Source organism: Vigna unguiculata, chromosome 3 (assembly GCF_004118075.2).
Source record: "Vigna unguiculata cultivar IT97K-499-35 chromosome 3, ASM411807v1, whole genome shotgun sequence".
NCBI classification, from domain to species: Eukaryota; Viridiplantae; Streptophyta; class Magnoliopsida; order Fabales; family Fabaceae; genus Vigna; species Vigna unguiculata.
This window is the reverse complement of record NC_040281.1, coordinates 10,438,701-10,582,879: the sequence shown is the minus strand read 5'-3', so window position 1 is coordinate 10,582,879 and position 144,179 is coordinate 10,438,701. Positions and strand designations below refer to the sequence as shown.

The 144,179-nt window shown below is 31.2% G+C and overlaps 14 protein-coding genes, 1 long non-coding RNA gene and 1 pseudogene across 22 annotated transcripts; 6 read left to right on the top strand and 10 right to left on the bottom strand.

Moving 5' to 3' along the window:
* Nucleotides 1–21,948: 21,948 nt before the first annotated feature.
* LOC114179599 (berberine bridge enzyme-like 17) lies at nucleotides 21,949–23,679 on the bottom strand. The gene has a single exon (XM_028066005.1). The coding sequence runs from the start codon at nucleotides 23,636–23,638 to the stop codon at nucleotides 22,049–22,051; it is 1,590 nt and encodes a 529-aa protein (XP_027921806.1). The 5' UTR covers nucleotides 23,639–23,679; the 3' UTR covers nucleotides 21,949–22,048.
* A 13,024-nt stretch (nucleotides 23,680–36,703) lies between these two features.
* LOC114178974 (berberine bridge enzyme-like 4) lies at nucleotides 36,704–38,293 on the bottom strand. The gene has a single exon (XM_028065142.1). It carries the CDS (start codon nucleotides 38,291–38,293, stop codon nucleotides 36,704–36,706), a length of 1,590 nt encoding a protein of 529 aa, XP_027920943.1.
* Nucleotides 38,294–41,497: 3,204 nt separating this feature from the next.
* Nucleotides 41,498–42,920, bottom strand: LOC114175445 (F-box protein At1g61340). Its single transcript, XM_028060203.1, has 4 exons — nucleotides 42,715–42,920; nucleotides 42,353–42,565; nucleotides 42,159–42,233; nucleotides 41,498–42,064 (listed from the first exon to the last, which is right to left on the bottom strand). Exons 2-4 carry the CDS (start codon nucleotides 42,518–42,520, stop codon nucleotides 41,867–41,869), a joined length of 441 nt encoding a protein of 146 aa, XP_027916004.1. The 5' UTR covers nucleotides 42,521–42,565; nucleotides 42,715–42,920; the 3' UTR covers nucleotides 41,498–41,866.
* Nucleotides 42,921–45,521: 2,601 nt separating this feature from the next.
* On the bottom strand, nucleotides 45,522–49,813 carry LOC114176325 (telomerase Cajal body protein 1). The gene is made up of 14 exons (XM_028061336.1): nucleotides 49,552–49,813; nucleotides 49,409–49,471; nucleotides 49,274–49,317; nucleotides 49,096–49,176; nucleotides 48,936–49,009; nucleotides 48,485–48,567; nucleotides 47,735–47,841; nucleotides 47,449–47,591; nucleotides 47,324–47,371; nucleotides 47,151–47,203; nucleotides 46,468–46,552; nucleotides 46,310–46,376; nucleotides 46,094–46,204; nucleotides 45,522–45,839 (listed from the first exon to the last, which is right to left on the bottom strand). Exons 1-14 carry the CDS (start codon nucleotides 49,728–49,730, stop codon nucleotides 45,730–45,732), a joined length of 1,248 nt encoding a protein of 415 aa, XP_027917137.1. The 5' UTR covers nucleotides 49,731–49,813; the 3' UTR covers nucleotides 45,522–45,729.
* A 2,473-nt stretch (nucleotides 49,814–52,286) lies between these two features.
* On the bottom strand, nucleotides 52,287–59,491 carry LOC114179080 (bifunctional riboflavin kinase/FMN phosphatase). Of its 2 annotated transcripts, none has more exons than XR_003603426.1 (10): nucleotides 59,197–59,491; nucleotides 58,872–59,058; nucleotides 58,391–58,521; nucleotides 58,220–58,289; nucleotides 58,046–58,111; nucleotides 53,359–53,513; nucleotides 53,180–53,275; nucleotides 52,979–53,065; nucleotides 52,752–52,835; nucleotides 52,287–52,646 (listed from the first exon to the last, which is right to left on the bottom strand). XR_003603426.1 is itself a non-coding variant. In XM_028065290.1 (10 exons), the coding sequence occupies exons 1-10, from the start codon at nucleotides 59,261–59,263 to the stop codon at nucleotides 52,521–52,523; spliced, it is 1,134 nt and encodes a 377-aa protein (XP_027921091.1). In that variant the 5' UTR covers nucleotides 59,264–59,491; the 3' UTR covers nucleotides 52,287–52,520. The 2 variants fall into 2 exon arrangements, 1 of the variants encoding a protein (XP_027921091.1); XM_028065290.1 differs by having other exon boundaries at nucleotides 52,914–53,065.
* A 10,723-nt stretch (nucleotides 59,492–70,214) lies between these two features.
* LOC114174885 (anaphase-promoting complex subunit 4) lies at nucleotides 70,215–83,884 on the top strand. The gene is made up of 19 exons (XM_028059618.1): nucleotides 70,215–70,724; nucleotides 70,823–70,934; nucleotides 71,179–71,270; nucleotides 71,810–71,893; nucleotides 72,525–72,764; nucleotides 73,521–73,601; nucleotides 74,804–74,955; nucleotides 75,096–75,256; nucleotides 75,336–75,436; nucleotides 75,513–75,587; nucleotides 76,217–76,396; nucleotides 78,284–78,366; nucleotides 78,433–78,531; nucleotides 79,750–79,854; nucleotides 80,377–80,518; nucleotides 80,689–80,916; nucleotides 81,022–81,174; nucleotides 83,038–83,119; nucleotides 83,622–83,884. The coding sequence occupies exons 1-19, from the start codon at nucleotides 70,656–70,658 to the stop codon at nucleotides 83,714–83,716; spliced, it is 2,334 nt and encodes a 777-aa protein (XP_027915419.1). The 5' UTR covers nucleotides 70,215–70,655; the 3' UTR covers nucleotides 83,717–83,884.
* Nucleotides 83,885–85,796: 1,912 nt separating this feature from the next.
* Nucleotides 85,797–92,552, bottom strand: LOC114176343 (calmodulin-binding protein 60 D-like). The gene is made up of 8 exons (XM_028061361.1): nucleotides 92,219–92,552; nucleotides 91,593–91,668; nucleotides 90,925–90,983; nucleotides 90,105–90,598; nucleotides 89,872–90,032; nucleotides 89,524–89,727; nucleotides 88,769–89,003; nucleotides 85,797–87,443 (listed from the first exon to the last, which is right to left on the bottom strand). Exons 1-8 carry the CDS (start codon nucleotides 92,329–92,331, stop codon nucleotides 86,887–86,889), a joined length of 1,899 nt encoding a protein of 632 aa, XP_027917162.1. The 5' UTR covers nucleotides 92,332–92,552; the 3' UTR covers nucleotides 85,797–86,886.
* A 3,596-nt stretch (nucleotides 92,553–96,148) lies between these two features.
* Nucleotides 96,149–97,926, bottom strand: LOC114176344 (ribosomal RNA-processing protein 17). The gene is made up of 3 exons (XM_028061362.1): nucleotides 97,668–97,926; nucleotides 97,459–97,558; nucleotides 96,149–96,811 (listed from the first exon to the last, which is right to left on the bottom strand). Exons 1-3 carry the CDS (start codon nucleotides 97,866–97,868, stop codon nucleotides 96,561–96,563), a joined length of 552 nt encoding a protein of 183 aa, XP_027917163.1. The 5' UTR covers nucleotides 97,869–97,926; the 3' UTR covers nucleotides 96,149–96,560.
* A 1,124-nt stretch (nucleotides 97,927–99,050) lies between these two features.
* Nucleotides 99,051–100,521, top strand: LOC114178963. The gene is made up of 4 exons (XM_028065119.1): nucleotides 99,051–99,215; nucleotides 99,390–99,743; nucleotides 99,835–100,200; nucleotides 100,279–100,521. The coding sequence occupies exons 1-4, from the start codon at nucleotides 99,144–99,146 to the stop codon at nucleotides 100,519–100,521; spliced, it is 1,035 nt and encodes a 344-aa protein (XP_027920920.1). The 5' UTR covers nucleotides 99,051–99,143.
* A 1,233-nt stretch (nucleotides 100,522–101,754) lies between these two features.
* Nucleotides 101,755–106,932, bottom strand: LOC114178958 (annotated as a pseudogene).
* Nucleotides 106,933–116,151: 9,219 nt separating this feature from the next.
* LOC114178912 (sphingosine kinase 1-like) lies at nucleotides 116,152–120,407 on the top strand. Of its 2 annotated transcripts, XM_028065059.1 has the most exons (10): nucleotides 116,152–116,545; nucleotides 116,621–116,743; nucleotides 117,527–117,627; nucleotides 117,797–117,869; nucleotides 117,971–118,057; nucleotides 118,145–118,222; nucleotides 118,335–118,405; nucleotides 118,777–119,073; nucleotides 119,519–119,641; nucleotides 119,734–120,407. In XM_028065059.1, exons 1-10 carry the CDS (start codon nucleotides 116,230–116,232, stop codon nucleotides 119,923–119,925), a joined length of 1,461 nt encoding a protein of 486 aa, XP_027920860.1. In that variant the 5' UTR covers nucleotides 116,152–116,229; the 3' UTR covers nucleotides 119,926–120,407. The 2 variants fall into 2 exon arrangements, with proteins under 2 accessions (XP_027920860.1, XP_027920861.1); XM_028065060.1 differs by lacking the exon at nucleotides 117,527–117,627 and having other exon boundaries at nucleotides 116,171–116,545.
* Nucleotides 120,408–122,155: 1,748 nt separating this feature from the next.
* LOC114177596 (syntaxin-125-like) lies at nucleotides 122,156–124,415 on the top strand. The gene has a single exon (XM_028063006.1). The coding sequence runs from the start codon at nucleotides 122,734–122,736 to the stop codon at nucleotides 123,646–123,648; it is 915 nt and encodes a 304-aa protein (XP_027918807.1). The 5' UTR covers nucleotides 122,156–122,733; the 3' UTR covers nucleotides 123,649–124,415.
* A 1,552-nt stretch (nucleotides 124,416–125,967) lies between these two features.
* LOC114177599 (vacuolar protein sorting-associated protein 28 homolog 2) lies at nucleotides 125,968–127,614 on the bottom strand. The gene is made up of 2 exons (XM_028063014.1): nucleotides 127,497–127,614; nucleotides 125,968–126,920 (listed from the first exon to the last, which is right to left on the bottom strand). The coding sequence occupies exon 2, from the start codon at nucleotides 126,816–126,818 to the stop codon at nucleotides 126,180–126,182; it is 639 nt and encodes a 212-aa protein (XP_027918815.1). The 5' UTR covers nucleotides 126,819–126,920; nucleotides 127,497–127,614; the 3' UTR covers nucleotides 125,968–126,179.
* A 3,246-nt stretch (nucleotides 127,615–130,860) lies between these two features.
* On the top strand, nucleotides 130,861–134,879 carry LOC114177598 (endonuclease 4-like). Of its 6 annotated transcripts, none has more exons than XM_028063012.1 (9): nucleotides 130,861–130,924; nucleotides 131,599–131,734; nucleotides 132,053–132,163; nucleotides 132,258–132,313; nucleotides 132,630–132,713; nucleotides 133,265–133,357; nucleotides 133,531–133,598; nucleotides 133,967–134,040; nucleotides 134,449–134,879. In XM_028063012.1, exons 2-9 carry the CDS (start codon nucleotides 131,689–131,691, stop codon nucleotides 134,565–134,567), a joined length of 651 nt encoding a protein of 216 aa, XP_027918813.1. In that variant the 5' UTR covers nucleotides 130,861–130,924; nucleotides 131,599–131,688; the 3' UTR covers nucleotides 134,568–134,879. The 6 variants fall into 6 exon arrangements, with proteins under 6 accessions (XP_027918813.1, XP_027918811.1, XP_027918809.1 ...); XM_028063010.1 differs by having other exon boundaries at nucleotides 131,550–131,734; XM_028063008.1 differs by having other exon boundaries at nucleotides 130,861–131,271.
* A 3,436-nt stretch (nucleotides 134,880–138,315) lies between these two features.
* On the bottom strand, nucleotides 138,316–141,337 carry LOC114177600. The gene is made up of 3 exons (XR_003603155.1): nucleotides 140,799–141,337; nucleotides 138,716–138,937; nucleotides 138,316–138,630 (listed from the first exon to the last, which is right to left on the bottom strand). It is a non-coding gene; the product is annotated as an uncharacterized LOC114177600 (long non-coding RNA).
* Nucleotides 141,338–141,707: 370 nt separating this feature from the next.
* Nucleotides 141,708–143,762, top strand: LOC114177595 (GDSL esterase/lipase At5g14450). Its single transcript, XM_028063005.1, has 5 exons — nucleotides 141,708–142,062; nucleotides 142,232–142,441; nucleotides 142,539–142,711; nucleotides 142,880–143,153; nucleotides 143,225–143,762. Exons 1-5 carry the CDS (start codon nucleotides 141,837–141,839, stop codon nucleotides 143,479–143,481), a joined length of 1,140 nt encoding a protein of 379 aa, XP_027918806.1. The 5' UTR covers nucleotides 141,708–141,836; the 3' UTR covers nucleotides 143,482–143,762.
* Nucleotides 143,763–144,179: the final 417 nt, after the last annotated feature.

The window sequence follows — 144,179 nt, the reverse complement described above, 5'->3', positions numbered from 1 at the left end:
TACAATTTGGAACGGATCTTGGTGAAGTTGGAGAGTGGGATTCGATCCCTTGCATGCATATCTGATCCCTTACAATATACTATGAAAACATTAAATTATTTTATTACTTTTTATAATTTATTTCTTTCAATTTTAATAGTAAAATAAAAAAAATAATAATTATAACTCATATAAATACTAATTTATACTACTTATTACATAAAGAGTGATATAGTAATCTATCTTTTACATCTATTAAAACATTTTTTTAGTCTATCACATCAATCAAATCACTTACAAATTCTCACAAACTTTATTTCCAAATTCACTCACAATCACCTCTAAATTCCCTAAAAATTAATAATACACAATTCACTCTCATATCCACTCATACTCATCCACTCCCTCTCCTCAAACCCATCCACTCAAGTGAACAACCCTAACTACTTCTTTCAATTTAAAAATTCATAACATTCTAATGTATTAAATCTTAATTCTTAATCAATGTATTGAATTTTGATAGGAGAATTGACACAATTAATAAATTTGTAGTAATTTTTTAGTATCTATATTTTAATCAATATTTTATATATTTTATAAAGTTTGGTTCGTTTTATTTTTGGGTATATTTCGTTGTGATTGATTTTGTGTGACTTAAAGCTCAATCCGAAATTTATGGAATTTTATGAAAAATAAGAAATTTTGATTAAAATTTACATATTAATCAACTAAAACATCGAATGTTTCTAAATGGGATAGATCCACACTTTTGATTGAAAAATTACCTACATTTAGACAACACTTATAAAATCTATAAAATTTTCAGGTCATTTTGATTCTAAATTACGCTTTAAGTTATCTAAACCTTTCCTTTATTATTCGTTTTCTATCTTCCCATCTCATTCTTTTTATTGAATGATGTTTAATGTGTACTTGAGGTCCTCATCACCCTCCCCCTCTTGAGAGAATTGAACTAATAATCATCCTTCAGGATAAAAGTCATAATCAATTTTAATAAAGGTTCTTGGAATGTCACGTTGATGTATAAAATATGTGTTTGAATTTGAATCCCAAGCATATAGATTTAAAAAGTGAGTTTTCCCTTTACAATTTTTGTTTTCGAAGCATGCATGAGATGATGGTGTATACCTGTATCACTATGATGTCCATTTTAAATATTTTAGAAAGTCCATTTCAAGTAACAAATGTTTCTTCTCTTAGGCTTGGATAATGTATTTTCTTGAAGCTGTTCATTCCTTATAATAATGGCCCATGGAGAGCCAAAAGTACTTTGATTTCCTCTTTTGATAATTTAATCTCCGTTCCAACGTTGCTTGTATTTTTATATCTAAGGAAAAGAAAACGGACAAATCTAAATTATTAGGAATTAGTATTTATACAGAGAGATTGTCTTATTGTTAAAGTCTTTTTCTACGTTTAATAATATAAGGGTGGGCAAAAAATCTAATCCATTTAATATCCATTCTATTAAAAATTTAATCCATTTAAAATTTATTTTATTGGATCTGGATATCAATCTAATCTACATTTTATATATTTTATGGATTGGATATCCATTCTCGAAATCTAGATTTTCAAAATGGATAATCCAAAATATCCAATCCAAATTTTCACTTTATATTTTTTGTTAGGTTAGGCTAAAGGTTGAGACGGACTAGCCCAAATTTAGTCGTATTTGATTGAGTTGGCGTGACCCTATACAAAATTTGGCCGAATTAGGCCAAATTTTGTCAAGTCAGTCCCGATCGAGATTTGACCCAGTTGGTGCTGGACAAAATTTGGAAGTATTCGGTCAAATCTGTTAAATTCTTTGGTGTCAGCCCTATGGACACAAATTGGATCCACATCCATTATTTGGATCCAAAATGGATGTGGATTATATTTTCGATAGAGCTGACACCATAGAATTTGGTAGATTTTTTGGCGATGCCAACGAGGCCAAATTTCAGCATGAAATGAACTTGGATAACTTTCGAACGAATTTCGGTCGGGGACGACGTGACCAAATTTGGGCTAAGGTCGACTCGACAAAATTTCAGTCGAGATCGACTTGACTGGATTTGACTGAATTTTGGCCAGGGCCGATTTTGCCTAATACGACCAAATTTTGGCCAGAGCCGACTTGGCCAAATATGGCCACATTTGGGTTAGGTCCTGATCAGTCAAATTTCGGTAAGGTTGACTCCACTAAATTCGTCGGTCGGGACCGACTTGACTGAATATGGCCAATTTTCGATCACAGCCGACTAAGTTAAATATAGTCAAATTTCGTTCGGGACTTAGTCGACCGAATACGACTAAATTTGGGCAAGTGCCGACTTGACCAAATTTTGGTCATGACCAACTCGACTGAATTTGGCCAAATTTAGGTTAGGACCGACTCGCCTAAATATGACCAAATTTCGGTCGCAATCGACTCTCCCGAATACGACCAAATTTTGACAAGAGCCGACTCGACTGAATTTGGCCAAATTTCGGTCGTGACCGACTCAGTTGAATACGACCAAATTTCGATCCTGACTGACTCATTTCAATACGGCCAAATTTCACCCTAGGCTGTCTCAGCCAAATACGACCAAATTTGGGTCAGGGCCGACTCGGCCAACTCAATTGAATTCAACCAAATTTTGACTGGACCCAACTAGGCTGAATACAACCAAATTTTGGTCGTGGTTGTCTCGGCCGAATACGGTCAAATTTTGTCTAGGTCGACTCAGGCCAATGTAGTCAAATTTGGGTCGGGGTGAACTCAACTGAATACTTCCAAATTTTGCCCAGGACCAGCTTGGCCAAATTTTGTTCAGAACCAGCTGGGCCAAATTTTGATCGAGACCGTCTTGACAGAATTCGGCCAAATTTTGTATAGGGTCACGCCAACTCAATCAAACAACTAAATTTGGACTAGTCGGTGTCAACTTTTAGCCTAACCTAACCTAAAATATATATCAAATTGATATTCATATCCAATAAAATAGATTTTAAATGGATTGAATTTTTAATAAAATAGATATTAAATGGATTAGATCATAGAAAAAATAGATTGGATTATAAAAAAATGAATTTTTTGCCCACCCTTGATTAGAATTTTGTTACACATCTCTTCGCATATTGAATGTCAGAACAGAAAACCAATAAAAAAATTTTGTCTCCCAACATCTAAACACTTTTCAAAAACTTTAAAGCTTACAATTTAATTGAAAATTTTAGAAGTTTAATAAAAGAATTATTAATGTATCCATAAATTTATACTAACAAATTTAAATTATACTTTTGTAAAAAAATGTATTAATAGAAAGAGATTAAATACATATAAAATTGAAGGAATATAAATATGAGGGTAAAAGTAATAATTAATGTTTATTTAACACATAAAAATAAAAATTATGAGGATAACAACAATAATTTATATTTATTGAACTCTTAAATGAGCGAAAGGAAGTAGAGGATGATCTGAAAAGTTAAACTAAGGATGAGCAAAAAATCTAATTTTCATGATCCAATCCATTTTTGCTATGATCCAATCCATTTAATATTCATTTTATTAAAAATTCAATCCATTTTATTGGATTTGGATATCAATTTGATCTACATTTTATATATTTTATGGATTGTATATCCATACTCTAAATCTAGTTTTTCAAAATGGATAATCCAAAATATCCAATCTAAATTTTCAGTTTATAATTTTTGTTAGGTTAGGCTAAAGGTTGAGACGGACTAGCTCAAATTTAGTCGTATTTGATCGAGTTGGCGTGACCCTATACAAAATTTGGCTGAATTAGGCCAAATTCTATCAAGTCGGTCTCGATCGAAATTTGGCCCAGCTGGTCCTGGACAAAATTTGGAAGTATTCAGTTGAGTTCACCCCGATCCAATTTGACTGCATTGGCCTGAGTCGACCTAGACAAAATTTGACTGTATTCGGCCGAGACAACCACAACCAAAATTTGGCTGTATTTAGCCTAGTTGGCTCTAGTCAAAATTCGGTCGAATTCAATCGAATTGGCCCCGATTGAGATTTGGCCGAGTCGATCCTAGTCCAAATTTGGTCGTATTCAGATGAGACGACCTAGGATGAAATTTGACCGTATTCAAATGAGTCGGTCACGATCAAATTTGGTCGTATTCAACTGAGTCGGCCATGACCGAAATTCGGCCAAATTCAGTTGAGTCGGCTCCGGTCAAAATTCGGTCGTGTTGGCCTCGACCAAAATTTGATCGAGTTGGTCTTGACCTGAATTTGGTCGTATTCGGCAGAGTCGATCGTGACCAAAATTTGGTCATATTTAGGCGAGTCGGTCCTGACCTAAATTTGGCCAAATTCAGTCGAGTTGGTCATGACCAAAATTTGGTCAAGTCGGTACTAGCCCAAATTTAGCCGTATTCGGTCGAGTAAGTCCTGAACGAAATTTGACTATATTCAACTTAGTCGGCTGTGATCGAAAATTGGCCATGTTCAGTCAAGTCGGTCCCGGCCGACGAATTTAGTGGAGTCAACCCTTACCGAAATTTGACTGATCAGGCCCTGGCCCAAATGTGACCATATTTGACCAAGTCGGCTCTGGCCAAAATTTGGTTGTAGTAGGCAAAATCAGCCCTGGTAGAAATTCAGTCAAATCCAGTCAAGTCGATCTCGACTAAAATTTTGTCAAGTCGACCTTGGCCCAAATTTGGTCACGTCGTCCCCGACCGAAATTCATTTGAAAGTCATCCAAATTCATCCCATGTTGAAATTTGGCCTCGTTGGCCCCAACAAAAAAATCTGTCAAATTCAATTGTGTCAGCCCAATGGACACAAGTTTTAAAAAAATTAATTTGAATTTATTTTATGAAAAATGGATTTTGGATTTTGAACTTGATCCAAATATTTAGATCTGGATTTAAACATGAAAAAAAAAAGAAATATTTAACAACATATTTTAATCATAAATTCAAATAAAATATAATACATAACATTCATAAATTTTAAACAAAGTCCAAATAACCCATTTAAATAGTGTTGAATGACAGTTTACAAAGAAATGAATTTATTTAAACTAAATGATAAAAAAATAACTCATTCAAAATCAACATGTTAATATTTTAATCATGTTTTTTTTAATTTAAATTAGAATATAGTGGGTACGGGTTTCCACGGCACGGATACTATGATACTCGTATCCGTCCCGTTAACATGCGGTTATTAATAATACCCGTACACGTTATCCGCGGGTATCCATTTACAATATTCATTTTTTACCCGTTACGGGTTTTATCCGTGGATACCCACGGGTATGGATTTTTTTTATATCCCTAGTCACATGCATGTCACCTTTTTCACTCAATCATACAACATGTAAGGTTTATCCACCATCCTTTTACTAGTTAAATTTATGCATTTTCCTCCATTAATAATGACTAGGCAAGTTTTATTCATGACCACATGAAAAACGAGTATAATATAGAAAAAGTGAGTTGAAATTTGTTCGATCAAAATTTCAAACAGAGTAAGTACTTACTCTATAAATTTTTTTATCTCTTACTTTTTGTGAGATCTTGTCATCAATCTTAGAAGAGTTAGTTGAGAAAAATGATTCTCTAAACTTGTTTTACTACATACTAAATTTATGTTATATTTGGATATATTACCCTAGATTCCTAAGTTATGAGTAACTTTTTGTTGAGATTTTGGGGACTTATTTGGAATATAAACATTTGCAAGTAACGAAAATTATTTATATTTTTAATAGAACTTTAAGATAGATGATGATTTAAATGTGAAATTGATTTAGTCACTAGATTTTGGTTTCTATGTACGATCGTGATTAATTGAGAAATCATCTTAATGCCTGAACTAAAATATTGTTGAATTTTGTTTGAGAAATGCTTGTTTAACGTACTTTTTATTTTGTTAGTCTTGTTGATATATTGATTTATTGGCTAGATCATGCATATTAAGCATAAAGATTACTTGAATTGAGTTTTTGTATATGCTTTAAATAAGTAGAGTAAATTTATATATCATTATTTATAAATTTGATATGAGTGTGAACTTGTATACTTAAATTAAGGAACCAATATTCATTTGAAATGAAAAAATAATGATGTTTGAACAAATCATGTTTTGAATTAATGAATTTAGTTGTTTAGAAATAACATTATTCAAGTATTGTTGAAAATTTTTGGGATTGGTTTGATATTGTTGCAGGAGTTCTTGGGTTTCTGATATTTACAAGCGAGAAATAAAGTTGAAAATAGCCCTATTTTTTGTTTTATTTTTTCTCAAGGGAAGGATTTTGCTACTCAACCTAGCTAAAAAAATTATTTCTTTTTTGTGAATTGTGATATCTTTAACTCATTTAATATGTATGTTTTTATTTATATATGCAAAATGAATATGTTTGATTGATTTTGTGATTTTATTTAAAAGTTATATTGTATTACACTATTTATTGAGATGGATGAAGCTTGTATGAAGTTGAGGTCAAACATTGTTTTAGTTGTGGATAAGGTATCATTACTCGTGTTGTAATAGAGATCTCCTGGTTTCACTAATGATCCAAATCACAAACTAAGATATTAAGTGATGAGAAGCTAAGGGAGAAGTTCACACACATCGTGACATGTGTAGCGTAGGTGTGCGAACATGGATTATGATGAATTTACCCTGATTTCATTATTTGTGGGTTCACTTGTAAATCCACATCTTGGATTGGACTAGATGTTAGTTTCTCATAGGACATACTTCATGAGTCTTCTGGAAGGCAAGTGTCCATATTCAGCTTGTTGAATTTTGATGAATAAGATCCATCTGTGGTCTTTATGATTTTTGAATATTGGTGTCGTGATAGAATTAAATTGTTGTTTTTATTATTTAATTACAACATTTCCTTTATTAAAGTAAAAGAAAAAAGTATTTCAATAATTTATCCTTGAATGTATTGTTGTGGTGTGACTTGTAATACACACAAACAAATATAGGTACAAATTGAGGAAAAATATTTGAAAGAGACAAAATTTTTATTTTGATTTATCTTTTTTCTAATTTTTATATTTGTATATTTTGTTAGATTATGAATCCAAAATAAATCATAAGAAGCATCAAATTATCGATATAATATATTATTGCAATATTAAGAGCAGTTCCTAATAACAAGAGTAGTATGCGAAAGCGTACCTGATGATCAGTAATTAAGAACAATATAGACAAAAGTGATACCTGATCTTCCAAATATAATCAATGAATGATTAGAAATTATTTACGTGTGAGACTATACTGCTCTCTTACTGGTTGGTTTTTCTAGAGCGCATCTTACAAATATATTCTGACGTCGTCTCATAAAAAACTGATTAATGGGTATCAGTTTTATAACCTTACCAGCAGAGACCAGGGACCTCTCAACAAGTTCCTGAATACTTAAGTCCATCATAGATCGTTCATTGAACAATCCAACCCATCACGGATCGTTCATCAGAAACCCAATATATATTATCCATAAATTAATAACAATTGTGCAATATAATTGATATTTATAAATAATATTATTTATTTATTAATGTTAATCCACAATAATAATAAAATAGAGAATAATAATTTTATATAATAAAATTATATAAAATATAACAATCTCCCACTTGGATAACATTAATAAATAAATTAATTATATCAATTACAACATAAACACAAATACCAATTAAGAAATATAAGCATGAATCACAAAGATAATATCCGATAGGGATACATATCATATGCTTAGATTTCAAAAATAATGGATAATAAATAAAATAAAATAAAAACAAACATAATAAATATGTGATCCCAAAATGGTTCATGCATTTTATATGCCGAAAGAGATGCGATGAACATAACATCATTAATAAATTTACATCTCATGAAAACCATAATAATATAGAGTGTACATCTCAGACTCCCACTAACCCAATACATCAAAAGACTTAATCACAGCTATATGAGTTACATGTTTTTGAAAAAACTCCAATAGCTAAGCCTTTAGTTAGTGGATATGCGAACATATCTTATGTAGCAATATGTTCAATCCGAGTCTGAAAATCTAAAACTTTCTCTCTAACAAACATAAATTTTATATCAAGATGCTTTGAGCATTAGAATGTATGTCGTTTTGAGAGAAATCCAAGGCAGTAGTATTTCCACAATATATTACAAGTAGCCTAGAAATACTTTCAACCATTTGAAAGTCAAAAAACAAATTTAGGCCACATATTTTGACAAGTGCTTCATAACAAGCAACATATTGCATTTAGGAGCAGCTATAAGAGTTTGGTTAACCCTCTTCCAAGAAATAGCTTCTCCTTCCATCATAAAACCAAAGCCGAAAATAGATTTTCGGTCGTCAGGGCAACCATCAAAACCAGAACAGAAAAAACAGAATCAGAATAACTATTGACCTGAAGTTGATCAGACTTCTTATAGGTCAACATGTGATCCTTGGTTCCCTGCAAATATTTAAAGACTTTTTAACGACTTTCCAATGACCCAAACCTGGGTCGCTCAAGTATCTCCCTACAGCATTAACAGCAAAAGCAATATCGGGACGAATACAAACTTGAGCACACATTAAACTATCAACAGCGGAAGCAATTATGGAACTTTTTCCAAGTCAACTCTATCATTATCTATTTGAGGACATTGACATAAGGAGTAAGAATGCATGTTAAACTTTGAGTACTTTATCAATGTATCCTCTCTGAAACAATCTAAGAATGCCACGTGACCTATAACAAAAATATGAATGCCTAGAACAACAAAGGCATAGGTCCATTGTATCAAAGTGGCTATTTAACATAAATTTTGTCTCAGTCAAAAGTTTAACCCTACTATTAGCAAGAAGAATATCATCAACATATAAGGCAATAATGATGAATTGACTCCCACTAGCCTTCAAGTAAATGCAATGATTTGTGGTATTTTCCTTGAAGTCAAAAAGAAGTGACCATCCGGCCAAATATCATATATCATTGTCTATAAGTTTGTCTAAGTCATAAATAGACTTCTTCAACCTGCAAACTAAATGCTCTTTACCTTATTTAACAAAAGCCATCAGGTTGAACCATATAGACTTCCTTATAGTGTTTTTCAACAACATTAAACACACTTTATTTGAGTGTTCCCATTTCTTACGAGAAGCTATCTTGATTGTAATGAACTTAATAGTAATTAAGAGTAAAAGTGGGAGGCTCTTCTTCTCTCAAACACAAGTTCAATGATTCTGTCTGGTCCTCAAAATTTGTCTTGTTCAAAGTTTTGACCGAAGTCAATTGCATGGGCAAAAAAGGCGATATCAAAATGACAAAGAAACATCTAATATGCACAACTATTGTGCAATAAAATTTAATGTTTCTGAACACATAGTCAAACATGCCTAGAATACCAAATTTCTCATCCACTATGATCCCGCCTAAGGGTCCCGAATCATAATAAATAAGAAATATAATTAAGAAATTAAAGACAATGCACAACTCATGTCATAAAGAAATCTAATACCGATAGGGTACAAGACAAATAATTGACATAAGATAAAATTCAAAGTACATCATATCATCAAGAAATAAAATAACATACAAGCATGATTGACATTAATGTAATATAAAATTAATTAGTGAGATAATTAAAATATCTCATTCACACAATTTCATATAACTGTACTCACGATAGGTGAGTTCACAATCATATAAAATTATATCGTCCATGCTCAATAACATATAATAAAATTATATTATGCATGAACAACCCCTTAAATAATAACATTTTCAAATAAGGGTCAAAAAATTAATTTCAAGTATAATATCACGTCACCAAAATAGTAGAGAACTTGTACAAAAATTTCATACCAAAAAGTCGAGAATATAATATATAAACTCAAGTTTTATTCATGAAATAATTAAAATTAAATTATTTCATTCACACAAAATCTTATACAACTGTGCCCACGATAGGTGAGATCACAATCATATAAAATTATATTACTCATGCTTAACCAAATATAATAAAATTATATAATGCATGAAGTAATTATATTTAAAAGAAATATTTCGGCAATTTATACAACATAATGACACGATTTTCCGACCACATGATCACCATCATGTGACGGTCAAAATCCAAAATAATTGAAATTGAAATGCATGAATATACATAAACACAACTGCTTAACATTTTTTCAAAAACCATCTACTTAAAAGATGTCACTTGGAATATAAGGTCATAAAATGCTAAACATTTAATTTGCTCATAAAATACTAAACTTGAAGTTGAATATTTATTTATTTATTTACAAAAACCAATATATATATATATATATATATATATATAAAATAAGAATAATAAAATAAATTGGTTGAGCAATTTATGTTTTGGTAAAAGTGGATTTTTGATTTTTTATCAAACCACTCAAATCCAAATTCGGCTTTCACGGAACACAAAAAATAAAAATTTTCCAAACCATCCCGGTTAATTTAAATCAAACCATACAATTATATTTGCTTAAACTTTCGTAACAGTGAAAAGTACATAGACCATAGTTTGCGATCCAATAATCACAATTATCCAGATAGGAAGCAAACATGCAGCAACGAAACATCTTCCTATTAGCAAATTAGCTATAGAATACAATGTGAATCAAAGAATTGAAATCTCTTACAACGAAGAAAGAAAATAAAAATTGTGATACAAACTCTATCCTTTTAAAGTTAACGGGAAAAGCATTACAACAGATGTATCATCGATCATGCCCCAAAAGAAGAAAAAACTAATATAATTTTATTAATAACCTTCGCTTTAGGGATCATGTTAGTTTGGTTGATTAAACAATTACATTGGAAATTAACTCATTTTCCAGACCAATGTTCTCAACACTTCTAAGTTAATCCAATTAGTAATTTTCTCGCAATTTTTTTCAACCACTCAAAAGATAGAATGATCTCATACATCTTATGGTATCTGCAAAGATACCAAAGAATAAAATTCTTATGATTCAGATCATCACTCACTTCATGCTTAAGTAGAGAAAAAAGTTTAACTAATACAATCTACTTGCACAATACCATTAATGACCATAAAGACATCATGCGAGAACGAGAACACCTCCGTCGCGAGCAACCCCACTGATGCGGTCTTTGCAAATGCAATCAGAGGCCATCACCGCGAGTCCCATGATCGCGAAATACCACTGCCGTGATCGCGAACCAGATGCAAAACCACCACAGCCGCCACACCGTGATGGAGGGACACCGCGACATTGAAAGAACGAGGACTGTCGCGACAGAGGCACCATGAGTCGCTGTCACAAACGCGACCACCATCGCCTGATCTTCGAAAAACACAGGCCACCATCACACGAGAGCAGAAGGACCTTCCCGACAAAGAGAGCACAACGCCACCAGATCGCGTTTGTGCCACTGCCGTAACAGCAAATCCGCCTGGGAAGAAGACAAAGTCGTGCCTCCACCATTGCGACAAAAAATAGATCCACAACACTGCAAATTACGAACGTGACAACATCGTCGCGATGATTTGGGGATGGCAGAAAACAGATTTATCTCTCTCACAAACGCAACCACAATAGCGCCTCCATGGCAACCGCGTATGAGGATGCAGATCGCGGTAGTGGAAGAAATTCAAGAGCAGGTTCAAATTGGGGGTTACCTTAGGTTCCATCTTTCAATTTGTCTCATAAAACACCACGAGGCTATCATCGTGGAGAAAAGGATGAACAATACGAGAGGAAAGAATTGGAGTTTCGTAAAAAATACAAAACGCGACAAATGTTGATACAAAACTCATTATAGATGAAATCAGATTGGGATTAACCAATTGGATTTAGGGTTCAAAAAACTTACGAGAGAAATCAACACCAAACTGGAGATTTTCCAAATGAAAAGTTCTCAATTTGCCCATGGCTTCTAATTGGGGTTTTCAAGAACAATGCACAGAATTGTCCTGTGCGATACGAAACTGCATACAAAATTTTCTCAGAAAGAGATAAAAGAAAACCCCTAGACCACAAGAAAAAACAGAAGAGGACGATTGATGCAATTCGAGACGCTAGGTGATCATAATTCTAACATGCTCTGATACCAATTGTTAGATTATGAATCCAAAATAAATCATAAGAAGCATCAAATTATCGATATAATATATTATTGCAATATTAAGAGCAGTTCCTAATAACAAGAGTAGTATGCGAAAGCGTACCTGATGATCAGTAATTAAGAACAATATAGACAAAAGTGATACCTGATCTTCCAAATATAATCAATGAATGATTAGAAATTATTTACGTGTGAGACTATACTGCTCTCTTACTGGTTGGTTTTTCTAGAGCGCATCTTACAAATATATTCTGACGTCGTCTCATAAAAAACTGATTAATGGGTATCAGTTTTATAACCTTACCAGCAGAGACCAGGGACCTCTCAACAAGTTCCTGAATACTTAAGTCCATCATAGACCGTTCATTAAACAATCCAACCCATCACGGATCGTTCATCAGAAATCCAATATATATTATCCATAAATTAATAACAATTGTGCAATATAATTGATATTTATAAATAATATTATTTATTTATTAATGTTAATCTACAATAATAATAAAATAGAGAATAATAATTTTATATAATAAAATTATATAAAATATAACATATTTGAGTAAGTTTAGATTGTATTTTTGTATTGATACAAGTTTTGTAGAAACTTTTTTGATAGATTTATAGTATAGTTGATAATTTAATTTTAAAATATTACATTCATTATAGATAGATAAATAAAATGTTTCATTTTAAATTAAAAATTCGAAGATAAAAATTTAAAAGTTCTAAAATTTCCTGAGAGAATTTCTCTTATAAAGAAAAAAAATAAGTTTTAATCCTATACACGAAAGGTCAACATAATTCTGTTCATAGCATAAACCAAAGCTCGTCCACTAATAATCAGTTTCATCCAATAAATCTTTTAAAAATTACTAATAGAAACTAAAATTTCAATGATTTCTACCAAACAGGTACAAGATTCAACATACAAACTTACAAAAATTGCACTACCTTGACATAGTTATTTAGTCACAAAACATGGTTACAAGATTAAATGTGTTATTAGTCCCTTAACTTTTGGTAAATTTTAGAATTAATCCATTTTAAAATGTTTGACCAATTTACTTTTTCACCTCTCGAAATATATGGATTTAGTCTTTTTAATCAAATTTTTATTAAGTTTATTTGACATTTCAAGCGTGTTTCATAATAATATTTGACTTAACATTAAAGCAAAAATGTGTCAAACAGTATAAACAACTCAAATACAATCTGAAATGCCTACAAAACATCAAATAAACCTAACAAAATTGGATTAAAAGAATTGAATCTACATATCTCAAAAGATGAAGAACTAAATTGGTCCAAAATTTCAAAATGGACTAATTTCAAAATTCAATGAAAATTAAGAGATCAAAAACATATTTACTAGAGATGTTAGACTTAAATATTAATTTTGGTCAATTATTATGTACTTATATTCTTCCGGAAAACAAACACACGTTAGTAGGAAGAGAAGGCAAATTCTTCTTACATCTCCATATTTTCATTCTGCTTTTCAATAATATAAACTTTCTTTGGTCTTTCTTGATTGTATAATCTACTACAAGTCATCTGAAATTAGAAATGATTTCAGGATTATATAATCAAGAAAGTTTTCAGATTAAATAATTTTAAAAAAATTATTTTAAAATTATACAATTTTGAAGTATTTTTTTCTTAAAAAATACTTTAGATTTTAGAATTTAAAAATAAAAAGTAACTTTTGTACATTTGGAGATAATTAAAAAGAAAATTGGAATGCAAAAGTTATTTTTAATTTTATAATTGCACAATTCTTAAAAATTAATTTCAAATTATAAAATCTTAAAAAGGCAAAATTAAGAGTGTTAAAATGGGCTAGTTTGATCCGTTTTGGCCCGTTCCACCCTTAAACCACCATAAACGGGTCGGGTCAAATTGATTCACCACAACGAAACGGGTTAGTTCTCCATTTTTTATTTTTTATTTAATTTAATTTTTTTTATTTTTTAAACATAAAAAAAAATGGATTAACATGTTAGACAAATTGAATGACAACAGATTAATAGGTTAAAAATTCTAACATGACCTACTGTTTTTTACGGACCGGCGAGACCGGTCTATTTTGACATACCAAAGCAAAACACAAATTTTAATGTTGATGGAGGTGCAGGACCAAAATATGAAGGTGTAGGAAAAACTTGCCGGAAGAGAAAGAGGATGGATGGGACTTTTGACCAAACAAGGTCCAAAATGCTTGAGGAAGATACCAAGGCAGCTTCTTTCTGCACCTCCATAATTTCAACGCGCACTTTCATAAAAATTACATCTGAATATAAGATAAAAAATACATTTTAAATTTTATAGTTTAAAATATATTTATATTTTAAATTATACAATTTTGGATGGTATATTTAAAAATATAAAAAAATTATATTTCAAATTATTCATTATAAAATATAAATGAAAAATATATTTTAAATTGTATAATTTAAAATGTAAAATTTATATTTTAGACTCTCTGAATGTAAAAATTGTCCTTCGTTGGATTAAAATGTGTAAAAATTAGTAAAATAAGTCTTTGTTTCGGATTTTCTTTTAATAAATTTTGATTCATTTTTTTATTTTTTTATTCATTTTTAATCTATCATGTTAATCATCTTTAATTATTTATTTTAATTTTTTAAAATAATATGATGTAATAATTTAAAAATAATTAAAATCATAAATCGAAAGTAAATAAAAAACAAATGGTGAAAATATTATTATTCATTATTTTTAATATATAAGTAATTATCTATTCTTTAGGATTGAGACTCTTAGTCACTCATCAAAATAGATATTTAGTTGTATTTCAAAACGACTTTTCACTTATCTTTTTTGAAACTTATATTTTTAGAAAGTAATTAGTAGTAGATTGAACGTGTGTACGCACGGTTATATAAAGTAGTGAAAATATTGTATAATGAAATATTATGAAGATTATATTAAATTGTTGTAAATGTTATTATTAAGGTAAAAAAATAGTAAATTTAAATTATATAATAATAATTTTAGTTTTAAATATAATAAATAAAAGGGATAATACAATAATGTGTAGTTAACTAATTTTACGAAATAATGGTAATAGTTTCTAAACCGTGCGTGTAAGCATTTTTTTTATTTTAAATCTTTTTAGAATAATAATACAATTATTATTATTATATTTATTTAAACTTTAAAAATATTAATAATCATATTAATATAAATTATAAATTTTTAAAAAATTAAAAATCTATTTAGAAAAAGTATTTAGTATAATAATATTTTTTACAAAGAAAAAACACTTCTAATAATATCATCACTGTGAATAGTAATAATAATAATAAAAATAATAATGATACCAATAATAACACACTAATAATATTTATGTCATAAATATTAATGTCAATGCTAATACTAAGACTAATGTTAACGATAATAATCTATAATTATATTTAAAGATATACATCAATAACAAAAAAAAAGACAAGTAATTGAAATATGATCTCATAGTACATAAAATTAAGAGGTGTCTCTAACTATCATAATAATAATAATAATAATAATAATTGAGATATGATCTCATAGTAAATAAAAGTAAAATGTGTGTCTAACTATAATAATAATAATATATCACTATAATAATATCGTGTAATGATAAATAATAATAATACAACTACATATACATATATAAAGAGATAAACATCTTTGATGTCTTTTTTTGTTTTTTCAATTTTATCCTCTTAATTATTAGATTTTAAATTTAAGCAATTATTTACAATAAAAAAATTATTTTTAGTTTTATTATTTTACTAAATTTAGTAACTATTTTTTTGAATTAAAATAATTGTTCAGATGTAAAGATAAACGAATAACAAAAACAAATAAGAAAGGCATAATTGAGACATGCAAGTAAAAGTAAAATGTAACCATAATAATAAAAACAATAAAAACAATAATAATAATAACTATTATGATAATTATATTTATTAATAATAATAATAATAGTAAAAATAATGAATAATAAAAATAGAAATAATTATAGTTAATAATAATGATAATAATGCTTATGTTATAGTCGGTAGTAATAATGATCATAATAATAATAGTCGATAACAGTAATGATAATGATAATTATAGTTAATAATAATAATAATTATTATTATTATTATATTATAATTATAGGTAGAGTTAGGGATGACAACGAATCGATACAGGTACAGATAGTACCTACTCACAACCCGACCTGCAAAAAAAAAAAATCACTCGTTACCCATCCGTTTACCCATTGGATACTCACTTAAAAAATATACATGGATTTTTTTAAAACCCGTAGGTACCCGTGAATACCCGCACACCCATGAGTATTTAAAAAATATAATTTTTTTATAAATTTTTTTAAATAGAATTATAAAAAATTGAAATAAAATATAAATTAAATTAAATTTTTATTTTAGTTAAATTTAAGCTAATAAAATATAAATTCGATTTTAATTATAATTATAATTAAATTTAATTTGATAAAATATAAATTTAACTTTAATTTTAATTTTTTGCGAGTAACGGATACTTGCATGTACAGGTAATATGATACCCACACATGACCCGTTTATAAGAGAGTATTAAAATACTCGTTACCTTCTGCCTGCAGGTACTAACTGGGCGTAGTGAATTTTATTCGCGAATACCTGCTTGCATGAGAATTTTTGTCATCCCTAGTTAGAGTTGATAATAATAATAATAATAATAATCATTATAGTTATAATTGATAATAATAATAATAACAATAATAATATAAAAATAAATTAATAAATATCATGAAAGTTAGGTTATATTACTGTAGATGTTATTATTAAAGGAATGAAATAGTAAATCTAAGTGATTAGAATCTTAATAACAGTTTCAAATATAATAAATAAAATTTTTATCACAATATGATGCAATTAATTCATTTTACGTAATAATTACAATAGCACGTGACTCGTGCACGCACATTTTTTTTTTATTTCTAATATTTTTAGAATAATAGTATAGTTGTTATTATATTATTTAACCATTTAAAATACTAATACTAATAATATTAATATAAATAAATTATAAAATTTATAAAAGATTAAAAATATATTTAGCAAAAGTATTTAGTATGATAATGTTTTTTATAATTTAAACAAAAAACACCTCTAATAATAACATCACTATGAATAGTAATAATAATAATAATACCAATAATAACAAATTAATGATAATAATAATAATAATGTTTATGCTATAAATATTAATGTCAAACTTTCCACTACCAAAATAATTGATCTTCAAATTGGTTTCTAATTAGGGAATTGGTCTCTAACATGTTTATGGTTACTAAAATTGATCATTATTTAAGAAATTTTTGTAGTGATACTTTTATGATATGATGACAATAATTTATATTTTTTATGTTGACAACTTTAGTACATATACTTTTATTTTGGATTCAGACAGTAACAATCACATATTTGTTATATTTTTAAGGATTATTGTAAAACGTATCGAATACCTATCGTATCCGGTACTCGTATCGTATCTGTGCATCATAACCTATTGTCGATAATAATAATGATAATAATAATGATAATTGATAACAATAATGATAATAATGATTATAGTTAATAATAACAAAAATAATAATTATTATTATAATTATGATAATAATAATGATAATTGATAACAATAATGATAATAATAATTATAGTTAATAATAACAACAATAATAATAATTATTATAATTATGATTATAATTATAATTATAGGTAGAGTTAGGGATGACAACGGGTCACGTCGACTACTGATAATATCTACTCACAATCCGACCCGAAAAAAAAAAATTCACTCGTTACCCTCCCGTTTACCCGTTGGGTACTCGCTCAATAAATATACGCGAATTTTTTTTAAAACCTGTAGGTACCCGTGAATACACCTACATACCTACGAATATTTAAAAAAAAATATATTTTCTAATTTTTTAAATAAATAATAAAAAAGTAAATAAAATATAAATTAAATTAAATTTTAATTTTAATTTTAAATAAATTTAAGCTAATAAAATATAATTTTAATCTTAATTAAATAAAATAAAATAAAATATAATTTTAATTTTAATTTTTTGGGGGTAACGGATACCTGGAAGTACATGTAATATGATACCCGCACTTGACCCGTTTATAAGCGAATATTAAAATACTTACTACCTTCTACCCGCGGGTACTAACTATCCACAATGAATTTTATCCGCAGATACTTGCGTGCATGATAATTTTTGTCATCCCTAGTTAGAGTTGATAATAATAATAATAATAATAATAATAATAATTATAGTTATAATTGATAATAATAATTATAATATAAAAATAAAATAATAAATATCATAAAAATTAGGTTATATTATCGTAGATAATATTATTAAAGTAATGAAATAGTAAATCTAAGTGGTACGATCTTAATAACAATTTTTTTTTATTTCAAATATTTTAAAAATAATATTATAATTGTTATTATATTATTTAACCATTAAAAATACTAATAATAATATTAATATAAATAAATTATAAAAATTTAAAAGATTAAAAATATATTTAGCAAAAATATTTAGTAAGATAATATTTTTTATTACTTATTATTACAAATAATACTAATAAAATATTACAAATAATAATATTATTTATTATTATTGTAATAATACTAATATGGCTTATAATAAGTCTTCGTTTAGGATATTTTCTTTTAATAACATTTTGATTTATTTATTTATTTTATTCTTTTTTAATCTATCATTTTTATCATCTTTAATTATTTATTTTGATTTTTTAAAGTAATATAATGTAATAATTTCAAAATAATTAAAATAATAAATTAAAAGTAAATAAAAAACAAATGGTCAAAATATTATTATTCATTATTTTTAATATATACGTAATTGTTTATTCTTTAGGATTGAGACTCTTAGTCACTCATCAAAATAGATATTTAATTTACTTTCATAAAAGACTTTTCACTTATCTTTTTGAAACTTGTACTTTTAGAAAGCAATTTATTTTTTCATTATTGAAATTACTTTTGATTTTGAATTTAATATTTGAGTTTTCGATTTGAGGAATTTTTCTTAGCTTACTTATTTTCTAGATTTAAAGCGTTAATCTTTAATTTCTCGTCTTAATCCCTTTTTTACCTTTTTTTTTTCCTTTCTCGACTCTAATAAATAATTGTTGGATTTAGAGATTCAATATATAAAATTTTCGTAAGAGAGAATAGAGATATATTGATTACAAGATTAAGAAGAAACATTTTAATTAAGTAATAAGTGTACTTTAATTTATATTTGTATAAAGAAGATTTCCCTTGAATTCAATAATTATTTTCCAATATTACTTTTTAAATAAGTTTTTTTAAAATAAAATAATTATATTTTCAATTTTTCTTTAAGTGATTGTTTTTTAAATTTAACTTTATTTGATTATTTTTTAAAATTTAATATTTTTTAATAAATCTATAACAATATATTAACAATATATAAAGAGGATTTCCTCTTTTGTCTCCACATTTCTAAATACCAATTTTACTCTTTAAAATATAACTATTTATTAAATTTTTGAAAATTAACTGTTACTTTTACAAACTTTTTTATAAAATCATCTTCTCTTTTTCTCTATTTATCAACTGTTATTCTTTTATCTTTTTTGATATATTTCACTATATTTTTAATAAATATAATTTTATTTTATATATTAACTTAATAATATTATATTATCATCACTTACTAATATAATATCATGTATATTTTAAAAATACATACACACAGACGCAACACGCATGTGTGCATGCTAGTTTATATAAAGATGATTTCTCGTACTAATGATAATTATTTTCTAATTTTACTCTTTAAATAAAATAATTATTTTTTCAATTTTTGTGAGTAATTATTTCTTTAAATTTTATATATTTTCAATTTGACCGTTTTTTAAAACTTAAACATTTTTAATTAAAAAATTGCTTACAATATAAATAAGAATTAATTACTATAAAATAATATAAATAAAAATTAATTACAATAAAATCATAAAAATTGTAACGCTTAACGCATGTGCTTGTTCTATTTAATTAAAACGGTAATTTAGATGTGATCCAAAATTAAATAAGTTAGTGACATTTATTTTGTAATATTTTTTCCTTCTCGTTGATAAATATAATTAAAGATGACAAATAAATTTGTTTACGTGGGTATTGTTCTGATTCGTCCTCATCTTGATGGGAATCTACGTATTGACTGAATATGGATATAAATAATTTATAACTTTTTCCATTTGGTATAAGAATGAGATGGGGTATGAGAATGTACATAACTGCTCTCTATTCCCAAACCTGCACAGTACCCATTCCGGCAATATCTCATTCCCGTTTAAATTATTAAAATATTCATAGTCGATTGAGTAACTTTATATATATATATATATATATATATATATATATATATGAATATTTTTATTTTTTTTAACATTTTTATTTATGGTATATTTTCCTTTACATGAGAATGTTTAATTGTCTAAATTTAAATATTTAATAGCATAAACTTTTTATTTACTCGGTAATATAACAACTTTATTTTTTTTACTCTATTATTATTAATTTTTGTTTCATTTGAATAACTCTTTTGTTTCGTTAAAACAATTTTCGTTATTTTTCAACCATCGACTATGTTGATATTTGAAAAGTTGAAAAGTGTTGTTAGATCTTAAGATCTCTAAGGTATTTTTCATCTTATCATACCCTTAATAATTATATATTTGTTTACTTTGTGCGATTTCATTTGATAGTCTCTCAAATTGTTTGTAAGACACACATCTAATAATTTTTTAATATTTTTGTTTGTTGTTTATTTTTATAATATAGAATATTATTTTGATATATTTTATATAATTATTTTTTATTGTCTAACTCATTATCGTAATGTAATTTTGTCATTATAATTGTATAAATAAATTTTATTTACTATAATATAAAAAAGGCTTAAATACCTTTTTCGTTCTCATGTTCGTAGTGTTTGTTGCGGATGGTCCTCATTTTGATAGAATGTTTAAAATGGTCCTCATTTTCGCAATTCGTGTTTTATTTAGTCATTTTCTGTGGCGTTGTTTAAATCGGAGCACTGTACACGTAACAGATACACATAACACACTCCAATGCAACGTAATACAAACAATGTCACTTGTATAGTGCTCCGTTACTGATTAAAACGGCATCACATAAAAGGACCAAATAAAATATGAATTGTGAAAATGAAGACCATTTTAAATATTCTGTCAAAATGGGGACCATTTTAAACATTATGTCAAAATGAGGACCATCTGCAACAAACACTACGAAAATGAGGACGAAAAATGTATTTAAGTCTATAAAAAATTTAACGTAATTGTCATGATTTTTTTATTGTCATCCAACATATATTAAAATACAAAAGATAGCATATGTATGTTAAGATTTTATTATTATTAGTATTATATATAGATGAAACAAAAATTTGATACCGGTTGACTTTGAATATGAGAAAGGTGATAGATTTTTTTTTTATGAAAATGGATATGGGATAAAACAATTCGTCCCCGTTCTACCCCATTTATCACCATATATAATGTTTGCTAATAACAAGATTGAAAGATGAGATTTTGTTGCATAAACAAACAAACATATACTATAATCTTCTGTGTATATTATGTGTTGTATATTATTCTGAATTAACATTACTAGTTCGTATAATTAATATCTCTTGCATAAATTTCTAACTCACGCGTAACCTGTTTGGAATATTGTTTAAAAATTTTCTCATGAAACTTTTAAAATTTTGAAGAGAACTAACCACACCGTAAGTATAGAAAAACACATAGCCAAACAATTTGATCTTATTGATTGATGAAATTAGCAGCTAAAGCTAGGCAGATTTAGGTGGTATACTCTGTTCATAGGTGAAGAAATTTGAAGGATCAACGTTGGTTTTGACGCGCACTAATTTATCAAAGTTTTCCTTGAAGAACTTGGTTCCATATATTTCAGCATCTTGCAAGCTTGCTGAAGAACTTGGATGTTTGGCACCAACATCAAGATCCCTGTAATTCAGAAACACTTCCCTCGGAGACCTAGAAACAAAAGGGGTCATAAAATCATAAAACGACTTCGAATAGTTCATGTAACGATCATAGGCCTCAGCACCATCTTCAGTCCAGAACACAAAATACTGAATCAGGAACAAGTTCCCTTTCCTGTGAGGAAAAGGCGTTGCTGATTCTGAAATCTCCTCCATCATCCCTCCATAAGGGTTCCACTGCATCCAAATGTTGTTATATTTAGTCATCAAATCCCACATCTGTTTGAAGGCTGTTTTTGGGATCGGGTTTTTCACATAATCTGATCTACTCTTAAAGTATATCGCAGGTGGTTCACCAGAAGTTGGTAGCAGAGCTTCAATAGGGGTACCAACTGGGAGATCCTCCCAGAATAGAGTGGAATTTACCCAAGGCATTTCTATGCAATCACTCTTTTTCAAACCCAATTCAGGGAATGCTTGATTCACCAAAGGAACAAGCCTTTCGGTTGAACCTAAAAACTGGCCAATGAAAGAGACTATCACTGTTCCATTCACCACATCAGGTTCCACCCTTATGAAAAGATCTCTGTCTAGTTTTGGTGCAACCAGTTGCCACTTGTAAGCAACATCAGTTCCATCTTCTTTCACAGATTTCTTCACATTGAACACAGTCACTTGTGCGGGCACAGCGACCAATTTGATCCTCCATGAAAGAATAACCCCAAAACTGGCTCCACCACCTCCTCTTATAGCCCAAAACAGATCCTCCCCCATTGATTTCCTATCTCGAACAACACCATTCGCATCCACCAATTTGGCATCGATGATGTTATCAACAGAAAGACCATATTTTCTCATCAAATTGCCATACCCACCACCAGAAAAGTGGCCACCGGTACCCATAGTGGAACACACCCCTGATGGGAAAGCATGCACATTGCTTTGCTTTGCTATTTCGTAGTAAAGTTGACCAATGGTGGCTCCAGACTGAACCCACGCAGTGCCACTTTTTATGTCCAAATCAATAGAATGAAGAGGAAACATGTCGAGAATCACATACGGCACGTCTGAGACATATGAAACACCCTCATAGTCGTGGCCACCGCTTCGGATTCTGATCTGAATTCCGTTTGATTTGGCGCATGTAACTGCTGCCTGGACATGACTCTCGCTTTTGGCGGTTATGATGGCAAGAGGTTTTGGAGTGGTTTGTTTCTTGTATCGTTTGTTCTGAACGTGCAAGTTCAAGATAGAAGTGTATGAGGTGTTTTGTTGGGTGTATATGACTTGGGGTGTTTTAGCGTTTGAATGAACTGAGAAACAAGCGAGGAATTGTTTGATATCTGGGTTTTGTTGATGCTGTGAATTTCCCAGAGAAACAGACAGCATTATCGTTAGAGATGCTATGAAAAAACAGAGCAATCCCATTGTTTTCATGGTTACCTATGTATCTTTTTCGATCTATTTGTGTCTTTTTCGATTAGCATTGGACTCAATATATAATAATGATGTGACCTCTGTTACCAGTGTCATGTGATGATCTCAAAACTTTAACTTTAGGAAAAAATATAGAAAACTAAGAAAATGAATAAGTTTCCCTCTCAATGCAGTGCAGAGAAATATTAAATTACATTGAATGAAAAAGAGAGAAATAATAAATATACCTTATACGTTAATTTTTTCTATCTTAAATTTTTTAATTTATTAAATATGTTTTAAGTAAGTCAAAATTATAATTAATTTTTATGTGAGATTTTGATATATTTTTTGTTCCTAAACTTCATAAAATTAATTATGACATAAATAAATCATGTCAAACTCATCTCATATCAGTATTTGAATTGTTTACATTGTTTGACATTTTCTACTTATTTTTAATTAGAAGTGTATCAAAGTTTCGAAAAAAACAAATTTCAATTTCATGTAAAAATTAAAAGACTAAAAACATATATAATCCTTTATACTTTTCTTTTAATCATTTATATTGTGTCTGAATTGGAGAGTGATTTTGAGAGTGAATAGATGAATTTGAGAGAATAAAAGAGTACTGTGTTGTTATTTTGATTAAGGTATAATATATTTGAAATGAAAGTTTATTATATGATTTGGTGATGATTACGATGAATTAAAAAAAATTATTAGGTAAAAATAAGTAATTACCATTTTATCCTTGTAATTACTATTTTATCTTGATTACAAATGTGATCTAAATTTAAATTAAATACTGAGAATTATACGAAATTAAAATGAAAATTCATATTTTGAATAAAAAATAGTTAAAATTGGAAAGATAAAATTAAAATTAGTTGGAAATTATAGAAAAGAAATTAAATACATTTTTTTAAATAGTAATTTGTATATTAATAATAGAACTATTGTTAACATTATACTCATAATAAATTTTAATTAGTTGAGTTATTATAAAATGATGCATGCAGAAATATGTTGTCCTGGAAACAACTTTAATTTAAAAATAAAGTGGGCTACTTTCGTCTTTGTGCTATGCATGAATAGTACATGCTCAAATCTATGCTTTCTATGCGCAGATAAGCGTAACATGCAGAAACAAACACAACTTTAGTGTGGGAATACTTCAATAACCTAATCTTTTCAAAATAATAAATGCCCCAGAACAACTTTTTGTAAGAATTTAAATTATGAACATTATTTAAAAAGATAATATTTAAATTACAGAATTTCAGATCTCAAATTAAAAAAAAAAGTAAAATTTTAAAAATTTTCATATTTATTTTTTTAATACATGTTTCTTCTAGAATTTGGATTATATGATGAACTTTGTTGTGTTCTCGTGTTATGTTTTGAAAATGCAAGTGAGAACACTAATTTTGATAGTTTAAAATATATTAACAACTTTTTTTAATATACTTAGTGTGTTATGAACATTCAATATGTGGTTAATACCAAAAATCCAACAACAAAAAGTCTAGACCATATTCTTTTATAGATCTATTTCTAATTTAAATACTGCAACGTGACATTTAAATATCTTAGCTCAATTTCGATCAAGACCACATCAATTAATCTAAGTTTGAAACATTATTAGCGTAACATCATTCTTATGAGTAATGTCAACAAATGTCCTTTTCAAGTTAAATTTGATTGTGTTATTCTTTTGATGATATAAGTTACTATTACGTTATTAGTTAAGTATCTTTAGTTTTTTTTTTTTTTAAATAATGATTTTCATTTAATCATAAATAACATCATTTTTATGAGTAATGTCAACAAATGTCTTTTTCAAGTCAAAGTTGATTGTGTTATTCTTTTGATGATATAAGTTACTATTACGGTAGTAGTTATTTATATATAAGGTTAAAAAAGGAATTTAAAGAAGTTCTACGTACAATGCGGATCTTCACCAAAATTTTTGGGAGAACGAAAATAATATACTTAAAATTTATATATTTAATATTATTATGACTAATTCAATAAAAATGAATACATAATCTAGTATATCTATAATTATCAAAGAAATTACACATATTAAAAGGAATGTTTATCGTTTTTTTATATTTTTGAGCTCATGTAACTGAATCATAATTAAAATTTTCATTTTTTGATGTAAATAACCATATTATCTGCAAAATATTTATCTTCCATTCTATTATTGTGCATTTGATTCAAAAAGTATTCACAAGCTTTCATCTCATTGCTATGCGATGAGCAACCATATTATCATGTTTTCATCTTCATTGACAATTTATTTATCAATTTTAAAAAATAAATTTATTCTTTTGTTTTTCATTAATATACCTATTTAAAAAAGAATTTTAAGATTAAAAAATAATTTATCATAATCTAATCAAAAGTTAAGAAACATAATTACTATAAAAACTATGATAATCAAGTTATAATTAAAACCCGATTATGAAAAATCACATAGTACATTGCTTCTTCTTCTATATTAATAAAAAATAAATATACAAAAAGATCATGAGATAAAAAATAGTGCTAAATGTTAAACAAATATTTCACTATCAAATGAAACAAGAGAAAGTTATATTTTTTTATTTATTTAAGAATGGAAGGGAACATATGAAAAAATTAGGACAAAAATGATGAGTTTCTGTTTAACTTTTTTTAATAACAAAAAAAAAGCATGAGAAATAAATACAACATATGAGAAACTCAAAAGACAATCGAAGAGAAAATAAAAAATATCTTAATAATTTGATTTTTTATATATTTGATTTTATGTTTTATTATTTATTATTATACTTCATAAAATAAATAAAAATATACATAATTTAATTTTCATTAATTTTTAATATAATATTATTTAATTTAAAAAGATATATACCATTTAAAAAAATTAAAAATTTATATAATTTAAAAAAAAATTAAAATATAAATAATGTAAAAAAAATCAAAATATTTGGGGAGGGGACCCGTACCCCCGCCTGTCCCTTCATCCACCCCTGTATACGTGTAACAAACATATACATAAATTAATTTTAATTCATGAAAAGAGAATTGTCGTTAGTTTCTTACTCTTTTTTTCTTTTTTCTTCTTTTTTGTCTTAAAGTACATATGAGTTTGCCTAGACATATGTAACCATTCATATAATAACCAAAATTATTATTTAAAAAATTCATAACCGTAATAATAATAGTTTAATATATAGTTTAATTATATATATAAATTACTTTTATAGAAAATAAATATTTTTATTTATACATACCTAATATGATTTTTTTCAAAAGAAAACTAATATGCTAAGCATGATGAATAATAGGTATATTATTTAGTATATGTAGTCACATCAAAGTTATAGAGATACGTACTAACAAGAAATTAAAGGTGTTAAGGGTGATATATATTTTATTATTTAATGGAGTTAGAGCCTTATTTTTCCTGACTTAAAGGCATTTATTTAGTGTTATATTTATCGTTTATTCTTTCTAAAATAATTAATATATCATCAGTCAAATTTACAGACCAATAAAATTAAATAAAATATTTATTAATATAATGTGTGACTAAATTATAAATGATCAAATTAAAATATAATAAATCCTATAAACTTAAAATCTATTTTATGTAATATTTTTTATGTTACAATTTTATTTTAATATATTTAATTACATAAGTCAAAGAGGGACTACAATAATTCATTCTAATTTGAAAAGTCCGTGATTCAACATTTAATATTCCATTAAGTCTACTTTAATTGGACCTGAGCAAATCAATGTTTATTTTAATTGTATAATGATAAATACTTACATGAAAATTCAAATAAGATTTAATTATACATTTAATGCTTGTATTTGAGTCCATTTTATTTATTTAAATATACAATTATTTAAATCATATAATTTAATATTTTAAAATTTAAAAGTGATATTTTTATTAAGTATAATTTATTTAATAAATTTTCATCAAATGTAGAAAATTAGTTAATAAGTTAAATGGAGCTTATAATAATTAATGCTGATATGAAAATTCAAATTCATTCCAAATTAACGAGTTAAATATAAATTACATATATTCAAAACTTTTAAACATACATTAAAATTGCACTTAAATCCCAAATGTATATATAGTAGAATTATTTAAAATATCATTAATTGTAATTTATCTGTTCAAACCATTAACATTTGTAACCATTTTTAAAGAATTTAATATCAAATATTTAAATTAAGGAAAGCTGAAATCAATTTAATATGAACGTTTCCTTGTAGACAAAACTGAAATATGTAATTTGGAGTGTTATGAGTTTATAGTCGTACATGTCTTCATATAATTGATATAATTGGTTGATTTTGCTATTATTTATAGGGATGACAAATAAATTTGTTTATGTGGATATTACTCGAACTCGTTTCTATTTTAACGAAAATTCTCATATTGATTGGGTATGGATATGAGTATGGGTATATGGATATGGGGAATTTTGACTTTTTCAATTGGGTATGGAGATGGGTATGAAGATGTATATATCTGCCCCATCCCCATACCGGTCATAATATTCGTCCCTGCCATATTCCCGCCCCTGTTTAAATTATTAAAATATTCATGGTTAATGTAGTAACCTTATATATATATATATATATATATATATATATATATATATTACTAAACACTTTCTATTATTTATTTCTTTTAATTGTTTATTTTGTCATGAAATTCATTCGTATTTCTAATATATTTTTTATCTTATCATAACATTTATGCAATTATGTTCAAATAATGTATGCCATTAAATATTTTTGATGTCTCACATTTGAATATTTCTATTCTTTTTTAATACTTTTATTTATAGTATATTTTCCTTTCACATAAAATTGTTTAACACTATCAACTTAAGTGTCTAATAGCATAAATATTTCATTTGCCAGATAATATAAAAAACTTATCTTATTTACTTTATTATTATTAGTTTTTGTTTCATTTGAAGAACTTTTTTGTTTCACTAAAACAATTTTCGTTATTTTTCAACCATTGACTATGTTGATATTTGAAAAGTTTGCTTAGATCTCTGAGGTATTTTTTCATCTTATCGTATCCTTAATTTTCATTTGTTTTCCTTTGTGCGATTTCATTCAATAGTCTCTCAAATTGTTTCTAAGACACACATTTGATATTTTTTTTAATATTTTTATTTGTTGTTTATTTTTATCATGTAGAATACTATTTTGATATATTTTATGTAATTATTTTTTATTTCCTACTCATTATCAATCATAGTATAATTTTGTCACTATAATTGTATAAATAAATTTTATTTACTATAATATACAAATTTAATGTAATTTCCATGAATTTTTTTATCACTATCCAACCCATATTGAAGTTCAAAAAATACAAAATTTATGTTATAATTTTATTAATATTAGTTTAATATTTGTTCTTTGTGTGATTTTCATCAGGTGATGTATTATAACTTCTATTAGTGTATAAGAAAGAGATTCATTATAATTTAAAAAAGTGGAATAAACAAACATTTTAAATATACTTTAATGTGAATATTCATTTTCCTTTTATATATTTTTTAAATATTTTTTAATTTTATCAACTAGCTTCCATTAATGTTTGCAAATTTAATAAATGTTTTGGTTCTCATGAAATTTTAGTTGGTATTCTAATTTGAAATGTATACCGTTATAATTTTTTTCTAAATATTTTAATATTTGATATTAATCATGGAAATGCATGAATATCTCCATTGTGATTCTTTCTCATTTTACATATTGTTGTCATTTGTGCTTCATGTATGTAGAACAAAGTCATTGTAATTGATTTTTTTTTTTGTATTTCAAGTTTTACTTTTAAGCCAAAACCAATTATTTAAAAAAATAATTATGTAAGGTGTTATAAGATTGAGCGTAAATTTATTTTGGATATTATAAAACTTGACATAAAATGTCTCTTTTGTGATAGTGATCACATGCTGAAGTTAGAGGGAGTGAATCAAAACACTAAGGACATACTATAAACTCACCCTAATCAATATAGTCAAGGTTGTATACATGAGATGCTAAAATGGGTCAAGTGTTAATCTCTTATAAAGATTGCCTAATATGAGTGTTCTGGAAGACATGTTGGAGATTTCACATTAGGAATGACAATGGGGCGGGGCGGATACAGATATTATAATCCTATCTCTATCTCCATAACAAAAATTTATCCCCATCCTCATCCTCAAACTCAACGTGTATACAATTTTTGACCCATTCTCATTCCCACCGGATAACGAGTATATTCTTATACTCATACCCATTTTTGTACTGTTCCAAATATCAATTAAATATTTTTTATAAAAATTTTTAAAAATCACACCAAAGAAATCATGATACTATTAAAATATTCAATATTAAAATAACATACTTTTTTTTCTTTTCATGATGTCAAATATTAAGAAAAATATTATAGTAGTATAAATATCAAATTAAAGTATCAAATAACAACTAGAAAAAATTCAAATAATTATATAAAAACTAAACAATTACACATTACTAAAGTTTTATAATAACCAAAATATTTATTAATTTTACAAATGATCAGTGATTTCATTTGCATTCGATCCACCTACACATAGAAAAAAAAAATGAAAAATTAGATCTGATATAATAATTAAAATTGAAAATTTTAATTACTAGAATATAATTAGGGATGTCAAAAAAATCTGTACCCGCAGGTATCCACGGATAAAACCCGCAACGGGTAGGAAACGGATATTAAAAATGGATACTCGCTACCCGTGGGTACGGGTATTTTTGATACCCGCATGTTAACGGGTCTTCATTCAGTAATGGTGATCGAATTCTTACCCCATATTGGAGTAGATTACTTCCAGATATTGTGGAGGCATTGATGTGTCTCCAAGACTGGTTATGGACCAACATAGAAGGTAATGAAATTAACACCACTTTTACTTAGATATTTTAATCAAGTGATTGTTAGAAATTTTTAATGAACTTCTTATGTTTTTAGGCTAGATTAAAATTGGACAACATGAAACTTTATACAATGTTGCAAGATGTGGACATTGATGAAGTTAGTAATTTCCTTAATATTTCATTCAAAAATAAACTACAATATAAATTGTTTGTGATTTTTTATTTGTTTGTTTTTCAAGAATCAATCAGAGAAGATGGACTTGTTGATCCAAGCACTAAATATGGTTAAATATTTATTTTTTAAAATATTTTTGTAAATACCCGTGGATACCCGTGGACACCCACAAATATGAAAAAAATAGGCGGATACTCGTACAATGGATACCCGACGGATATGGATACGGGTACGGGGCAAATATTTATCCAACGGGTAGGGTACGAGGGAGCTACTACCTGTACCCTACCCGCCTCGTTGACATCCCTAAATATAATGTACTTTCTTCATCATATTCATTTTCACTCATGAGGACATATTTTTCTTTTAATTTTTTAACACCTACCAACACCAAATATAGAATATTAAATGAGAATTCGTAAAAAAATACTAACAATAAATATTAATAAATTTGAGTAACTTATCTAGATGGTTTGAGTTCCATATCCAACTTGTTGTACACATCAAAGCCTCTATGGTAATATGATGAAGTCGACTATGGTGAGAAGTTAATATCTGACAACTAGTACTAACAGCATATTAAGAAGCTACAGTTGATATTGGAATAGCTAAAATATCCCTTGCAATTGCTTGAAGGGTTGGAAACTTTAACCCGTTTGTTTTCCACCATGATAGGATATCAAATTATTGTGTAATTGACAAATTATCTTCTTCCAAGTAATAATCCAAATTTTGTTTACATAACTGTAGTTCTAGATTTTTTTCTTTTATGCCATAAACTCTAAAAATTCATTGGCATCATCATTAACAAAAGAAGGGCTACAAATTAAGAGTCAAACATTCTCATGAATATATATATATATATATATATATATATATATATATATATATATATATATATATTATAAGGATTAAAGATAATCAAAAGTGCGACCTAAAAATTATTTGATAAAATAAAATTTAGGAACACCTATTTGAACATAACCACGTACAAAAGAAAATATTGTGCAATAAAGAGAAAAAATTTCCTTAAAGATTAAATATTGAAAAACGATTCGGGCAATTGAGAGAGTAAAAAAAAGTGTATAATCAAAGATTGAGAGAATAAGAAATAAGTTATGTTTATATATATATATATATATATATATATATATAAGATTACTTAATAAATTACAAATATTTTAGTAATTTAAACGGAGATGAGTATTTGGGCGGGGATATGTACATCCCCATACCTAATTAAAAAAGTCGAAAATCTTTCATTTTCAGTTAATGCTGTGATTTCCAGTCAAAACGAGGACGAGTTCAAATAATATTCATGGGGTGAGTTTATTTGTCATCTTTATCTCACATCAATTAGAGATAAAAAAAATTTACAATATATATAAGTGAGTGCAAAACTCTCCTTACAAGTTGATTTTATAAGGTTGAATTAGGCTTTGCACTCGTGTGTATACTATAAATTTACCTTTAATCGATGTGGGATCTCCAACACATCTCCCTCAAGGTGAGTCATATATATCTTGAATATGAAACTAGACATTAATAGGTGGACAATAACAAGTGACATGATAGACCAAACAAATAACAATCCTAAAAAAAATTGTTTTTAACTTAGGTTATTTACCGAAGGTTAATATAGCCCCAATAATGGATTTAAGTAACATAGGTTTTTAGAGGTTTTTAGTTCCTCTATTAAGTCCCAAAAGGTTTATTTTTCCTTGTTTTCCCTCCCTCTATTTTTCTAAACCCTTAGTTTAACACAGTAACTCCCACTGCACTTCAACCCCATTGCACTACATTGCACCGCACGGACCTCCATCACACCTGCACTGCATTGTTGGAACTACACTACTCCTCTACACCTGCACCAAACTGTTACACCCTGCACTACGTTATTGCTTATGAACTTCATCTTAAGCCAGGTCATCACGGAGGCCAGAATTTGATTTGGTTTGCTTTAAAGGTTAGGTTTTCTTCTCCATTTCATTTGGATATCTTTCATCTAGATTGATTCTTCTCTGTAAAATTTGTTGCGTTAGTGATTGTAATAGTTTTTGAGTGGAAGGAAACTATCATATACAAAATTGAGACATTAATTCCTTTGGTAAGGAATACATAGGTAACTAATGTTAGAAATCTTAGAAACAAATTTACAAATTAATTATAATTTTTTATTCATAATAGAGATTATTTTAGAAATCAACAATTTTTAATTTATAAATTAGTATCTAAACTAGTCACTATAATAACTAATATTTTTTGTCTCTGAAATTAATTACTATTTAGGCATTTTTTTGTAATGCATGAAATTGGTTTCATGATATTTTTTCTCAAACAAAAATAGAACAAAAATCCAAACCCTATTTTCACTCAACCAAAATATTTTTTGCTCAAGTGAAAATAAATTTGCAGCTCAACCTTTATCCTTTGTCAAATTTTCACTTGAATGGAAACATTTTTTCTCAAACTTTTTTTTCTTTTTTTTTCTCTTCTAGTATCTATAATGGATTGAATGTGAATGTGAATGTTTATTATAAATATGAAATGAATATTAATTTGTATATTTGATTGGTTTATTTGTTTTTTCAGCAAAGAATTAATTAAAATTAAAAGAACACTTAAGAGGGTGCTCAAACCCTTATACAAAAAGCTAACTTGTATACATTGATACACTAGCTTGACATTATAGCACTAATTAAACACAAATCTGCCAAAAACAGAAAGTGGCAGTGTAAACCTGCTTGAAATCCACAAAACAGAGGTGGAAATCGGTACATATAAATCCCTGACTTTTAATTCTGACTTGTTTCTTCACACCAGCCCAAAATCATATATTCTTTATTGCAATCCAAGCTCCTTTATGCAGCCTCCATATTCATAAGAATGCACATATATGCACTTTATTACATTAGTGGCTAAAATAGCATAACAATTACCAGGAATAAAGTACTTTTATCTTTGTTGTTCTACCTGCATTCAAAATTTGTTGCACCTCCCTCTAAATATTCCACGGCATTTCCCTTTTCCTTTATCCAATTGTTTTAATAAGTTCATCAATTGATAGGCATAGAATGAGTCTTTCATATAATCCCCCAATTGAACTTCACCCATCTGGTTCTTTTTAGCTTTGCAAACCATGGTTCCTTCCTCTACAGTTCCTGCATTTGTTCACCTGGCACACTTGAACATACAACAATTATCATATCAAAGAGATTTTAAACAGGTATACGGGGATAAGCACCAATCACTATATGAGAATTTTACACTCGAAATTTTGTGTTTCATCCATACCCAGGCCATGACCTGGCCAATAGCAAAAACCTCAGTAGGATCTACTTTACTTTGTTTGAAGGTTATCCCATTTCTATGTTTCCAGATCTCCCCTATAATTGCTAGCCACATTCCCCGCCATACAATATTTTGCCTATTATTCAAGTTAAGAAGACAGAAGTGTTGAAAGTTGTTTGTTGCCTTAATGTGTGATACTGTGCTTAAACCCAACCACTTATAAAACATATTCCACACCTTTTGAGCTACTCTACATGAAAAAAATAGGTGTTTTACAATCTCCTCACTTTCTAGACATAACTCACAAAAACTATGCTGTAATTCGCTATTAATTTGGCCTTTATTGGAAGCTTATCTAAAAACATCCTCCAACCTAGTATTTGTGCCTTCGAGGTAACCCTTGTTTTCCACAATGTTTCAAACAATTTATTATCTCCCCCTTCAAAAGTTCCTTGCAACTTGTTATAGGCAGATCTAACCGTGAAAACACCTTCACCATCTTCCTTCCACTTCCAAATATCTGAGTTCCCCTTGGCTAGGCTTCGGCCATTTAATAGTTGAAGAAGTTGTTCCTCCATAGTTGTCTCCCACACATGTCTCTGCCTCCTCCAAGTTGGATCCCAAACCCAAATATATGCTTCCCAATGCCCAACCTCCTCTATAGCTTTTCCTTTGCATTATGATATCAAGTACAACCTAGGGAACCTACAACAAAGTGGTTCTTCCCCTATCCACTTGTCCTCCCAAAATTTTACTATTTTCCCATCTCCTACAACCCATTCTATGCAATTATCAAACTATTTTCCACTCTCAATATTCCCACACACCTTGTGTAAGTCTTTCCACCACCTTGAAGCAGTTCTAGATGTATTAGATTCATTGAGCATCCTCCATGATCCGTATTTTGAATCTAGAATATGTTTCCATACACCTTGATCTTCCATTCCCAATCTCCACTTCCATTTGGCTAGAAGCGTTGTATTAAAGTTATCTATGTCTCTTATTAAGCCCCCAGCCTCCCTTAGCCTACAAATACTTCCCCAACTTATCCATGCTATTTTCTTAGCTTCATATCCCCATCCCCAAAGGAAGTTCCTTTGTAATCTAACAAGGTCCTTGATCACACTTCTTGGTATTTTGAAGAAGGATAAATAGTATAGGGGAAGAGTAGAGATTACTGATTTTATGAGGCAAACCTGTCCAACCATTGATATTAGCTTGCCTTTCCAACTAGTCAGCCTACTTCTAACTTTATCAACCATAAGTTGATTGGTTTATGATTTTGCTTAAATGAGTAATGTTGTATGAAAAAGTCATTGAGAATGATAAGACTTGTATGAATTTTGGACCATAATTCTAGGATGACATATGAACCATTGTTTAATTTCGACATTAAGTATTGACACATATGTTGTAATAAAGATTTTCTAGTTTTATTGATCGTTTAAGTCATATAAATTGAAATACCAAATGGTGATAAGTTGAAGGAGGAGTTTTTGCACGGTGTAATATATGTAGATGTGAGACTTGGATTATAATGAAGTTAACTTGATCCATTACTTTTTAGATTGCATACTAATATAAGTCTTAGATAAGATATGATGTTAATATCTAATAGGACATATTTTAATATGATTTTTTTTTTTAAATGTAAGTTAATACTTCATTTGTTGACTATATCCTTGATGTGGTCTATATAGTTGTTATATATCAATATTTGAATGAATTAAATTATTAAGGTCTGATAATTGAAATTTATACTTTTATATACAATTTTTTTAAGTCAAAAGTTTGCTTCAATAACTTATTCTTCAGGTTATATATATATATATATATATATATATATATATATATATATATATATATATATATATATATATATATATATATATAAAGAGGATTTTATATTTTTATTCATATTTTAAAATATCAATTTTATTCTTTGAAATATAATTATTTATTAAATTTTTGAAAATTGACCGTTATTTTTACAAACTTTTTTATAAAATTGTCTATCTCTGTTCTTCTCTTTTTTTTCTATCAACCGTTATTCTCTCATCTTTTCTAATATATTTCACTTTATTTTTAATAGATGTAATTTTATTTTATATATTAACTTAATAATATAATATCACCTACTAATATAATATCAGGTATAAAAAAATGCATATACACAAACGCGACAGCAACTCTGTGTACGTTAGTGTGTATATATATATATATATATATATATATATATATATATATATATATTAAAATATTGAGAATGTTAGTAATATTAGTTAAAATTTAAATTTAAATACTCATAAATGAAAATAATAAATCATCATATACAATATTTAAAGTATAATGAATAATCAAAGAACCTTAATCCATTATATAATATAGTTATTAGGTTATTTTTATTAAGCATGAACAAAATAATAAATTAAACATGCATTATTATGAAAAGTACACTTAACCGAACTTGAATTTATGGAGATTAATATTTCAGGCATCATTTTATACTTTGACATTAACATATTCACAGACAAAATCATTCGATAACTACAATGCTGTAATTAAAATAACATTCTAGTACTTGTTCTTCACGCACAACTCATTCTCGTGTATTTTTCTTTATAAAAAGTTGGTCACTTGGTACCTGGGTTATGAACTAGTGTTGGGTGTTCAAGTTACAAATTTCCGAAAAGAGGAGGAATACTCTGCTCATGTCTAAAGAAGTTATGGGGATCAACCCTAGATTTCACTCTCACTAATCTCTTAAAATTGTTCTTGAAATATTTGCTCCCAAAACTTTGAGCAATGTCCACATTTGTTACATTACTCGGATGATTGACACCTATATCAAGGTCCCTGTAATTGAGAAATGCCTCTCTGGGCGAGTGTGAAACAAATGGACTCATAAATTCATAGAAAGACTTTGAAATATTCAAGTAATGATTTTTTGCTTCAACCCCATCTTCCCCCCAAGATGTTAAGTACTCGATCAAGAACAAGTTCCCTGCTCTGTGAGGGAATGGAGTTTCTGATGCTGAAATCTCATGCATCTTCCCTCCATAAGGGTTCCATTCCATTCTCACACTCTCACTTTTAATCATAAATTCCCACATCGATTTCAGACCACTTTTTGGAACAGGCCTTTTCACATAGTCTGACATGGTTTTGAAACTTTGTGAAAGAGGCTCTTTTGGCACATCAAGCAAAGCCTCAATTGGGGTCCCTATTGGGTAATTATACCAATAAAGGGTGGAATTGATCCATGGCATTTCAATGCACTCACTCTTCTTCAACTCCAATTCTGGGAAACTCTCATTCAACAAACTCAACATTTCATCACTTTTTCCCAAGAATAAACCAATAAAAGTGACCTCTATAGTCTTACCCTTTTGAGAACTGTGCACCACATCATGCATCACTCTTATGAAAATATCTTCATGCAATTTTGTGGCAATCAATTGCCACTTGTAAACAAGATCCCTTGCACCATCTTCCAAGGTTTTTCTCACTTTGAAAACAGTCACTTTTGGGGTCACAGAAACCAACTTGATCTTCCATGAAAGAACAACACCAAAACTACCACCACCACCTCCTCTTATAGCCCAAAACTGATCCTCCCCCATTGTTTTTCTGTCAAGTATATTACCATTCACATCAACCATTTTTGCATCAATGATATTATCCACAGAAAGACCATATTTTCTCATGAGATTTCCATAGCCCCCACCAGAAAAGTGGCCACCAGCACCCACTGTAGGGCACACCCCAGCAGGGAAAGCATGAACACCACTTTTCTCAGCAATGTGATAGTAAAGCTGACCAAGTGTTGAACCAGCTTGAACCCATGCTGTTCCTTCTGCAATGTCCACATCAACTGATCCCAAAGGAAACATGTCAAGAACAACAAAGGGCACGTCTGATACATATGAAAGGCCTTCACAGTCATGGCCACCACTTCGGATCCTTATCTCAAGTCCGTTACTTTTTGCGCATACAACAGTGCCTTGCACGTGAGATTCATCCAGAGCAGTCACAATGGCCAGAGGTTTTGGTGCTGTTGGTGCAGAAAATCTGTGATTGTGTGTGTGCATGTGCAAGATAGAGAAGAATGAGGGGTGGTTTGGAGTGTAAATGGCCTTCGATATTGAAGGGCTAGATTGGTTTGAAAGACAATGGAGAAAAGTTTCAAAGGGTGAATCTGAAGTTGCAGAAAACAGAAAGCTTAAAGCTGAGAAGAGAAACAAAAATGGTGTAATGCTTCTCATCGTGTTGTTTGTGATTGGCACTGGAAAATACATTTGAATTTGTCAATGTTATATAGTACACATGTCTTACGGGATAAATATATTTTATATTTTTAAGTAAAAATTGATTTTTTTTTAATTTTGATCAATTTAATCGTGTTTGAAACGTAAAATAAATTTAATAAAATTTGGTTAAAATAAATAAAGTCACATATTTCTAAACATTTAAAGAATAAATTAGTTCAAAATTTAAAAAAGAAAACAAATTTTAATTTTCACTAAAAAAACATATTTAATCTAAACTTTTTCATTTACATATAATTTGACTAACTTTTATATTTGATAAAATGGATCTAAGTATAAATTTTAAATTAAATCTTCAATTATTTTTATGGAATAAAATTTAATCAGTCAATTATTTAATTTTATATTTTGATTATTAAGAATAGTTTAAGTGTGAGTCAAAGTTTCACATTAAATATAATAGACAAAGTTAAACAAAATATAAAAATAAAAATTCATAACACTTTTGTTTTAAGGCTTTGGTTAAAAGTAATATCAAATGTATTATATGTATAATACCAATGTTATATATACATAATATAATCTTTCATCGAATACAATCATATATGAAAAAACATAAGACATAAGTGATATTACAGTCGATTACCATCACTAATTAACTGGACCTGTATCCATGCACAAATTTTAAATATTTTCAAAAAGGGAATTAAGATGATTTCATACTATAAAAATTAGTCAAAGTAAAATTTAAGAATTCTTTTGTAAGATATAAATTATTAATATTTATTTTCTTATTCGCACGCATGGGAGAATATGGAATCTTACATATATGAAGTATTTTTCAATCTAATTACCTTAATGGTTATAATAATATGAACAGGCCACTTTTACCGTATTTATATTTATCTATTTAAACATATAATATTTTAGGATTTTTCTTTTACAATTGAAACTTTACCTAATAGTAGCAAGATATATAAATTTTCTTATTCTTGCCTGTGTTTATTGTATACCCCTCATAGATTGTTTTGGATGAAATTAAATGCAATTAATGGAACCATGATTTCCAAAATCTCAAAAACAACTTTCAACTTTACCATTGTTTTCTTCTTTCTTTCCCATGGTTTCGATCGAAAACCTCCTCCAATCCCCATTTTGATGAAAGAAATTGTTATTTATTGGCCACTAGAGCCTGCAGTAAAAAACAAGAAATAAAGTATAATGAATAGTTACAAAATAAAGTGATCAAAGCAATGTTCAGAATATTTTCTATTATATATTCTAAGAATAGTCAAAATGCTTGTCCTACCATTCATTTTCTTGCTTAGAACCATCCGAATTATTAATTTACTAAATATTCTATATTATTAAGCATAAAATGTATAGCTAAAATTATTCTATAAAACTGTTTTTAGATGAGTGTTGCCTTCTTCTTTTTTCAACACTATTGAATTTGTTTTTTACCTGCACAAATTTAATTTAAAATATTAATATATAAATAAAAGTTACCTGATGAAATTATTTATTACATCTAAATAAGAAAATTTAAAAAGTTAAAAACTATGTGAGATCATTTATTTGTAACACGTTGTAAAATGGTAAAAAAATAGTGTTGGATAAACACATTTATTTATTTATTTCTTGAATAGAGTATTTTAAACAAATTTGACATAAATAGTAATATTGGCAATAGTCAGCAACAGTATACCCTCATTTTAATGTGGTTTTTTTTTTCTTTTTCACTGCATGCATGTTTCATTAGTTTCCTTTTGGTAAAACAAACAAAAAAAACATTTCTTAAATAAAAATCACTTTTAAATTTAATGTGTATATTGATGTCTAATTTAAAGATGTGTGTCAGTTTGGACAAGTATCATTTCCAAATTATAAGAACTAATGATGTTAATATCAGTCGAATTTGAAAAACTTAAAGATGGAATTAATTTTTGTGATACTAAAGAGACTACATTAAAAAATTCAAATAAAAGAGAAAAAAAATGATTTATCTTATTTATTTATTTGATATTGTTTTATTTTCCAATTAATTCAATGTTAAGAATTTGACCTTATTTTAATAGTGTCAATAATCATAATATATCATTACTGTTGTTTTCTTGTTCTTGTTTGATTTAATTTTATTGTCTAGTTTTCATGTTGAGAATTTGACCTCCATTGAAATACTTTGATTTCGTTATATCAAAAGTTACAAATTTGACCATTTTTTATCATTGCTATTTGACCTTCAATTTCTATCATTATTATTATTATCTATTTTATTTTGTTTTATTTTCCAATTTCATGTTAAGAATTTGATCATTCTGTCTTAGTTGGTCGAACATTATTGAACGATCAAACTTAAATTCTTCATAACGTAAATCGACAATTATTATAATCACTATTTGCTAATAAAATTAGCAGATGACTAAATGTGATTATTTAGCAGAGTACAAATAAAACACTTGAATAAATGTGAAGCCTCAACCCTATGCATCATCCAGTATAGAATCTCTTTATTGTTTCGAATCTTTTGTTTACATGGAACATTAATAACTGTTGGATTTTAACCATTTTGACTCCTCTTCAACTGTGAAAGGTGTCAAGAAAACCTGCTACTATTTTGCAGAAATATTGAATTCACCCCAAAAACTAAACTGAGAGCAACATGTTCTTAAACTGAATATAATTCATGTAGAAGTTTCTCCTAGCAAACTTAACCACTAAGTTATCATTTTGCCTAGACAATGGGAAGCTACGATCGTGAAATAGTTAATTTATAACTTTCTGACATCATTTGGGGGTAAACAGAAGAAGTCTCAGTTTCTATTTTCAGGGTCAAACGAAGGAAATCCATTGTTATGAGTTGAAAATCAGAAAAATATTACACAGATTGTTCAGGTTCTGTATTTGACTTAAAGATCAAAGTATTTAATTGTTTCTGATACCAAGGACACCTTAGTTGTGTGGCTTTTAGAGCAAAAGTGTTCAAACCACAAGTATCTCAAACGAAATTCCCTCTAATTTTGGTGGACCATGATGGATGTTGATATGTCTAATTGCTTCCCCCACTTTATGATATAACTAGTGGATATTACTAATAACCATTGCTCTGCTAAAAAGAGAAATATACCCCACATTTCTACACAATTTGTGAATATTTATTATATTAAAGACAGTCAAAGCAGAACGAATAAAAGAGCAAACTTGATCAAATCATAAAAGTAGAAGCTTTACTCATTCTTATGTCCAAACAACTTGTGAGGACAGTTACATTTATCATACAGAAGGACATGGGATTTCCCTCCAAACAATGACTAGAATTTCTAGCACTTTCTACTAGCCTGTGCATGTACATAAAGATTGCAAACAAGCCAAAACAATCTTCAATGAAGGATTTGAAGATATGACTTGTATAAAGATTAATCAGATAGTAAGTTCTTCTAAGTATCTATCAAGTCACTCTGAATCTACTTACTAATATACACACGTAGCAGTACCAATCTATTCACAAAACTATCAGAATCAAGAGAATCTATCTGGCCTGTAATCAGTTGCTACTTCTCCTTGGCCCATTCACTGATCTTCTTCTTCGTTAGGTGAAGTAAACAATGCCATTGTTATGCTACTCAGATTCTTAGCAATAAGCTTTGACTTTGGTTTCCTCAATGGAGCATTAGGAGCTTCAATTTCCTCTCCAAAGGGTATAGAAATAGCAAAAGTTTTCTTCTTAGGAGTTCTGTACTCAAAATTCGTCTGCCTAGCAATCTCAGTCTGTAAAAGCAAAACCCAGAAATTCACAAATTAGAACAAAAAAATAGAACTTGAAACAGAACTGAACAACATTGAATATTACTCAAAAACTTACAGCTTCTCTGACAGTTTTTGAGACACGAGCAAGTTGCTCCAAATCCTCATGATCCACACCACACAACACCTTCACCTACAATTAGTCCAGAAAAGAACAGAAAAACCCATGTTTCAGAACAATCATTGCAGAATCAGACATGAAAAATTAGGAACGAAAAAAAAAAAGACAAAACTGAAATTTGCAACACTCACCAGAATCTCAAGAGGAAGGGCCTCAAGCGGAGACCTTTCAGAATCGAAGGTGATTTTCTCGCTGCGCGTTCTCTTCAACGGAGACAAAACTTCCACATTATGCACTAACACAACCCTCTTCCTTCCAAGGGCAGTTGTATAACTATAGCCCTCAAACCCTAATGCCATATTCAAATTAACCAAAACTTCACAGATACAACCTTTTCTTCTAATCTGTAAAACCCAAACAAACAAACCATTAGTTTTTCGGAGAATACGCAAATAGTTCGACATTTAAAAAAAAATAATAATCTTATGGAAAACTGAAAAGGATACCAGAACAGAAAACGAAGAAGATAATAGAAAAGTGAGACACAACTCACCAAGTGTTACAAGAGAGTTTCTATTTGCAGTTGTGATGCTAAACAGGTAAACCAAACACTGAAATTGAACTTGGTGATCAAACTCAACTAGAAGCTGTTTAAGAATCTGGGAACAAATGCGGTGTTAATGAAGTGCTTTATATATAAAGCTAAAAAAGAAGAGGTTTTTTCTAGTTATTAAATATTTATTTAGCAGTGAATACCGCGTGAGAAAATTACGCGAAACTTCGAGGGAAGTGTCAGGGGTTACTTTTCTCTCTCTAAACATGGCGGGCGGTTAAAATACAAGGAGAGGGAGAGAAAAAACTAGCCGTTGGAGAAAGAACACGTGGCAACGTGACAGAGGATAGGGAGAGAAGTGGGCGGTGACGTGGTGCTTGGTCGGCTTTGTCGGTAGCTTCTGGAGAAGTTCCGTGTACGTAAGTAAACGCGTGGTATGGTAGACCGTCGCTGCAGTGGATCACAGCCTGTGCAACACACGCTTGTGATGGCTTAATCGACGGTGAAAAGTGGTTAACCGAACTGGAATGGGACCCACTGAATGAAACAACCTTTGTGCTTCGACGGAGTTTATTAGGTGGCTGGCTGCTGTTGCTGCTTGGTTGTTGGAGGGCCTCTTTGGTCTTTTCCTCCTTTGGAGTTTTCCTCAACCATGGTCTGTGTTGAGTCAAAACCGGAGTTGGTTAATTCGGCAAATAAAAACAACGCAACACGTTTGTTGTAAACACGAGGGCTGTTTTGGTCTTTTCATCTTTTGCTGTTTTCTCAACCATGGTCCTTGTTTGGTCAAAACCATAGTTAATGAATCTGGTATATTAAAAACACAGCATGTTTGTTTTTCCTTTACAATAATGATTGGCGAAGTGTCCAAAAGTTTAGGCAAGTATTTCTCTTAATCACATTTTTCACAAAAGTTTAGAGATTTATCTTCAATATTTTCACATTATTATTTTTCACTAGTGCGTTTTAAGGAGTCTATGTCAACGAACCATGTGTCAAACAACGTATGCATCACATCTTTCATTTTTTGTCTTTTTTGTTTTATATTTTACTACTTCGAGTTTTGATTTATTTTTCTTATTTCTACCCTTTTCCTCTATGATAAGCATGTTTAAAAATTGTGGCTTGAAAATAAACCTATAACAAAAACATAATATTATGAGTTTAAGAAATGAACGATTAGACGTGGAGACTGGACTACACTTTCCAGTTATTTATAATTAGAGGGCCCATGTTTCAGAAGAACATTTCAAGCTCAACAATGTAGTTCAAAAACATAAAAAACAATAGATAAATCCTATTTAACAGTAATTGCAATATTCTAGAATCAACTATGACTTGGTAGAGTTAGAACGACTGGCCACGATACTCTTTTCTCCGGATTCCGGTGACCTCAGAAACTGGAAAGACCGAGAATATGCGTGAATTCTTCAACATAAAATATTACCGTAAATAAAAGCCTAGTTGCCGGATTGAGTTACTTTTGCCCCTTCTTATACGACAGTACACAATAAGCGATAAAATGGTGCATTTTTTTTTTCCCAAATTACTAAAATTACAAAAATAACAAAGTCGTGTTAGTTTGATTTGGTATAGTGAACGTTAAAAAAGTCTGTTAATTTAGTATAATTTTTATTTGATTTATTTTTTTTAATAATTTCATTGAAATCTTATATTGATACATAATTTCGTAGTCTGAATTGGATTGAAGTCGTATGAATGATACAATTTCAATTGTTTATATAGTTTATTTTTTATAAATCATTAAAAATATTTAAAATTTATTTTTTGTCTTTTTTCTTTTTTTTATAACTTGTTTTGATATATAATTAGTATTTTTTCCAGAATCATTGATTTTGAGATAAAAATTTTGAGAAAGAAAAACTACAAAAACTTATAACTTACAAAGAACTCAAACTAAGATGTTTCATATTTGAAAATTATTCAAAAATTGATAACAAACACGCTAACAAATCATTTTAAGTTTCCAAATTTCAAAAAATACATTATTTATTACTATTTTTTTCTCTTTTTCTACATTTTAGTCTTAGTTGATAATATTTATGCTTGTTGAAAAATTCTAAACAATTTCATAATGTATCCTTATATTAACTAAAAATTTATCAAACATTTACATTTTAAATATTTCATACTTTTATTATAAAATTCTTGATTTTCTTTTTTTTTTAATTTGTATTAAAATATTTCATAATTAAAATTGTGTCATTCTTGCAACTTAAGTTTATATCACAATAAAATAAAGTCAATACATAAATACAACTTCAATTAAAATCTAAAAAAAAATTACAATAAATTGAAGAGTTAACATGCAAACACAACTTTACTTTATTAAGTCAACAGTCGTGTCACACAACTTATTCACAATAAAGTCACCGGCATGACTTGTCAATATTCATAAATATTTTTTAAAATCTACCCATTTCAATAATTTTGAAAAGAGAAATTGCAGCATTTTGGTGCTTTTACGGAATCAACATCGCTAAAAAGTACAACCATTATCTAGATATTAACAGGTGAAAGTGAGTCTGTAAGAAAAACTAGTCATACTTTCAGGTCCATGTTCGTCGAGACACGAAAATCAGTGTTCCTTTGGCCAATTCCACCGGTGTTTCTCTTTTGTTGTATATAATAATCGAAGATTACTTCAAATCCCAAGCATAAAAGACCGCTTTTTACGTGACCTAAAGAAAGAACGATTCTCAAAAAAGGAAGAAAAGTATTGCCGGCCAGAATACGGGCTGAAACTTCACTAGCAAGTAAAAGACAGTAGCAAATACCTCACCAACTAAATAACAACCAAACAAGTCCAAATCCTTGCTAGAATTAGAAATTTACAATTTTACACGTATAAGACATATATGCAAAATTTCGCTCAGTTTTTTGGTCAAACAAGGAACAGTTAAACAGTGAACCGTCATGATCATTGGCAACAACTTACAAAACAAACTAGTGTTACCAGATCGGTACAAGGTGGCCGCAAAGCATTAACGAATTTCAGTCCAAGTTACCACTTTCAGACTGATCGTTGAAACTGCCATTGCTTTTCATGTCAATCTCCATTGAATCACAACAGAAAGTCCATACTGAGACGCAATTTTCACGACCTATATATCACGATTGAAGTTATCAATGGAGAAAAGTAAAGTTAGCGAAATTACCTTTAGTAGCACAAAATATATAATGATTTTTCATAATTTCATCAAATTATAGCTCATAGATAATATAAAATTAGGTTACTTCCGTGAAACCATGCCAAAATAATAAAACCTGATCAATGATGAAATAAAAGAAATAGAAAACCCTTTGGTAAGGGGAGGGGGGAGCGGGAGTCTGCATGTCTATAATATTATAACAATACCACTTAAGCGCAATTCTTCATTGCCGTCGTCTGGAATTACGAATCTCCGATGGCCCGAGGATGATACAGCATGGGGTAGAAATGGATGGAATGAGAAACCATTAACCGTGTCTGCACAGCAAACAGTAAAAAATAAAGCTTAAAGCAGTTAAAAATTGATATACACAAATAAGACGGAGAAAAAAATACAAGCATCAACATACAGAACTTGACTACCTAAAGCAGCCTCGAAACTTGACACCCACTGCCCAGTTTGAAGATTATATATGTGTACTAAACCATCCTGAAACCAAAAAAAAAATAATCATTTAAAAACAAACTTAATATTGATTGACGATAATTGATGTTGCAAGATAATAGGAATGTCAAGATACCTGACCCCCTGTACCAAGATGCTGTCCAGAAGGGTCAATATCGAACAGTATCCGCTGATTGGTGTTTTCTGATGATCTGTATAACCTAGTAACAAGGTGCAAAGATGCATCCATTCAACTCCCAACATTTGTACTTATAGAATAAATAGTAAAAGTGTCTTTATGATAAAAAAAAAAAATTGATAAAACAGAGATAATATGATTGGAATCAGTCAAGCTTTCATAACAATGGAAATACACAAAAACACATAATAGCAAACAGCAACCTAACCATACAAAAAAAGAGGATCTTTGGATTAAGTATGTAGTAGTGCACGCATCAGCAGTTAGTAAGGGATATAGGAATTTAGCTTTGGAATTTACTGGTTCTACTATAATATCCAAAATGGAAAGTCTGAAAAATTCAATTAGGAACTCAAATTCTTTATTTTGAGGGCAAATTGTAGTATACAATTATGTATTTTCTTTATTCTCTTGAACAACAGCTTGCATCAGTTTTGCTCATCATAAAGTACGCTTCCACTTAAATGCATGTAAGGATTATCTTGTTTGAACAAGAGCTTTTGCAGTTTCCTAACTTCGGAAAAAATATTTTCTATAATTTAAGTTTTCCCAAACATCATATATAAACTTTTCTTCAATTCATAGATAAACCACAGTCAAGGGAAGAGATAGAATAGTACTTGTAAACACAATCAACCGACTTGCGCACATCCCAGCAGAGTATATAAGGGTCCTTCAAGAAACAATGAATGTAAGAAACTGAACTTCAAGTAACAATATGCTGGGTAACAAGAATATGACTCGTAGTCCAGTCCAAACTCTAGAACTATAAAAGAAAATGTGCAAATCTCACCTTCCGACCTCCAGTGTATAAATAATTTCCATCTTTGGAAAACTGGGCCTGAAGAAGAGGAAAATTTAGGAATTCTTCTCAATGTTATAACGTGAATAAATTATTTACAGGAAACCCTAACTTACATGAGTAATTCCACCTTCTTGACCATGCAAAAGGTACAAGAGTTCCATGTTGTCCTCCCTATAAATAGCAGCAGTTTGATTGTAAGAACCCAAAGCTAGCATCCCAGAATGAAATGGAGAAAAAGCCATTGCAGATATAATACCTGCATTCATATAAACTGAATTATGTGCATCTCTTTGTACCATAGAATTTTCCCAGACATTTCATTCATAGATGTTATTGCTGCTGTCACCCCAACCTTCCCAGCAAAAAAGAAAAAACTTCAGCAGCCCTGATGAAAATTACCTGTTTGGCCTTCTTTTTTATCTTTTACTGTTGAATACAATTCAAAATCCCTACCCGGTCGATGTAAATCAAATATCCTAATACATTTGTTGTATCCAGCAAATATCCTACAAGACAACCAAAGAGTTTAAATAACTTTCACAAATACACATTCATCGCTTGAAATAAAGTAAACCAAAAATCATACCGTATTTTGAAAACCACCTCCTAAGCACTAGATATCTTATAAATTTTAATAGTGTGCAACTCACTTAGGTCAGGTAAAGTTATTTGTCGATAGCATATGAACATAAAACCCAAGGGATGCCTGTATATTCAAATGTCCTGGTAAATATGTTTTAGTGATTATAAATATAATGAAATTTGCCTTTCATCCTCCAAGATACTTTTTTTATTTGGGTCTGGTCCCCATAAAGTTTATGTTCCCTATCCCCACATGTCACCTTACAATGGGCATTGAGGTAACATTGCTACATCATCACTAAATGGCAACAGTCTGGCACATACAATTTTTCAAATTTATTAGAACTAAAACCAACAAAAAAAGAATTGGAAGACGGCAAACAAGTTTAGCCATATTTGCAAGGATTAAAAACATATGTAAGCCTAAATGTCCTAGAGAAAGTTTATGAAAGTTTGATGAGGAAAAACTATTAGACCTGTGAGCATGAAATATGAGTTATTATCATAGAAGCATTGTGTTGTGCATCTACAATTTGCAAATTGTTGGTCCTTAATCAAATAGCTTACTTAGTCCCTGCTGGATTAAAAGCAATTGAAAAAGCAGCTGTAATTTCATCCATTGCATCATATGCCCGATACGTGCAACGCAACTGCAATTTTCACCAAAAGCAATGGTCAAAAACCACAATAGCAACACAAAAACCATAATGTACCTTCAAAGCTGCCAACAATGTTAATTCTTAGCAGTAACATTTGAGATTTTAAAAAGCGTTCCACGCCTGTGATTCTATTTGCAACATCAATGTTTATGGTATCCTCAATTTCATGCAATACAACTGTTATCGTGACGACTTTTTAAAACCTTGGTAACATTATTAACACTTCAAGTGCTACATTTACCGTCCCCCTTAATATTATTCCATTTCATTTTAACTTTCATAGTTTCGCAAATAATTCAATGGCACTAGGACGACAAACAGTTTAAGCACAAAACTGAAATGAGAAACAATGAAAATACCTGGCCAGAGGTAGCATCCCATAAATGAATCGGATGGTCTCGAGTAGTAGTCGCAAAAACATTGGTCACCAGATCTGCAAATATCCAATATCATATACCAATAGACACCACACCATCACTATCAGTTACTAAAAAGCAAAGAAAACAAAACATTTCTTACCAGAGAAAGACATGTAAGGATACCAACAGAAATCGTGTATGGACTCTCCTTCATGCATGACTACGTCTGCAGCAAAGGAATCTGTAGACAACAACAACAACAACATACAATGAACACTCGAACTTCATATAGCAGTTAATCGCGTTCACTTGTTTACATATTCGAAAGGCGCGATTACCGTCGTCGGAAGCAGCAACGGAAGCGTCGCTTTCAGTTCCCGGTCTGCCAGGGAAAAGCGAAGTGAATTAGTTGTACATAATCACAAGATTAGATATAGTGAGATCGGAATGGAGGTTGCGAAGAGGAGACTTACGGCGCGAAGAGGCGGAGAGTGTTGTCCTCGGAAGAGGTGAGGAAGCAGGAACCGTCAGGTGACCTAAGACAGAAGCAGAACTCAAATTAGGAATTGAGAAAGGTAGTAGAAGATAAAGGAGAGTGAGTGATGGTGTAGCGTACCATTTAACGGCCTTGTGGAAATTGTTAGGGTTGGAGGGAGTGATGAACTGACGGTGGAAATGGTAGGTTCTGTGAGGAGAGACATCGAAGCGAAGAGCGGGGAAGGAGTAATCTTCGTTGGTGTTGGTGTTGGCGTTTGCTACATTGGATTCGGATTGGAGCTCCTCTTCTTCTCCCATCGCCACTGCACAACCACGGTGTTTCTGCTGCCGCCGGATTTGCAGGAAGCTTTAACTATAAGCGCCAAAACAAAACTCACTCACTTACACTTCCATTTATTTATTTTTTAATTAAAAGGTTATATAAGAAATAGAAAATGATACTTTAACAAAAAAACATTTAATTGACAAAGTACCAAATTAGACAAAAAAATATAATTTTATTACTTTATTTTGATTAAAAAATATATATATTTTTTATCAAATAAAAAAATCTTTTTCAAAACATAATTTTTCATAAAAAATATATTTGTCAATATCTTATACCTAATAAAGAATTAAAAAAAACATTTGTAATTAAATTTCATGATGAGAACAAGGAATTTGAGGTCATTAATGATTTCACTGTTGTTTTTACACTAATTTATTAATTTAAATATATTTTTTTTTTATAAATGGATGTTTATTTCCTTTATCATTTATATTACATTGATATTAATAGAAACTCTATATAAGTAGTTCAAATTAGAGTAAAAATATTCGATATGTATTATAATATATGAAACTTTAATAAAAGACTTTTAGGTTATACACGTTAATGATTGGACAAATTGAAAAATAGAATGCAACTGATTTTGGAATCAAGATGGATAAAAGATTAGTTAAGAACAATATAAAGAAGTTGAAAAAGGAAAAGGACACTGCAACATTATACTGGTTTAGATCATAAATGGTCTTGCATCCAATATCATTTATTCAACCTTAAAATAATTGGATTTCATTGTCTTCAAAAGCTTTTACAAGCACTCACATAAGCAACCTACAACCTCAAAACAACAAGCAAAAATTATATCAACTCTTGAACACATCTAAAAAGATATTACACGATATATATTGGAACACTCCAGCAAATTTATAACAAGGAAAGAGTATACTAAATTTCAAGTTATAGGCAACCCATAAGATTGATACAATTAACACAACACAACCTTTTTAATTCTCAAAAAATTAACTCAAATGATCTCAAAAATAATTTATATTTCTCGATAGTATTAGTTATGTAAAATAGTGTGACAAAGACTCTATTTATAAAACCAATAATTGATTTAAAGAAATTTCAAAACTATTTAATCAATTATTTCAAGCATTTAATTTATTATTTTTGTGAAAAATTGAAAAACAATTGCAGCACTTTCTATTTTAATTGATCACAAGTTCACAACAAGTGTTAATCAATTATCTGAACTTTGTATTTCATTTAGAGATAGAAGTTAATTTATTATACAAGATTTACAAGACTTCTATTTTAATTGATTAAGGCACATGCTAATCAATTACTGCAGCTATGTATTTAATTCAGAGAAAGAAATTAATTTATTATACAAGATTTTAATTGGTTAATTTCTCAAAACATTGAAAATTTTAAATATATTTTATGGTCTAATCACTTAATTAAGCTGATAATCAATTATCCTTTTTTTTTAAATATTTCATGAATAGTTTAACTCATTACTTAAAAACTTAATCGGTTAACAATGTCATAAACCTTTTTCTCATATTTTTAACTTTACAACAAATATTATTCTCTTAATTAATTTGAGTAAGGTCATGTTGAATTAAAAATCTTGTGAATACTTTATCTGAAAGAGTCGATAAAATACAATGAAAGTTACAAACTCTCAACAACATTTTTAGCATCTTCAGCTCATTTTCATCTTTCAAAATCATCATCAAAACAACTTCATTGGAGGTTTGAGTCTTCAAGACACAGGAGAGTTTAGAACCCCTTTGCATATTTATGGAATAGTTTGTTGAGGAGTCCATGACCGTACAGGGCCTCAACTAGAAGTGGCAATGTATACAATGATAATCAGGCTACAAACTACACCTTTTTAGGTAGTTTGGACATCAAGCCTCTTTACATTGAGAAATCAAGCTCTAAACTACGTCCAATTAAAATAGAAAGTTGAATTGTGAAAATAGAAGAAAAATAGAGTTCTCGAAAGAAAAGTTGTTATCGGTTCCTCGACGACCCAAGTTAATAATGAGAATATTTTCAAACGATGAAAGAGATAGAGGTTGAGGACACTACAAAGTCTACTAAAGTTTAGAGTTTACATATTTTAAATTTCAAATAAAATAAATATCGAACTTGACATTTTCCTTAATGAATTATCAATCGCAGTTTAACATATGCCGACAAATAGTATAAATCAAATTAGAACTATATTTGTTATTAAGGATAAAAAAATTGAGTAACAAAAACAAAATTTATATATTTACGAGTCCTGAACTGAACTCTACAATATTCAGGAGCACAAACGATACAAATATTTAGATTGAACATTCATCCACGGAAAGCTATTAAATAGGGCTGATTTCTATAAAACATTTTTATCATATCATAAATGGATAAATAGTTTAACTTTTATCCATCCAATATAATTTAATTTTAATTTATTATCCACTCAACACCCTGTACTGATTCATCATGACCTTACCTTCAATGAAAAAACAACAGTTCACAGAGGAACACAGCAGTCACGTAGGATATATGAAAATTTGTGGCAAATGTACTGAAAGAAATGTCAGGAACTCAATTAAACATTTAAAATTATCCAAAATAGGTTTAAGTATTTTACGCATGTTCCACTCCAAATCACGTTGAATTATGTCACTGATGCATATGAATCATAGGGTAATAAGCGTATAATATGCAAACTTATTGAGTGGAATAACGGGATTATACGCTTACAACAATTAACACCTGGGATTTCTTAGACGAGATGCTGTGAGATAAAAAAGGGAGTACTAAGAACTTCTCAGATACGAATCATTCTTAAAACTTGAATATAAGGGGAGATCAAGAGCCCTTTCAGCAACCCTGCGATCTTCATGAATTTTAGCTACCAAGCTTTCAAGGGATGGAAAATTTGCCTGTTATGCACAATGCCCAATTTTAGTGAAACTTTATAAGTATACGGGGTACAGTACAAGGACGACAAAGAAAAATTATAGGAGAAATATTCATTAAGATAATACCTCGGGACGTATGTAACCAACTATAACAAGCCGCAGTTCTTCCCCATAGAAATCCTCGTTAAAGTCATGAAGTAACCATGGTTCCTACAGTAAAAAAAGCAGAAGATAATATGAAAATTGATTGGTAAATAGTTATAGTTGGGGGTGAGTAATAACACTTACTATAGTCTTTTCTTTGTTGTCAAAATATAGATTCCAACCAATGCTCATCACCATTTTAAAAATACCTCTTGATGGCAATCCAGCCCAACCGAAATAAACTCCCGCAGGATGTTCTGAAAGGAGATCTGAATATCCCTTTGTCGATAAATTTGCTGGAAGAAAATAGAGTACATATTACTATTTATATAATAATACACCAAAGATTGTTTAAGACAGTATAATAGACCAGCAATTCTTTAAGAAATAAGTTGTAACAAAGTACAAACCTGTAGGGATCCCAAGTACCTTCGAGCCACGACCAAATCCCTTGACAACAGGACCACCAATATACCAAGGATCTAAGGGCAAAGTTCCCTCCACCCCTGCAATAATTTAGAATACAAGTTTAAATAAAAGAAACGCTAACAAATGCAAAGAGGAATATCTTAAAGTATTTGGGGTTTACAATCTTCAAACGGAGGCAGACCCCACTTTTCGAGTTGCAAGTCAAGTAGGGAATTGATCACCTCATCTGCTGCAGTGTAGAGATGCGTCTGTTTTGGAAGTGATGGTACAGCAACTACTTCCATTTCAGCAGTTTTACCTGCAGTAACCCCAGGTCTGAAGTAGCCAAGTATACATGCTTTTAGAAAGATACGGAGGAAAAGAAGTATCCCTAAGGGATAGAGAAAAAAATTCTAAGATAAAAATCATCAATTCATTTGAAGATACCTAGTAGGAAATAAGGAAGCAATCTTTGGCTATTATAAATTATGCTATGATGTTTACAACATGTCAATCAATGTGGACAATTGGAGAGGGGTAGCCATAATGTAGTGAAAGTTAAACAGTGATTATTTTGTCTATCTTGTCAAAGACACAAATAACTTGAAAGTGAAGAAGAACCTTCAAAATTAATGTTAAACTAAATTCCCAATCCAGCTAAAGTATGAAAAGGTAGATTTGTGGGATGGAGACAAGGTTCTAGAAAGTGGTAACGAGTGGAGACGTAAAACAATTAAGCAAGTAGATATCAAAAGATAAGTTTTAATCATAATAGAGAAAATGCTAATTCAACCTGAGCACAGATGCACAAAGGACTGTTATGAAGGAATTTTATCAAGAAGAAACACTAGAAGAAGCAGAGTTACAATACAACCATTTTGTTTAGTCCATGTTCCCATCTAATTTTTTAGGTCGATTGTTAAGTGTCATATTAGACACTTATTTGGTGTTTTACAACACTTCTTTTGGGAGTTTTCTTTTCTTTATTTCCTGTTTTTATAATATTTTAGTATTTTCTTCGAAAAAATCTTAGTTTTAATAAAAACATGTTAAAAAAGAGTGTTTTTTAGAGTAAAGTTTAGTTTAGTAGGTTTTGAGTCCTTAGTCATTAGTAGAATGTAGTTTTAAATAGGCAATTGAAATTTTCAGCTTGATTAATTCCTTTGAATTTTCTACTGCAGTAACATTAAGAGAATCCTGAAGAGAGACTTGGACCTATGCCAAGGAAGAATGGAAGCCTACAAGTCAATTCTGACTTTTGCCTAGCAATAGTAGATAACAAGACCATTGGAAAGTAAATAGAAATGACTTGGAGAGAAGCTGTCCAACGTGGCAACAGGAAATTTGCTTCAATTTGCTCACTGGACAGTTTGGGCTAAGAAGGAGTGTTTGCTGCAGTTGGAAGTTAGAAGGCTGAAAAGTTAGTTACCTATAGGAGCCTTTGTAACGAGAGATGCATTGTACTAAAAGCTGATTTTTTTGTTCTAGAATTTATCTGCTATAATTCTAGTTAGTTCATTGTATTTTCTTTTCTTTAATTAGGATAGATAAGGGAGAGGATGGACACACCACCAACATCACGACCCAAACTACTATCACTCCAAACACATCCATCCTTTCACACGACCCATAAATTTTCTTTTCGGCACTTTTATAGCTTTCTTTAAATCTTAGATTCGGAGTTTTCTGGGCTGGGAGCATTAAGTTGTGAAGATCATGGAGCACAAGTCTACAATGTGAGCAAGAGGCATTCAAGTTCTTGACAGCATATGTAATCTCAAACCAATTGTACATTTCAATCTTCAATGCAATTCAAATTTCCAGTTTATTCCTTTGTTCTGTTGAGTTGTGAATTTTAAGTTTTACTTTCTATTTTTCGTTTTCATTTATGCAATCTTTATTTCTAAGCAATTTACAGTTCTGCACCTATTTTTCAGCATCTATTTTCTATCCATTTTTCTGGTTTTGATCTAGAGATGTTTTCTTGGATGAAGATAGAATGGTATTAATCTTTATCTTTATTTAGGGTCAGGTTTGGATTCAAATATGGTTTCTAAAGAGTACAATGTGACCACTGGAATCAATATTTCAGATTAGAGATATTGAAACAAAGATTGCACCCAACATTCAAGTTCTCATTTATGGGTTTAAACCCTTTTTTTCTAGAATTTTCTGTTTAAGCTTTTACGTTATTATTTTCTAGTTTTCCTTGCATATTTCTTTATATTTTCATCTTGTATGAGCCATTCCATTTTACAAATTCACATCAAGTCTCTCTTGCTGTCAAAATCTAGTTCATGATGCTAGTTTTACAATTCTAGATTTCTTCTTTTACTTGATCTGATTTCTGGATTCAGGATTAGATCAAAGGAGTGCAATGTCACCACTTGATTCAATAGGTTCTCATGAACTGAAGTGGATCCAAAAATCTGAAATTATAGACCAAGACTCATGATTCTAAGTTTTTCCTTCAAAAACCCATTTTCACTACCTCACAAGCCATATGATGATTTTCAGTTTTAAATCCAGTTCTGAATTTTTCTCACCTATTTTTTATGTATTCTCATGACTTTAGACATGTTCTAATTCTTAGTTTTAGCTTTGAACTCAAAATCTCCAAAAATCTCAAATGTTAGGTAATGTAGTTATGTTTCCCGCTTTTTGTTCTTGAACTTGCTTTAATCTTTGATTTTTGCATTCCAGCCAATTTTGTATGTTTCTTTGCATTTCAGCATGTTTTTTCAGTGCATAGGATTATGTTTGAGCCATCAATTACCTCATTCCATGCATTTTGTTTGGTAGATTCTAGGTTTTCTAGTCTAGCTTAAATTGGGAATTTTATTTTGCATTAATCCTTTCGGTGAATTCTCTGTTTTGGTAGTCCATTAGCATCATATTACACATGTATAGATGATAAAATCATGCATTGATGTACAGTTGCATGTTCATACCCCATTTACTAAATTCTACATAAAATTAGCACAGTTTACTTTGCTCCCAAGTTTGCTTTAATGAGTGATTTTCTGTTTTGGTGTTTTCTGGACAGTTCTGATCATCCACATTGCATACCTTCGCATATTAAAACTTGTTCAAAGCATTTACAGGGCATGAAACACAACTTTTATCTTCAGATGCATTTTAGTCACATTTTAGAAGCCATTTTGCACTTACTTTAGTTTAACTAGTCATTTTCGAATTCCCTTTATATTTTGTTCATTTCTTTGTTTCTTCATTTCATTTGCATCATAGTATATTTGTTCAAATGCTAAAAATATTAGTTCAAGCATAGATTTAATTCAGAACACAAAATCTGCACCAATTTTCAAATGGTGTCAAAAAAACTGTTTTGACCAAGTGCGATCAAGTTTGGTTTAATAGGTGATTTTGTGATTCCAACACATTTGATCATGTTTAGGCATTGCAGTTGCATACTCATGCATACTGAAACATGTCCAGATCATTATCATTGCATCTAAACCCAGATTCTACATAAAATAATTTTCTGTCAAAAACAGTTTTGGTGCATTTGCTTTCTAGTTTAGTTCGACTCATAATTTTGAGTATTTGGAGTTTTTAGTTCATTTTACTTAGTTCTGCATATAGAAACTTGTCTAGATCATTTGCATTGCATAAATAATAGTTTAGATCATTCAAGCATTTCATCAAACACTTGGTGAAAACTAGGTTTTCATTGAGGCATTTCATCAAACACTTCTCTGTTTTGCATCTTGAAGCTATTTTAGGACAGTTTAAGGTCTGTAACATCTTTTATTCATGTTTCTTTATAGTTTTACAGGTTCATTCATCATATTAGAGTATTCCATCATCATTTGCATATAGATTTGAGCATTTTCCCTTTACTGTCAAATAGTATGCTGCGGTAATACTTCTCTGTTACATCATTTTTAAATCCATTTCATTGATCATTTGCACTGTTCTAGAGTACATTTTACATTGTTTTTACTTCCCATTGTTTGTTTCATTTTTAGAATGATAATTGGGCACATTTTAGCTACAAGATTAAACAATTCCTTGGATTGATACCTAGGTTGTTCCCTATACTTCATTAGGGCGAGAGCTAGGATTTTGCTAGAGTTCTTTGCGACTAGAGCATCTAACATCGATCATAGGATTGCATTGGGTATAAGTCAAATTAGGTGCTAATTGTTGTTCTGCATTAGCACTAATGGAGGTTTAGCCAAATTGAAGGGTATTTTTTACTCTTGGGTAGTGTTGTGCTGGGACAAAAAGTTGTCTCATTGCCATGGTTTATTGAAAAACAAATATTTAGAATATTATCCTATTTTTATTTTCATCATTTGCTTTGTTCTTTCCCATGAACAAGCACTTTTGTGTTTCCAGTCTTCCTTTCTTAGCAAAACAAATGCACTTATATACACTGCACCTGGTTAAGCACTCATCAATATCATCAAATAACTGTGTTTCACTTCCATAAAAACTAACCATCATCCCTAGGTAAAATGCATGTAATTTTGGCTGGCAAATATATCAAAGTAACCATAAAACAGTCATCCTCAGCCAAAGGAGATTCATTTACTTCAAAACCATACATCTAATTACAAACTCAAAATTCTCATCCTCTTAGGCTACAAAACTCAAACAGAACCTCTAGTGATTGAAAGAATTTAGAGATTCCCCAAAATGTTTAAAATCTTTTTTTTTTCCACAAAGAGACCAAAAGGAAAAGGGGTTATCTTTATATTTTACAAATATAATTAGGGATAAAAGCAGTGATAAAAGCAAATAGCAACCCATCAGAAAGCTTAACCATCAAAGACTTAGAACTGACACATGAAGTCATATGAAAGATTCAGTACCGGGAGAAAGACAGGAATCAAGGAACTCACACAGAATCTTCAATGACAAGACAGCTGGAGGGCTCAATGTTTAACCTCCTAGCAGCTTCAAGGAATCTAACATCACAACACACAATAGAAAAGTTTTAGGAGACGGAGAACTTTCAAATGTAAAAATCAGGGGACCCTCAGTAATCAAAGCTAGAGAACATCACTGCATCTCACATTTCAGGGGAAGGTTTCCCTGTTCTTACTTCATCTCCACCAATTATAACAGAGAAAGAATTCTTCCATCCTGAACGAAAGAAGATAAAGAACAAACAAGACCACACTTACATTAACACAACCAAAGGCAAAAGCAACACAAGATGCCAAAGGTTCTTGAAATAGACCAACCATCATGATAGGATATTTTGGCTTCAACGCTTTCCCTTGGAGAGTTTGACGCCAAGGCCATCGGAACTCCATGACTCTTCAAATGTTTAATCAATCGATTAGCACCAGGAAGTGCTTTGATGTTGCACCACCTAAAATGCCAATAGAGCACAAAACTTAAGAGAAAATTTTTTCCGAAATTGGAAATCCAAGCTTAATATCTCCAACTCGAACAAAGATTTCAGACAATTGTTTCGTTTCAAGACATTATATGTTAATAAATTTCCAGAGGTGTATCTCGTGCGAAACTCTACATTCACAAAATAAGTTATGAATTTGCATTTTCCAACTCAGAAGTTCAGTAATCCAGTATTGTTAAGTCATTGATAATTAGTTGGTACTAAGCATACACCATTTCACATTCAACATTCAACCGACGAGATATCTCTACAATTTACAAACACATAAAAAGCTTATAAAGAATGATGTAACAGACTATTACTGGTCAGAGAAGAGAGGCGAAATTTCAGAGAGAAATTCAGTCGTCGAGCAGGAAAGTTCATAATCTTGCACAACCGCAGCGGCAGCTTCAAACGGTGTCGTTCCTCTTATTTTATGAGCTTCTCTGCCGTCCCATTCCTTTCCGTACTTACCTAACAAAACCTTCAAAACGTTGCCTACGATGCCATCTGCATCAATAACATTCACAATCGCCAGCGTTATAGAATATAGCCCCAATTTGGAAGGAAAAAAAAAAGCAGCTACTCGATTATATGCTTCAACTGTGAGCAAAGATGAATATTCTGGGTTGACGAATGGAAACAAACCTGTGTTGAGCAGCGTGCCGTCCAAGTCGAGGATAACACATCTAATCAACTTCTTTGAAACCGACATTTTGTCAATGAAATTGAGCTCAGAGAATTCTTGTTTGAATCGGATGAGGACGAAGAGAGTGACGGAGACGCGCCAAAGAGAGTTATAGAGAGCGTAGTTGAAGTTCAAAGTGGAAGCGTGTTCCCTGCAATTCGCTTTGTGTGTAAGAGCGAGAAAACCTTCGGAGTTCTCCAGAGAGCACGGTTCTTACACACGATTATGACAATGCCGGGTCCGTTTGGCTTTTCTTTTGGCATTACTGCTTATTTCTTCTTTTTAAATTAACAATTGCTTTGTTTTATTAATTCATCTTCTTATTAAAAAATTGTAATAACTTTTAGCTGTAAATATATTTAAATTTAAATTATCAGCAAGTTACTTTAAGTTATAAACAAATAAAGTTAGCCATTGTGGTTAGAATTATTAATTTGATAATAAATGGTTTTGATTAATTGTAACCTATAATGAATTTATAGATATTTAAATTGTTTTTCCCTCGCTCACTATTCTAGCGCGTGTGTTTCACTACGTCCATCATGCTCCAACACCATTAGTGTTCGTCGGAATGTTTCCCGGAGAGCTGGCGCCACCATGATAAGAACATCTCCTGGACTCTCAGGATACAAATTCTTGAAGAGAAATTAATCTGTATACCGAATTTCAGAATTTTAAGAATCTACGAATGTAAATTACTTAACATCATATTAAGAAAATTAAAATTTTAAAAATTTATAAATGTAAATTAAGAGGATCTTAAATTTTGTGAAAAAGTTAAAATTTCTTCCTCTTGATTTTTTATTTAAAGATGTTTTCTTCTTATTTCGACACAGAGAATGTCACCCGCTCGGTTGAGAATTGGATGTTATTCGTTCATCATCATATTTTCATTGATATTAAAGAAATTGAGTTTGATTGTTTTTTAGTATTTACTATTAATATAATATTTTATTGGTTTAAATTAAAGGTGGTTTCTCAACTAATATTAATATAATATAATTATTTTCTTCATAAATAGTAAAAAAATTATTTACATCAACATTGCTTTTTAATTAAAGACTAAATATAAAATTATAATTCGTTTCTTTATAAATCTCAAATTTTAAAATTAAATATATTCATTTTAGTTTGAATTTTTTGTTGGTTTTTGTTTGTTGTTCTTTTGTTGTATCTTCAAAATACACTGATGATCATTAATTTTAAAATGGTTAATTATGTTTTTCGTCTCTCAAGTATTGTGGGCGATTTTAATTTACGTCCCTCATTCAAAAGATGATCTATTTAAGTTCCTCATGTTCTAAAACTCATGGAATTCATCCTCGTTTTTGAACGCCATTAGTTTTATTAACAAGCTGGCAGACAAAGTGTCATATCATGATCCCGTTTTTAACTTTCACTCAAGGTACAGTAAACACGTGATTTCAAAGTCATGGAATTGGTTCTAATTAGAAGGTAGTTTGGCGTTAGTGTTTGAAACCCTAAATTTGGAATTGTCGGATTGGATCGTTGTTAAGGAGCTTCAAGAGATCGTTTGGTGCGGGGGAAATGTAGGCGATAACATTGGCGTTTGTGTACAACGTTCTACAGTGATGAAGGGTGGTAGTTCAAGATTTGATTGCAGCAGAGGAATATTGGTTCGAAAATTTTGCAAAGTTTAGTGTCGTGTTCAGAAATAGCATCGAAAGTGTGTGGGTGTGGGAAAAGATTGTTGCTCCTAAAGACAAGTATTGTGAAGAACAAGGGCAAGTTATTTTGGAGATGTAGAAATTGGGTTGTAAGTGACAAATTGCATTTCTTTTACTCGAGCTTTATTTGGTGTTTGTGATAATGGTTTCAAATTTTTGCAGTCTATTTCACATTGTAATTATTTTGAATGGGATAATGAAGAGGAATCTAAAGGTGAAGGTCAAGAATTTGAATTTGAAGCTACCGGAGGAAAAAGAGTTGAAGAAGATGAAGTTTGTTTGGAAAAATAGAAAGTGATGTTGGACCTGATTAAGAAAAACGAGAAGTTCAAGAGGAAATTGCAAAAAGATAAAAGATTTGGGAAATTCCTGCAATTTTTATTTGTTCTGTCATGGGCTTCAACAATTGTATTTGTGGTTATGTTTTTGTTTAAGGTTAATTGTAATTAGTTTCAGCAGTTGTATTTGGGAAATTCCTGCAATTGGTAGTTGTAGTGGTCATTGGTTATGTAATTTTAGGGAAATATTTTGTATTCGTGAAAATGGTATTACTAATGATATGAGTATTGTTGCATGCCATTCAGTTGCCAAATGCCTTATAATTTAAGTGTTGTTAGTGGTTGATTGAGCTTTCTGATTTTTATTGATTGAGCTTTCTGATATTGGCCTTGTCATAACCAACGAGACCCAAAATATTAATGAGGCTCGTTACTGGAGTGAAAAATGCTTTCAGTGAAAAAGTGTTGGTTGTTTCTATAAACATTTTGTATATAATGCTATAAACATATGTAGTGTATTTAAAGGGCCTATAATTTTGTTGTTGGTTGTCTTATGGTGTACATTGTTCAGCTATTAGTGATGTGTGAATCAATGTTAACATATGCAAGTGTTCAAATTAGAATGTGTTTTACACCAATTCTTTATTTACCAATACTATGCGTTTTCACCTTTACAAATATTTATGCTGCATAAGAATCTGTGGTGGGAGGTAAAAGATAGTATGCGTTTTACACCAATTCAATATTTTACTACAGCAAATTCATCAACAGTTTAGGATTGAATTAAGTTCAACAATTTATCCAATATCATCACCTTTACTAAAGCACTCATCCATTTTCCTTAATTGTATACAATAATGCAAAAGTGGTCCCTGCTATTGCAATGAATAAAGTATTCTAGAACAAACAAAATTAGTCCACATCTTTAACTACAACGCTGCAAACTATAATAAAGCAATAAAATACTAGTGCTCCAAAACAAAATAGTGGTCCACCATCCCTATGCCCAATGTTTCAAAAGTAATTTCTATCACATTAGTCTTTAACAAAGCAACAAAAAAGTTTGGATCTCCATTCAATTTTACGTGGGTTGTGCAGAACTTATATTACTACTTGCTTGAGAACCTAATACTTGTGCCGCCATGCTTCTTGCATGTGTTAGTGCTCTTTCTCCTTGGTTCATGTTGGCTACAACCATGGGTGTGGATCTCCTTCTACTAGTTGAGCTTTGGTTTGATGGGCTTGTAGCGTTGGTAGTTCCACTACCAGTTTGATTCCTTTAGGTGTTTCCCTATCAACTAGGTATGTATTCAAGATTTATATTTGTGTTTGTACAAAAACATTAATTGAAAAAAAGTATAGATGAAGATTTCCCTTTCTTCTCATGCCCTTTCTACAACTTCTGATATTATGTCCATATTGGTTACACCTGCTACACTTTCCCATGACATTTTTCTTTGAAAGTTTGGAATGATTGACATGTTCATTAGGTTCCCTTCTTCGTTGTTTTTTTTGGTTTCCCAAGTGAGGTTTTGTAAATAAGGGGAGTAGTTCAGTTTGATTACTTTTTGGCCAAAGTTGTTGTCCATTGATTGGGGTAATTTCAGGGCCATAACAAGCTTGATAGACATCTCTTTTGTAATATGCATGGACATAAGCCTCGGGGTTTTCTATCTTATAGTTAATTGTTGTCACAACATGACTACAAGGTATACCCACCAAATTCCAAAAATAACAATTGCAACTATGCTTACTTAGATCAACCAAAAACTTTTCCATTGTGAATCCCTGCGTCACTTCAAACTTAGCATCCCCTACCCACACAGGAAGCCAATTCCCACTTTTTTCCACTTTCCTATCAAGCCTTTTTTGGGTTCTAGGCATTATATTTCTCGGGTATGCATTCAATTTATCTCTAAGTGTTGCAAATCTACTCATTATGTATGATCTAATCCATTCCATCATGCTAATGTTTGGTTTATCTCTAGCCAGTAAAATTGTGCTATTAAATGACTCATATAAGTTATTCATTAACACATCACATCTAGGGTGAATGTTGAATGCATGTTTACACCATGATTTTGTAGGAATGGAAACTAACCAGTTATAAGCATTAGGATTTATATTTTTCAACTCACCCTTTTTTTTTCATTATGTGTAGAAAGTAGCTTTTGTTGCTCCCATTATAAGGTATTTAATCACTACACCACCACCAAATTTCTTCTTGAAATTGTTGTATAGGTGCCTAAGATAGAAATGATGTTCAACACCATTGAAATTACCATCAAATACAGTCATAAGTCCCTACAAATACAGTCATAAGTCCCTACAAATAAATGTAATACTATATCAGAATGTTTAGTCAATTAATTTCAAATCAGTTAAAAAGAATATTATGTTTGTTGTTTACCTTTTGTTGATATGAAATGAACACCCAACGATGATTATCATGTCACTAATATCTTCTATCCAAAACAGGGCCAATATTTCTACGACTTGAATTATTGTCCATCCCAAATCCATCATCATCATCAACCACCTTTTCTTCTTCACTATAATTTAGTTTATCTCTAGGTTAACCTTCTTCCTCTTCAGCCTGTACCTGTTCACCAACCACATCCTTTTCACCAATCACAATCTCTTCACCCATCACTTTTACATCCCCCAACACATCCTCCTCACCTACCACTTCCTCTTCAACGACAACTTCCTTCTCACCTAAACCTTCATCCTCACACATAACTTCATCCACTCCACCAATGAAGTGAACTACTTCATGATGATTAGGAACATGCTGAACATATATATCAACTTCGTCTTTACTCTCCCCTGCAAAGTTAGCTAACGCTATAGCTTCCTTATAATCACTTAGTAGTCTAAGGTTGCTTAACAAACTTTCTTTTGAACCCTCCCAAAAAAGTTTCACATCACCACCGTATTTGAACTCTTTCAATATGCCCAATGCTTCAAAGAATGACCAAAAATCAGGATTAATCCCCTTAACAACATGAATTTCACCCCCAACGTATTTCAATCCCCTGTTATGTTTGAACCTATCCATATGATGAAAAACTACATCGAACCTCATTCCTAACCCTACAGTTGAAATAAACACACAAACGAAATTAATCGAACCATAAATGGAATCAACAAACAACCAAAGCAAACCCTATACATTGAAACATAAAAAACAACTAACCTGCTTTCCATAAATTGCAATGTCGTAGATGAAAGCACTATCTTCTTCATTGAAATCTTACAACTTCTTCTTGATTCTCTAATTTCTTCGTAGCTTTAGATGATTCTCCTTCACGAATGTGCGTCGAATCCCTTTTCTCCTCACCAAATGCCCATTCTTTCTAATTTTAATGAAACCCTAATTTTTGATACATCAAACATTAAACTTAATAACAAGTTATTTACCACGTGCTAAATAAGACAAACACTGTGCTTTTTTACCAAGTGTCAATCATAAGTTAAACACTGATAAAAATGAGATCTTGACGTGACACTCTGTCTTCCAGCTTGCTAATAAAACTAACAACGTTCAAAAATGATGACCAATTTCATGAGTTTTAGAACGTGAGACTTTAAATAGATCATCTTTTGAATGAAAGATGAAAACCAAAATCGCTCAATAATTGAGGGAGGAAAAACATAATTAACCCCATTTTAAAATATATCAAAATTATTTTTAAAGTACCAAAATAATATATTTTTAATGCTCAACAAAGAACAATACAACAAAACTCAAGAAATCAGACTCGAATGTGACCATGAACCAAATGTAGAGTTTCCTGATATATCAATTTCTTATCTAACCTAAAATTATTGAAATATTATATATATATATAGGTTGTTGAAATATTATTTTAAAATTTATTACTTATTTACAAAAATTCTAATATTTAAATATCCTATAGTGTATTATTATGGGATTCAGACTCATTAGCTCGCAAGGATTGTTAAAAATATTGTAACATTTGACTTTTTTTTTTATAGAATTTAGAAATGCTATTGATTCTATGATATTTTGAATTTGATTTCAATATTTAATATTTTGCAGAAGTCCCTCGTTTCATAGCTAAAGTTATATGAACTATATTTTGTGTCAACTTATGAGTTGTTATACTTGACCCATTCACATATTCATAATAAAAATTATTATCACATTAAACAACACACAATTATATGTAAAGTTCACCATGGTGACACCAACAGACATATTGATTCACTTATGAAGTTAACCTTAAATGATGTGGCAATTTTTTTTATCCATGACTACACCTACACACTTTAGACACTTATAAAATATCTACCAACTTTCATAAAATTTCATAAACTGCTTCATAACATGCTCTAATGCCCACACTTGAATAGTCAAATACAACAAATTATCCTCTATGCATAATGATAAACTTAAATTTCATAATAATTACCATAAACACATACTTACAACACCAACACACAACCAACAATATACATTTGAGATATTTTTTCTTCATCAACAAACGATAAGAAGTTCAACATAAACTTTCAACCAAAAAATTAACAAAATAAATCCATCTATATTTCCCCACACTATCAAGATCATCTACAATCTTATTTCAACCTAAAAACACAACACCATTTCTGTTTGCAAAATAAAATTCAGTCAACACAACAAAAATATACAACCGGAAAAATTAATTCACTTTCTTATCAACACCAATTTCGTATAGTTTATGTACAATGTCATCTAAACTTATATTTTGACACCCAAACAATTTTATAATCTCCCACTACACATCTTCCTCAAAACACACTTTATCTCCTACAATAGACAATCTCAATATTAAGCACACATCTAATTGGGTTAATGACACTATAATAGTTGTTATCGTAAACCCTATTATTTGTGTGTCCCACCTACTACACAATTTACAGATAACCAAGACAAATATTTTTGTTTCTTTTCCTATGTTAAATAAATACTTAAACGGTATCGACATAATTCACACCCTTTTTGTAGATGTTACATGTTATTTACTCTAACAATACACCTCGTCTTACACACATGCCTGAACCACATTTATAAAACACTCACATACCTTAATCAGTTTTCATAAGATAAAATTATTCACAACAATTTGATTCACTATACATCATAGGACAAAAAATTTATATGATTTATGTATGCAGATAGACACCTATCATAGTGTAATAATTAATTCATACACTTCATTTACAATTACAAAAAGGGAAAACTAAATCTTCACTCCACATGATCCAAAGTTCATAATAAATCATGTCAATCTCTAATAGACGATGCTAATGAAGACAACTTTCACGAAAAATACATATATTCTTAATGAGGTGAACAAATTTTACTCAACCTATCGACTTTATGATAACTTCAATAACAACATGAACACTTTTCCTTGAACAGTCGTCAATGTATTTCTCACTCACCTCTAAACACTTCTTTTCACTTTTAAACGCCAAATTTTCTCAATGTGATGGCATATTACATTATAATTGAATTTATTTATAAAAAAATTGAAACCCAATTGAAGTCCTTTAGTTATTTCTTTCACATTAATAAAAGTATTCTGAAAACAGGTTGGAGTCTTTTGTCAAAGAAATCTAATAGTTCATCAGGCTAACTTTTTGCTTTCCTATACTATTTTTACTCTAATATATAAAATAGAAGTATCATGTTTAATGCATATATTCTTGCATCTTCACTAAAGATATAAAACTTCGATAACTTGTTTTTGTGTATTATTACTTTTTAAAACAAGGACAATGATATTTTGACTACTAAATCTTGATAGCTTTCTCTTACAATATGAGGTGTTATCTTCTAAATGGTTTTTAAATATTAAAAATGAGAAAAATGAAAAATAAAAAATCATTTAAAAGATGACACCTAAGATTGTAAGAGAAAATTGTCAAAATTTAATAGTAAAAAAATCATTTTTCTCAAAATAATGTGTCCCGTAATTTTTTTCTTAAAAATATTCATTCACTCCCATTATGAGACATTAAATCAATTTAAAAAAGACATAATTTATATATATAGTCCTCAAACGATTCACGTTGACATCCTGCTACGTTTAACACAAAAAATTATTATATAATTTAACGTTATATTTTCTTTTTCCAATTTGTTATGTGAAAAAAGTGTATATATATATATATATATATATATATATATATATATATATATATATATATATATATATATATATATATATATATATATATATATATATATATATATATATATATATATATATATATATATATATATATATATATATATATATATATATATATATATATATATATATATATAACCAAAAGTACTTAGGATGTAAACTTATAACAACTTACATTAGTAATAAAGAGGTTTAACTAATAGTACAGTACTCAGTTTGGGACTAGTGTGTCAAATAGGTACCCGGTTTTAAAAAAGTGTCAATTGCATCCCAACTTTTGAAAATTGCTTCAATTAGGTCCCTTTCAGATAGAGTTGCCTAACGCCGTTAGTCAACGTGCCACGTGTCAATATGTGGTTTTTTTGATTTTTTTTTTAAAAAAATTTAATTTTTTTTAATTTTTAATTTTAATTTTTTTTTTTAAAAATTAAAAATGCCACGTGTCAAGTCCCTGTATGTGACACGTGGTATTGTCAGTGCCACGTGGCATTGTAATGCCATGTGTCAGTGTCACTATTAGATGCCATTGTGATGATTTCGATTTAGTTCCCATTTATGTTTTTTTGTTTCAATTTAGTACCTACTTATGTGTATTTGATTCAATTTTGACCTAATAATTTTTAATAATTAAAATATTTTTTAATAAAATTAAAAGTAATTAAGTATAAAAGTTTTAAAAAATTAAGTATTTGATATTTCTATTAAAATTTAGTGATAAAAGTCATTTTATTAAGTCATTTTTAATAAAAAAAAATTAGTATAACATTCATACTAATAGAAATTTTGATTTAAAATTAGTAAGAGACAATATTGTTCTATTTTGAAAAAAAAATTAACAAAACATGAGTACTTAATAAAAAAATAATTAATAAAGTAATATGTTAAAAAGTCGTTTTTAATAAAAAGATATTAGTATAACATTCATACAAATAATAAATTTGGTCTGAAATTGAGAGAAACATTATAAATATTAGTACTTAATTTTGTAAAAATATTTATACTTAATTATTTTTAATCTTATAAAAAATGGATTACAAAAATATTTTCATTATTAAAAAAAATTTTGGGACAAAATTGACACATACTTAGGTACTAAATTGAAACAAAAAGACATATCTGGGGACTAAATCGAAATCAACATATCTAATAGTGACACTGACACATGGCATTACAATGCCACGTGTCACACACATGGACTTGACACGTGGCATTTTAATTTTTTTTTTAAATTTTAAAAAAAAATTAAAAATTAGAAAAAAATTAAAAATTTAAAAAAAAATTCTAAAAAACCACAGATTGACACGTGGCACGTTGACTAACGGCGTTAGTCAACTCTGTTTGAAAGGGACCTAATTGAAGCAATTTTCAAAAGTTGAGATGCAATTGACACTTTTTTAAAACCGGTACCTATTTGACACACTAGCCCCAAACTGGGTATTATACGATTAATTAAACCTAATAAAGATCAAAGTACTCATCTTATTCATCCAGTTATTTCAAACATGTAACGATTGTATGCAACACGGATTGTGTTGATAGAATAACATAAAATACTAGTTTCTCCTTATTTCTTCATAGGTTTATTCACTTGTAATTGGAGGAAATGAAGTTCTGGGTTCATGGTGCAACTCCATTCACGCACACCCATTGACCAACAAAGATAAAGTTACAGTTTATATTGGGATTGAGAAGAAGGAAGTCACGCTCTTGTAGATTGAAACCTTGAAAGATGCTGGTGCAAGTTTCACCTTCTTCCACGCCATGAACAGCTTTGCATGTTACACCTCCAACTGCACATTAAATTCAAAACAAATTTTCCATACTCAAGCAATTATTTAACCTTATTAGCAATTAAATCACAACCCAATTATGTGTAAAAGTAGTAATTACAACAGTTGAAGATTTACCCGCTGGAGTTACGACAAGAAGCAACATAACGAGAAGAGATAAGAATACAAGAGTAAAGCTGGTGACTGTGGACTTCATTCTTGCTCTTCCAATAAGCTCCTTTTCAATTATCTGACTCTGATGTTATAAAAGAGTGTGATTTTAGAATGTGTGGATTTTAGTTTATATAGGAGAGATTAGGAGTTCAATCTTAGTTTATGAGATAAATCATTTATAATTAAAAAAATGAAAGCCGGTTTATCAGTGTTAATTTCTAGGCATAAGCATATATTATATTAGATGTTATTGACATTGGTGGATACGTCTCTGGCAATGCATGTTGTCTGTGGCAGGCCACGAGAGGTTCAAAATCTCACTTATACAGTTGAAACAATTAGTTCATATAACTGTAGCATTCTTTCTTTTTATTATGGTAAAATTAGGAATGTTCTTTTTATTTTTGTTTATGTATTTTTTAATTTGCTTATTTAATCCTCATAACTATATAACTATTTCCTTTTGCTCTTAATGATGGAAAATTATTCATGAAGTTCTCGTACATACTTTTTCTTTTAGTTTTGTTCTGAAAAGTAATAGTTGGTTGACACGGTTTTCTTCTTTAAATTCAAATGACACGTGGTATGTGAGGGTCCCAAAATGATTGTAAGGTAAGAAAGTACTAATTTCTTTTTATTTTAATTTATATTTAGTTTGTATATTTTTAATTTGCTTATTTAATCCTCTGTATAACTATTTCCTTTTGTTTTGATGGTGGAAAATTATTCACGAAGTTCTCGTACATACTTTTTTTTTTAGTTTTTTTTTTCTTCTAAAAAGTAATAGGACGTTGACACGGTTTTCTTCTTTAAATTCAAATGACACGTGGTATGTGTGGGTCCAAAATGATAGTAAGGTAAGAAATACTAAGAAAAAGAAGATTGCAGTGAAATGGGAGAGCGGGAAGGGAACTTTTCGAGTTCGTAGTTGGGAGAAGGGAATATAATTTTTTTCGCAACCATAATGGGATTAGGGTTCTTGGTGGGAGTTCGCATAGCCATTTGAAGGTTGGTCTAGGGACGAAATTTGAAGGCAACAGAGTTCACTGAAATTGCGTCTGGAATAGTTCGTGCACTTGGAAGAAAGGGCAGTGGTGTGGATTTTCATTTCGGTGTTGCATTGGCGAGGTTTTGTTCGTCGATTTCGGTGGTGCATTGACGAGGTTTCTGTTCGTCTGGTCTTAACCACCCTCACTTCACTGTTTAGGGTTTTGCTTCACTCACGCCATTCGCACTTTACTTCCGTCAATTTTGCTGAATCAGTCTATATTTCGAACTTAATAGGAAGCTCTGTGTTTCCGTTAGCCATGGAAACCGATGAATCCTCTCGCGTGCTTCCCTTCCAGCTTCAATTCGATAAACCCCTCGCTTCTCAGGTTTTTTCAATTTAACTTTCACATTTGTGTCACTGTTAAGCTGTCTCCATGCTGTTTTAAAAGCTTGTTTGATTTTATGAACGACTTTTGAATCATAGATCACAATCGCGGAGTGGAATCCGGAGAAGGACTTGCTCGCTATGGTTACCGACGACTCCAAGATCCTGCTCCATCGTTTCAACTGGCAACGCTTATGGACCATAGCTCCAGGTCTGTCTTTCTCTCACTTGTATTCTTCTGTTTATTTGATTTTAAATAGACGGTGAAAATTGCTTATACTTGAATATGCGGTGTTTTTGATGCCTTGTGAAGTGCTTACAATTTGGAAATGCCTTGAAACGATAAGCCACCTGTTGTTCTGGCTTTTTGTTTGGAATTCGAAGTTATAGTCGTGTACTAAATGCTGCTTCAACTGCTTGCTTCGGTGGTAATGGAATGCTTCTTTGTCCTGTAGGAAAATGCATCACATCCTTATGTTGGCGTCCTGATGGAAAAGCAATTGCTGTTGGGCTTGACGACGGGACGGTGTCACTGCATGATGTTGAGGTGGGTGCTGGTTTTAGTTTTTCTGTAACTAATCTTTTTAGTCAGTTGTTCTAGATTTTTTTTTTTTACTAATCTTTTAACTGAGGATCAAGGCTTCTACTTGTTCAAGATTACTTTGGTAATATGGTTTTTGAAATTTGGTAGTTTAACAAGTAAGCGATTGGATATTCTTCTATCCGAGGAAGGTTTTAGTAATTCTGTTGGTTTCTTAGCAGGATGGGATGCAATCTTAGAATCGTGTTTATCTGATATATAAAGTGACCGTAGGTTTCAAAGTTGGGTAGAATGGATTTTGGTATATTTACTTGTGAATCGTTGAATTTAATTGAGATAGTGTCCAAATTAATCTTAGCCATATATTTTGCATTGGAACATGTTTATGGTGAAAGGATTTTGAAGATTAAAAATGCAGGCCCTAAGTGGATCAGTTCATTTTTAATGGTGCTTTTATTTCGCTGTCTGCGTGTGGATAGAGTTTGTGGTTTATTTCCTTTTTTTATTTCTGTAACATAACTAATTTTTATATTTTCTATAAGCAGAATGGAAAGCTGCTAAGAAGCTTAAAATCACATTGCGCAGCCATTATATGTCTCAACTGGGAGGAGGAAAGTCAGCTAATTACAGTATGTTTTTTTCTCTGTGATGGCTACTCTTGGTATTTAGTTTGGTTGATCAATTTTGATTCAGAGGAATATCTTGAAGATACTTGTTATCTACTATAATATGGTTTCTATGCATACCTTTATTTAGCAAAATCGAAGTGAGATATGATGCTTAGGCATGTGTTAAACTATGGATATCATTTTTTAGTTTGTTGATTCAATTCTCGTATGCTCTAAATGGAAAATAGTTAGTTCTTGTGATTTAGTTGGTAGTATTAGAGTTAAGAATTCAAAGAATCTGTAAAATAAATGGTGGAATTAAATAAAAAAGATGCAAGAGGTACACAATGTCAACTTTAGACATCAATTCCATTCTTTTTGTTTATTGTTTCTCATATTCGTGCAAGATTATTAAAACTTATGTTCCAAACTAAAACACGGACACATTATGTCTGGAAAGAAAATATAGCCGAGTACCATCCCACATCAGTGTTTCTCATATTGATGCTGTTGAGTGGTAGCAAAATTGAGAGGATCGGAGAATGAATGTCTTGACTATACTATGAAGGTCTTGTATATGATGAGTCTGGATGATTCTACTTCATTTTTCTTTTCATCTATCTTAATCTTTCCTCCCTAATTTTTCTTCTAGGATGACCATGGTCATACTTCTAAGTACGAAGATAGAACCTCTCGTTTCTTTCCTCCTGCTCCAAGAGTTCCTCGGATGCCAGGATTGGTGTCTGGTGATAACGGGTTCATGGATGATAGTGAAGATTCATTTCAGGAGCTGTCAAATTCTTCTCACCAACGATTCAACATCCTATGCAGTGCAGATAAAGAGGGAAATATTTGTTTTAGTATATTTGGCATCTTCCCTATAGGGAAAGTTGTAAGTCGTTGTCACTCAGAAATTAGCATTTTTTTCATTATATAAATTAATTTATGAGGTGTGATGGGGAATGACATCATAGGCTTTTGGGCTTGTGTTAGTTAATATATTATTTGTTTACCATCTCTCCTTCCAAGCAGTTTAGTTTTTGTTTTAAATCATACTCTGGGAACCTACATGACTGTATGTCAAGATGGGAAGATTATGATTTAATTGTGGTTTAATCTGCAGCCATAATTAATATTTGATTACTAAAGTGACTACAAATGATCTCTTAATTAGTTACTATTGTAGTGTCATTGATTCATGTGGACCCAAGTCCTGTGATATACTGTTTTCTGTTCATATATTTTCCTTATTGGTTTGTGAAATTAACATGCGTTTTTACTGTGAGAAATTTATTACATGGTTGAGATTTTAGGGATTGACAGATGGACTTGATAGAGGTGGGAATGCATATTTTATTAGCCCGATTTTAAATAATTGTGTATGGCATTAAAAAGTAACTTTACTTTGGTGTAGTATTAGATATTACTTAATTAACTAAGAAGATATTGCTAATGACATTGGAAGATAGGATACGTTACCTTTTGTTGTTTCTTCTGTGAAAGCCAATAAAATATTCAGAGACAAAAACTCGTAAAATAATTAATACTAAACTAATATCCAGTTAGGCTTGTCTGTTTCTTTATTACCTTTATCTTTTTTGCCTTTCCTTAATTAATATTAGATCATCTTGTGGTTGTTGCCTTTCAGAACATACACAACCTCACTTTTCCTACTTGCCATGATGGTGCAGAAACAACTAACAGAGTTTCAAATGCTTCTATACAGAAGGTAGATTCTCTTTATTTTGATCACTGAACTTCATTTGCTGTTCCAGTTCCATTTCGTTGGTGACGAAATATGGAAAACCCTAAACTATATCTTGATGCTTAAAACTAACTAGTTGATTAATTAACATCCTAATGTGCATTTTAAAATTTTGAAATATGAGAAGGGCAAATTAAAATACAGTCAAAGAAGTAGAAGAACTACATCAATAAGTTTGTATGAATGAATGCAATGATGTTTGAAATTCTGCCAAAAGATTAATGGTAAATTAGTGAATCTAATTCCGCTCTCTCGATCTTATGGTCAAAGAGGAGATTCCATGTTCAATATATTGATGCATCACTCATGAAATGAATCAGTGAAGAAAAAATATGGTTCATATATATTTTGGGTCTCTATATTAACAAGTTTTTAATAATTTTTTTTCATCTCTGTCGAATTTGAAATCACTCTTCATATTTTCGGTGAATTTTTAGTGTTTGTCCTTGCAGAATATTTTATTTTATTTTCATCCCTCTAAAATTTTTAACGCACTGATTTTAGTCCTTGATAGTCATGTTAAGATAGATGAATAGCATTAACTTTTCAAATTTTTAACAGTTTTTTAAGGTGATACATGTAGACATTATATTTCCACACTAGTATGTGTAATTTGGAATGGTGAGTTAACCTTTTGTTCAACACCTAAATATTTAAATAGTGTCATAATACTAGGCATCTAAAGTGGTAAATTTCAACTTTAGAGGGACCAAAAACAAAGAAAATTGTTTATGGGGAGAAAAAATCAAAACTCACTTTATGAGATTAAAAACATATTTGAGTAAAAAATATTGAGCCTTCAACTTACATAAGTTAATTAATGCCTGTCATGAACCAATTCCTGAAAAAGGCTTGAGCTTTAGGTGAAGCAGCGTGAATGGTTCTATATTTCATTACTAACTCTGCCTTTAATGTAAGAGCCTTTTGTGCTTTAAGTGTAGATAATGAATAAGCCTCCCTACCTTGTGTCATAACGGAGCTTTTTATCAGAAGAATGAAGATGGTTAGGATCAAATTCTAGTTTACCCAACCCAATATAGAGGTTCTAATATGTTGAAAAAAATAACTCCCAAAAGCATAAGCTGATGGATAAAGGCACATGACTGGTTTTGTTACATTCCCCCTTGGAACGTACTCATGGAAGCTGTGTTGTTACATATCACTAGGTTGCGTTATCAAAAGATCTCTGTCGTTTGATAGTAATGTGCTCAGGGGACCTTGTTAAAGTTGGTGCTGACTTGGGAGAAGCTAACATGGCTGGGCACAATGAGCACGGTCTGCATTGCTTAGCCCTGAATACTACTATATTTTGGAATAGGTAAAAATTCTTTGAGAAATGGATGCTTTGCTGTTACATTCTTTTTCTTTGTAACATTTAAGACCTTTTCCCTTCAAGACAAATGCAAATGAATTCGGCATCTTATTTCTGCAATTTGATCCCTTCTATCTTTTTTACAGGAAAAATGAGCTTCATCAGGTAGCTCAACAAGCTTCTAACATTGAGGATTTGACTGAGGTTGTTCGCACATCATTATCAGTTATGTGTAGGCAGTGGTCTGATGCCATGAACACATTTCAGGAGAAATTTAGCTCTTTGTCTACTCTGATTATAAATCATGGTAACTGAATTAGAGTTATGGAATTTGTTTTAGTCATTACACTCACTTTAATTTACTTGTTTCTGTCTTTGATTACTAGGACTTGATTCCTCACCCCAAGAGGAGTTTCTGAGCCTTTTGGGTGGTGCAAGAACTAGCCCACCAGTTCATCAGTTTCTCGTTAACACTCTGGGAGAAGTGGTATACTTGCAGTCTTATTTAGTTGCATTCGTCTTTGTGGATGTAGTTTTCATTCAGCAACTTTTTTTCTTTACAGGGTGTCAAGCGTATTTCAAAGGTTCTGTCTGGTGCAGGCAAAGAACTTCAACGCATTGTCTTGGACCACCTCCAGGTAGAATATACAGCAATGTCTACCAATAAGGAGAAACATATTGTTTGAAAGCAAATATTTTAAAATTTGTCATGGCAAACAGCTTCCTGTTGTAGTCTTTTTCAAAGACAATGAGAAGATTTTTTTTTTCTTTCGTCTATAACTTTTCTCCAAACCTCATTAATGGGTTTGAGCTACGTTGTTATTACCTCCTACCATGTATTAACAAAGTAGGCAAGTCTGCTCCTATCACAATGATTTAGGACTTCAGAGGCTTCAGTTTGAAGGGGCTTAAGTTCAATGTTGTCTGGAAGAATTGTGATTGCAATTATAGTTATAAAGGTCCAGTTTTGTTGTCACACAGGGTCCTTCATATAATTCACTGACCTTTGTAGAAGAAAATGGGTAGCTTCACTTACTTTAATAACATTAACAGAGGGCATTACCATGAGATCAAAACGCAAAAGGTGGAATGGTAGTGTATTGAATAAATTGTTAGGTGATATAAAATTCATGCTCATTCATGTAATAGCCTGAACTTTTACTGTTCCATTCTTGACATGGTACTAGAAGTTCATTACTTTTGAGTTTATTCAGTGTTTGTAAACACTTCACTTAAGCTCTCATGGAAGCTTAAATGTATTTTTCAGCCTGCCGTCGAAGTTATTGGATTCAGAATAGGAGAACTAAGAGGGCTTTCAAGATGGCGAGCACGCTATCACAGCATTGGCTTGGATGAATCACTTATTAACAATGCAACAGAAAAGGCTGGTATGCTACTTGTACAAGTTGAACGATTTATGAGGGTTCTTTCATCTGTTGTGCAGCAGGTGTGCCTTTTTTGTTTTAAATGAATCTTGTAGAGTGTAGCTTTATTTTTCAATTTTAGCTCTGTTGTTATCATGGCCTTTAAATTGTTATCAGCTATATATTTCCATGAGAGCTACAATAGTTATTCAAATTCCGTATATCATAGGTTTTAAAAATGGATCAGCCAATATGACCTGAAGCTAGTTAGCTCACTAGATCAGTAAAAAACTGGTGGCTAAAATCCAGTTCAAAAATCTGTATTTGAAAAGGTGGTGGTTTATTATTATTTTTATTCATAAACATTTTTTAAATAACCAAAGGTTGAGTTTTACGTATGTATTTCTATTAACTATTTATTATGAGTTTTTTAAGTTGTAGGACTTGTAATATGATCCTTAAAATTTTGCATAACTTAATCTGTGATAATTCTATATTTTATTTTATCACTTAATATATTATATAAAATTAAAAGTATATTTTAATTATTTCTTAATGAACCGTGGTTCAACCATTGAATTGTCTTCATCGGTTTAATTATTGGTGTAGTTTCAAAACATTGCTGCTTGTGGTTCTATTATAAAAAATCTATTTATTGACTTCTAATATTTAATTATTAGGAGAAATTTGGTGGAAACTCAGGAAAAAATGGACAAAGGGAAGAACTCAAATGTCAATATTTCAGTTACTCTTCAACTCTAAGATTTAATTACTAGAAAAGTCTTGCGACCATTCCAATATATTCCCAAGTTAACTGAGGCGTGTGGGCCAGCTTAACTGCCAAGCAATGTTGTTAATATCTGTTATAGCAATGCCATAATGCAATAACGTGGCATTTTTTGACCCCTCCACAATAGGTAATTTGTGATGGGGTGCTCACTATGGCAGGGCCAGAAGCTACAATGGCATGTTTATATGGTAAAATTTTGTCCTTCCACACATATTCTGCCATTCACCATTGCTTCCTAGTGCCTATTTGGGTATCCTGTGAAATAACAAAATTACTTTTATCTTCAATAGGTTTAAGTATCTCTTGACTTTTCTTTACCCACACTTTTTTGTGGGTTCAATGTGATGGTAGGAGCTAGAAGAGCCTAATAGAAAGCCCCAAATAAACATCAGCTGTCATTTGTTAAATTGGGAACTCTAAGGTAATATGCATATGTATTTTTTAGATAAAACAAATCCCCAGAGGAATAGGTTGTTCGTATAATTTGATGAAGTTCTTTGGTCGTAGTCATGTAGTAACTTTGAACTTCTAATGATCGAACTTCTATCAGTTAACAGTCAGTTTTGAACAGATACCAGAATAAACTACTGCGAGTATACTCATTACTTTAAATAGTAAAAGAAATAACACAATCAAGGAAATCTGGTGACTTGAGAAGCAAGAAACAAAATATTGGAACAAGGTCAAGTGCAAAGCCAGAGCCTAGAGCTGTGGCCTTAGGGATTTTTGGAATACTAAGGTTAAACATAGTTTTAGAAAGCCAAAAGGTTGTTTGAATGAAGTGTCAGTTTGCTTGTATTTGAATACCTCGTTTTTGGGAGGTATTTTAATATACGTTTAAATTTTTATTCCTTGTCAGAAGCAATTTTTTTTACGGAAATGAGTGCATGTGTTTGAAGTGGTGAAAATCTACGTATTATGTTATCACATTTTTACTTTTATGACACTATTTCATATACTGTGCTTTCTGAGCATGTAATATTGTGGAGGATAGGATTCGATGATAAGCTTGTGTGACTGGATTTTTTGGAATGCTGGAACACTTATTTGGATTTCACTTGTCTGCACAGAAAATAATGTTTGAAAGATATCAACGAATTCATTTTTTATAAAAGCCTATTATATCTATTATTTTGATATTATTTTTTTAATTTTTTTTCCTCTTTACATTTTCAACCAGTACTCAAACTTCTTCAACTGGCTATTAAAGTGTATAAAATTACTCATGTCAGAACCAAGTGACCAGCTTCTACCGTATAACAGGTTCGTTTAAACATTCCTTAATGTTATGAAAGATGATTTTGTCTGAATTTATTTTTGGTTTTGCAGTGAACTTGTTATTATATTCTTGAAGTTTCTATACGAACAAGATCCAGTTAAACAATTGCTGGAAATATCTGAAACAGAATACGAAGTTGAAATTGATTTGTAAGTTTTGGTTTTCACTTCAAATTCTCTTATATTTTTCCATTTATTATCAGTTTCTGTGGGAATTAAGACGGCAGTTTTTTCTGCATGTAAATAATGGCAATCCTTAATATCTGAAACAGAATATGAAGTTGAAATTGATTTTGTAAGTTTTGTTTTCTACTACAAATTCTTTAATATTTTTCCATTTATTATCAATTTGTGTGGGAATTAAGACGGCAGTTATTTTCTACATCTATAACAATATATAAAGGGGATTCCCCTTTTTGTGTCCACTTTTCAAAATACCGATTTTACCCTTTAAATATAACAATTTATTAAATTTTAAAAAATTGACCGTTACTTTTACAAACTTTTTATAAAATCAGATGTCTCTGTTTCTTCTCTTCTTCTTTATTTATCAATGGTTATTCTTTTATCTGTTTTGATATATTTTACTTTATTTTTAATAAATATAATTTTAAAATATATATTAACTTAATAATATTATAATATTATCACCTACTAATATAATATCACGCATTTTAAAAAATACATACACACAGGCGCGATAGCGCCTGTGTTACGCTAGTATAAATAACCATAATCCTTGTTTATAAAACAACCGATTTCTGAAGCAGTTATTTTCTACGTATAACTAGCCTAACTGTCCCTGACTATCAGTTCATATTGTTGCTGTCTGCTGAAAAATCAGTCTTGTCCCCAAGGCTGACAGTTGGAATTTGGTTCTTCCACCACACCATCTTTATCCACGGCAATAAAATTTCCTTCTTCATTTTTGTTTAGTCATTCATTCGATCAGTTTTGTTCTTAAAATAAGTATTTCTGATCTGAAATAAGCAATTTTTTTTAAAAAACCACTTATTTAAGAGTCCCATGGGTTTTTCTTCTCTAAAAAAAGCTGAGAACTACTTCTAAAATAATCAGATTAGACAAACACAAACAAATAGAAATCTGTTTATTGTATTTTTTTAAAATAAGCACAAAAAATTCACCCACATTACTCAAAATTAATTGTTCTTTTGGCCATTGATGTTAGGGATGAAAGTTTTCTCCATGCTTAAAGCATGAACCCTTCTTGCTTTTCCTTTCTATCAATTATTGGTATGTTAAATGGTTCGGTCCTTTATTGCTCTCTGCTGAATTTCACTGTTCACCCTCTGTTCTTCTACCTTAGAACACCACATATGAAGTTCCTTTATTTTTTGCTATATTCAGGGAAACAATGCAAAGAGTTAGAGAATTGGTTCAGTTTGGGGGATTTTCAGACACTGAGTATCTAAGGAGAACATTGGCTAAAGAATTTCAGCTGATGGAACTAAGGTTTTTCTTTTTGCCCTTTTATTCCTTCTGGTTAGGCAATACCTTGTTTCTGTTTATCTTAACCTTCCATTGCACTCATGAACCAAATTGGTGGATCTATATAGTGCTTAAATCGTTATGAATGAAATTGCAAAATGTATTGAGAAATGTCATGAACAAAACTATCGTTTTTTTTTCTGTGAATATTTTTTCTTATTCCATAGTGTAAAGAAACACTTAATTTTTCATAGTTATATTACTCTGGGAGGTTAGCGTATATGACTAATGAAGCATTATGACTCATACAATTTATTGCTCTACTGGTTTAGACCTGAGCTTGAATGCATACCATCTTAAAATAGTTTCATCAAAAAGATTCTCTTCAAAAATTGATTTGCCTAAAAGCTTTCACTTATCGCTTGGACTCAGCAGAAAAGATAATAAAAGTCAGGTCTTTTAAATTGCAAACATATATTTTTAGATTGTTCTAGCCATATCACTATATTTCTTTCAGATTTACATTGTGACGTCATTGTCTTTCAGCTTTAAAGAGGCTTTTCAAATGCCTTTTACCACAATATCAAGAAAGATACTTTGTGAGGATATACTACCATTGTTTCCTCTACCATCTTTGCCAAAATCATCTTCATCCATGAGAATTCCCACTTCAGTATCATATTATGAGGTACTTCACAGAATGAACATTTTCGATGATTCCTATTAATCTAGTCAGTAAGAGCAAGAGGTCTTTTTTTTTTTTCCTTATGTCTGTGGTCATTTGAATTTAATGTCGGTTGGTTTCTAATTCTATTATAATTCTGTATTATTTTCTTCATTTCGTGCTTTTTGATGTAGGATTTTTCTGGAGCTTCTGTGTCACCTCAAACTGTTCAAAACCAGTTTATTGATTATGTATCTTTCCAAGTACCTGATGAGTGTTTCTCAGATATTGTAAATTGCATATGTATAGTCAGAGGATTCATGCATGACTCCCACTGCCTAAAGAAGGGGTGCAGTTCGTTGGAAGCGGTGCTGTTACATGTTCCTGTTGATTATCAATGTGTGGATCTGTCTTTGTATAAGGTAACGAGAAAGTAAGAAGTATTTCATCATACAGCTTTTATGGTCTCAATTTTAATGTTCACAAATCTCAAGATTTATCCTTTCATTTTTTAATGTTTAAAACAGGATAGTCAAATTGTCTTGTTACTAAACAAAGTTACTAATACATCAGAAAGTGCTGGTGATGGTTGTATGATGATTCTGCAAGCAAGTGATCTACAGTATATCTCTATGTCAAGATCTGCTTATATAGATGTCTGGAGATTACCAGAACTTAAGGTAAGTTGTCCTATATCCCTTGTTTTCGTTGTCTATGGTATAAATTCGTGATTTATGTAACCAATACTCTTTTTTCTAATAACACTTATTCTTATCTTTGTTAGTTAAGGTCCCCTGTATCTTTGGTGCCTAGGCTTTTCTCATTTTCTTTTTGATCATCCTATCTGAATATATCCCTGGAAAGCTCACCTTTGGCTTGTGCCAATAAATACTGAATAGAATTTATGAAAATAAGAGGATAAGACAAAGTAAAACATGTAGTTGTATAGAAATTACAATTAACCAAGCCTAGGAGGTAATAGAGATATTTCAGAAATCAAGGATCAAGCGTGTGATGTCCAAAATAAATTTCCTCCTAAGGTGGGAAAATTTCCCTTGTTTTGAATGTCTTTTCCTTATAGCTCTTTTACTCATCAAAAAGGCAAAAATGAAAACGAAAGAATAAAAAAAATTAAGGGTCTGGTTGATTAAAGAAAAAAGTATTTTGTTTTTTTTTCTGTTTCTATAAATAATTATGAAAATGTCACATTTTTCTTGTCTTCAAATATTTTTGTAATTGTGTAAAATAAATCTGATTTTTTTCATCTTGTCCTACATCTTTGAAAACGAGAAACAACATAAAAATAAGGTGACACTTTTGTAATTGTTTGTGAATAAAATTAGAATAAAAAATGTCTTGCCAAACCTTGCATATTGTAATATGTTGATCTTCATTCTTCAACTGTTTTTCAATTGTTTTTTTATACAAATCTTAAAACATTAAACGAAGTGAAAAGTAGGTTATGTTTTTGTAATTATTTGTGAAAACAGAAAGTATCTCCTCAAACCGAAAAGTATCTACTAATTTAATTTTAAATCATCTTGTTATCATCTTAATTTTGTCTGTCAGATTCAATGCATGCCATAATTTTATGTTTTGCGTGAGCATTTACAAGTTCATTCTGAACTAACTTTATTTTGTAAAATTAATTTTGTGGTATTTTAATGAAATCAATGATCATCTTAAGATGATGCTAGAGTTTACATTCTGGTTGAACCTCTAAGTTGTTTAGCTACCCTGTAAAATAGCCTTTTTATTTCCAATAGTCAATATCGGCACCTGGCTGTGGATAAAAATTGTCAGCTAGCCAAGTCTAGATATGCTGTATGTTGAAACCCAGGCCCATGCCATTTGCACCCCATGTCCCTGACAAGTGCAGTTCATCTGACTGTCATTTTGCCATGCAGACAGTCTGGTTTGGTCATCTGAGCCACCTTGATTTCTTTTGAGCATCAGTGTTGCTCCCTTGTGATTGCAGCCACTTAATTGTTGTCTTGCGTTGAGAATTCGTCCAATTCTAAGCTTGGGGACTTCCTTTGTTACTATCAAATTCATCTCAAAATGTTCCCGGCACATATACATTCTCAATCCCTCTTGCTAAACCATTTGCTGATAACAAACATGTGCAGCGGCTGCACTATTGGATGACTAGTTTTCGCTGAATTTTATCAAATCCACTTGAAATTGGCTGTATGAGATAAACACAGGCATGGAACAAGTATTGGACTGAAAACCTGCTTAGAGCAGTCTCGTAGGCCTATCATATACATAAATGTTGTCAAATGTTTTCCCGTAATTTTGAAATAAAAAATTATAAGATCTACAAGATATTCAACCCAATTACCCTAGTTATATAATAAAAGGAAATAATTACTGTGAAATCAAACCAAATGTATCACAATTTCAGACTCTATCACGTAAAATCTGTAATCTTATCATAATCTCAAAAATTACCATTAGTTAATATCTGTATAGATATCTCCTTAAGGTATTTATAATTTTTATATTTCATCATAGTTATGTTTTTGTAATTATGTGTCTAGGATTCTGTTGCTTACTTGCATATTGAGGATGAGAAAGCTCGCACCATCCCACATTCTGTAGTTGCTCCCTTGGCAGTTAGTGGTGAGTATTCTCTCTCTCTCTCTCTCTCTCTCTCTATCTATCTCTATCTCTCTGCCGATGGTTAAAATGCATTAATTTTGTAAATAAACCGATTCTACTTAAACCGCAGAATATCTGCCCTAAGTTAAATTTCATGCAGTATATTTGTTTTATGAATCACCATGTAGTGCGTCTTGATCTTTTGGTGCAAATATATTAGGGGTACATTACAATAATCAAATTTAGGAAATTAACTAAATGTCAGTTCTGATATAAATATTAATCAAGTCCCTGGAGAATGTTTATTTGTAATCAGTCTTTGGTTAACATTATTTGACAATATTCAGAGGTACAAACGGTTCTTCAACATAAATGCCTTTTGAAAGTAAAACTTCTGATTTATATAATGATTATCGTTGCTAATGTTTTCCCCCTCCTTTAAAGAATCTTTGATTTTTATCTTCTAGATGGTTATTGTGTTAATCTCGGTATAAACTGCACCGAACCCTTTTATCTTGGACAGCATCTAGAGGCGTGGCTTGTGTATTCGCCGCAAGAAAGCGTGCTCTGGTCTACATTTTGGAAGAAGATGAGGATGAGGTCTCGGATGCAGAATAATTCGCCAATTTATTTTTCCTTCGTAACCATTTTGTACTTTTGTTTCGGCCAGGTTGTAATCATTTTCCATTTTCTTAATGGTCCGAACTCTGTTGTAGAATATCCATGTGTTATTAGCGTTCATTTTAAAAACACTAAATTAACTAATTATTTTGTGATAATAGTAAACAGTTCAGCCCAAAAAGTAAAATAAGAGGGACCGGAGTAAATAATCGACAGTACCGGTTCGTGAGAGGGAAGCATTGCTCCATTTTCATCTATCATTCGTAAATGAACTAAATGTGAGGTTTGGTAATGAAACGGACATTAAACTTAAATGCGACATATTTAAGTGCAATAATTATCTCACTTTTAATGCTTTCATTTTGCAATTTGTTAAATAGATTTCGTTACACTTTTGCATTATTTTCCTTGCCATTACATTGATTAGTGTACGAAATGTTGACATATAGTCTTTACCTTTTAACTATAGATGATGTGAGAAAATGTTAACACGTCATCCTGTTATGTGGATTAATAAGATTAGTGAAAATGTCCACTTTTATTTTATCAAATAAATTCTTATAATTACTATTAAATTAAAAAATATGACTAAAATTTTCAAATTATTTTTTAGAAAAGTAATCATAATTAGAAAAAGTAGTTATAAAATTTAAGAAATAGAATGATTAGTAATGTAGTTTATATTAAAACGATTATTGAAAACGATTTCTTTTATTAATAGTTGTAGATGAAAAGTCACCACAATTAAGTTCTTTGTTTAATAGGGGATATTTTAAACTGAGTTAGTATTAATTTTTTATTGGAATACGGGATAAAAACACTTAAGTTTACAATCTAATATACAATTCTAGGTTTCTCCTTGCCAAACATTCACTGAGTGGAGTGTCAAAAAAATAAGATTACAAAGAGTTTGTCTTTGTTGGGTGAATTTACGTATTGTTTGTTCTAATGCGGGGCTCACGGGCAAGTCTATTAGTCGTTGAGTAAGTACATTCTCGTGGGTCACATACTAGGTGAGTAAGTGAGACGAGTCTGTTAATTCCTTTATATGATACGGTTTGAAATATAAAAAGAATCTTGAGGATTTATCATGCTATAAAATGATTATGATTTAAAAATGGTTAAAGCATGCTAAAGCGATGAAATGATTTATATACAGAAATTAGAGATTGTGTACATTGTATGAATAGGGTGTGTTCCTCAGGAGAAATGCAATATTAGTAAATATAATGTTATGTTTTGAGTAGAGATTCATATTGTGAAATTATCCTGACTCTAATAAGGTCACATACTCATATAAAGGATGAAGTTTAGGTGGTAAGAACTGAGGGAGATTAGTATAATGAGATTTAGGATGGAGATATCTCTTCTAATGATGTATAAGTGAAATAATTCTATCATAAGGAATTGAAACTTGATAAATTTGAATCAGTCATCACAATTTATTTCATAATTACATGACAAGTGTCTTACTTGGTAAGTATTTGATTCAATGCATAAATAATTTGAAATTGAGTATAAAAGAAGTATGTTTGGAGTCTATAAAAATGTATTGATTTAGAATGAGAACGTATGATTGTTTGAGTGCTATTGAATTTCATGTTTTAAATTATGATGTACGGAATCCTTGCTAGATATTGATTTTCGTTTCTATTTTTCTGTTTCCGATTTCTTTCATTATTTGAAAAAAAAATAGACATACTATTTACTAGTCTTGAAGGTGTTGTCTGGCTTAGAAAAGGAAATCGGTTATTTTTGGAGGAAGGATTTGGGAAGATTACTGTAAGGAGGGGATTCAGCGTTGCAGTGTTTACCTACAAGACACGCGCCTCTCCACGGAAAGAAATCAATGCTTTTATGAAAGTGTTCTTCCTTCCGATATGAACTTCATCACTGAAGATAGAATCAAATACTCTTGCAAATCGATTTCTCAGTTGAATCAGAAAAGGTTTTGATGCAGTTTGAAGCTTTAAAAGCTGAAAAAACACAAGTAAGCATTGCCTTTTATCATGCAAAGAAATTGACTGACCTTGTTATTGATATGGCAAGTGAGATCGAGGAGAATTGTTGAGAACTATTCAAGGGGACATGCTTTTCTTATTCAAGTGGGAACTGAGATCAAGGTTTGTTACAAGTCTGATTGTAAACTTCAGCTTTTTAGTTACATTAATATCTTTGTTTATCCTCTAGAAAAAAAGGATTCTTGCATTAACTAAGTACCACCAAGACTATTAAAAACATAAAATAACAAAATAGTTTTAGAAAGCATGTCTATTCACCATATTATCTTTAGAAGTTGTCACACCCTATGCCGACATTAGTTCAACTTCATTTACACCGAAGTCGTTACCCACCTGCATGCAGAACTTTAATGTTTCCGAAAGAAAGTCGCATCATCCTTCCACGACTTCAACTTTATCAAATGAAGTCTTATGCTGCTTGCACGACTTAATTAATTACATCTAATTAATTAAAATGAAGTCACCCTAGATCTGCACGAATTCAACATTTTCACTAAAGCTGTCATTTGGTCGCAGGAGTTCATCTCCACATGTCAGAAATTGTACTGCAGGGTGACAACTTCTTCACAAAGAAGTTATGATACCGTTATGAACTACGTCACGTCAATATGCAAAGTTATACAGATGCCGAAACAATCATAAAGTACAGAGGTATTCGAAGCACATTGCAGATGGAATTAATTATAATTATAATGCCACAGAGCATTCACTTTCAGTTAGGTTGAACATATCCAGCAAGCTTACTTACAGAATTGAATACAGCCCGGTAAATGTAGTAAAGATTGTAGCTTCTTGAAATTGCACTTGGAGCTTTCCGGGTTTAAGCAGATTGCAGCAACAGACTCTTCAGTTTAAAAACAAGCAGACTGTCAAGCCTCTACAAAGTGGGTCATCACAAGGAAAGCAGTTAAAGAAGAGATGTTGCATAGTGATATTCTTCTACAGGCAGAGGTCTATGCACAACAGTTATTATATATATCAAGCCACATTGGAATCTTTGAGTTAAGTCTGCACCAAATAGTTCAATCCAGATTTCATATTCTTTCTCATGCTGTGAAATTTTAGCATGAGAACTATTCGGAAAGTCAGCAAAGAAGCCTTGGATGCTATAACCAGAAAAACTATCGGTCAGTTCATTAAAGATCTCTATGGGTCGTCCAATTCAACAAGTTGCGCTCGTCTCTCAGCAGCTTGCTTCCGAATAAAAATCCCCCATCTTAATGCTGCCTTCAGCTTGAGCCAGCCTACAACAGCTTTGCCTGAGGACCGATTTGGTTCATCATCAAAATTATAGCCCATGGGGTTTGCAGAAATGTATGTAGATGAACCAGGGTGGTACCCATCTTCATGGCCATTAAAGGCAGGATTTGGTTGGCCCCCCATGTTAAACATACGGAGTAGATGCTGCATATCTTCATTTTCTAGCATCTCGTGACTTCTAATACGAATTTCTTCCTCAGGGAAGTATTCTTCAACTCCTCTATATGTAGGATTTGAAATGCTGACAGGCTCAAACCCATGTGTGGATGATTGTGCAGGACCAACAGTTAGTCCATTCTCATTTCTTGGAAGTTGGGCATGGTGTGGAACACTCATCAATTGGTTTTGAAGAGAAAATGCGTTATCATCAAACTGAATGGAAGAGTTAAGACTGGGATTCTGTGGTTGCAAGGAGAATCTAGAAGTTGTTCCATCATGATAACCTGCAGACATTCATGTGTAGTCAGTCAGCAACCAATATAATCCCACGGGTTCACCAATTTTTTAGGCCAATTATGAGCAAGACAATATACACAGATTGATGTTGAACGAGTGTAGCTTACATATGATAGTGCCAGTAAATAATAAATTTTGCTAGAATAAGTTTCGGATAACTTTGATACCATTTTAAGTAGACTTTAAGTTTAACTCAACTTTACAAAATTAATTTGAAAAATAAGGTTTTATTTCGACCCGACCCAAGTCGGTCCGGCAGCATTGTTAGGAACAACCACCGTATTCTCAAGGTATGTCTGCTTTGAAGCGTAAAACTCCATTACAGTTTTGTCTTTAAGAGGAGAGCGGAGAGAAGAAAGAGTATTTAAACTATGCTTGACCTCGATTCCTAAGCTGTGTGAAATTTATTGGATGTACCGGAACACCGGAACAAGTCTGCATTCACTTATATACTATACATCTATCACATCTCTAGTTTTTCATTGAGTGAAACAAGAATTAAATTATGGAGTTGTGTAGTAGTTGCTCTCGGGAGGTCTCACATCATCGGCCTCAATTATTGAAATGAGACTTATATATCTACTGGACAACTTTACATAGTGCTGATTTTATGACGAAAAATTGACATGGTATCAAAGCTTGTAGCTCATAGTGGTAATTGTCTATTCTATTAGAATTGTCTGCTTTGGCAAACATCTATGGAGGGGAAAGGTGTTAGAAAGTCTCACGTCACTGTCTCATTCTTGTCATGAGACTTTATATATGTGTTGAAAAACTATTTAATGTCATTTGGTTTTGAGATGAAATCTGACGCTAGAATTTGCTATTATTTAAAGGGATGAAATAGTTCATATTGCTAATGATTTTTATTATTTTATATTTGTAGTTTAAAGTTTAGTTATTTCCTTTATTAGAATAAAAAAATATCAAACGTAATAACTAATCCAGTCCAAATCGTTTTTCAACGAATTAGCTTGGATTTGAATTTAGAATTAAATTGATTGAATGATAAAAGTAATAAAATTAATGGGAATATATTTAATGAATTTTCTCTTAAACCCGATTTAATCTCGCAGAAGATACACTCTTTCCATCTTGAAGATATAAGTTGGGTTTTGAAGAGGAAAATATTATGAGTACTGGGTCTATGAACAAAGGGAAGAAAAAAATTGTGAAAATAATACAGAAAAAAAAAACTGCATGGAAAGATAAAAAAAAAAAAGTACTCAGAAAATAATTTAAACCAAAAAAAACTCCAAAAAAACTTTTGCTTTTGTTGCTAATAATATTATTTTTGCTAGGAAATACGTACCTCCAACTGTTACTCCTGAATCCATTGAAGGCTGGCCAGCATGTCCTGGAAGTGGCAAAGCTGGGATGGGTATCTGCTGAAGGGAGTTTGAATATTCATGGGAAATCATTGGTGCCTGAGGATGAGCGGTGTCCAAAGTCTTATCCTCAATGTCATTTACCAGAGATTTCCCATCATACTCAATAACATGCATCCAATTATCATATGCTTTCTTCACCAATGTGTCTACATAAACCTACGACAGGTATTGTTGGCACTATCAGAAAACTTGTCATTTTCCTTGCCCATCGTTTGGAAGAACTCTTAACATCTTTTAAATCTCCAATTTTTCTTTTATGGAAGCATAAATCCCCCACATTATCTTTGTAACACTTGTAAGCGTAGTGCTAAGCCGATTTATTTCCATTTTCTTTATCAGTGATTTATATCCATAGTTCCAGGAACAACAAAATTATAGATACTATGAGTGTCTAAGTACAAAGTTAAAGACTAGAAAAAGTTTCCAGACCACAATAAAGACTCAAAAAAATAAAACAAAAACTAAGCAAAAATAGTGCAGCCAAGCCAAAGATTATATGCATAATAGTTTAGCTAAATGCTTTCAGCATGAAGTATTGCTCGTGCCTATCCAAGATTGCAAGGAAGAACAACTTTCGTTATGTGGCATCAGAAATCAGGTTAACCATATTATGGACGAAACTCAGCAGTATGGTCTGAATTCAACATAAAAGGAAAATATTACGTAGTGCGCTTACCTTTTGATTCTCAGAGAGAGATTCAGCTGAGTAAAATTGATCGTTGGCAATTAAGCCACTTAATTCATAAATATTATTGAAAACAACACCCACATTTCTTGCATCTTCAGGATAGTACACATAATGTTTTCCACTGAGAACGCAAGTCTTGGCATGCTCAACAAGAATATCCCACATCTTATTTGACATGCCGCTTCCAAGGATCTACATTAAGAAGGATAGTTAACCTATAAAATCCTTTGACAGTTAAATAATTTTATATGATCAATGCAAATGCAAAACCAAAGGAATTGAAAATTCGAACAATTGGCATTAAAATGATAAATGGACAAAAATCTGGATTCTTACATTCCGCAGTCTCTGAGGGTCTCTGACCACAAGTCTTAAGAAGTCTTCAACAGTATATACTCCAGCTTTATTTAGCCTTTTGTGAAATGACCCATCCTTGCCAATTTTCTCCAGTCTCCAGACCTCGTCATTCAAGGCAGGAGGGTAGTGCTTCTTGTATACTATAATTCAATTAATGATTTGTTACAACCATTTTCCAAGAATTATATAACAAACATACGTTATGAACTTACATTCTCCGCGATGATCCTTAACGGTGAAAGGTTCTGATTTGGCTTCACGGATACGCATTCCCTCACAACAACCCAAGGCAACTTTGAGGCCCAACCTGAACTTCCTACTCCTTATCCAGCTAGAGTTGTCCGTAAACGTAAGCTCACCCAGTGTTCCTACACCTTCCTTCAGTGTGATTTGCAGATCACCAGTTAGAAGAGGCCTTTTTCCTTCCCGCTCCTTCACAATATGACTATCAAATTCTTCTTCAGTCCAATTATCATCATCCTCGTTATTGAAATCTCCCTCCAGTACAATAACATCTAGCCTGACACATGACTCTGGCCCTGATGTGACAATATTGCCAGTGTTTGCATCAATCAAAACAATATGAATTGTTGAACCTTGCTCTCCCTCCACCTTTCCACCTGTAAAGAGGGGAAGGGACAGCCTGGTCTTGAACTGCAATTGTAAATTTGTGCCATCAGGGCCTTCTATTCGCTTTGGGGAAGACCTGAATTTTACATTGAGTAATAGAGAAAATTATAGATATTATAAACTTACGGTGATAAATAATATAAGCTGAACCTGAAATTTAACACAGTAATCTCTAAACAGATTTGGATCACTGAACTTTTTACTTTAAAACGTAACAGAGTCTACAGTAACATGGACTATCTGTCTAATCTTATCATTCCAACCTCTAGCAAAGCAAGTTATTGCAGGATATATTTCTAATTGCCATGAAAGCATAAGCAGAAAAAGATCAGGCGGTCCATGTGTCATGTACATTCATCTGACATAAAATTTATCTTTAGCAAGAGGGAACAAAAAAATTACCTGCCAGCAATCTTGGAGGGGCATAGTTTTGCCAAAGCACGCTCGACTTCTTCACTAACCTGTTCAGCAACAAGCATAAAAATAAGAAACAAAACACATGTTCTTGATCCAACATTATTCATGCAAACAAAGCATTTGATCTCTTCCTTTATAGAGCTATTTCATTAAATTATGGTTAATAACACTCAGACATACACGCTGCGAGCCAACTTATCCCAGAAAGCCTCTCATGATGAATAAAATGGGTGACCTATTCCATAAGGCTCCCAAATAATGAGGCCTGGAAGGGGTATAAGTAACCAGCCAACCCGGTCCCACAAGAAGAGAGACTAGGAAGGACTCGAGAGTCCGTTTCGTCTACTAACGAGTAAATTAAAAAAAAAAAAAAATTACATCAACTTCTACAGTTTTGAATACAAGATCACTAATTTCCTACAGAATTCTTTCTAAGCCTCAGATGAAATAAAGGCCTCTCAGCTTGAAGTACAATAAATTTTAGCTACAGGCCAGCAGCCTGAGAGGTTGTGCTTGTGTGGCTGATTAGGTGAGCAGTAGAATATACAAGTGATAACTTAAGGCACTATTGACCAGTAAATCAACCAAAAATTTCAGAAAATTATCAGATCAATATATTAAGAATCAATACCACAATGAACGAATTTTCTTACAACTCTGCGTAGAATAGGCTCCAGTGATGAGCAAAGTTTCTGCAGACTGTCAACCTTCAGGGCTTCAACAATTACACTGCAAATTAACATAAATAAACTAATTAAACAAATAAACACACTCATAACCAAGTTTAAGACACCAAAGTAAGCTTCAACATATGAGAACATAACAGCCTCCTCACGGACTGCTTTGTTAGTTGCATACTCATTAATTAGTGAGACATATACTCGGTTTAAACCGGTCTCTTTCCTTCTTTGCTTGTTAGAACCATTCTTTCACATGAATTTCAGACTCGTGCAAAAACAATACATTGCCTAAAATTTTCCTTTTAAAAATAAATAAGCTGCCAATAAAATCAGATAACGTGACAATTCTACTTCTCAATCAATTCTCGTGCAAACACAGCAACCTAAACCTCGAGATTTTAAAAAACAGTCAGTAACTGCGATTTTCACCGCAATGTCAAAATATTTCAAGTATCCACCACCACCACCACAATCATAAGCACATTTGTCCACCATTCTCACAATATCAACAAATGCAACAAAACAGAACAACGAAGAAGGAACAAAACAATCCACTTCAGCGAAGCACAAGACTCCGAAGGAAACGCAATTAGAATCACCTAGCCAAAGCAGGTCGTTTCCGATCAGGTTGACCTTCTTCGGCCGAAGCCGAATCCAAACCTCGCTTCTCTCTCCCCGCGCCACTCGATCTCTCGCCATACCTTCCGTGCATTGTTCCAATCCCAACACTGTTTGGTTGCGGAGAAAACGAAAGAAAAATAAAAAAGAAAAGCACGGCGGCGGCGGCGGCGGCGGCACACAACGCAGGTAAGTAGGTTTTCTCAGTCACGTAAGCTTCAACAGTTCAGTTGACTGAGCAACAAGTAAATAAATAAGCGGCAAAACAAAAAAACGGAAAATGAGAGTTAGCGCCACTTTTGGATCGCTTTTAGAGCATCCAAACGGGGCGTGGTGTGGGGACTCAAAAGAAAGAGAAAGGGAAAATAAAAATAAAAATAAAGGAGAAGTTGGAAAAGTACGGGGTGTGGAAACTTCGGGGAAACGTCTCAGAATTTTCTTTTTCGGCCACAAACGCTATTTTGCACTCTGACGCTTATTTTGTCGCACGCCTCAAAACAAACGTGTCACTCGCATATCTCCTTTTTATTGTTCTCTCTTTTTGGGCTCACCTTTGATGGGAATCTCTTTCTTCATTTTACGATTCTGCCACGTGGCGTGATTTGGGATGGTCAGGTCTGCTAGGCCTTGGGGTTCGTAGCCGTCAGATTTCAGATCGTTCTGTAACTCTGTTTTAACTCCTCCTAGGTTTGTTTTCAGTTTCACGCTTTTACTGCCACAAAAAGTATATTACACCCTTTATTCTTTCTCCTTTTTTTTTCTTTCCTTTTTCTTTTTCTGGGATTCCGAATTGCAAGATGCTCAATATCTACTTTATTTTAGGGTGAATTAAAATGAAAAAAAAAAAAAGTTTCTAGGGTTGTGAAATAAAGATGATCTACATCTACTTTGTTTCAGGGTGATACGAAATTGAGAGAAAAATTATGAGTATAAAAGAAAGAGAATGCAGTGCAATGCAACAGCATGAAAATGAAAAATGCAAGATCCTTAAATCTCTTAGTTAAAAAACAGAAAGGACCTACAAGGCCATAGGTGATAAACATGCTGAACTCAAACACGCATAAAGGTTCAGAATAAATTCGATTCTCAATTGGCTTTTAGTGGAAAGCTGTAGGGTAGGAATACCAATAAATAAGATACGGTGACGGATTTTCTTTACAAATTTATCATCAAGATTATTAGAATCTACGACTTTGTTTCTGTATATTATTCAATTTCTTTTACACAATAGTTTATACCAGGAAAATTCTCTTGAAATGTATTTTTTGTATTAAATATTAAATATACGTTTGATCCCTCGAATATGTAATTGCATAACTTTGGTTCTCCAAGCTTTAATTGAGTTCCCAAGCATCAAGATTATGATTTTGGTATCTCACGTTTCAATTGAGAGATTAGTGTTTAGAATTATGTGATCCTAATATATATGGGATTAATTATTTGTTTTCTTTAAGTTTGGTTCTAATAGTAATGTATTTAAATATTTTTAGACTACAATACTTGAAAACCAATGTATTTAAATATTTTTAGACATAAAGATAATTAAAACAGGTATTGTCTCCTCTTATCAAGTTCTTTCCTTACATTCAGAAATGAAAATAAAAATCATAGTCACATGTATTTGTTCAATACTGGCTTACTTTGGGGTTCTCGTTGCACTCAACATTTTTTCTTGTACCCCCAATAATTATATTTTTGTTCCAGATTAATTTTACCTAACTTAGTAGTTGAAAATAGTGAAAGCAAATTTACTATGTTGCTACCGGTCATCTTCTTTTAATTTTTGCGAGTGCCTGCACCCCCAACTTTTCTCCTGTTCCGTTGTCTTCAGTCTTCGTTTCCTCCCAATATTTGTGGTGCTCTATGGTCCGTGTGGTCCGTCCCTGTGTCTCTATACTTCAAGCTCCCACTAGTGGTCCCAGTGGTCCCTGCTTCAAGCTGCTTCTTCCATTCATACTTCAAGCTCTCTGAGTGATGGTCCTGTTTCATCAAAGCTCTTCAAAACTCTTTTCTTCCAAGTTAGTATTTATAATCCCATTGTAATCATATTCCAATTGTAATCTTGTTTCTTATCATTGAAATATTGTTTGTTATCACTGATATACAATTAAATTTACTTTTGTTACCATTACGGATGTCGACGTCCGCTTCAGACAATTGAGTTGCAGATGTCAACATGTCGACATCCGTTTCTTTTTTTTATATATATTATGGATGTCGACATTCGCTTCAGAAAATTGTCTTGCGAATGTCAACATCCGTTTCATAATATTTTTTTCTTTTTCTGGTATTACAGATGTGGACATCTGCTTCAGAAAATTGTGTTGCGGATGTCGACATCCGTTTCATAATTTTTTTTGTTTTTTTGGGTTATACAGATGTCGACATCCACTTCAGACATTTGAGTTGCGGATTTCGACATTTGTTTCGTAATTATTTTTTTGTGTTTTTGGGTATTACGGATGTCGACATGCTTCAGACATTTGAGTTGCGGATGTCCACATCCATTTCGTAATTTTTTTTGTTTTTTGTATTACGGATGTGGACATTCACTTCGGACATTTTAGTTGCAGATGTCGACATTCGTTTCATTATTTTTTTTGTGCGCTGCTACTGCAAGACATTGTAACTATGAGACAAGGGTGATGCGAATGGAAGAGGAAGATGAATACAATGGAGATTAGAGTGGAGGAAGTGCGCCGCGAGAGAAAGGGAAAAGGGTTAGATCAAAAGGTGGTGTTTGGGTATTAATTCTTTGGATGCAGGAGGTGGGTGGATTATTTTACTGTTTTTTCTTTTAAATTTTACTGGAGGGTAAAGACAAAATTTATAAAAGTTTTGGAAATACTGAAGAATGTTTTGGGGGTACAGGGAGAAACGACTTATTTTTTACAATGAAAACTTACAAGAATAAATGCAAATAAAAAATTATAAAAATGACAATTTCACAAACTTGATATTTAATTATAATAATCAAATTAATCTTTTTTAAGTTGTAAAAAATAAATAAAAATAAAAAACTATGAAAATGAGAATCTGGCAAGAAAATAATGTATGGTAAAATTCACCTTAAGGTTAGGACCAGAGGGAGAGTTTCTTATAATACCATTTCTATTATAAATACTATAATTCTTGGTTCTTTTTCTGTAATATTGTTGTACTATAATTTTCTTTAGAATAATTATAATTTATTTATTTATTTCTGCTCCTGTCCCCTTAACTTCCTCTTTTTTTGGATTGTTCCTAGTCAAAAAGACCAGCCGATTAATCATGCACATGCATTCACAGGGTAGATAACTCTTTTAATCCGTTTTGCAAAATTGAAGACAATTATTTCTTAAATTGAAATACCATTTTCTTTCCTCATAATGAACAGCTAGCCATATGCTACAGATTGTAAATCTTGCTCATCTTTAAATACAAATAGAGGTGCATTTTAGACCAGGAATGGGAAAACAGATGTTACGCCCTGGTCGATGATGCAACTCCCAATTTGAAAAGAGCCCTATATGTTAACAGCAAACATATTTTAATATTAGAACAACAACATCCTCACAATTTCACCAAATTTTCAGTCATGTCGCTATGGTTAAGAAGCTTTCAACTAAATTTTGATTGCTTCAAAGTTTTTGCAACTAAATCCAAAAATGCCAGCAGTCATTTGACCTGTTTTAATTTTGGGAGACAAGGCTGTAAATATTCTTGATTAAGGTTTAAATAGAACTACCAACTGCAAGAGGTTAAACTTGAAACCCACAGCAAGTTGCTATTAGCCTTGGCTGAGAACATACATTACCCAACTCCTCAACTTTACCAAGGATTTTGCTTAAGGTTGTCACAGGATTAAGAGCTTGATTCATTATGTGTCTTCATATTACATGAACCATAGCTCCCAGAAAAGGAAAAAAAGATAAAACTAAAAACCTTTCTTTGAACTGAAACTAAACCTTTAGACATAAAATAAGAGAAAAGAAAATCTAGAAAGTTAAATATGTAAATTAACTAAATAAATGTACAATACACAAGACAGTTACCGATTAACCAAACAAGAGAAAAAGTAGGTGCTTCTTCCTTAACTCTCGAATCCCCCAAATTAATAAGTCACCAATGACCCCGCTGGAGAAAGTCCTGTCATGTACTTTAGGTACCAGGTAACCAACTAGAACAAATATTCAACAATGAAACAAGTCCAAATCCGGCAATAAGCAAGCACGAGTTCTCACTTCTAGGTGGCCAAGTTACTGCACTTAACAAACACCTCAAATAAACGCAGTTCATTGTAGACTTAGAATTGTCCTGAAGATGCACGGTGCTTAGCTACCATTACTTCTTTCCCCGCTTCTTTCCTTTCTTCTTGTCTCTCTTATTTGATGGTTTGGGCCGTGACTTCTGTTTTGCAACCTTCTTAAAAGATTTCCTGTTACTTATAGGTACCCTTTGCCCTTTATCAGCCCCAACAGAATGGGGGGTCACTGTTTCCTCCTTCCTCTCACCAGGATAACTTTCTTCTTCGGGGTTGATCTCACTTGTCACAACAGTAACTTTCAAATCGGCGTTCTCGTATGTCTTCGTTTCTTTCAACAACAGAAGGTAAACCCAATCACCAAATGAATCACAACTCACAAGCACAAAAGAAATCAATTACACATCATACACTAAAAAGAGCCTCAGATTCATTAGTAAATAAACTTTGGACAGGTTTTACTCCAAACTTTCAGGTTACACTTTTTTGTTTTCCACAGATCTCCTTTGAAAAAACAAATCTTGTTCAAGGCACAGTTAACATTAAATACGAGCACTCCTTCAAGGGGGAATTCAACCTTTATTTCCACGTTTTGGCCTCTTCCACTAGACCTCACCCCCGATGATAAACTTGATAAACTTTTAAGTTACATATGTCCAAGTATCACATCAGGCTCAAACATAATATGAATGCCAGAGTAAAAAGGAATGCTGATATGACTAAGGTTTTGTTTGTATAATCTCTAGTTAACCTCGTGTATAACCAACTTTATACAAACTCTATTCTATTGTTTAGCTTCTTCATAAAAAAATAAATAAAAAATCAAAGCTAATTTCAAATGCTAATAAGAAAAAATTAAGTCATTTCACCCTTTTTTTTTTCTCTTAATTGTGCACACTGAAAAGAAGTGAGTCTAAATCAACAAGTGAATAAGCAAACAATGCAACAGCGAGGAATATTCCAATTGAGAAAATGTACCAGCAATAGGTTCAACTTGGTCCGCAACTTCTTCTTGGCGCTCCTCATTCTGATCAGGTAGCACACCTCCATACTGAATTAATTCTCTTTCCAACTTCCTCTGCAAAACAATTCGAACCAACCAGATAAGATAACAAAATCCATAAAAAAATAAATAAAATTAACCCAAACATCCTCCATTGGTTGTAAAAGAATGCAAAAGTGAAAACCTTTTTGCGTTCTTCGCTGCGTTTGCGGCGCAGTGCCTCATCCTGTTGTTTCTGCGCTTCCTTTCTTCTCTTCTTCTTGCGCTTGTGAAAACCAGTGACGTAGTCTTTGAGGTCTTTCTCGTTGAAAGTGATGCCCAAAGCTTTGTTCTTCAGAGCCCTCTTCTTCAGGTGCGTGCCTTTGCGCTGCACTGTCTCCTCCATCCCGCAATCAACCAAAACCTAGAATGCGCCCAAATCCTTTTCATATGATAGTAGTTAAAAAATTAAGTATGTCAAATAATGTATTTTAAAATATAAATACAGTATTTCAGAATAAGGATTGTTTAAGATATTAACTCTTTGGTTATAATAGTGTTAAATAAAGAAATATGTCAATAATATTAGAAAAATCGAAATTCAAATTTTAATAATTTTGAGAAAAAAGTTATACTTCGATGAGGTATCTGTCTTTTCTATACAAATATTTTCGTGTAAACTAGCATGAGACCCGTGGTCGTGTTTTTGTTTTTAAATATTTTTGTTTAGAAAACGGATTTAATATTATTATCAATAAATCAATAATTTCATTTAAAAGTTATAGATGTTTAGTTGTGAATTTTAAAATATTCAAACAACAAAATCATCTAATGATTATGTAATTATACATTTACGTATAATTAATTATTGATATATATTATGTGTTCTATGTTATATATTTTTGAGTAATTTGGAATAATTTATTTGTGATGATATAGATTGTTATTTTGTTTGAATTACGAAATCTCAGTTTAATTTTTTTAGAAATTTAATTATAGAATGTTGTTTGTGCTAATAAGTTTAGAGTTTTGGTGAAGATTAAAGAGTAAAAAACAGGTGTTAATTTATTTGTTTTGGATTTTCTTGTTAGATTTAAAAGTTATTTTTTAAAAAGAAATTAATATTTATATTTACATGGTTATAAACAATATGTAATAATTATATTCTTTAAATAAATATAATTTTGAAATAATTTCCTACAATTAATTACAGTTATATATTAGTGTTGTTATATTTGTAATATTATTCTCTTATTCAATTATTAATTTGACAATTCATTTGAATTTAAGGTCAATGTTGGTGAATTGTTTTGTGTTTTGTGTTTTGGTTTCTTGTTTAAACCTACCAGTAGATTATTAAAGTGGTATGGTAAACGTTTTTACTACTAATTTAATATCATTAAAATAAATGTAATATATCTCTCAGAATACGAAAAGATGGCGGCAAAACCAACTTATTACATGTCTTGTCGTGGGGATATTTTTTTTGCACGTTGATTGGTTTCGTCAGGGGGTTTTGTTTCGTTCAGTTGTAACGTTTTGCGGCTTTAAATGGTAAGTTGGATCAGTGTGCGTGTGTTTGGTCAGAAAGAAGAAAGAAACCATCATCCCTGTGTTTGGTCAGAAAAGAAGAAAGAATCCATTATCCCTGTCGCAGTTGCAGCAGCCTCCAAACGTTAAAATGTCTTCATCAAAGGCCATGAGCTTCACAAACTTTTACCAAAACTCAGTTACTGTCATGGAGCCCGCAGAGGTTGGTGCATTATTTCGTTCGTTTATTTAAAGTTTCGTTTTTTGGATAGGAATACCTAGGTTCTGGCGTAGAGTTAATGTTTTTTTGTACGATGGTGTTGTGGTTGAAGTATTTGTAGAAATTTGTGTTGAAAGTTTTCATTTTTATGAATGCTACTGCTTTCGTGTATGTTAGGAATGTCTGGAGTTCGAAGTTGGTTTTTATGAGCAATGGGGTAAAATGCTACTGCTGGGGACCAACTTCTTTAGCGATCCGAAAGGAAATACCATAAATATAGAGTTTGAGGAGGGTCTTTTGGGTCAGAGACAGTTTCGTGGTGTCCAGAGCATTCGGTCTTTTTATAACGTCAACGATGTTTATTATGTGTGTACTGTTTACTGTGGAGACCAATTTTTTCGTATAAGGCTTTTTGATCTGGACTGGAAGGAGTTTGACTACCCTGGTACAGCAAAGACTTCTCTTGGTTGTAACCCTTTGTCTTCAATAAGGTTTTTCCAAGCGTTTAGGGTGCAGTTTATCCCAGCGACGGTATGCTATATTAATCCATTGTTATTACATTTACAGTTGCATTTGTATGGCATTGATTCTAATATAGTTCATGTCTTGATTGTTGTCTTAGATGTTGATTACTGTCCCAGATTACTTTCAAATATTCTGTCGGGATAAACTTGCGTTTCATTACGCGATCAAGTTGTATGATCCCCTGTCAAAGATGTTTGAAATATATGTCGATAAAGATGAGAATTTGAGGATGGTCCTGTTTGGTTTTAGTAGGTGCATTCCATATTATGGGTTGACTGGTCCGTGTTACTTACATTTAAACTATGTAGGAAACAATGTATTTCTTCATAGGATATTCTTGGCTGAAGGAGTAGAAATGGATTATAACAGAAATTCGGGCAGTGCTGCAAACACCCAAGTTCCAGTTGCTGCTCCTGATTTTGAGAAAGTATTAAGCAATTATGATGTTAAAGCATCTTCTTTGGTAAGACAGATATATATAATCCTGCTTTCATACTTGAATTCCTATCTATGATGCATTAACATGTTTTTTCGAATGTAGTATCTGGATTCCAAATTTGCAAAAGAATGCTTGATCAAGGGTCGCAAGAGCTACAGATTGACGAATGACCAATCTCAATTCTGGGACTGTAAGATACGTTGGACGGGCAGAAGTTCGTATGAGTGTTACTTGACCTGTGGTTGGAAGAAGTTTTGCAAAGAAAACAGATTGGCTGCTGGTGATCGGATAAGATTTGTTGTGGAGGATGAAGAAAAGGGCGTAATCCATATATTGAAGAATTAGGTTATTGTAATGCTTTGAATATTTTGTTTGTCAAAGTATTACGTACATCCTACAAACACTTAGTTTAAGTTTCGTTTTTATGAATTTTGGAATATATAGTTTAAGTTTATGTTACATATTTAGTATATCAACATTAATGTATTTTGGAATGTTGATATAAAACTGCTTATTTATATTGACTATTATATTGACTATATCTACTTAATGATAAATATGTACACGTCTCTTAGGATTATTATACCAAGTTTCAACTTTCGTTATCTTCATATTTTGATTAAGTTTAAAATTTAAATTAATATAAATTCAAATTAGCGAAAACTTTGAATAAATGTAAAGTGTTTTTACCAAATATGAAATTATTTGTTAATTAATAACAGTATATTTAAACCTTAGTATTCTTATTGGTAATATCATTTTATAAATAACATTATTTACTTTCATAACTGCTACTCATAAATAACATAAATAACAATATAACTCTTACTCTAATATTACGTTAATAAAAAAACAAAATAATGTCTATATTCGTTTCTATATAATATTACTTATTTATGTTAAAAAAGTCAATTTTATAAATAAATGTAATGTCCAAAATTTGATGTATTTAATATAGTATGGATAGTTGTTAATAAAAGAAAATGGATCTTCATTTGCATCAGCATATTTGATTAATAATGTCAGAGTTCTGGGAGGTGCGTTTGATAATTAAGGTAGTGTGTTTAGTTAAATATTCAGTATTACTTGGGCTGCTGGTATGACGTTGCAAGGTCTTGTTGGGGTTAAATACATGATTAAACTGACAATTGTGGGAGGTTAACTACATATTTAAGGTGGTGTGTCAAGTAAGACATACTGAATCAATTGGGCTAATTATATGGCTGCAAGACAATACTCTATATAAGGAGTTGCTATATGAACCTAGCAGTTATTTCAGAATATTATCTGCGCACATAATTAATTCTTGTTTTGTTGTTGGTCAATGGCAGTTTGCATATTTAATGCACTATGGCCAATACGAATTTACCATAATGTAATTGTCAGTTCAGACATGATAAATGCAAGGAATAAGATAAAAGTACCACATATTCATTTATTACTGCAAGTTATTATGACAATAAACTTATACATTACGCCAACACATCATATTTAAGAATATTTGTTAAGCATTCTTACTCTGTAACTATTCGACATATGTATGGCTAGCCAAAAAAAGATCAGGTATGTAATCGTTCATTACACATTGTTGAAAACTTCTTTAAAAACTACATTTGTGGTAGCAGTCAAAGGCTTATTATCGGTGTCATGGATCAAAATCTTTAATCCAGACTTGCTTTTAACTCTGGAAGCTGCAACATATAACTGACCATGACTGAAAACTGGTGTAGGCAGATACAATCCAACACAATCTAAAGACTGACCTTGAGATTTGTTTATGGTCATAGCATAAGATAACATGATTGGGAATTGTCTTCTAATCATCTTGAATGGCCATGGTGACTGAGAAGGAGACATAGACATACGCGGGATGTAAACTTCTGTTCCTTTGTTTTTCCCAGTTATAATTTTTGCACTAATTACATGCTTTGCTAGTCTGGTAACTACTAATCTACTTCCATTACAGAGCCCTTCAGATTGATCTAAATTTCTCAAAAGCATTATTGGGGTCCCAACTTTGAGTTTTATAATATGATTTGGTAACCCCGATGTCCTCAATGAATTTAAAAACTCTGGTGTAATACCTTCATATACATCAACGTCCATGGTATCTGAAGAATCAATATAGTCTGCGCTGAGGTACTCTTTTACTTCACCTAAATTTTATGAGTAACAGTTGTTAGACGTATAAAATATGACAGATGTATGAAAAAATGATAAGTATGAGTTAAGCATCACCTGGAATAGAATCCAGAACAGATTTATTGATTTCATCCACTGTTTCAATTCGACTGGCTAGAATAGCTCGTGATATCAAAAACATCTCATCATTGAATTTTTGGTGTAGTTGTGGATAAGTGCTATTGATTATAGCTTGGATAGGGTCTTTGTAGTTTTTGATTAGAAATTCTGGAGGGATTTCTATATCTACTAAGCCGTCATTAGGTTCATTCAGTGAACCATCACCAATTTTTATTATCCAGGAAGAAAACTCTTCAATTTCAGCAACAGTAGAGCTGTGCAATCCCTGCTGTAACAGTCGCATGTTTTTGGTCAAGTTTAGAATTTGGCAATGCTCCTAAAGATAGCTTGAGTTGATTGTTGCATGAACAATATTAGACCTGCTTCCTCGAGGGATAACAGGAAGAATTTGTCTAAAATCCCCTCCAAATACTATTACTTTGCCACCAAAAACGAAATCTGATTTGTTGTGTTCTTTCATGATATCTTTTAAAGTTCGATCTAGTGCCTCAAAACAAAACTTGTGTGCCATTGGTGCTTCATCCCAAATTATGAGGTTTGCCAATTTCATCAAATCTGATAGTTCACTACCTTTTGTAATGTTGCAGACAGAGTGTTCAAGTGTTGGAACTGGAATTTTAAATTTTGAATGAGCTGTTCTACCTCCAGGCAATAACAAAGACGCTATACCACTTGATGCAACTGTTAGAACTATTTTTCCTTCAGAACGAAGAGCAGAAGATAATGTGTTCCACATAAATGTTTTCCCAGTTCCTCCATATCCATATAAAAAGAACATGCCCCCTTTTTCATCATGCACCGCATTTATAATCTTTTGGAAAATACGTCTTTGTTCATCTGCATATCAATAATAATTTAGATAAATAGCAATGACTTGTGTTGGAAAAATATTAGGAATAAATGACTTACCTGTCATACTGCTAAAATTTGATTCAAAGATACGTAGTTCATCATCCTTGTTATAATCAAGTTCAGCATACACTAATCGGTTGCCACAGTAATTTACTGCAAAATCATTAGGATAAGGCATGGACGGAAATTCCTTTAATGATCTCCTATTGTTCTGTAAAAGCTTCTCAATTTCAATCAAAGTCAAATTTTTCAATAGTTCAAAATTCAGGATGAGGGCTGCAACAAATAACATGAGTTAACATAGTTTCATATTCAAAATTGACATTAATATTGTTAAAAACTATTTCACCTGGATTTCGTGCAATAATTCTTTCATTATATACAATTCCATCAGAAAACATTTCCCATGTTTTCTTCCAAACCTCCTCAGGTTTGTTGATACTATTTGACATGAGCATAGTTACGAATAATCTCCTCAAGAAGTTTCCAGATCCCCATTCATTGGCTTCCTTGATAGCTTCGATGTATTCTCTATCATCTGCCAAAAATCCAGAAGCTTCACATGCTTCTCTAAATGTAGGATAAGTTATGCTTTCAACAGTTCTCAAATCTATGTAGGATATTGAACCTTTAACAATTGTTAGCATCCTTCTTAGGTAGAAAAGTTCACCAGTTGCTGGGGGAACCCAAATAAGTCTTCCAATGGTATTTCCCTTTTTCCTTGGTTTCCAACACCTTTGATTCTTATTATACACATACTTAAAAACAAATTGTGGATATGTAAGTTCCCTTGCATCTGAATATTTCTTGTTGCAGTCCATCCAACTGGTGAACATGGACTCCCTAACTGTCGGTTTTGCCATGATATCATCAATGTCATCATCATCCTTGAAGTACACTGATTGCTCGCCTGGTAGATGAAAAAATAATCGTTCAACAGCTGGATTTCTTCCATGAATTGGAAATGAAAATATTCTCCAACATGCTTCGCATGGAGAAATATATCTACAATCAATATATTGTTTGATTTCATCCCTTGGAATATCAGTTAAAAAACTTTGGTTCTCATTAGAGACAATGGCAGCAGTAATTCTATCATAACCCTTATTGATGTACTTAAATAAGTACTTGATTGAATTAGAACGGTTGCACCATTCTACATTGACATGAGCCTGATATTTGACTAATATTGTAGGATTGTAAGGAACCACAAATCGATTGTCTAGTGCAATATCATTCTTCACAATGCTAAGACCATTGTTTCTTCTGCGATAATGAGGAAAACCATCTTCTGAAATTGTTGTAGTATCTTCAAATTTCTTTGGATAAAATCGAGAACATGATCCATTTTTCATGCATGGAGATGATATCTTAGACATTCCACATGGGCCGTGAATCATATGTTCTTTTACGCAGTTATACAATTCTGTATCTTCTTTGGCACATGGTATTTCAGCTGAGATTACTTTGTCAATATTCGTGGCTGTCGGGTACTTGCTTGATGGATGCAAAAATAACAACAAATGAGCATGTGGCAAACCACGTTTCTGGAATTCAATACTATACATGTCTGCAATCATACATCAGTTACATGATTAGAATAATCAATTAAATGAAACAAATAAATAGTAAGTATATGAAGTATACAGACATGCTATGACCCTTCCCAATATGTTCTTCTTTGTTAAATCTGACAATAGTTGGTCAAATTTGATTCTGAAAACTCTTGCAATGATATCTGGCCTATCTGAAGGAGTTAATTTTAAAGGGTTCAATATTCTGCAAATCTCTGGCCATTTTGGATTGCAAGTAAAAGTTACAAAAAGATCTGGGAATCCTACATGACCACATATTGCCATCCCATCAAAATATAATTGATCCATAAATCTCCTACCACCGACAAAGCTAGATGGAAGCACAAAACGTTTTCCTTTCTGTGAAGCTTCTGTGTAGCTCTCATTGCTTGGTTGGCAGAGGTTACTATATTTCTCAACCCTCAGCTTGGACTGATTGTTTCTGATGAATGATAGTCTTTCAGACTCAATCATTGTATATCCATCTACAACAAATTGTTGGAATAATCTTCTTGATCTAAGAATGGTCATTGGCTCACATTGTCGGGTTTGAATTCTGAAACAAAACCATTCCCTAATTGTTAAGCGGTTACGTTTGAGTGCCAAAGAATCACGATGACTAATATCATGCCTATATCCATCTTCACCATAGGGAAACAGCAGCGGATACTGATATCCCAAGTAGCTTGTGTGCAACTCGTTTATTCTTTGTAATTTTCCTGTTCTGCTTTCCATAATAATATCCCTAGGAGATGCAGTGTCAACATCTCCTACTATTAATGCAGCAACCTCTGAAACGGTGGGGATGTTGTATATACGTCCATCGTTTTGCCTATCAGCAATAAGTTTCAATTTAAGATCATGACATGGCTACTCCGCATATTTGTCCCTTGCCATACGAAAAGATTTAGCATGGACATTGTACTTATCTAGCATGTTTGTCAATGTTCTAACAATTTCAGCATCAATATCATTGTTGTTCCTACATTCATATATGGCAATTGTTTCAGCAGATCCATACAAACATGCTACATAATATAATAACAATTGTTTAGACGAATGAATTGTACCTTAGAGATTGAATTCTGTTGTGTATCTCGTTTTCAGTATCATAAATATATAATTGAGCAAACTTTGGCTGTTGTCCAATTGGTGGAAGAAGACTCCCAATTCTGTGGCATGATTGTCCTTGGATTCTCAAATTTGGTGGACCACCTCCATTGTTGTATTTATTGTCAATTTTTGCTCCAGGTGATGTAAATGCAAACATCATGTTGTATGTTCTGATATTCTTCTGATAACTTCTGTTCTGTTTTGAATCTGATTGAAATAAAAGTTGACTTAGCTCATCCGGGGGTTTTTTCAACATTGGCAATTCAACTTTTCCATTTGAGCAACATAGTTGAAAGTTCGGATTAATCATATGATGAGATTTACCAATGCGTTCTTGATACCACATATATGCATTGCAATGCTGACAAACATAGATCGGATCTCCTATATCTGCATACAATTTGGAAATTAATATAATTATTAGTTGAAGTTCTCATATATCGTAACAATTATATTGATAAAAAACTTCGTAGATTACTTATCTTGCATTAGTCTCCATGCTTTGATGGTTCCTATCATCTACTTCATCAATGACTGCTTAATTAATTATGATCAACATATCAGTAATAATGATTAACTATTAATTTCATTTCAAAATAAGATTACCTTCTACTGTTTGACCAAGCGATTCAGACTCATCTGAATATGATTCTAGTTCATGAACATCTTCCAATACAAATGATTGACTTGGTATGTTCCCTTGACTTATGTTAGTCATATTATTCACAGTGCCTTCAAACTTGTCAAGCAAACTTTGAGGCTTCTTTCGTGAGCGTGTAACATTTCTTTGAACATTCCTGAATCTAATATCAGAAGATCCAAGTTGTGATTCCATATGCAACGTATCTTGATTAACAAAATAAGTTGTCACATCTGCTAATGGGGTACAATCTGGCATTTTATTTTGAACGCGCTTCTGATTCTTGTATGTAGCTTTCATCCTCTTCTCCTGCATTATGAGTTTTCTTTTTATTCTTGCACTTGAACTGCAGATTCTATTTTCATCGGCCATCATTCTACATTAAACACAACACACAATGATAATTATTCCGGAAATAACAACATTTGCATAATATATAAAGGTTATATTTGAAGATCATAGAAAAACTTCTACACGAAATTTTGAAAACATTACAGATATAGTTCATAATACTGCTTTGTGAACAGATAAATGAAACAATTCCAATTAATGAATAATAATAGTAAGCTGTGCTTTAACCCTTTAGAACACACTTGATTTACCAAATTCTCATCTACTTAACCATTAAAGGTTGTGTTAACATAAACTAATCTAAAGATTTTCGCAGTTGCATGATACTGGATAGATGACTCGTGAAATTTTTACCGCCAAAATGAGCACCACTATAAAGTCATGTCAATGCGAAGCATGATTTCGGGTTCTTAAATGCAAGTCTTTTCATCCTAATGTGTCTAATCTGCCAGCTTTATACAGTTACATGCACATTGCTTGTAGCGCAGGAAATAATTACCAAATGTACTGGTTTAATAGAATACAATATCGTACCATCAACATTAACTATTGCACGTCTTTGGCTTTAATAAATGCGGGTTTGATCATTGCTTGAATGAATTATGATATCCTACTACTCTATAAACTTTAACGTATCTTTATTAAATGCATGTCTAATCAATCCAGATAATATTATAAAAAATATATGAAAATGTTAAACTGAATGCATAGGTTCGATTGTAACAAAATGAACATGTATCAACGCGTATCATGCTAGCATACTTAAAAGAATATTAATAACACGTTGTCATGGTAGTCTTCCTTAATTCTCATTATGGTAGTATACTTAAAACAATGCATAAAATTTTGAATTCTGACTATAAATACATAAACATCTGGACGGTTACAATTTTTTTATAATAGACCTTAGTGTTTAATATTAATATACGAAAAGTGTTCAAACTTTGTTCAACGTAAGCACAACCAAAACTCTTTAAAAAACCAAAGAAGGTTTCCCCAGTACAATTTATCAAAACAGGAAACACGAATGCATCCTTTGAAGGACCCAAAACATTTCTAAGGAAACTAACATAAAGTCTTAAGCAACATTAATTACAATAATTTCCATAGCTTTCATAAATTAAATATCATTTCTCCTTCTTGATAATCTTCATTGTCTTTGTAGCTGACAATTGGGCTAATGGCAGGTCCTCCAAAAGATCAAAATCCATGAAATTTTCTGGAATATACTGCATGTCTTCATTGTCACTGGTAGCGTAAAGATCTTTTCTGGGCGTCACACATAAAACAACATCCGGATCAAGATCATCAGTCCTGGAAAGGCACGTCTGCAATGAAACATATGTTTAGTCAAATTACATCTTTAAACTGTCCAGTAAAATTAAGACACTAAATCTATGTACTTATATACTTACTAATGAACTATCAGTATCAGCAGATAAGTCACATGCTGCATTATCACCACATTCAGCAAGTTCCAATGCCTGCAAAATTTAACATTTAAAATTATAAATTTTGATTACACCACAAATCATACCTACTTTAAAATACTTACTAAAGAACTCCCAGTATGAGTATGGACATCAGATTCACTGGCACTCGTACGTTTCCCAACCTCAATTGCCTGCATAACTCAATATACATTAAAACATATAATACATGAAAATGGGAATTAATAAAACCAACCAATTTAATAAGTACTTACTATCGACTTGTCCTTACGAAGCTCTGATTGATCAGAAAAATTTTCCTTAGCTTCAACAATTTCCATTACCTGCAAAATTTGATTTCTTTAGTTCCATCTCAAAATACATCACATAATCAGTACACAAAGATTAAAATAACGACCTCAGTTTGTCCAAGAAGACTACTAATGTGTCCTATGATTTCACGATCAGTTGAAACTCTCATTACTGAAGCAGGTCGGTTATTTCCTTGTGGTTTGACCTTGAAAGCCAAATTACAACCCAAAAGAACGTCTAGATCCTGTGGAAAACACTTAGGATCCTCCTCACCATCCTAATATATTTTAAAAAACAAAGATGAAATCAAATGAGTATTATTATGCCATTATTATATTATTAATGGAAAAGAAAAAATATACAACCTTGATCATTTTCTTTCGCAAGTCACCAGCAGAAAGACCAATTAAATTGATGCAGTCTTGGTCCCAAAGCATGAAGTTAGCAACCTTTTTTTCCATCAGTCACTTGAATTTCAAGCTTGTACATGAAAACATATATTTAATCAAAAATAAGATGCTTGTATCTGAAAACATATATTCAATGACAAATAACATAATTTGACAATACAACTATTACTAACCTCATTTTTGGATACTCATTATAACCATCACAATTCAAACACTTAAAAGAACCAACTTCATATGTTCTTTTTGCGCATAAGTTACAAACCAAGTAACTCCATCCATCATTTCCTAAGTTAAATTTAAGTGTATGTGCAACAGTAACACATGAAATCTCCTACAACAATAAAAGAAGGGTTAATAATAACAAAAATCGATTATAAAAGTATACAAAATCGAAACTACCTCTATCACAATCAGGATCTGTGAAACACTCTTAACAACAGTTTTATACATAAACCTATCAACATGACTAATCTGGGATGATCCACTATATTGGCTTCCCTCCTCGAAAGTTTCATGAGCAGTAGTTCTACACAATAAACATTAGTTAGTACTTATGAAATACAAAGAGTTATAGAATAAGATAGTCGTTATATAAAACTATTACTTTGCAAATTCCTTCCTAAATTCAATCAGTTCTGATACATCATCTCCCATAAACAACTTCGATCCATTCCAACAATTAGACAATGACACCGGCCATGGACCTATATACAAAATAATTTAAATAAATTTCCATTTAACGTAGACTAATCAATATAACAAACATCTCGAAATACAATGAAACCTGAGGCAGCCTTTATCTTTGCCTGAGTAAGAATAATAGCCGGATAAGGTGTTTCACGACTATCCCTCCAATAACTAACCAAACGCAAACAATATGAATCCCAAAGAGTACAACAGATTGACGCACCACTACAATATACAAAAAAAAAACAAATTCAAAACACCATTAAAATGAAATAATCAACTTAATCTATGACATTCAAAACACCATTACAATTCAAAACAAACAATTGAACCTCAAGTCCTTTAGGTCAAACACAACATTTTTGGAACTTGGTTTCTCCTCCACATTATCCACCACACCAATGACATCTAAAATGGAAAAACAAAACAGTAAGTAAAGACAACAAAAAAATAGAAAACAAATATAAATCAAGGAGAAAAACTTACCAACCAACAAATCTGCAGAATACTTTCCATCAATGATATCCTTTATACTCTTGAACTTCCAAACTTTTGCAGGAATACTGGCAATTGGTTGTCGTCGAACAGATGTAGCTCCAATAAACAATAGCTTATAAGGGTGGTCGCAAACTCTATATTGAGCTCTGTTGTTGAGAATTTTGAAGTTATGCATTATATAACTTTCTCCTTCCTTTAGCTTGTCTTCCCACGTAGCAATGTCTTCCTTCTTAATCATAGCAGGGATAACATCACCCTGACCACCATAACCATCCATAACCATCAAATACATACACATACAAAATACACTGATACAATGACAATACAATCATACATTACCTTTTGATCTGTCAGAATCATCTCCATATTTCGTTTTGAATCCCATGACTCAACAAACCACAGATCCACAATTCGGACAAGTTTCAAAGTCTCCCTTTTTCCATCAATATCCTTGATCATATCAAATTTCCTTGCCATCTAATACATAAAAATAACAGGTCAACTGCTTTACAACAAAAAAAAATACAACTTAAAAATAACAAAAACACATGAACCAAAAAGAAGAAGAACATAAAATCAAAGTTGTATGAAGAACAACAAAAAAAAACGAAGAACAACAAAAAAAACAATAAAAAAATAAATACAACGAAAATAAAAGACGAACAAAACAATTTATAACTTAAATAACTCTTGGTACGAAGAAGAAGAAAGATGAAGAAGAACAAAGAACATGCAATGCACTCAAAGAAGAAGAAAAAATAAAGCAAAAATGTGTTAGAACAAAGCGAACGTAAGAAAAAAAAATAAAAAAAAAAGCAAGAAGGAAGCTTACGTTGGTATGAAGAACTAAAATGCTTCTGCAAACCTTCAACAACAAAAAAAAATCAAATAAACAGCAGAAGAAGAAGAAAGCAGAAGAAAGCATAAGAAGAAAAAGAAGAAGAAGCAACCATCAACCAACAAAAAAAAGGCAAAAAAAAATTATAACTTACGTCGGTATGAACAACAAAACAGGTTCTGCAAACTTTGAACAACAATAATCACAAAGATATATAAATAAACTGGAGAAGAAGAAGAAAGCAAAAGAAAGCAAAAGAAGAAGAAGAAGAAGAAGAAGAAGAAGAAGAAACAAACATCAACCAACGAAAATAAACAACCAAAAAAAAAAATGAAACTTACGTTGCTATGAAGAAGAAGAAAGAAGATCCAATGAAATGTTGAAGAAGAAGAAAAAAGTAGCACAATATGTTTCTGAACAAACCTAATGCAAGAAGAAAAATTCAAATACCTCCGCCAAATGCAATGCCTTCATGCAGAAGCTTCCGTCTGTCAGCAACCATCAATCAACAATTAAAGCTTCAGCTGAAAAAAAAAATTATCCAAAAGACCAAAATACCCTCAATTTCAGACACGTGTCAGTTAGTTAAGATGTCCAATTCAGTAATTTACCTATACTAAAGATTTCTTAGATATATAGTAGAAGAAACAAGATTCTGACTAGTGTTGAAATAGAATTTTATTTCGAGCAAAATATAAACGTTTTTCTATTAGAACATTTAACGTGGTGAATATTAAAAACATTTAAATTCGTGAAAAAAAAAACATATTTAAATCCTTTACACACTTATAATTTTTTATTTATTTTAGAGTAATTTAATTTAATACAATAAATTATTTAATAGTTGATAATGAAAACAGATGTGTGTATGTGTGTTTAATTTTTTATAAAATAAAAAATAAAAAAAATTATTATTACCATTATTAAAGTTATTTTAATAATTATAAAATTAAATATAAATAAATTTTATAATTTGATTGTAAATAGTTTTCATTTATAATTATAATTACAAAATATTAAATTACAAAACTTGTCAATTTGACTCAACTCGCATGATTGATCTTCAACACGTGAGCCAGAAAAAAACTACAGGACTAGAAAGTTCAAATAAATTATTGGACCAAAATAGCAACAAAAGCCCCATTGGTCAAAGCTAACCAATGGACCATATTTTAAGTAGATATCTTATTTAAAAATGAAAATGAAAAAAAATTACTTAAAATGGTCTTGATACACATAAAGACATTTACTCAATTCAAATCCAAACACAATATAAGCAAAGTTGGGTTGAATTTAAGTCAAGTTAAGCCAGGTTGACACCATCTTAAGCTGGTTGTCAAGGACCTAAGTCAGGTTGAGACAAAACAAGTCTAGGTTAGGCCAATATAGATCTAATTCAAATCGTGCTAAGTCAAGTTAAGCATGAATTAGGATAAGTTAGGTTGAATTGAGTATAGGGCAAGTCAAATTCAATTTTGAAAAATGTTAGGTCAAGTTGAGATTACTCATGTTAGGTTAAGTTGAGTTGGACCAATGTTGGTAAAGTTGAGCCACACATAGGTCAAATAAAGTTGGGTAAAGAAATAATATCCGTGAGTAGGTCCCAGGTCAAGATATACAAGGTCAGGTTAGACCCAAGCAAAGTAGGTTGTAAGGGTTAGGCTAAGATAGGCTGGATCTAAGTAAGATAAGATTGATAGGCTCCACAACGTGTTGAGTTGAATTGAGCTCACATTGGACAAAGTTGAGTTAGGCTCATGTCAAACCAAGTTGAGTTGAGTCCATGTCAAGCCAAGGTGAGTCGAATGCACCTTAAATTGAGTTAAATAGGGCCTAATCAAGTCGAGTGAAGCCAAGTTGGACCATGTTAGGTCTAATCAAGTTGATCCCACATTAGACCAAGTAGAGACATGTCCGCATTGAATTGAGTTAAGTTAGGTCCACATTAGCCCACACTAAACTTAGTGAAGTTAGGCTAACCACAGATCGAGTCATTTTGGACGTATCATAGGTTAAGTTAGGCCCACCTTAAGCTAAGTCGAGTAGACTCACCTATTGCTAAGTCATTTTGCCCCACTTTTGGCTGAGTTAAGTCGAGACCACCTCTAATCGAGTTGAGTTTGACCCACCTTGGACTGAGTTAAGTTAATCTCACCTCATAAAGAGTCAATTTAGGCCACCTTGTGTCGAACTCGAGCCTAGTCAAGTTGGGCTCACATCAGATTAAATAAAATTGTGTCTATATTATACCAAGTAAAGTCAGACCACACGAATTAAGTCAAACCGATATTGGGCTGAGTTGAGTTAAACCAACATTAGACCAATGTCAGATCAAGTTCATATCATACTATGTTAATTCTTGAGACACAATCTCAACCCATGTTGAACAATATTAGGTCGAGTCAAACCAAAGTTGGATTGAGTCATCTCAACCAAACAAATTGAATTGGATCACAACTTTCTTAATAAATAACAAATAGTAAAAAATAAATAAAAACTAATTTTTAATTAGTGTAAAATATTTTAAAATTAATTCTAAAAACTAATTTTTAATTAGTGTAAAATATTTTAAAATTAATTCGCAACGTAAAATACTTTAAAAAATAATGTTATTATAAAAAATATTCAAAAACTAATCAAAATCTTGTTATGAAGACGTAAGTGACCTTAATATACTTTAAGTACAAACAGAAACATTTCTCAACCAATTCATTCGATGAATAATTAAAAAAAAAAAGGATTTATAAGCATATAGAGGTTGACCCTTGGTCAAATTTACATATTTCCAAAATAGGATGATATACCATTGACCATAAGTATACCACATTATTTTTGAAAGAATTTATGTATATAATTGCTATCTCATTTTGTTCACCTAATGTTGTAGTGAGGACTGTTTCCTATTGTTTACACAGTAACATGGCACTGATACAAAACCACACTTCCAAAAAAGCACCATACATACACTTATTTTATCTTATCATTATAAATCATATATGATACTATATATATTATCTAATTCTTATCATGATAAGCTAATAAATGCGTGCCTTGTATTTTTAATACTTATTATATAACAATATCTCTACCAATATAATTATTATAAAGTTGAGGGAACCTCTATGTTCTCCCTATATTTTGTTTTTGTTTTGTAATTTAAATAGGATCATAAATAATTGTACACATGCGACATTCTACAAAATTATTTTTAAATTTGAATTTATGTTTTCTTTCTTAATTCTATGATTATAACTTAATCCTAATCTCAATGTGAAAAAGAAAACTCGGATAACCTATGATAAGCCTCAAATACGAGTAACTCAGGGTTTAGCTACTACTTTTATACTATGATTTGATTTCTATAGAAAAATGAAAAAAAGAAAACCAAGATATTCAAATAACAGTAATGTTCTGCTCGTTTCCACTGACTAATTCATTTTAAAAGTAAAATACAGGGAAAAATATGATTTTAGTTCCTCAAATTTCACTAAAATTTAGAAATGGTCCTTGGTCGAAACATAATTACTTTTTGGTCTCTGTATTTTCAAAATCATTGTTTTTAATCCCTATTTCTGGACGGTGTTAAAAATAACAAACGGCGTGCCACCTGTCATTTAATCTTTTATATATAAAAAAAAACTATCGTCGGCTAGACCGACGCTTTTCACTAGAAAAAAATATGTTTTTAGTCTCTGAAGTTTGAGCTTAATTTGAAAATGACCCCTGGTTGAAACTTAGTCATTATTTAGTCCCTGCACATTAAATAATAATTATATAATAATAATAATACTATACTACTAATAATAATAATATTATATAATAATAATATATAATTATTAATAGTATTATTATTATATAATAATAACAATAATAATAATTATTATATAATTATTAATAATATTAAAATAAATAATAATATTATAATTATTATTAGTATTAATATTAATAATAATTATATAATAATAATATATCAGTAATAATATAAATAATAATTAATAATATTATTATTTATTAATAATATATAATAATTATTATTAACAATTATATAATATCATTAATAATTATATAATAATAATATATCAGTAATAATATAAATAATAAATAATATTATTATTATTTATTGATAATATTATTAATAATTATATATTGTTATTATATAATATTATTATTATTTGTATATTATTATTATATAATTACTGATATTATATAATAATATCAGTAATTATATATAATATTAGTAATTATATAGTGACTAAGTTTAAATGTGACTAAATAGTGTACTATACTAATAAGTAATTAATATTAATACTATATTAATATTATTATTATTATTATTATATAATTAATATTTAATGTGCATGGATTAAATAGTGACTAAGTTTCAATCAGAGACCATTTTCAAATTAAGTTCAAACTTCAGGGACTAAAAGCATATTTTTTTCTAGTTTTGGTGAAAAGCATCGGCTAGGCCGACGCTAGTTTTTTTTATATATATAAAAAATTAAATAACACGTGACACCGTTTGTTATTTTTAACGCCGTCCAAAAATAGGAACTAAAAACAATGATTTTGAAAATACAGGGATTGAACAGTGACCAAGTTTCGACCAGAGACCATTTTCAAATTTTAGTAAAACTTGAGGGACGAAAAACATATTTTTCCCTGAAATATATAAATTAAAATTTTGACAATTAACATGCTTTTTAAAATAAATTTATAATGGTAAGAAATGATTTCATTTAAAAAAGATGATCAAAGTACACGTTTAGGAACAACTTTAAAAAAGGTGGTAAAATTTATAAACAAAAAATTAGACTAATTTAATTCCCAAAAGAAATTAATCTCAATATATATAATTCGCATTACTGACTAGAGTGCGTGTAAATATATCAAAAATGAGTTTATTAGTTGAAAACATTACTAATCTACTTTTAAAAATTAAGGCTTTTATTATATATTTTAAAATTTGTGAAAAAGAAATCAATAAATTAATCAATTGTGTTCCTCCTAACTCAAGTCATTACCATTATTCTTTGACCTTCTGCTCTGGCGGTTTATTTTGCAATCAAACCGGTTCTCGCAGGAAATGGACCGAACCGCCGCCATAATCTCCGATCAGGTCAACGTTAACGGAACTGTGACGCAGTTATCCCTGCTTGCCGATGGGAGGCTGTGGTGGCCGGAGGGAGGTCAACGGAATTTGATCATAGAAAAAGAGGTTATCGGGTTCGCCACCGATGGTTTGAACATTAGGCTGAAAACCGTGGTGGAGAGCGGAGATGGATGCTGTGGTTGCGGGAGTAGAAGAAAAGTTGTCCGAGACGACGTCGTGTTTCGGCCATCGTCGGAGGAATCGCACAGGCTCTGGTGCCGGAAGCTCAAAGAATTCATCGATTCCCTGGGTAACTAATTTGAAGATTTTTTGGTAGCTTATGTGATTAATTTTGTGCTGCGGATTCTGATTTTTATTGGAACAGGACGCCCTAAGAGGCTCTTTGTTTTTGTTAATCCTTTTGGGGGAAGGAAATTTGGTGCCAATATTTTTCGGGATCATGTTAAACCTCTTTTGGAAGACGCACAAGTCCATCTTACTGTTCAAGGTTTTGATCTTTTCCTTAGGTTTTCTTTCTTTTGCCATTATTGTTATTATAAAAAAAGTGTGATTGATAATAACAATCTATACAGACCAATCAAACATTAATAATCCTAAATCGTAAAAGAGCCAAAGATTCAAAATATATATATACACACACACACACACAAATATCTATCTCCACTCAAGGAAGTGTAATAGTTATATAGAGCGTGAAAACAAAATGTGGGATATTGGTGGAGATAAATAGGATATACTTGAAAGGGTAAGAATCTTGAAGTTTCTAATCTTCTAGTGATGAATTGATTTGGAGTCAGTTCTTTTGAGAGATGATGGAGAAGAGAAGGAACTATAATGACATTGAAACTTATTCAAGGATTTAATTTCATTTTAAATTATAAATAGTTTTATTTATGTTTTCATCATTTATAAAATTTAATTATATTTATATTGATTATGTTGACGTCCTATCCCAAGTTTATCGAAATGTTGTATCAGTACCTATATCATACTCGTATTCATGCAATATATGTAAAAACTAAAATATAAAAAATTGTTGTAGGTATAAAATCTAAATAAATAAGTAAATGTTATTATAATTATTATTATTAGTTTAATGTTTATAGGTGTACGTTTTTTTTACTGTGAATAATAAAAATTAGTTTTTTAAAATACTATTATCAAAGTTAAATATTTTATTATTAATGCATTCTATCATAGTCTACAACATAATAAAAAAATTATAGTACTATCTATAAGTTGGAATTATTTTTTTGTTATTATATATCAGAAACCAAGCATCAGCTCCATGCAAAGCAAGTTGTTCAGTCACTTGATTTTTCCAAATACGATGGAATAGTTTGTGTCAGTGGAGATGGGATTTTGGTTGAGGTTAGTTCACTGAAATTATTGTTGTTATTTGGTTACAGTTCGTACCAAGTGCGACCATTAAGAATGTGATGATGGCTGTGTGAACTAATGATTGTTTGAGTTTCTTTTGTACACATGGTTGCCTATGTTTCTCTTTAATTATCTTACTAACGTCACGCACTTTTAGTAGGTTGTAAATGGACTGCTTCAGAGGGAGGACTGGGACACTGCAATAAAGATACCCCTTGGAGTAGTTCCTGCAGGTTTCATTCCTTTTTCTTTAATGAATTTAGCCAATAAATTTTGTTGTGTTAATCTTCTAATTATCTCCTCTGTGATGCACGTTCGTATAAAATGAATAAAGGTACGGGGAATGGCATGGCAAAGTCTCTTCTCGATTCAGTGGGTGATCCTTGTACAATAACCAATGCTGTTCTCGCCATTATAAGAGGTTACGAACTTGTCACATATGTGATCATATATATGATTTTTTAAACTGTGTTGATGTATATATTAACTCTGCATTAAATGCTGTCAGGCCATAAGCGATCACTTGATGTGGCCACCATCACACAAGGGGAAACCAGATTTTTCAGTGTGTTGATGCTTGCATGGGGTAATTATAAATTAACGTCACCATATATTGGATTTTGAAAAAGAGGTGGTTGTGAGGAAGCATGTGGTTGTGGCCATGTTATTTGATGTAACATTTGATAATTTTATTTCAGGTCTGGTGGCTGATATTGATATCGAGTCTGAAAAGTATAGGTGGATGGGAAGTGCACGAATAGATTTTTATGTAAGTAAGCCGTGTAATAAGTAAGAAGACATGTTAGTTTATGATGCTTTCTTTAGTTGCTGAGTCTTTTTATATGAATTATTGTTGCATGAGTTATCTGATACTTTGGTTGAAGGCAAGAACATAAATCAAAAAGCCGTTAATCATCAAAGTATTGATCACCTACCAAGTTTACAAAAAAGTATTTGTGTTTATGTAGAAGCCAAAGTACCGAATTTAAGATTGTCTCCTGATTTTTTGCACCAGAATTATATGTATACCTAGTAGTGACCCACACTTCAGTGCCATGTTCTCGTTGTTATACAGCAATTTCTTTGACTTAAAAGGATTGAGGTTATTTTTTACTTTCTTTGCATTACCTATTGTTGTAGGCTCTTTCTCGAATCTTCCATTTGAGGCATTATGAAGGATGTCTTTATTTTGTGCCTGCACCTGGATTTGAAGCTTACGGGGAGACCATAAGTTACCCTGGCAGTTCTGCTAGCAAACGCATTATTAGTGATCAAATGGATGAGGAACCAGTGAAGTTAAAAAGGGTAATTTATCAGGGACCTGAAATTGACTTGGAGAATCTGAGTTGGAGGGTTTTAAATGGACCATTTATTTCTGTCTGGCTTCACAATGTGCCTTGGGGTGCTGAAAACACCAAGGCTGCACCAGATGCAGAGGTTGGTTGTATGCGTAAAAGTTCTTCTGTATATCATTGCTCTCTCATACTGTTTCACCTGACATGTGATGTCATAGCTAGAACTGATTCGTATTGCTAACATGACAGTTTTGGCAACATTAAAAAAAGAATTAGAAGATGAATCCATATAAATTAGTATCCGAACTGGTCCCATGGAGGCTAATATACGACTAAATGAGGAATGGCTATTGGTATATTTTGCTTGATTTTAATGACTATTAGACATCAATGTTCATTATATAAGTATCGTGCAGAATAGATCATAGAGACACCCCAATTGTTGCCATCATTGACATAACTGCTAGCTGACACCACACCCCAAATTTTCTCCCTCCATTGTGTGACATCTTAACTATTTATTGGTGATAGTTGCCTACAGCCATGAACTTAACTAGTCTTTTGTTAATTTAATTTGGTAAATGCAGTTTTCAGATGGTTATCTGGACTTGATCATTATGAAGAATTGCCCCAAATTACCGTTGCTGTCATTGATGTCAGATTTGAATAATGGAGGTCATGTAAAATCGCCACATGTCATGTACCTAAAGGTGTGGTCATCACTACTGTAATACTTTTCCTGCAGTGATTTATTTGCACGACAAGATATGTTACTTTCTATATCTTTTGCAACAAACCATAGGTGAAAGTTCTGGTCTTGGAACCTGGGCCGCGCTTGGGGGACCAGGAGAAGGAAGGGATCATAGATGCAGATGGTGAGGTTCTGGCAAGGGGTAAAGGATCGTACCAGTGTGAGCAGAAGACTTTGATGGCCTATGATAAACTTCAAATAACAGTGGATCAAGGTTTAGCTACTCTTTTTGCTCCTATTTAAAATCCGTGATCTTTACAACAAAAGTGAGAAACAGATAAAGAATGAATACTCTGGGTTTAAGAATTTTGGAAGAAAATTGATGTATACACCAAATCTTATTTGACACTTAGCTTTGTTTGCTTCCGTAACCTCCTCTGTTACAAAGATGGAAAGAGAAGATATCCCCTGCTTTTCTCGAGCTGATTGGAACAACTTCAGTGATGAGAGAGAAAGAAGAAGAAAAAGAAAGAACAAAAGAGGGGGACAAAGATGTATACCATTGCTAGAAATGTGTTTTAAGGGGTATTTGAATAATAAAATTAATAAATTTTTAAAAATAATATTAGAATAATAAGTAACTTTTATTTTAACTTTTTTTCTTTCTTTCATATTGTCCAAGCAAAGTATTAGTGGGAAGTCTGAATATCATTAAGTGTGAGTCTCTAACTATTGTGGAAAATGTTTGTTCTTCCATGATTTTTGTGGAAATTTTCAACAACCAATAACTTTTGTGATCCATTATATTTAGTCTATTTTGTTTATTTTATTGTGAATGGATCAATCGGATTTGAATAATTACATTTAATTGAATTTTGATAATTGAATTTAATTAGATTTGAATCATTAAGTTTACTTCGTAATTACATAAATTATTTATTTGTTAAACATTATTTACTAATTGTAACTAAAATATAATGCATGCAATTTTTTATACATTATTAATACATGAATTAGTTAAGCCAACATAGAAAGACATTATTGTTTATAATTTCTTGCCATCGTAATTGACAGCCAATGTTTTTTAATGTGTTAACCAATGTTCTTCACTAATATTACAAAATTTAGTAACAATTAATAATGTAGATCATTTTATAATATATTGTGTACATGTTATATTGATTTTATTCTTATTAACATAACTATTTTTTATTTTCTTTTATTATCAGCAAAAAAATCACCTATAATAAATAGGAATGATCGTAAAGTGTTCTGTGTTTTTATTGTAATTAGGCTTAAATATTTTTTTGGTCGTCATTTTCGTAGTGTTTGTTGTTGATGATTCTCATTTAAACAGAATGTTTTAAATGATCCTTATTTTTACGGAATGTTGAAAATGATCATCATTTTCGTAATTCGTGTTTTATTTGGTCATTTTTTGTAACACCATTTAAATCATTAACGGAGCATTGTACTACACCGTACAATACACGTAACACACCGTGCCACCTGTACAATGTTCCGTTAATGATTTAAACAGTGTTACCAAATAAAACATAAATTGCGAAAATGAGGACCATTTTAAACATTCGGTAAAAACGAAGACCATTTTAAACATTCTGTCAAAATAAGGACCATCCGCAACAAACACTACGAAAACACTACGAAAATAGGACCAAAAAGATATTTAAGCCTTGTAATTGTAATAAGCCTTGTAATTGTAATATTATAGAAGTTAATAAAATATTTATTTTTATAATTTTAATTATGTTTTTCATTTCAATAATTTTAATAATATCTTTTTTTTTTACTTTTACTTTTTAGTTTTTTACCATTAAATATCAGTGGATGTACTTGCACTTATAGCATGCATGAATAACGCAAAGACAACATTTTACAACGTATAACACAAGTAAGAAAAAAGCCAACTAAACCATTCAACAAGAGAGCCTACAAATCTAATATCAGTATACAAGATAGAATTTAAATTATATTATTATCAATTAAAATAACTAGTTCAATTATTTTGTATTGATTTTAATAAGTTATTTATTTATTATCTAAAGACTAGAAGTACCACAATAATTATGCTAATTACAGATTAAAAATATCAGTTATGATTATTATCTATCATTATTTGTAATAATATACATGAATATATATATATATATATATATATATATATATATATATATATATATATATATATAATATATATATATATATATATATATATATATATATATATATATATATATATATATATATATATAATATATATATATATATATATATATATATATATATATATATCAATGCTAATTCAATATAGTATATTATAACATACAAATTATAGCACGTCTTCTTTAAGTGATTTTTATTTCTTCTGTTTGATTGAAGTTTGATTACACTGAACAGTTATTGGTGGAGAGAAATATTTGATCTTACTTATACAACATCACTTCATTTTTATTTTTTTTTAGTTTTATTATGTTAGATATTTAATGTGAAAGATGAAAGATAAAAATGAATTGAGCAGCCATGGATTTTCCTTTCAAAAATAGAATGTGTGAAGGAGGGAAGACTGGCTGCTAAGTTCCATCTATAATAGGATTCATCAATTCTAGCTCAAACTCTGTTAGGTTCCAAACACAATTGCATAAACATTCAATTTTCTTTTGTTTTAGATAGTATCAAAATGGAACATCTAATTAAAAAACAATATACAATTCCTAAAAATAAAAAAGAGCAGAAGCTTTGAAAGGACACAAATCATCTAAAGATTCCGTTCAAAAAAAGGCAAAAACACAAACCTTGTTTCATCATCCATCATTAATTACCATAAGCCTCTGAGACCAGCACCATAAGAACCAGGACTGAAAGAAAAAACATCCTCAAAAAGTTAAACCTTTCGTTGGTGGCAATTACTCGCTTCTGTCAATTGTCACCTTCTGGGTTCTCCATTGTTGGTTCTGCAGAGGAGGATGAGTTCAGCACATGCTCCTCAAGATTTTGATCATATATAGCATGCAAGATATCTAGAAAAAAGAACAAAAAAAAAGGGTTTTAGGTAGTTGGGGAAGAAAGAAAGAAAGAAAGAAAGAAGAAAAAATGAACGACCTTTTCTCAAACTCGTTCAAGAAATACAGTGACCTGAAAGAGCAGGCATATCTAGATGACGTGGAGGCGGGGAAAGAAAGCGTGAACCTGGACAAGTTCTTCGAGGATGTGGAGGACGTGAAAGAGGACATGAGGAGCGTGGAGATGCTGTACAGAAAGCTGCAAGAGGCGAACGAGGAGAGCAAAACGGCGCACACGGCGAAGGCGATGAAGGAGATTCGGGCGCGCATGGATAAGGACGTGGAGCTGGTGCTGAAGCGCGTGAAGGTGGTAAAGGGGAAGCTGGAGGCGCTGGAGCGGTCGAACGCGGCGAACCGGAGCTTGCCGGGGTGCGGGCCGGGGTCGTCGGCGGACCGGACGAGGACGTCGGTGGTGAGCGGGTTGGGGAAGAAGCTGAAGGACATGATGGACGATTTCCAGGGGCTTAGGGCGCGCATGCACATGGAATACAAGGAGACGGTGGAGCGGAGGTACTTCACGATCACGGGGGAGAAGGCGGAGGAGGAGACGATCGAGAATTTGATATCGAGTGGGGAGAGCGAGAGCTTTCTGCAGAGGGCGATTCAGGAGCAGGGGAGGGGTCAGATAATGGACACCATTTCGGAGATTCAGGAGCGGCACGACGCCGTTAAGGAGATTGAGAAGAACTTGATGGAACTGCACCAGGTTTTTCTGGACATGGCGGCGATGGTGGAGGCGCAGGGGCAGCAGCTGAACAACATCGAGAGCCACGTGGCTTATGCGAGTTCGTTTGTGCGACGTGGCACGGAGCAGCTTGAGGATGCCAAAGAGATTCAGAAGAGTTCCAGGAAGTGGACCTGCTATGCCATCATTCTCGGCGCTGTTCTCATCGTTCTGCTTCTCTTCCCTCTCTTCACCTCGCTCTTGCCTGTTCTCTTGAGGTGAACGATAACACCTTCACACAACAAAGGATCCATGCAACACAAGAAGCTTTTTCTCCATTTCGATTCTAGTAGATTAGGAACACTATACACAACTGTGCCATATAGGAACCTGCTATTCTTCTCATCTTATGTAAATAGCTTCACACATTTTCGGAACGGATGCTTTGTTTCAATCATATTACTCTCTTCGTTTCATTTCCGCCTGTTTTCTATTCAGAACAGTAAGTACAGTTTCATGTTACAGGGGGAGAGAGATGAACTGGTTGAAGGAAGGGTTTAACAGCGAAAATGTGTTGACCCTTTTAAAAACATAGTTGTTGGAGTATGAAAAACAAAACACTCACTTTTTAATCTACAGATAAGTTTTTTACAAAAGTGGGATTGATTTATGTTAATATATGTTCTTTCATATACATAGACATTGAAATTAAATCTCTTACCATGACGTTGTTCTCTGACCATGTTGATTGTATTATGTTAATGTTTGTTACGATGATTTGAAAGATTAAACCGATATCCTTTACCTTTAGAATGTTACAAATATGAAGTGAGTAAATTCTCTAATGTTACACCAGCTCCATTGTCATTTTCCCAAGAGAAGGATAAAAGTGAATAACATTCTACAGATTAGAAATAATTAGAACTTTGTGCGCTCTGAATAATTAATGCTTAGAATTTGAAACAGTGAAATTGAAATTCAGTCAATCTGAATTCAACCTAAAAATGGATGTGTATGCAATATTCATGTTAGAGAGGAACAGACCTAAATTTTTCTGTTCAAGCTTCTGTTAGCAGCATTTCTACTTGCTGCAGCCATTTTCTTGCTTCATAGATCCGAGACAGCGAGCCTCATTGTTAACCAAAACGTGCTTTGTGTTCAGTTTAATTGACAAGCATAGCTCCCAAGTCCTAAATGATTTTTTTCTGCAGAATGCTACTCAGCTTCTGGTGCCTAACGTTAGTGTCCTTAAAATGTTATACGCAATGATCATACCATTCGCTTAGATACTATTACTACTACTAATTATTAGATTTTTTTTTTTGAGAAAATAATGAAAGAAAATTGCTTTTCACTAGCAGTACAAACAGTTCTTGGTCATCACAGAATAAATTTTGTATTAGTATTAATTTAGTACCAGTCTTCTGTTGAAAATTGACTATTTTGTAAGAATGGATTAAAAGTAGTGTCAATTTTCGTACTCACAACGAAACAAATGATCCAGTTAAATATCACACTGGTAAACTGTAGTCTAGCCATTAATTAACAGGTATACCAAATCTTTTTGACTTCCAATTTACCAAACAAATTCTAGGTAACTGTCTTTTTCCTTCTAATATTATATCGTGTCCAAACGATCCCACTTTTTCTTGAACTTCTGAACACCAGAAGTTCATAGCTTGAGATGAAGGGCACCACTTTACTTTTAATCAATTAATCCAGTTTCATTCTAAGATGCAGTGAATAATGGCTGTAATTTATGGCAGAGAACCATTTTTATACAGCTAACCTTTCCACGCGGGCATCATTTGTACCAGTTTCCACTACAGCGTACCCTCTTCATGCAATACTTGTCAATTAATTAATATGATCAAAGCAAAACTATGGCATCCCAATAAAAAATTCCAAACAAACATTTGATTGCAGAGAGATCATTCAGATGCTGGTTTATATGCAAGGCAATCGAAATTATGTGCCTTCATACTGCAATAAAATAGAGCACGAGGCTAACGATTTTTCAGAAATTTTGTGCATCTGAGTCTACTGGCAAACACCGTGTTTGATAAGGAAAAAAAGTAGCAAGAAATAACATAACACGAAAGAAAATGAATGAAACAATAAAGTAGCAACGTTTAAAGAAAAACAAGGCACAATATGAAAAGAAATATAGAAAAAAGAATAAAAAATCATGGTTAATCGACTTTTACAATGGACTCTAGGCACAATTTCTTGTGGTTTCTCACCACAAAAACATGGGAGTTGTATCTTCCAAGCTGCATTCCTCCACATACTATAGGAGAAAAGAAAAGACATCGGTCTCTCCTTTTTTATCCACCATATGGAACGCATCTCCACCCAATAATTGCATAACTACTTATGATTAGCATAGTTCAAGCACATCAAAAGCTATCAATCATGTCAATTTTTTGAAAGATCTACCTCTATATGATATAGAAACACATCTATCGGTACAAAGACAAATGTGTACATCTGTAGACTCGACAATCGAGTTTATTGAGATTCCACCCCTGCTAGGAGGACACAGAAACTCAAATCAAACCCAAACAATCAACAGCAGGTAAGAAAACAAAAGCTGGAAACTAGTCCACAATATAAAATGAAACATCAATGATCAGCACAAAGCCATCATTAGTAAATATCCAAGGAACCAGCATTAAAAATGTATAAGCTGTAACCAAATAGAAAATTCCTTTCCTCCAATCAACAAGATTAATAACCAAAGCAAATACAAAAAAAGAAAAAAAAAAAAGAGGGAAATTCTGATTTAATGTACAAGCACACTGGCCACTCAATCATGTACCAGCATTGGGTAGGGCTGCCATAAAGGAATTGTAAGAAGACTCAAGATCAAAGTGAAGCTGCCGCGCCTGTTGTTCCGTCAACTCATCAGCTGCACCCATCTTGGATAACCTTGCAATCCATTCTTTCATTTTGGTTTTACCCTCAAAATCGGGCGGCAGGATTGTCAACTTATTGAGAGAAGCATAAAGGTCCGAGAGCAGTGGATGCACCTGATCCACAGCCACCATGTTAAGTTTCAAGGAATCCATGGATGTAATAAAATTCTGCACACACTCAGCCACAGCAGCAGCCGAAGTGGAAGCAGAGGCAGCTGCAGTCGCGCGATGCTCCACCGTAGCAGGCACACCAGACACCACAAGGCGGTTTAGTGCAGCCGGGCACTCCATCTTATAAGTGTCTGCAAACCGCTCAATGCTAGGCACAGTGTCTTTAAGGGTGGAAGCTAAGGTTTTGAAATGAGCAATGAGCTTCTGGCACTCCAACTCATATTCCTGGGGTGAGATTATGTCTCTAACATAGGCTTTCTCAAGCCTCTCAGTGGCCTTTATGATGGCATAAAGCTCGGCAAAGTTGTCAAACATTTCTCTCTCGCGCTTGTCATTCCAGAGCTTAACCTCCATGGTACTCATGAGTATACGAACACAATATATTCAAACCAATCACACAGTGGGGATGGAGGAAAATTGGAGAAGAGAACGGGACACGCGCAAAGAGAAGGGTGGTCTTCTTCGCTGAAAGTAAACCCACAAAACCAAAACATAGCATGTTAACTACAGCTAAGATCACAGCGCTACAAAGGGGATCTAACAACTAACACCATTATTTCATCACACCAAACATCAAAATGCAAACAAAACAGTAACCAAAGTACTCACAGACCCAGCAGAAGAAAAACACTAAAAATCTCAACTTTGTCTCAGATAAATCAAAACTAATTCAAGACAGTGAACTAATCTCAACTTTCTCCCAAATATAAACTCTGGGTATCAGAAAACTTTCCTCCTCAAACTGAAAAATAAGGGTAAAACGCGGTTTCAACGAAAACAATGGACGTTATAGGTTTCCAAAATCTCCCTCAAATTTCCCACGAACCAAACAACAACGGAGCATAAACACAAACGAAAACGAAGAAATCAGCAGACAGGCAAGACCAAAAATAAAAAACAGAAAAAAGAAACCCCATGTAAAAAAAAATTCATGACAAGAAACCCCAAATCAAAAGAAATTGCAAAGGTGAAAAGCAATAATCAAGAGAGACAGAGAAAGAAAGAGCAAGAGAGAGAAAGAGAGAGAAAAAAAAGGCTTACAAGAAGCAGAAGACGTTATGGAATGGGTGAGAGAGAGGTGCGTTCCATATGATGATTAAGAAGGGAATGGATTGCATGAAATAAATCGGGTGCGGTACGGTCCACGGGGAAAGAGAAAGGGGTTGCGTGTGGGCTCCCACATATTATTATTGCTGCACGCCACGGCTTACGGCATCGACGTGTAGCAGTTGAAAACCAAATAACTACTAATAAGAAACCAAACGCAATGCTCAAATCTCAATGCATTCCGCTTACTATTTCCACCTCCTTCTCCCTTCTCTCCAACACGTTACCCACCAAATCACACATTTCCCCTTTTCAATTTCATTATGTTTCAACCTAACCCTGACCTAACTATTCTCTTTTTTTTTTTCTAACCATTTCAAATATTTTTTTATTCTTTCCTCACAATTTCAATACATAAAACATTTATTAATGTCACCACCATTTTAATCTTCTTGTTTTTTATAAGGTTTACAAAGACTTTAAATTGTATAGATAGATGTATGTTTAATTTTTCAAAGAAAAAATAATTGTATTTAATATTTTTTACTATTATAATTGTGAAAATTTGGGACACGTGGCTTATTTTAAACTAATACTAATTTGGACCTCCTTAACGAAAAAATATCAATAATTCAATCTTAGCATTTGATGATTACACAAATGAGATTATCATTGTGCATTATTGCTTAGTGACAAGCCAATGTCAACTTCATCTATTTGGATTTGTAGGTTGTAATTTCATTTTGACGGCATTTGAAGGTTCTAATTAAGACAATAAACCTATTAAAATTTTGAGACAATAAACTCACATTGGGAGCTAGATTTTTTATTCATTAGTAAAATTTTTATTTCAAAAGATGAAAATACGAAAAACATAATTAAACTTTCCATCGTTTACAATGGGTTAAATATGTTTTTCTCCCTTAATTTTCACAGTGAATTTTGGAATTGATTTATTTTAAAATTTTAGACCAATTTAATATTTCATCTTTCGAAATACGTGGATTTAGTCATTTTAATCAAATTTTTTTAAGTTTATTTGACATTTCAAACGCATTTTATAATAGTATTTGACTTAACATTAAAGAAACAATGTGTCAAACAGTATAAACAACTTAAATATAATCTTGAAATGCGTATGGAAAATCAAATAAACCTAACAAAATTTGATTAAAATGACTAAATCCACATATTTTGAAAGATGAATGATTAAATTGGTTTAAAGTTTCAAAATTGACTAATTCCAAAATTCGTTTATGGGACAAAAACATATTTAATCTTTTAAAATATTTTATTTTTATGTTATAAAATAATTTATAGGTAATTGTGATAAAAATGTCTAGAGTCTATAATAATTACCTAGTATAGATTATATTATTGAGTAGTTTTTATGAATATCTATCCAAGCATTATTATAGCTACCACAACAAGTAAACAAATATTACAATATATATAGTGACATTTATGATACCCAAAATATTAGTTACAAAATTATGTTGGAGGAAACTATGCTCCTTTAGCAAGCAAGCTTGGATTTGTCGAAATTCACCTTGAATCTAGAATATTCTATGGAGAACTTCTCTAGAGTGGAAGATACCACCAAAAATAGATGTACCTTTGTTTTTATTATTTTTTTTCTCTTCAAACACATACCTTTGCTTGTGGCTCTCTTTTGTAATGTTATAGCATTTTCTTATGTAAGACATGAAAAATATCTTTAGGAGTAAATCTAATGAAATTGGCCATTCCTATAATGAATGATAGGTTTCTATCAAGTATATCACAATGGTGTTAATATTAATGTTTTATTATATAAGGCAATCGGCATATACTTTGTGGTCTGCTTTTCAAATTATATATCTCTAATATTATTTGAAAATATATGCATATTAATTATATAAGTTTTTAACAATATTATATATCATTAATTTTTGGTTAATTTTTTTTTTCTTAATTTTAGTGAAAATTTGAATTAGTCCTCTTAAATTTTTTGAATCAATTTAATTTCTCAACTCTATAAATGTGTGGATCTAATCTTTTTAATCAGATTTATTAAGTGTATTTGATGTTTCGAATATATTTCATTATAATATTTTATGTTGTTTACACCGTTTGACACATGTTCGCTTCAATGTTAATTGAGAGACGCGTTTCAAAGTCGATAAACTTAGAAAAAATTGGTTGAAAGATTAAATATACACATTTATAAAGATAATGGACTAAATTGGTTCAAAAATTTTAGAAAAAACTAATTTCAATTTGCACAAAATTGAATGACCAAAAACATATTTAACTCTTAATCTTTTACAAAATATTTGTTTAGAGAGTAAAGTATCTCTCATCAATAATAAATGTATAACAATATTAAAAAGTAGGTTAAAATTAATACAATTTTATTATAACATCTCTACCGTGGTCAAGGATTTTACATTAACTAAATACAATATTAATTTTATTACATATAAAAAGGTGTAAATATTACTTATAATTTTGCAAGGTAAAATTAAATTTAAAATTCATTTTCGTTGTATTATGTTAAAGTCATTTAAATCTTTTTTAATTATTAAGTACATGTTGAACTAAAAATCAATTTTTAAAATTAATTCATGTTGATAAATTGTTTAAAAACCTTCATAATTAATTTCTAAAGTCAATTCAAGATAGCAAATTCATAATCAATTTCTAAAGTCAATTCAAGATGGCAAATTCACATACACAGACAAAATCAACTCTTTCTAATTTCTTCATTAACTAAAATCAATTTTTTATAACTAGTAAAATCAATTCTCTAAATACATGTCAAAACACATTATTTATTATGTCATTTACTACTGAACCATTTTTATACCACCTATTATATTATCTACTATCTTATTACTACCAAATAACCCATAAATATTAATGAGATATTGATGTATCAATGTCTCTCATTTTATATGAATCTTAATATACAATGTTAAGAGATGTATATTTTTTTTTTTTAAATTAATCTACTTCAAGTAGCAAGTAATTTTATTTTTTATTTAAAAAATAGAATATTTAGAAAATTGTATTATCATAGATATTTTTTACCTAGTCATTAAATGGAAGTGAGAATCCAAAAGTTTTCAAATTAGAAGAAAAGCTTTGATGTTACAAAAATGTCAAATTACTTTTTTTTTTTCTAGAAACGTAATGTTATCTTTTACTATTTCATTTAATAAAATCGTATAAAATTTTGAGATAATTTATATGATTTTAGAGAAATATATAAATTATTCTTAAGAATAGTTATAGACTTATAGTGAATTAAATAGATTTTAGTAATTTTTTAAAATTGAGATCTCTAAAATTTATAATGTTTTCTGAACATGTAAAGGGAAAACATTCTGGCACACATTTGCTACCTACAGATACACCCGTTGGTTGGTTCCACCAGTAAGGTAAATCTGAATTGTGGTGACTCATCCTTTGCCTTTCCTCTTGGTAAATGACAATTTAGGAAGTTACTTTCTTGTTGGGGTTTGAGTTTTTGGGGATTTATATAGTATTTAGGAATCTTAGGCTTAACACCAAACTCATTCATGTCATTAATCCTGGTATTAGCACAAATTTGTTGTGTCTGTCTATGATTCCATCTTATAGCTATTGATTGTGTAATATTAACATTAACATGATGCATATGGGTGATGAGAGAGTAAGAGTGTTGTTTCTTCTGTTGCTGATGCCACTGCCAATTGTTCTGGGTTGGGGAAAGGAGGGTCACTATGCCATTTGCAAGATTGCACAGGTAAAGTAACAATACCACCCTACTCTTTGCATTTACATATCTTTCTAGATTCATTATCAATGTCTCAATTATTCTTAAATTAGTTTCAATATATAACAAATGATAACAGATCCAGTGTAGTGTAGAACAAGCTGTGAAAGCAATGAATTATAAATGAAGGGTTTGTTAGAAGCTTAGTTGGTTTCGGAGTATAAGGGGTTTTGGGGTTTTACCATGTCTGTGTGTTTATCCTGAGACCGCAGTGTTGGTAATAAATTCTTGGAGGGTTTGAATTGCAGGAGTATCTTAGTGAAGATGCTCTATTTTCTGTCAAACAATTGCTTCCAGATTCTGCTGAAGGTGATCTTGCTGCAGTGTGCTCTTGGGCGGACGCGGTTAGGTTTAATTACCACTATCGTTGGAGTAGTGCTTTACATTATGTTGACACGCCGGATTTCAAGTGTAACTACGAATACTGCAGTGAGTATGTTTGGCCCTTTGGTACATTGGCTTTGATGGAATTTTTGTATATGTAGGTTCTCTTTGGATAAACTTATCAACAGATACTTAAATGAATAGAAAATAAGAAGCTAAAATGAATTATACTTCTTCTATAAGTTAAACTGTGAACTTCTGGAAAAGGCCAACAAGACTTTGGATAACACACTTTAAGTTCATTTTAATTTCTTATTTTCTTTCTTCTATTAGTATTTCCCGTGATGTTTATCCAATAAGACTTTAGACTGTTCAATGACCACGCACTTTCCAAGTTACTATATTGCGACTCTCATGATTCTTGAAGGAGACTGCCATGATTCTTCCAAGCATAAACATAGGTGTGTAACGGGAGGAATATACAACTATACAATGCAACTTAAATCAGCTGATGCAGGCCCTTCATCTGAATTAAACTGTATGTGCATGCATTCACAGAGTGCATTCTTAATTTTCTAGTTACATACGAAGATATGTCCTTTAATTTTCTGTTCTGATTTTATCAAATACAGATAATTTGACTGAGGCACTTCTGTTCTTGTCACATTTTGTTGGGGATGTTCATCAGGTTTCTTCTTCTTGTTTCCTATTTAAAATATTATCAAAAACACAAGTTAGTCTTGGTCCAAAAAGTAACTATGGCTTTCAAATATTTTGTCCTGGATTTGCATGAGTGGCAAATTGGAGTTTTTGAATTTATCTATGGGCAGGTAAGTTGAGAAATGAGAACTTGAAACTCTAAAACAAGCATTGGTGGTAATTAGTCAATATATTATTTCCCATGTATTGTGTGAAAATTATAATCGCGGGGTTAAATGTCTTTTTTTCTTCAGCTAACTTGTAATTGCAAGGATATGTAATTTCATTCCTGATTTCTGGTGCAGCCCCTACATGTTGGTTTCCTTGGAGACCTAGGTGGAAATTCAATTACAGTTCGTTGGTACAGAAGGAAAACAAATCTCCATCATGTAAGTGCCTAGAATCAGATTCTATGTTTGTTGATAACATAACACTGGTGTATTCCCTTCCGTGACTTAACTGTACTAAGTAACTGAAATTGTTTTTTTTCCCCTTTTCGTAGTGTAACTTAACGAAGATTTATTGTTTTCTGAGAGAAACTTTACTTGTAGTGGAACTCTCTATTATTTTTTATTCCGTATCTTGTTGCTTTCTTCATTGTGTTTGGGAGAGAGGTAATATGGGCAAGGAAAAGATTTAGAAACCAAGTCCATTTTTAAGGAAAAATATATGAGTTTTAATTTTAATTCTATTTATTCTTTGCAGTTTGAACTGATACCTACACTTGGCATTTGATGCCAAAGTTAGAGAAACCTTATTGTATTCTCACATGCTGTAGGTAAAAGATGCACCCACTTTTGCAAGTGATCTAATTTCTTTGACACTAAGATCTTGTACATAATCCTTTGGTTTTTATCTGTTGGTTATCATGCTCATCCAATCTATCCCCGTCAATAATGCAGTAAATCGATTAAATTCAGTGATTTCGGTTTTGGTCCAGGTGTGGGATGACATGATTATTCAGTCTGCTCTAAAAACATTCTATGATTCAGATCTTTCTATTATGATACAAGCTATTCAAAGGAATATTACAGTGAGTTTCATTTTTCTAATTTTTTAATGCATTTATTCAAATGATGAAGATACCCAGCGTAGGTAAACTGAAACTTTTTCTTGGGTCATCATCATAGTTATTGCTATGCTGGGACTTGTACAGATACGTCTCGATCAAAGTGGCTAACTATTGTTTTTACTCTCTTTCTGCAGGATAATTGGTCAAATGATGTATCGATTTGGGAACATTGTGCACACAACTACACTGCCTGTCCAGATCGGTATCAGCATAAAACACAGTCTTTTTCATTTTGCTCTCTAGTTTTGTCTCATTGGCTGCTTAGTATTAAACTGGTTACAGTATTCATTGCTTGATAGTCAATATTTTGATATGCATATTGACAAATTTATATTCATTTCTTGTGCCTCATTTTCATAACTCTGCACCTTGAAAACGTGGAATTGATTAAGTTGAAATAATTATCTTAATCACAATACCAGTTACTACCTGTAACTTACCTAGTAAGGTTACCATTGTTGTTGCATATCTAGATAGCTAAGGACTTCCCATGGTTTGCCACATCACATTCTTGCATACAACTTGTATAATTTGAAATTGCATATTCTGATTTTATTGGTTTCAATTCAGGTATGCTTCTGAAAGCATTAGCTTAGCATGCAAATTTGCCTACAAGAATGCTACACCAGGAAGCACTTTAGAAGGTATGTCCTATTTCTCATGGACAAATAGAACATTAGAGGAACTCCATAATCGTCAGCTAGAGCTTTTTCCTCTTTTCCTTCTACTGTGGGTAGTGTTATTTCTTTAGTATCCTTGTTTGATATGAAAAAGACAGGAGGGAGTGATTTTTTGTTTATTTGTGTTGTGTTCTTTTCTATTTCGATTGTGCGAATCCATTTTCTTCTACTTAATCTTCATCTTTTATTAAATATATTAATAGAATAAAATCTAAAGTGTGTATCACAATTTTCTCTGTACCTGGTCATGACCGATGGAACGCACCAACTTATTCAATGTTCAATGATTGTGATCCGTGTGCAATATTTTATTTGGTTTCATAATATCTGGAGGATTCCCTTCATTCTTTATTATTCTATTCAATAATGTAGATGAGTACTTCCTTTCTCGGTTACCTATTGTGGAAAAAAGACTGGCTCAAGGTGGTGTGCGACTTGCAGCTATCCTCAACCGTATCTTTGCTTCTAAGACCAGAATTGCTCAAGCTTGAACACATCTTCAGAGGATCAGCATCCATGATAAATAGTGCTGTCACTTGTGTATCTACCAAAGGAGAGAGACCTTCAGTACTCTTCTCTTGCCAACTCTTTTAATATAAAAGTAGCACAGTTCTTCTTGATTTGCTTATATGCCTGTTCATTGATCCTAAGGGACAATTTGCTTGATTTGGACTATAAGCACATTACCTACCTAAAACATTCTAAAGAGTTTCTATGTTGTTGTGATTTGTGTGCTTAACACATGTAAATGCTTATCATTCAAAATATAATACTTATGAGGTCTTTACTTTGTATTTATCAAAGAAATTAACTTTGGACCACTATTCTCACACAATCAGATTGTAAAGGAAGAAAAACTGAATTTTGCATATTTTCTGAAGTTTACACATGCACACATATAGCTCACAAAGATTTGAACAGTAACTGAGAAAACTAACTATAACCAACTATATTTGAATTTACTTCAACACTCCCCCTAATTCAAATACTCATAAGTAAAAAATCCTAACTCTCCTCTAAGTTTCACAAATCTGTCAGACCTAATTGTCTTAGTTAGGATGTCTGTCAACTCAACTTCTGTTGAGCAATAAGCCAATTGAAGCTCACAATTATTCACTTGTTTATAGTCTTAACTTGTTTAAGAGAAACCGGATTCCTGACCAGATTGATAGCTGATTTCGTGTCAACTAACATTTTTACATCTATTAAAAATGAAAATTGATTTTTACATCAAACAAAATGCACCGTAGTTTTTAATCATTTCAAAGACAATGATTTAACATTTTTTGATGCCAATTATCCAACTTTTTTGTTTCTTTATTTTCAATATTTTTAATCAAGTAGCTTTTATATTATTACTTGCATTAACAATAATTCAGTACAACTATTCATGAGGCTTTTATTTTTTATTTTTTTAAATATGCTTATTTTCTTGCAATGGATTTATTTTATAGAATAAATATATCTTAAAATTATCCTAAGATTCATACAAGCGTTTTTTTTTTTTTAATTTCATAGGTATGTCCAAATATATGTTTTTCTATAATCATAAGGATAACATGATAAGTTATTATATATAAATGAACTACAGAAACATACAAAAGAAAATGAATAACGGTGTAAGAAGATAATTGAGTAAATAACACATTTGTAACTTAAAATAGCTGCTATTTTATAGTTTAGTAAAATAAAGGGAAGAAAATTAAGTAAACTTAACTGTGTATCTCTCACAAAAAAAAATCTATCAATTTAAGTGCTGTTTTAAGTACTTATAAATTTAGTATTTAAACAAATTTGAAAATAAAATATGTTTGATAGAGAAAAAAATTAATATTATTTTCGTTTAATTTAGAAAACCTTTCTATAAATTTTTAAAGTAATGAAAAAAATACTTTAATTGTAGTTTTCACTCCAACCATATTAATTTTGAGAACTTTTAAATTAAAAAAAAATACTATTTCTCTGAAAACTTTGAAACAATTATCAACTTAATTGATCTACTTTTGTCACCTCAAAATAGAAATATTGTTCAAGAGATGGTTATTATTTTTCAACTAATACAGATAAGTTGCATTATTATATTACTGAATAATATTTTTTATATTTTTTATTTAATTTGACAGAGAATGTCGGCAATGTGATGCTCATTTCCTCTATAAATAAAATAGCTGTAACATCACTTTCTCCCTCTACACAGATAAATTGCTTACCCAGATTTTCTCTTTTTCCACTATTTTTTTTAAGTTTTGAATTTTGAATTCCAAGTTATAAATGTATAATGTGTACCGGGTAAATAATGATGATAATTTCTCTTATGTTTAATTTAATGTTACAAATAACAATCAATATACCTCTGATTTTATGTTACATTCTCTTGCAAAAATATCATTAAAACATGTAAAGGAAAGACTTGAACATAAAATCAAACAAACAAAAAAAAACTAATATTCTGAGAATTTAAAAATAATAATAATAGTGGTTTATTAAATTAGAATTTCGCTTAAAGATTGACTTTGTTACATATTAACATTAAAACCACCAACATCTCTCTCACTTTTTAGAAGCTGTAAGTTTTGTTCTGTCTGGTGTTCCCTTTGAATGTGGTGATAAAAGGTAAGAGAGTTAAAGAAAATAATGAAAAATAATTAAAGTAAAAAAAATGAGATAATTTGGATAAGATAAATTAAATTAAATGAGAAGGATAAAATTTTATATTTTATCAATAATCTGATAGTTATTATTATTAAAAAAAAAAAAACTACCTTATGTTGATAGCAATATAGTTGATGATGTTTTCTTTCAATATATATCTTCACCTAAAATACTACTTATCTCTCGTATCCTTGTTTCTTAGCAAATACATTTATCTAAACCACTATAATTTCTACTATTCTCTTTAATATACATGGAAACAATAAAAATATATTAAGTTAAAATACTATATGAATAATTAAAAAAGTTAAAGTTAAATTATTATCACATTTATTTCTCCATTTTTTTTTATATTTTGAATGAAAAACACCATATTGTTGTAAATTTTGAAGATCCAAAATAGAAATTTTACATTTTAAATTAACATATTCACTATTGAAAGAGTATATAACAAATCTTATAGGGACAATTTCTTTCAACACTCCATATTCTTTTTGCACGTACAGAAAGGGTTTAAAATATTCATAGGTTGAAAACATTTAGGATTTATAAATATATTTACAGAATAAGTTAAAAATACGAAATTAGTGTAAATATATACAATGAGTTCAATTTATTAATATTAAACGAAAATATCTTAAAAATTGAAAATGAATCATATGAAAATATGAAAAGTATAATCACTATACAAAACTAGAAATGTGTGTTTAAAATATGTATCATAGAAGATTAACATGGTTTGAAAAATAACTAGAGTTATAAGGAATGGGAAGAAAGTGAAATTCTAGATTGCCATGTGGATTCGACAACAACAAAAATGTACAAGGTTGTTCTCCATTTCTCAAAACAAATATGAGGTTTTTCGAGTGAACAAAGGATACAATTGTCACAATGTTATGAAAATTCTCTCAAATAATATGGCTAGCGATGAAAAAAGAATTTGTGTACTGAAATTAAATTTGTTTTTTATTTAGGCTGATGAAATTAAAGTTGTTTTTTAAAGAGATTATTTTTTATTAACTTGTATACTTTACGTTGCAACTTATTTGAATTTAAGAAGAATAAATATATTTGCACTAACATGTATTTTTATTTAGATTATACTTTAAGATCAAAATTTACATTTTAAAGAATTGATTTTAAACAATTTTATTTAATACTTTTTTAAATATTTGCAAGCATATATATATATATATATATATATATATATATATATATATATATATATATATATATATATATATATATATATATATATATATATATATATATATATATATATATATATATATATATATATATGTCACATCCTATATTATATATAAAAAATTATAGGTATTAATTGTTAACCTTATTTTAAATTGAACTTTGTGGAATTTTAAGTTGTAGGACCGTGTATGTTAAAAAGAAATACTTTATTCATACTAAATCATTATTGTTAGTTATTAAATAAATATATAAGTGTATAACTGGAGATAAATTAAATAAATATAAGAGGATAGTAAATAAAAATAATTTAAATTGAACTAAATAGAATAATATATGATTCAAAATAAATAAAATATTAATATAACACCCATGAGTTTATCAAGATTAATATAAACAGAGTTTAACCTCTCTCTCTCTCAATATGTGAATTTGCCAAATTATTTCTAGGAATCACTTATTGTGTTTTGTGAAAATGATCCAACTCTTTAAATCAGGTGTAACTTATCAAACTCTTTATAGTCAAGTATTTTGGTGAGAATTACAACCATATTTGAACCACCTTTAAATCAGGGTTTTCTCCATATCACTAATCTTTTTGTTTTGTCTTCCAATAATTGCATCCCTTTCATTCACATTATCTTCATTGCACCATTTGAAGTAATTGCATCCTTTGAAATCCTCATTTGCACTTTCCTGTTGAAAAAAACCAATCAACAAATATCACCTTAACATCCAACACTAGTCTAAGCACAAAAATAACGAAAATCATAGCTCAAACCTTATAGTTAGGGCAACCCTAGAATTGTTTCCCACCATTCTTCACTGTACTTGCCACCCTCAACACTGCAATCTCCCCACAATAGTAAATTGGAGATCCACCTAATGACCCACACCACCCACGAGGAGGAGAGACGTTGCGATTTTGTGACCCATACGAACAAGAAGAAAAAGGATGACTTCGTGTGCGAGACATTGTCTTCAACAAATTCTTTGCTCTGCTCTGCGATGAAGAAGAAGAAGAAAATCGAGATTGGGGCCAAAGGAAGATTAGGGCAAAAAAAATTAAACACATCCATTTAAAACAAACCACTGCACACGTTACACCAAAAATGCCACTGTACAATTAACATTTGTGACAAGTTTCAGTTATACTATGCCACATCACCTCACTCTTAACTGCGTTTGTGAAAAATTAACGGGGTGTACTACATTGATGCAAAATTTTAAATTTGGGTACTAAATTGAAACAAACTTAAAAATTGATACCATTTTTAAACTTTGGGACGAAATTGGATATGTTCCGACTAATTAAGCCAATATAAAATATCTTCGACAATAAATGATCTTAGCAATGTTACAGTCTTACTCTTTCTGCAACTCTCCCTTCACTATAATTTTTTGTTGGTATTGGACTTAAAGATGAGTTTGAAGGTGATGAACTTGGTGGTGAATGTTCTTATGGGACGGTGTAGTTGGAGGTAAGATAGGTGGACATGAAGGTGATGGTTTAGGGTTTAGGGTACCCTACACATGAGCCTTCAATGACACCACCTACCAACTCTTACTCAAAATGTACTTCATGGCCACCTATCTTATCACCTCTATCTCCTTCCTCGCTTTACCCCCTTGTCATAGCAACACCACGAGTTTGTGGTTACGAAGACCATAAAATCCAACCTCGACTTGTCGTTTCGCCTCCAGCTGTAAGCCTCTCTTGTCATGCATTCCTCTTCCTCTTCCACAACTATCGAACTACCTATTATCGACAATGGCTTGGTACGCAAGCCTGTAAACGCTAAACCCCCACCCACTATGTCCACTTGGGTTACCTCTAGCCATTAAATCATCAACCCTCACTAATCTCCACTAACTATTTTGAATCACCATAAAGAGAGTTGCTGAAAAATATCATAATAAGGAAATCGATGTTCATTAAAAATCATATCTTTTGAAATGTAGATTTTACCTGAAGAGGGAAGACATTTATAGCCTTTGTGAGAAGAAGAATACCCAAGAAAAGCACACTTCTATGATCTAAAATTAAGTTTGTGAGCATTATAAGGTCGGAAGAAAGGGAAACAAGAACATCCAAAGGTTCCCAAAAATATGTAATTAGGTTGTTTTTCTAACAGAATTGTGAAAGGAGTGTTAAAATTCAATGACGTAGTAAGTAATCTATTGATTAAATAAACTGCAATAGTAAAAGCAAAGTCCCAAAAACAAGAGGTAACGAAGCATGATGGAGGAGGGTACGACCAAAATCGACAATATGTCTGTGTTTCCTTTCCACCACACCATTTTGGTGGCGTGTATGAGGACAAATAAACCTATGAGTGATGCCAAAACTATTTAAAAAGGCAGTATACAGTATGAATTCCTCTCCCTAATCAGATTGAACATTTTTAATTTTGGAGTTTAATTGAGGGAGAAGTGCCAACATGAAGGGACCCACTCTTGTTAGAAAATTCAAGTGTTGGTCTAAGTCTTGCATTGAGTAAAATGACAAAATTGAACACCATATAAGGATGACGACCTATAAACTCATTGCCTTAAGGTTTTGGGTTGAAGGTGGTGTCAATCTCTTATGTGTGGGTTGACTCATGTCTCATTAATATTGTCTCTCCCTAGTGATCCTCCCTCGAAAGACTCGTCATATGGTAAGCCTTCTAAATTAGTGTCAACATGTTCTTTAAGCGATATTGGATTTCTCAGACTGCAAGCTCGTTAGTAAGATTCTTTATTTGAGACTAAAACTCGCGTATCGTTTTGTCGTCAAGAGAGGTGGTGCGAAGGTCGGTGTGAAGTTGACGAGTACGCGCTTTTGTTTGTAGATTGAAGTATTCATGAATTTTGTCTCATACCTGACATGATTGAGTTGAGCTAATGACGCTAGAGAGAATGAATTTCGACAAAGTGGATTGAAGCTAGGTGAGTAGCAGCGAGTCTTGTACTTTCCAAACTTCATAGTCAAGATTCACTTTGCCATCATGACAATCTTTTCTAACAAGATATTGCGGAAGAATGGATGGATTGATGACGAACCACTAAAGCTTGTGAGCTTTAATTATAGGTTCAATTTATTGTCGCTAGAATAGATAGTTGGATTCATCAAGTTTTTCTGAAGTTAAAAAGGGGAAGACATAATAGGAATAGATGTAGAGAAAGCCATTTAAAAAAAAAATTATTGGTGTTCCAAAGAAAGCTCTAGATACTATCTTAGATTAAAATAATAATAAATGTTATTATCATAAGAACAAATAACAAATGGAGCATTTATAGTACTTATCCTTAATAAACTATTCGTTTAGGACTAATATTGCAGCTGACAAAACATAATATTATTCTGTTCTAACATAAAGAGAAAACAAAACAGAGAATAATTTTCATGTTCTATTCTAATACAAACCGATCTTCTAATTACTTTTAAATGTTATTCTATCATTTCATGTGTTTAAATGTTAGCTTAACAATTTTTTATCTATCACCTGCTTTTGCCTCTATACAATATAATTTAGTTGAATTTAGACATTACTTTTCAATATGATCTAGTGTACTATTTTCTAAAGATAACACAACATTTCTCTCAATTATAAAAAAAACAAAATTTTCTTCATGTGGCCATTAATGGTGAGTTGCTAAATTGTGAAGCCGTATCATGTGACAATTATTGACGAGTTGCAGCTGTAAGAGATTACAGTACATGTAACCAAGTGACAACTGTACGCCAAAAACATGGGTCTAAAAATATCTGCTTCATTATTACACACGATTTGCTCAAAGATTATGCTTCTATGTCCTTCAGGCTTAGGGTATCCAAACAACTTTTTGTGCTTTTGGTTATCTATATATAAGGGTGCTCCACCTCTGCTAAAAGGGTGCATTTCGTGAAAAAAAAAAAAATGGGGTTAGGAGCACTATTTGTTGGGTTCTTCTTCCTTTCTTGTGTGGTGCCAAAAACCTCACCGACTTGTACATTTCCTGCAATCTACAACTTTGGGGACTCCAATTCAGACACTGGAGGCATATCAGCTTCATTTGTGCCAATTCCTGCACCTTATGGCGAGGGTTTTTTTCATAAACCTTCAGGAAGGGACTGTGATGGCCGTCTCATTGTAGATTTCATAGGTATAATGAACTTTGAAATACCCTTATCTTATCACTTTCTGTTATGCTGTTTCCAACTTTGCATTTTAACAATTTAGGCTCTGCAATGTTCATTAGTTGTGTGTCGATGAATAGTAATTTTCCTAGTTTTGATTTGCCTCAACTCTGCTATTTATACTCTATTGTGCAGCTGAGAAGCTAAATTTGCCTTACTTAAGTGCCTATCTGAATTCCCTTGGAACCAATTACCGGCATGGGGCAAATTTTGCCACTGGGGGATCCACCATTAGGAAGCAGAATGAAACCATATTTCAATATGGGATAAGTCCTTTCTCGCTTGACATCCAGATTGTGCAATTTAACCAGTTCAAAGCTCGCACCAAACAACTCTACGAAGAAGGTAAGCAAGTTTTAGTTAAAAAGTTCAAACCTTGTTATGTTGGTTGGTTCTTTGTTGATCATGTGTTTGTGTTGGTATTTGTTTGCTGCAAATTTAGCCAAAACCCCACTTGAGAGGAGCAAGCTTCCAGTGCCTGAGGAGTTCTCTAAGGCTCTCTACACTTTCGACATTGGTCAAAATGATCTCTCAGTTGGATTCAGAAAGATGAATTTTGACCAAATACGTGAATCCATGCCAGATATTGTTAACCAATTAGCCAATGCAGTCAAAGTAAGTAGCCACCTGGTTCACTTGAAAAGAACTAGTAATTGACTCAAAATGACCTTGTGTTTTGATGATTCTTTTCTGAAAAAACAAGAAAGTAAAATGAATTTTGAAGTTAAAATCAACTTATGAGTTGAATTTTAAGAAAGTTTATTGAAATGAAATCGTTTGCAGAATATTTACGATCAAGGAGGTAGGTCATTCTGGATACACAACACAAGCCCCTTTGGGTGCATGCCGGTACAACTATTTTACAAACACAATATACCAGATGGCTATCTTGATGAGTATGGATGTGTGAAGGATCAAAATGAGATGGCTACTGAATTCAACAAGCACCTCAAAGACCGAATCATCAAACTCAGAACAGAGCTTCCAGAGGCTGCAATTACTTATGTAGATGTCTATGCTGCAAAGTATGCACTCATCAGTAACACCAAAACTGAAGGTAACTTGTTTACTATTTTCACAAGGTGTTTGATAATGATTTTAGGCAAAGTTTAACAGTTTAATTTTCAGGATTTGTGGATCCTATGAAGATCTGTTGTGGCTATCATGTGAATGATACACATATTTGGTGTGGGAATTTGGGAAGTGCAAATGGGAAAGATGTGTTTGGTTCTGCTTGTGAAAACCCTTCACAGTATATAAGTTGGGACAGTGTTCATTATGCTGAGGCTGCTAACCACTGGGTTGCTAACCGTATACTCAATGGCTCTTTCACGGACCCACCAACACCTATCATCCAAGCATGTTACAAGAAAACAAAGCTATAACAGAAGTTGCAATACTGAATCAGACTTTATTCCTGTACTAGATAATTGAGAACCACATACTTGGTGTTCCTTTAATGTTCCAATACAGAACATTCAGGACATAGGCAAATTCATTGGCCTATTAGTGTTTTTTCAAACATTGTTTGCAACCGTCAATTTGGAATTTGACAATGCACTTTTGGCATTAATTCTCTGAAAGCATTTCATTTCTCAATATGTGCATCTTCTGGAAATTTATGTTATGCATTAATCAAATAAATTCATCACTTATTACCTGACTAGTTCGTCCACCTTGTCTTGGACTGCTCAGTAGTTCATATTTCTGCTTTTGTTTTAGACTTTGTAGCTCTGGTTAGTGATGATTTGTTCATATTTCTTGCATCAAAGTTTATGAAACCTGAAAATCACTGAAGAAGTAAAACTATAATTATAAAATTTAAAACATGTTTGTTTCTGATAAAATTGAAACTGCACATTGAAAGCCACCGAAAGTTACTTTATCTTTGGAAACAAACTCTTTTGTTCAAATTACTCTAATACTTTTATCTTTGGAGATAAACTAGTCCATTCAAATTTCATTTAAACCTAACCAGTATAACCGTATGCAAAATGTTTTATTCTAAATATAAAAATCAATACATCATTTTATGGTTTAGGAGTGTTAGTAGCATGAGTTTATCAAAATACTTACTCGGTTT

Coding starts and splice junctions, on each gene's coding strand:
- LOC114177596 (XM_028063006.1), top strand. CDS start 122,734: ATGAACGACCTTTTCTCAAACTCGTTCAAGAAATACAGTGACCTGAAA.
- LOC114176344 (XM_028061362.1), bottom strand. CDS start 97,868: ATGGAGGAGACAGTGCAGCGCAAAGGCACGCACCTGAAGAAGAGGGCT. Junction 97,559..97,667: donor GCAGCGAAGAACGCAAAAAG/GTTTTCACTTTT, acceptor ATTGTTTTGCAG/AGGAAGTTGGAAAGAGAATT. Junction 96,812..97,458: donor CCAAGTTGAACCTATTGCTG/GTACATTTTCTC, acceptor TGTTGTTGAAAG/AAACGAAGACATACGAGAAC.
- LOC114179599 (XM_028066005.1), bottom strand. CDS start 23,638: ATGAAAACAATGGGATTGCTCTGTTTTTTCATAGCATCTCTAACGATA.
- LOC114179080 (XM_028065290.1), bottom strand. CDS start 59,263: ATGTCGGTTTCAAAGAAGTTGATTAGATGTGTTATCCTCGACTTGGAC. Junction 53,514..58,045: donor CTTGTCATTGAAGATTCTGT/GTGAGTTCCTTG, acceptor TGGCTACTTCAG/ACCTGGGGTTACTGCAGGTA. Junction 52,836..52,913: donor ACAACAAAGAAAAGACTATA/GTAAGTGTTATT, acceptor TTTTTACTGTAG/GAACCATGGTTACTTCATGA.
- LOC114176325 (XM_028061336.1), bottom strand. CDS start 49,730: ATGGGAGAAGAAGAGGAGCTCCAATCCGAATCCAATGTAGCAAACGCC. Junction 47,592..47,734: donor TAAAAAAGAAGGCCAAACAG/GTAATTTTCATC, acceptor ATATGAATGCAG/GTATTATATCTGCAATGGCT. Junction 46,205..46,309: donor AAGTTTCGAGGCTGCTTTAG/GTAGTCAAGTTC, acceptor TTTGCTGTGCAG/ACACGGTTAATGGTTTCTCA.
- LOC114176343 (XM_028061361.1), bottom strand. CDS start 92,331: ATGCACGGAAGGTATGGCGAGAGATCGAGTGGCGCGGGGAGAGAGAAG. Junction 91,669..92,218: donor AAACGACCTGCTTTGGCTAG/GTGATTCTAATT, acceptor GTTAATTTGCAG/TGTAATTGTTGAAGCCCTGA. Junction 89,728..89,871: donor ACCCTCAGAGACTGCGGAAT/GTAAGAATCCAG, acceptor TTCTTAATGTAG/ATCCTTGGAAGCGGCATGTC.
- LOC114174885 (XM_028059618.1), top strand. CDS start 70,656: ATGGAAACCGATGAATCCTCTCGCGTGCTTCCCTTCCAGCTTCAATTC. Junction 75,437..75,512: donor TTAACACTCTGGGAGAAGTG/GTATACTTGCAG, acceptor TTTTCTTTACAG/GGTGTCAAGCGTATTTCAAA. Junction 79,855..80,376: donor TTTCAGCTGATGGAACTAAG/GTTTTTCTTTTT, acceptor ATTGTCTTTCAG/CTTTAAAGAGGCTTTTCAAA.
- LOC114177599 (XM_028063014.1), bottom strand. CDS start 126,818: ATGAGTACCATGGAGGTTAAGCTCTGGAATGACAAGCGCGAGAGAGAA.
- LOC114178963 (XM_028065119.1), top strand. CDS start 99,144: ATGTCTTCATCAAAGGCCATGAGCTTCACAAACTTTTACCAAAACTCA. Junction 99,216..99,389: donor CTGTCATGGAGCCCGCAGAG/GTTGGTGCATTA, acceptor CGTGTATGTTAG/GAATGTCTGGAGTTCGAAGT. Junction 100,201..100,278: donor ATGTTAAAGCATCTTCTTTG/GTAAGACAGATA, acceptor TTTCGAATGTAG/TATCTGGATTCCAAATTTGC.
- LOC114178912 (XM_028065059.1), top strand. CDS start 116,230: ATGGACCGAACCGCCGCCATAATCTCCGATCAGGTCAACGTTAACGGA. Junction 117,870..117,970: donor CCTTGGAGTAGTTCCTGCAG/GTTTCATTCCTT, acceptor AAATGAATAAAG/GTACGGGGAATGGCATGGCA. Junction 118,223..118,334: donor TGTGTTGATGCTTGCATGGG/GTAATTATAAAT, acceptor ATTTTATTTCAG/GTCTGGTGGCTGATATTGAT.
- LOC114178974 (XM_028065142.1), bottom strand. CDS start 38,293: ATGAGAAGCATTACACCATTTTTGTTTCTCTTCTCAGCTTTAAGCTTT.
- LOC114175445 (XM_028060203.1), bottom strand. CDS start 42,520: ATGGCATTAGGGTTTGAGGGCTATAGTTATACAACTGCCCTTGGAAGG. Junction 42,234..42,352: donor CCCTTCCTCTTGAGATTCTG/GTGAGTGTTGCA, acceptor GACTAATTGTAG/GTGAAGGTGTTGTGTGGTGT. Junction 42,065..42,158: donor CAAAAACTGTCAGAGAAGCT/GTAAGTTTTTGA, acceptor TTGCTTTTACAG/ACTGAGATTGCTAGGCAGAC.
- LOC114177598 (XM_028063007.1), top strand. CDS start 131,155: ATGATGCATATGGGTGATGAGAGAGTAAGAGTGTTGTTTCTTCTGTTG. Junction 132,164..132,257: donor CCCTTCATCTGAATTAAACT/GTATGTGCATGC, acceptor TATCAAATACAG/ATAATTTGACTGAGGCACTT. Junction 132,314..132,629: donor TTGTTGGGGATGTTCATCAG/GTTTCTTCTTCT, acceptor TTTCTGGTGCAG/CCCCTACATGTTGGTTTCCT.
- LOC114177595 (XM_028063005.1), top strand. CDS start 141,837: ATGGGGTTAGGAGCACTATTTGTTGGGTTCTTCTTCCTTTCTTGTGTG. Junction 142,063..142,231: donor TCTCATTGTAGATTTCATAG/GTATAATGAACT, acceptor TCTATTGTGCAG/CTGAGAAGCTAAATTTGCCT. Junction 142,442..142,538: donor CAAACAACTCTACGAAGAAG/GTAAGCAAGTTT, acceptor CTGCAAATTTAG/CCAAAACCCCACTTGAGAGG.